This window comes from Cherax quadricarinatus, unplaced genomic scaffold (assembly GCF_038502225.1).
Source record: "Cherax quadricarinatus isolate ZL_2023a unplaced genomic scaffold, ASM3850222v1 Contig646, whole genome shotgun sequence".
Lineage (NCBI taxonomy): Eukaryota > Metazoa > Arthropoda > Malacostraca > Decapoda > Parastacidae > Cherax > Cherax quadricarinatus.
Genome location: NW_027195672.1, coordinates 3,024 through 147,202, shown reverse-complemented (window position 1 = coordinate 147,202; position 144,179 = coordinate 3,024). Strand labels below are relative to the sequence as shown.

General features: G+C 41.5%; 4 protein-coding genes across 4 annotated transcripts in view; 2 read left to right on the top strand and 2 right to left on the bottom strand.

Annotated features, from left to right (window-relative positions):
- The window catches only part of LOC138851446 (dual specificity protein phosphatase CDC14C-like), a gene marked incomplete at its 5' end in the record, with an annotated part of 6,714 nt that extends 2,111 nt beyond the window's left edge, over positions 1-4,603 (top strand). Inside the window, 1 exon segment of the mRNA XM_070080583.1 lies at positions 1-4,603. This exon segment is cut by the window's left edge and continues 2,111 nt beyond it.
- Positions 4,604-43,337: 38,734 nt separating this feature from the next.
- Positions 43,338-73,036, top strand: LOC128686635 (uncharacterized). The gene is made up of 4 exons (XM_053773621.2): positions 43,338-43,765; positions 47,591-47,653; positions 70,658-70,917; positions 71,502-73,036. Exons 1-4 carry the CDS (start codon positions 43,648-43,650, stop codon positions 71,991-71,993), a joined length of 933 nt encoding a protein of 310 aa, XP_053629596.1. The 5' UTR covers positions 43,338-43,647; the 3' UTR covers positions 71,994-73,036.
- Positions 73,037-81,141: 8,105 nt separating this feature from the next.
- LOC138851445 (tigger transposable element-derived protein 1-like) lies at positions 81,142-130,734 on the bottom strand. The gene is made up of 2 exons (XM_070080582.1): positions 129,529-130,734; positions 81,142-81,674 (listed from the first exon to the last, which is right to left on the bottom strand). Exons 1-2 carry the CDS (start codon positions 130,069-130,071, stop codon positions 81,222-81,224), a joined length of 996 nt encoding a protein of 331 aa, XP_069936683.1. The 5' UTR covers positions 130,072-130,734; the 3' UTR covers positions 81,142-81,221.
- LOC128686634 (uncharacterized) lies at positions 93,512-136,937 on the bottom strand. Its single transcript, XM_070080581.1, has 3 exons — positions 136,836-136,937; positions 96,671-96,782; positions 93,512-94,599 (listed from the first exon to the last, which is right to left on the bottom strand). The coding sequence occupies exons 2-3, from the start codon at positions 96,740-96,742 to the stop codon at positions 93,664-93,666; spliced, it is 1,008 nt and encodes a 335-aa protein (XP_069936682.1). The 5' UTR covers positions 96,743-96,782; positions 136,836-136,937; the 3' UTR covers positions 93,512-93,663.
- Positions 136,938-144,179: the final 7,242 nt, after the last annotated feature.

The following is a 144,179-nucleotide window of genomic DNA, read 5'->3' as shown; positions in this document are numbered from 1 at the left end:
ATGCTGGAGTGAGCAGTAGTCTCTGTGCTCTTCCAAACATTTCACAATAATTCACTGTGTTTGGTGCTTGTAGATTGAGTGCGACTGGAGTGGTAGAGGCAGTGGTTGAGGCAGTGGTTGAGGCAGTGGGTGACGCAGTAGGTGAGGCAGTGGGTGAGGCAGTGGGTGAGGCAGTGGGTGAAGCAGTGGTTGAGGCAGCGGCTTAGGCAGCGGTTGAGGCAGCAGTTGAGGCAGTGGTATTTAATAACGTTATAAATAATAATAATACATATTATTAACATTTATTATTATTATTAACATGTATGTTATTAAATCACTGCCTCGCCCAATGCCTCAACCACTGCCTCAACCGCTGTCTCCCCCAGCAGTAGCAGAAATGTTTGATTCTTTGCTGTGTTCCAGAGTAAACACATAATGTCACCGTCCAATACCTGTCCAAATAGCCATTCCAATATGCAGTCATGAATGAGTTTACGTTATTTATACTGTAGTTTAATAGCAAATAATGAACAAACAAAACACTCGCCACACTGGTGGGAGGGCTGGCTGCCAGTTGCGGGGGTCGGAGGGAGGGTAGTAGGGACTCGCAGGTGGTTGGAAACTTAAATATGATTTGGCGGCTGGGAATTTGGAGGCTCGGAATTTGGCAGTTGGGAATTCGCGAATGTGTGAAGCCCGCGAAAGTTGAAAACGCGAATGTTGAGGGAGACCTGTAATGTAATTTTGAAACATAAGCATACAAGGTTTCCTCTTGTTCTTGATGTTCACTATAATACTATACATTGGTGGACAGTTGGTAATACTGCCTCTTGAAACCAATAATCTGGTGTCATTGGAGACATGATTCTTAATGATACCTTGTTCCAAAGGCTCCCATTAAGATATAAGCACTGATACAATAATTGACCACTGGAGATGCACCTTACTCTATTTTTGTGATGGAAGAGAATGCTTCATGTGTACTTATTGGCCAAATGATGCTTACAGTTAAAAGAGATATTTTGCTTGAACTTTTTATCTGTACAAAGTATATTTTGTATATAAAAAATTGTATCAAATAGTGTATATTTGTGCTTCATTTAGTATTCACCATTGGTATTGTAATACTTTTATTACATTACTAAGAATATTTTGTACAGAGTAGAGATGCACTGAAGAAAACTTTGTAAGGATCATTATATTTGATTTAGCTAATTATAGTGTTACTGTTACTGTGGGGTAAAATCAAAAGAAAATTAATATTTTCTTACATAAGCTTAGTGTACTTTTGTTAAAAACCCATTTTAGGTTGTTTCAATGCAGAAGTAATGACAACCCAAAACTAAGCTTGTAGTTTTCTAGGGATTTGAAATCATAGAATCTTATTAATGAGAACCAAGGCCTTAAATGCTGGTGTAGAGCTGTTGAGCCAAGGAATTGGAGCTACTCTCCCCTTCCTTGGCTTAAACATGATTACATCAAATTTCCCAGGCACTGTATGACCCTTACAGGTTTTTAAATAATATTTTTTCTACATTCTTTTTCTAACTTTTGTGTTAAGATGTTAGCTTCTATTTTGTAGTTATTCATTTAGAAGTTAAGTAAGCTTTTAAATTGTCTTAACTGTCTGAGTCATTTGTCAGAACTGTTTGATTTTTAATGAAGAGCAGAGATATTTAATTATAAGTAAATTAATTTAATTAAGTAAACTTACCTTTTATTCATAAATTAATTGGATGTGTTTCATATAAAATAAGTACCACAATTTATTAAATAATGAAGATGAAAAGTTACTGCACTGTGACTGGAATGATTCACAACCAACTTTAAAAATTGAAAATGAATCTTTCACACTGTTTCAATCCATTTTCAATCATTATAAAGTTATGACTATGTTTTGTGCTAGTATTTGTTGAATTTAAGAATAATAATATTAACATCCCTCCCTTTGAAGGAGGGGTGTTAATGTTGCAATTTTATAAACTGTAGTGTAAGCATGCCTCTGGCAAGACAGTGATAGAGTGACTGATGAAAGTTTTTCTTTTAATAGTAATATTTTTTATAACTACTGAAATGTTGATATTCTTTCCAAATTGAGGTATTTTGGTTTTAACCCTTTCAGGGTCGGCAGGCCATCTCCTAAACTTGTTCTCAGGGTCGGAAATTTTTCGAAAAAAAAATGATTTTTCTTATGAAATGATGGAGAATCTTTTTCCCGGTCATAATGATACCAAAAGTATGAAATTTTATGGAAAACTTACGGAATTGTGCTCTCACAAAGCGGTCTTGACGATGTTTACGCATCGGCGATTTTGCCCACTTTGAGCCCTATTTTCGGCCACTTCTAATTTACAAGTCGACAGAAATCATAACTATTTCGCTAGAACTCTATTTTTTCTATCGAATGAGTACAAGAAACCACCCATTTACCGATTTCAACTATCCAATAAAGTCTGAAATAGGCAATTTTGCCAATTTCACACAAATTTCAAAAGATGTCAGTTTCCAAATAGGGCCCAGAATAAACAAGACAGACATTCCTGGCACTAAAATAACATTTCCTCTGTTCATTAGTCGCATCCCCAGGCCTCTGTTACATTTCTTTTGTTTTCCACTTTGAATTTTTATTCTCACAAAAAATAGAAGATTTACTGTTATGCAGACTACTGCATTAGTGTAGAAATGGTATAAATAATATCAGTGCACTTGTGAAAGAATATTCGACTCACCAGTTGACGTGTATTGGATGCATGGGTTGATTTATTTACTTTTGAACTTTGGCAAAAATCGAACATTTCTGCTACTTTGAGCTCAATTTCAAGGTACTTTTCATTGTGAAAGCAATAAAAATCATCTCAATTTCCGTAATATGTCCTCCATTCTGTAAAATGAGACCAGGAAAACTAGAATACAACCATAAATAGCATATGAAAATACACTGCAAAGTCGCTGTTTTAAACCAAAAACGCGGTTGGAGTTTTTCTCATTATGCACTGTGTGCTGTAGGATTTTTTTTTTATACTGCACACACTGACCACATAGACCCATTCTTTCATATGTAGGCCTATCAGCTTTCTCTCACTAGATTTGAAGGAGCTAGAATTTGAATACTAGTATGGCACCAACCCTGAAAGGGTTAATAATATTCCTATTTTTTTTTTGTACCAAGAATTACTTGAAAAATAATAATATTCCTCTACTGTGTATGCACTTTTTACCTGTGCACACAGTTGTTTTAACATGCATTCAATCAAAGCATATGCATGAATGGTATACTGCATTTGGAATTGACACAAAATGTATAGATTGAGATAATCATACTTCCTTTTCTTTTTTTCATTATGGTATTGTATAGTACAGGTATAACGGTACAGATCCATTGACCATATTTGTCTGCTGTAGTCGGCCATAATTATTCTATGCTACTGTTAGTTATTTACTTATTTAAACTACCAGATTTGTCAAATGAAATTTCCTTCAGCTTATGTTTTAAAAGTAGTGTAGTGTTCTTCCTTGTTCTGCACTGTTATTTTAAAGTTTGGATTAATTTTTATCTAATGTTTCTGTGCTAGGTCTTATTTGTCTTCATGAAAAAAAAAATTATATTACAGTAACATCTGATTTTTTTTTAATTTAATAAATTCATTAAATATTGTGTTTACTCAGAAAACATGATAGTTTTATATTTTGTTTATTTGTCTTAAGTTTGCATGATGGTGATGAGTGACACAATTAGCTGTAGTTGCCTTTGCATATGCTGTACTCTCTTTTATAAGCATATTAATTTAGTTAAAAATCATATTTATAAAATAATTATTTATATTTTTATTTCTTATGAAGGATTTTATGAATTAACTGCAAATAATAAATAATAGTTTATGTATCTAATATCACATTTCCATGGCAATGTATATTTTTAAATACTAATTTTGTGTATGAGGAAAATGTTAGTGGCTAAATTGAATGTTGTAAAACTCCTTATAAGTGATAAAATATGCTTTAAATATCTATCATATTGTTGACATCTTGTTGTATTTCTCTTCAAACTATTGTTTTATGTTGAACCATGCATTTTAATGCATAAGATTTGATTATCTTGCATTCCTAAATTCCCAAATGTTAGGAATCATGAACATGAATCTTACCATATGAGAGATCAGGTACAGTACTGTACTTGGTTTCTTCATTAATTGAATATACATTGACCCCCAACTTTCAATACATAGTAACCCTCTGAATTTGGGATTTATTTGTGTCGTTAAATACATACAGTATTAACAACAGTCTTGAATACAGTGATTGCTTGCAAAATATCAGGACTTGGTTAATTTCTATATAAAATGTAAATTTGTTTTATGTTCAGCAATACAAATTTATCTATAATACTGTTATGAGGCAGTTGTAAAGTGTTCATAGATTATACAGTGTTCACCTGTTGGTCTGGCTTCTTTTATATAAATATTAATAAGGAAATATCTTTGAGTACAGGTACTACTTCATTTTAAATAACACAATTGCTTTTTTTTGGGGGGAATTGAACTATTTTTCTAACCCTGTTTGTTATGCAATAGAAGTTTGTAGTGTCTTATTTGAGAAAAAATATTAAATACAGAATATCAAATGATATGGTTGTTTGCATTCTTCCAAGAAATTATCATCTGTGGTAAATATAACTGTTTAGTGCAAGAGGTGCTTTATTTAGTTAACTGTAAAGCATATTTACAATATAACAATATTACACCTAGTTCATACAAAGGAATGAATAGGAATCACTTATTGTATATAGAAAATCAAACAAAGAGGAGTACAGCTGTAAAATGATCTCTCTTCAAGGGGGGCTCTTTGGCATGGTGAAGAGGCTTTTGGTCTGAGGAATTAGACCTGTTGGTCTCCTTCCTCAGACCGAACCTAATTACCCCCCAATCCCCCCTCCCCTATCCCATCCTCTCTTTTTATTTTCCTCCTCCTCCTCCTCCCTGTCCCTCCCTAATTCCCTTCCTCTTTTTGGCCTTTTTGATTCTTCCCACAGGCATGCTAGTTCCTAGGTAGGGGAAAGGGTACCGGGGTCCATCCCATTCCATTGAGGTTGTTGGCGGTGGTGTAGTTTGCCGTGGAATCTGGCCGCCCTCTCTTTTGTCCACCGAGGTAGCTCGGCAGATGTGAGGTTGCTATCGTGGATTGCTGGTTTACTGGCATGAAAGGTAGGGTATGGCACGGGTTCCATGCCGCATCTGCACAACTTGCGGTGCTGAGGTCCTCTTGGGCGTGGAGGGCGATTTCCGGCCCTTTCATTCCTCTTAGAAACTATTCCCCCCGTTTCCCCCTCTTTTTTATTCTTTTTTTTATTTTTATTTCTTTTTTCTTTTTTTTTTTTCTTAAAAACAGAAAGAAGAAACCTAACCATAGAAGACCCAGTCCATGAACCTGCTACCCCCAGGCTCCTTCTTGATACTGCACCCCATTCTGACCCTGCCTCGTTTTTTGACCACTCTTCGGACACTCCTGATGCCCCTGTACCTCTTGCTGGTGCTGTTTCATCACCAGCTTCAGGTACTGGGGTCTCGACTGAGTCCTTCGATTTCTCTGACCTCCACCCTCCTTTGACTATGCTTCCGGCCTCTCCCTCTACGGTGCAGCAATTTTTGAATTCCCAGCCCATCCCACGTCGGACCAACTCTGGTCCCACTTCTAAACGCCAACGACAATTACCTGATGATACTTCGCCACCTTCCCGTTCTACTCAGAAAAGACCGACACGTCATGCACTCCCTTTCCATGCTCAGTTTCGGACCGCACAATGGACTAAATTCTTTACGACCGATTTCCTCTATTGCCTATCTTTCCAACCATAGTATTGGCAAGGCGCACCTATGCCATGTTGGTAGAGATATTTCTTTTCATGTTCTCGGAAGCGGTACACGCATCATCATTGTCCAGAATGCTACCCAAGCTCATGATCTTTCTTTTCTTTCACATACTGATACTATTCTTGTCACTATTGAAAAACATCATTCCCTCAATTCTTGTAGTGGTACTGTCATTCTGCTCCATACCATAGTCCAACAGAATTTCCAGACATGTGGCAATGACATCCTTGAACAGCTGGAACTCCAAGATCTCCCAATCCTCAAAGTAGACACTTATGTCCTTCCTGCCCGCGGGCGGAGACGATACCCCTGCAATGTGGCTCGATTAATTTTCAACAGCCGTGAACTCCCATCTTCTGTTTATGTAGCAGGACATCGGTTACAAGTTCGAAAGGTGATCCCTACACTGCAACAGTGTAGAAATTGCTGACGATTTGGTCACCCAGCAAAATACTGCAGATCTATAGCCGAATGCCCAGCCTGTGGTGCCGATGACCATTCTAATACGTCTTTTAACCAACCTCCCTCTTCCCTTAATTGTCATGAGGCTCGCCCTTCTTACTCTCGCGGATGCCAGGTCTACTTAAATGAGCCGGAAATCCGTTGCCTCAGAGGCAGAAGGTCTCCCTTATGCTATGGCAGTTTCTCATATACACCTCCAAGGGAGACTACCCTGTATTTATTATTCTCGTGTTTCTAAACTTTCCCCCACTTCTAGGGTCCCATCTTCTGCAGCCTCCTCTGTGGTTACCCCTCCCATAGTCACTCCTGTCTCTAATACTTTTGCTGTCCTGGGCTCAGAAGTCCCTACTTCAACACCTCAGTCTGTTCTCACTTCTTCGTGTTCTTCCTCACAAGCCCTGGTATTGACAAGACCTCGTACAACACCTCTTCCCAATCGCCCCTCTACTTCTCAAAAGTCCAAAAAATCCCTAGTGCTCAAATCTCCTTTAACCCCTCCTTCCCTTCTTCCGCCTCCACATTTTACCTTTCCAGTATCTGTACCTGGTTCTTTCCCTCTCACTGGCTCTGCTTCAAGTGTGGAGGCTTACCCTCCTCCTCCTCGTACTGTGCCTTCCTCCCCTGTCCCCTCTCAAGTTTCTTCCTCTTCTGCCACTTCCCAGGTTTCTGGTTCTTCTTTTCCCTTCCACACTACTTCTCCAGTTCCTTCCACCCTTTCGTCTTCCCTTACTTTTGTACAGTCCATTACTGTCCCAATCTTTACTCACCCTCCTCCTTCCATCTCCAATATTGTCTCCCATACAGCATTTTTGAATTTCAAAACACTTGAAGCTATCTCAGAATATATTGCAGAGACTAAACCATTAATAGACACTGATCCGCCCCCTGTTCCTTCTCTTTCCTCTCCTCTGCGCAACTCCTTTCTTCACAAAGCTCAGTTCCTTCGCTACTTGAACGTTTTCCGCTGCTGCCACACGTGGACTTTTCAAACCCCTCTAGTCCGTAGGTACCCTTACCTATAGATTTCTGGTATCTTTATCGTTACCAATCATGGCTTATTTAAAGTGGAAAATCCACGGCATCAGGGGTAATCGGGGTGAGCTTAAGATGTTGCTTTCCCAGTTTTTCCCTGTTGGTGTTTGCTTACAAGAACCAAAATTACACTCCGCTATTGTCTATCCCATCTCAGGCTATAATTTATTGTATTCTTCGGATCCTTTTTCTGATGGGACTTTTAATGAAAGTGCCCTTCTTCTATGCATTGATATTCCGTACCATCAGCTATTTGTTTGTACTTCGCTGCATTACACTGCAACCCATATCCACTTGAGTAAGTGGTATACAATCTGTTCTTTGTATCTCTCTCCTTCTCGGGCATTATCTATCCCGGATGTTACCTTTCTTGTCTCATCCTTACTGCCACCACTTTTGTTACTTGGCGATTTTAATCCTCGTCATTTCCTCTGGGGATGTCTCACTGTGATTCCCATGGCATTCAGTTGGAGGCATTTTTCGCTTCTCACCCCCTCCATGTTTTAAATACAGGTACTCCCAACCATTTTGATCCTCGTACTCATACTCTCTCTTGCATCGATCTCTGTCTGCTCTTCCTCCGTTGCACTAGACTTCACCTGGTCTGTTCTCCCGGATTTACATGACAGCGATCATTTTCCAATCATTCTTACTTCTCTTTCACATTCACCATCTCTTCATAGCACACACTGGCAATTTGATCAAGCAAATTGGGACCTTTCCTCGCAACTAACTGCTTTTAATGAGGTTCCTTCTTCATCTTCCATTGATGAGCTTTTACACCTCTTCTCGTCCTCAGTTTTAACAGCAGCTTCTCATACTATACTCTAAACATTGGGCAGGCATTCTGAGAAGTGCGTGCCTTGGTGGTCTTCTGCTTGTGCTTGTGCAGTACGTTTGAAACGCGCTGCATGGGGCAGGTTCCGGTACAACAGGACCACTGAGAGACTTCTTGATTTTAAGCAGAAGCATGTGGTTGCTTGCCGTGTCATCCATGACGCTAACTGCCCTTGTTGGCAAGATTATGTTTGCACCATCACCTCTGCTTCCTCTATGAGTGCAGTCTGGAAAAAAAGTATGGAAACTGAGTTGTAAATACTCTCCTGACCCAGCTCCTGTTCTGCGGGTTGCCGGTGTTGATATAGCAAACCCTCTTGACGTTGCCGTTGAGATAGGTAATCATCTGGTCCGTATTTCTCTGGGGGCTACATCTATGCCCCTCGTTCCTCTTCAAGGGGGACTCCTTGGCGTGGTGAAGAGGCTCTTGGTCTGAGGAATTAGACCTGTCGGTCTACTTCCTCAGACCGAACCAAATTACCCCCCAATCCCCTGTTCCCTATCCCATCCTCCCCTTTTTCCTTTCCTCCTCCTCCTCCCCACCCCTCCCTTTTGCCCTTCCTTTTTTTTTTTTTTTTTTTTTTTTTTTTTCCACAGGCACGCTAGTTCCTAGGTAGGGGAAAGGGTACCGGTGTCCATCCCATTCCGTTGAGGTTCTTGGCGGTGGCGTAGTTTGCCGTGGAATCTGGATTGCCTGGGGATGTCCTGATCCCTCTCCGGTATCCCGGAGGGTGGCTTTGGGTGTCTCTCGGGCGACGGGTGTATCTCTGGAAGCCACCTTTCGGATTCCGGGGGTGGTGGCCAAAGGAGGTATGCTTTGTGGCGGATTTCCGGCCGCCCTCTCTTTTGTCCACCAAGGTAGCTCGGCAGATGTGAGGTAGCTATCCCGGATTGCCGGTTTACTGGCATGATGGGTAGGGTATGGCACGGGTTCCATGCTGCATCTGCGCTACTTGCGGTGCTGAGGTCCTCTTGGGCGCGGAGGGAGATTTCTGGCCCTTTCATTCCTCCTAGGAACTATCCCTCCCCGGTCCCCCCTTTTTTTATTCTTTTTTTTATTTTTATTTTCTTTTCTTCTTTCTTTTTTTTCTTAAAAACAAAAAGAAAGAAGTAACCTAACCATGGCAGCCCTAGTCCATGAACCTGCTACCCCCGGGCCCCTTCTTGATACTGCACCCCGTTCTGACCCCGCCTCGTCTTTGGACCACTCTTCAGAAACTCCTCATGCCTCTGTACCTCTTGCCGGTGCTGTTTCCTCACCCTCTTCAGGTACTGAGGCCTCGACTGACTCCTTCGATTTATCTGACCTTCGCTCTCCTCTGACTATGCTTCCGGCCTCTCCCTCTACGGTGTGGCAATTTTCGAATCGCCGGCCCGTTCCACGTCGGACGAACTCTGGTCCCACGCCTAAACGACAACGACAATTACCTGCTGATGATATTTATCCACCTTCTCGTTCTTCTCAGAAAAGATCGACACGTTCTTCACTACCTTTCCATGCTCAGTTTCAGACTGCACAATGGACTAAATTCTTCACTTTACGACCGACTTCCTCTACTACCTATCTTTCTGACCACAGTATTGGCAAGGCACTCCTACGCCATGTTGGTAAAGATATTTCTTTTCATGCTCTTAAGAGCGGTACGTGCATCGTCACTGTACAAAATGCTACCCAGGCTCATGAGCTTTCTCGTCTTTCCCATATCGATGCTGTTCCTGTAACTATTGAAAAGCATCATTCCCTCAATTCTTGTAGTGGTACCATCATTCTGCCCCATACCATAGTTCAACAAAATTTCCAGACATGTGGCACTGACATTCTTGAACAGCTGGAACTCCAAGATCTCCCAATCCTCAAGGTAGACACTTACGTTCTTCCTGCCCGCGGGCGGAGACGATACCCTAGCAATGTGGCTCGTTTAACTTTTGACAGCCCTGAACTCCTATCCTCAGTTTATGTAGCAGGACATCGGTTACAGGTTCGAAAGGTGATCCCTACACCGCAACAGTGTAGAAATTGCTGGCGATTTGGCCATCCAGCGAAATATTGCAGATCTATCGCCGAATGCCCAGTCTGTGGTGCCGATGACCATTCTAATACGTCTTGCAATCGACCTCCCTCTTGCCTTAATTGTCATGAGGCTCACCCTTCGTACTCTCGCCATTGTCAAGTCTACTTAAACGAGCGGGAAATCCGTTACCTCAAAGAGGCAGAAGGTCTCCCTTATGCCATGGCAGTTTCTCATCTCCGCCTCCAAGGGAGACTACCTCGTGTTTCTTATTCCCGTGTTTCAAAATGTCCCCCCACTTCTGGTATCCCATCTTCTGCACCCACCTCTGTGGCTAATTCTTCTGCTGTCCTCGGCTCAGACGTCCCTACTTCAACGTCTCAGTCTGATCTTGCTTCTTCGTGTTCTCTCTCACAAGCCTCAGTAATGATGAGATCTCGTATGACACCTCCTCCCAATCGTCCCTCTACTTCTCAAAAGTCAAAAAAAGGTCCGTTAACACCTCATTTTCCTTTCCCTGTCTCTGTACCTGGTTCTCCCCCTCTCACTGGCTCTGTTACAAGTGTAGAGGTTCACCCTCCTCCTCGTACTGTACCTTCCTCCCCTGTTCCCTCCCAAGTTTCTTCCTCTTCGGCCACCTCCCAGGTTTCTGCCTCTTCTGTCCCCTTCCACGCTTCTCCAGTTCCCTCCACCCTTCCGTCCCCCCCTACCTTGGTACAGTCCATTACAGTTCCAATCTTTACTCATCCTCCCCCTACCATTTCCAATATTGTCTCCCATACGACGTCTCTGAATTCTGAAACACTTGAAGCAATCTCTGAATATATTGCAGAGACCAAACCATCAATGGACACTGATCCACCCTCCGCTCCTTCTCTCTCCTCTACTCCATCTGCGCAACTCTTTTCTTCACAGCGCACCGTTCCTTCGCTGCTTGAATGTTTTCCACTGCCTCCGCATGTGGACTTTTCTAACCCCTCTAGTCCGTAGGAACCCTTACCTGTGGATTTCAGGTATCTTTATCATTGCCAATCATGGCCTATTTATAGTGGAATATACGCGGTCTCAGGGGTAATCGGGGTGAGCTTCAGATGTTACTCTCCCAGTTTTCCCCTGTTGGTGTTTGCTTACAGGAACCAAAATTACACTCTGCTGTTATCTCTCCCATCTCAGGCTATAATTTATTGTATTCTTCAGATCCTTTTCCTGATGGGACCTTTAATGAAAGTGCCTTTCTTCTACGCACTGATATTCCGTACCATCAGCTATTTGTTCGTACTTCGCTGCATTACACAGCAGCCCGTATCCACTTGCATAGGTGGCATACGCTCTGTTCTTTATATCTCTCTCCTTCTCGGGCATTATCTATTCCGGATATTGCCTTTCTTGTTTCGTCATTACCACCACCGATTCTGTTACTTGGTGATTTTAATGCCCACCATTTCCTCTGGGGGGGGTCTCACTGTGATTCCTGTGGCATTCAGTTAGAGGCTTTTCTTGCCACCCACCCCCTCCATGTTTTAAATACAGGTACTCTCACCCATTTTGATCCTCGGACTCACACTCTCTCTTGCATCGATCTCTCAGTCTGCTCTTCCTCCACAGCATTAGACTTCACTTGGTCTGTTCTTCCGGACTTACATGACAGCGATCATTTCCCAATCATTCTTACTTCCCCTTCATATTCACCACCTCTTCGCATCCCACGCTGGCAATTTGATCAGGTAAATTGGAACCTTTACTCACACCTAACTGTTTTTAGAGAGGTTCCTTCTTTGTCCTCCATCGATGAACTTTTACACCTCTTCTCGTCCTCCGTTTTAACCGCAGCTTCTCATTCTATACCCCAAACTTCGGGCAGGCATTCTCAGAAATGCGTGCATTGGTGGTCTCCTGCTTGTGCTTGTGCAGTACGTTTGAAACGCGCTGCATGGGGCAGGTACCGGTACAATAGAACCACAGAGAGACTTCTTGAATTTAAGCAGAAGCATGCGATCGCTTGCCGCGTCATCCGTGACGCTAAATGCACTTGCTGGTGAGATTATGTCTCCACCATCACCTCTGCTTCCTCTATGAGTGCAGTCTGGAAAAAAGTACGAAAACTGAGTGGTAAATATTCTCCTGACCCGGCTCCTGTTCTGCGGGTTGCCGGTGTTAATATAGCAAACCCACTAGATGTTGCCAATGAAATTGGCAATCATCTGGTCCGTATTTCTCAGGGACTCCATCTATGCCCCTCATTTCTTTCCTCAAAGTCTGCCAGAGAGTTAGCACCCTTGGACTTTTCTTCTCTCAGAGAAGAACATTATAATGTGCCTTTTACATTTCAAGAACTGGAGGCAACACTCTCAGCTTGCCGATCATCGGCAGCTGGGCCCGACAACATTCATATTCGTATGCTACAACATTTACATCAGTCAGCCCTTGCAGTCCTATTACGCCTTTACAATCTTATTTGGTTACAAGGAGTTCTTCCACAGCTGTGGAAATCCGCCATTGTTCTCCCTTTCCACAAACTAGGCACTACGGGACATGAAACTTCCCACTATCGTCCCATTGCTCTTACCAGTGCAGTTTGCAGGTATAATATTTTAGCCCAAGCCCACTCCTTAGGCCTTTGAGGCAATCTACCATCCTTCCTTAAGAACTTTTTAACTGACAGGCATTTCCGTGTTCGGGTTAATAATGTGCTCTCCCCGGACTTTATCCAAGCTGAAGATGTTCCCCAGGGATGTGTTCTGAGCACAACACTTTTTCTCCTTGCTATTAATGATTTGGCCTCTAGTCTTCCATCAAATATTTGGTCATCACTCTATGTTGATGACTTCGCTATTGCCTGTGCAGGCGCTGACTGTCACCTTATCACAGTTTCTCTCCAGCATGCAGTCGACCGTGTTTCCAATTGGGCCACCACACATGGGTTTAAATTTTCCAGCACTAAAACCCATCAAATTACTTTCACTAGACGCTCAGTCATCTCCGATCATCCTTTGTACCTCTATGGCTCCCGTATCCCTGAACGTGATACAGTCAAGTTTCTGGGCCTCCTCTTTGATCGTAGGTTATCCTGGAAACCTCACATTACCTTTCTGAAGACAACTTGCCACAGCCGGCTGAACCTCCTTAAAACCCTTGCTCATCTTTCATGGGGAGCTGATCGTCGAACCCTCCTTCGCCTACATTCCACCCTTATCTTATCGAAACTTGATTATGGTGACCAGATCTATTCAGCGGCATCTCCTGCTACTCTCTCTAGCCTTAACCCCATTCATCACCAAGGATTACGTTTATGCCTTGGTGCTTTTCGCTCTTCCCCTGTCGAGAGCCTCTATGCAGAAGCGAACATTCCATCCTTATCTGATCGCCGTGATGCCCATTGCCTTCGCTACTATGTACGCTCTCATGATCTCCGCAATCCTTCCATTTATAGAATGGTCATGGATATTAGTAGACATTCTTTATTTGTTCGCCGCCCCTGTTTACTCCGTCCCTTCTCTCTTCGCCTTCATTCGCTCTTGTCTTCTCTTCAATTACCACCTTTCTATGTACATGTAGCATCTTACTTTTCCCTACCCCCCTGGGAAGTTCCAGCTATTCGAGTCTGTTCTTTCTCTCTCCCTTGCTCGAAAGCCCAACTGTCTACGGTCGCTTCCCGCTCTCATTTTCTTGACCACTTTCACTCTCATTCTCATGCCATTGCTGTGTACACAGATGGCTCTAAGTCTTCTGACGGCGTAGGATTCGCAGCAGTGTTTCCGGACAGCGTCGTACAAGGGCATTTACTATCTTCGGCTAGTATTTTTACTGCTGAATTGTATGCCATCCTTACATCCACCAGGAGGCCTGGTCACAGACCGGGCCGCGGGGGCGTTGACCCCTGGAACTCTCTCCAGGTAAACTCCAGGTAAACTTATCCGTATTGCATCTATGCCTGTGTCATCATTTGTGGTTGTCTCAGACTCCCTTAGTGCTTTACAGGCTATACAGAAATTTGATACACCTCACCCCTTAGTCCTCCGTATCCAACTTTGGCTACGCCGCACTTTACCAAGCATAAAGATATTGTTTTTTGTTGGGTCCCTGGTCATGTTGACGTGCAGGGCAATGAACAGGCAGACACTGCTGCACGGTCAGCAGTACATGACCTACCAGTTTCATGTAGAGGTATTCCATTTACGGACTATTTTGCTGCAATATCTTCCCAACTTCACACCCGTTGGCAACAACGTTGGTCTACTATGCTCGGCAACAAACTTCAATCTATTAAACCGAGTATAGGTTACTGGCCGTCTTCTTATCACCAGTGTCGAGGTTGGGAGACTACTCTCTCCCGTCTTCGCATTGGACATACTCATCTTACTCATGGATATCTCATGGAGAGGCGCCCTGCTCTTCTCTGTGAGAATTGCCATGTTCCATTATCAGTCAGCCACATTCTGTTGGACTGCCCACTTTATCAACGAGCACGCAGAATTTACCTCTGTCGTCGTCTTCGCTCTGCTGCTCTCTCTTTACCTTCCCTTCTTGCTGATGGACCCACCTTTCATCCAGACTCTCTCATTGACTTTTTGACAACAACTGACTTACTTCACAAATTCTGATACCTTCAGCCCTTTCTACTTCAATCTCTTGCTACCCCCTACCCCCGTACTATCCCCTGCCCTGCTGTTTTCTGTAACCTACTGATCATCCCTCCTCCCTTCTGCCATCCAATACCCTCGCTTCCTTCCCTACCCTGCAGCGCTGTATAGCCCTTGTGGCTTAGCGCTTCTTTTTTATTATAATAATAATAATAATATGCCCCTCGTTTCTTTCAAAGTCTGCCAGAGAGTTAGCGCCCTTAGACTTTTCTCTCAAAGAAGAATCTTATGTGCTTTTCACACTTCAGGAACTGGAGGCGACACTCAGCTTGCCGATCATCGGCAGCTGGGCCAGACAACATTCATATTTGGATGCTACAACATTTACATCAGTCAGCCCTTGCAGTCCCCTTACACCTCTTCAATCTTACTTGGTCACAAGGAGTTCTTCCCAAGCTATGGAAATCTGCTATTGTTCTCCCTTTCTGCAAACCGGGTACTATGGGACATGATATCTCCCACTATCGTCCCATTGCTCTTACCAGTGCAGTTTGCAAGGTGATGGAACATCTGGTAAATCGACATTTAATATGGTATTTAGAGATGCACAACTGTCTCTCCACTAGTCAATATCTCTTTCGTAAGGGCCGTTCTACCACAGACCCCTTACTATGCTTGGATAAGTATGTTCGTAATGCCTTTGCAAACAGCCACTCAGTTATTGCCATATTTTTTGACCTGGAGAAGGCATGTAACACAACTTGGAGGTATAATATTTTGGCCCAAGCCCACTCCTTAGGCCTCCGATGCAATCTACCATCCTTCCTTAAGAACTTCTTAACTGACAGACATTTCTGTGTTCAGGTTAATAATATGCTCCCACCGGACTTTGTAGAAGCTGAAGGTGTCCCCCAGGGATGTGTTCTAAGCACAACACTTTTTCTCCTTGCTATAAATGATTTGGCCTCTCTTCCATCCAATATTTGGTCATCACTCTATGTTGATGACTTCGTTATTGCTTGTGCAGGCGCTGACTGTCACCTCATTACAGTTTCTCTCCATCATGTGGTCAACCATGTTTCCAATTGGGCCACCACGCATGGGTTTAAATTTTCCAGTACTAAAATTCGCCAAATTACTTTCACTAGATTCTCTATCATCTCTGATCATCCTTTGTATCTCTATGGCTCATGTATCCCTGAACGTGATATGGTCAGGTTTCTAGGCCTTCTCTTGGATCGTAGGTTATCCTGGAAACCTCACATTACCTCTCTGAAGGCAACTTATCACAGCTGGCTGAACCTTCTTTTAAAACCCTTGCTCATCTTTCATGGGGAGCTGATCGTCGAACTCTCCTTCGTCTACATTCAGCCCTCATTTTATCAAAACTTGATTATGGTGACCAGATCTATTCAGCGACCTTTCCTGCTACTCTCTCTAGCCTTAGTCTCATCCATCACCAGGGATTACATTTATGCCTTGGTGCTTTTCGCTCTTCTCCTGTTGAGAGTCTCTATGCAGAAGCGAATATTCCATCCTTGTCCGATCATCGTGAGGCCCATTGCCTTCGCTACTATGTTCGCTCTCATGATCTCTGCAATCCTTCCATATATAGAATGGTCACCGATGTTAGTAGATATTCTTTATTTGTTCGTCATCCCTGTTTGCTCCGTCCCTTTTTCCTTCACCTACACTCGTTTGTCTTCCCTTCAGTTACCACCTTTCTATGTTCATGTTGCATCTAACTTTTCTCTACTCCCCTGGGAAGTTCCAGCTGTTCAAGTCTGTTCTTTCTCACTCCCTTGCGCAAAAGCCCAACTGCCTACGGTAGCTTCCCGCTCTCTTTTTCTCGACCACTTCCGCTTTCATTCTCATGCCATTGCAGTGTACACAGATGGCTCTAAGTCTAATGACGGTGTTGGATTTGCAGCAGCGTTTCCAGACAGTGTCATGCGAGGGCATTTACTATCCTTGGCTAGCATTTTTACTGCTGAATTGTATGCCATTCTTGCAGCACTTATCTGTATTACATCTATGCCTGTGTCACCATTTGTGGTTTCAGACTCCCTTAGTGCTTTTCAGGCTATACGAAAATTTGATACACCTCACCCCCTAGTTCTTCTTATCCAACTTTGGTTATGCCGTATCTCTACCAAGCATAAAGATATTGTTTTTTGTTGGATCCCTGGTCATGTTGATGTACAGGGCAATGAACAGGCAGACACTACTGTGCAGTCAGCAGTACATGACTTTCCAGTTTCATATAGAGGTGTTCCATTCATGGACTATTTTGTTGTAATAGCTACCCACCTTCACGCCCATTGGCAACAACGTTGGTCTGATCTGCTCAATAACAAACTTCATTCTATTAAACCGAGTATAGGCTACTGGGCGTCTTCTTGTCATCAGTGTCGAGGTTGGGAGACTACTCCTGTCTTCGCATTGGCCACACTTGTCTTACTCAAGGGTATCTCATGGAGAGATGCCCTGTTCCTCTCTGTGAGAATTGTCAGGTTCCAGTATCAGTTAGCCACATTCTGTTAGACTGACCACTCAATCAATGAGCCCAGAGAATTTACCTCCAATGTCGTCTTCGCTCTGCTGCTCTCTCTTTACCTTCCCTTCTTGCTGATGGACCCTCCTTTAATGTGGACTCTCTCATTGACTTTTTGACAACAACTGATTTACTCCACAAACTCTGATGATGATACCTTTAGCACTCCCCTCAGCCCTTTCTACCTCAATCTATTGCTACCCTCTACTCCCACACTATCCACTGCCCCTCTGTTTTCCGTACCCTACTAATCATCCCTCTCCCTTTTGCCACCCGATACCCTCGCTTCCTTCCCTGCCCTGCAGCACTGTATAGCCCTTGTGTTTTAGCGCTTCTTTTTTATTATAATAATAATGTGAAATTATCTTTTTTTTTTCTTACACAGGGTTTGACAAGTTAAGGATCCCTAGCTTTATTGACAAGCTATTTACAGGTTAAGGATTCCTAACTTTATTGGCAAGCTAAGAGCTGTTACCTATATCAGCTCATTTGAAAGCATTTTTATTGTTATGAGACATACAAGTAGGGAACAGGTTGAAGTTGGAGCCATCTGTGGGCCAGCATTTTCATTTGATCAACTGACTTTATCTCGTTGACATCATTATGCTGTACGAATGTGTTCCATACTCGAGTCATCCTGGGCATGTATGATCTCAGATGGAGTGATGTTCTGGAGAAGGGTACAGCCAGAGTGAAGTTGCTGCTTTCTGCCTGTCTTGTGGCATAAAAGCTTGTTTCACGCTGTCCTCGAAGTGGATCCAAGTGTGGTACTTTGACAATATTGGCCTTGTACATAACAGTAAGGCCACCCACATCCCTCCTGTGTTGAAGGCTCTGCTGAAATGACAGATATATCCAGAATGGGTCCAGGTGGGAGATATGACGTCTTGCTCTGTTCTCGACTCTGTCAAGCAGTCGCAGATGAGAGGGGGGGGGGCAGGCAAACCAAGAAAGTGGAGCATACTCAAGGTGTGAGCGTACTTGTGCCTCGTACAAAATCTTGAAACCCCTACTGTCAAGCAGATGCAAGATATGGCAAAGTGCTGTAAGCTTCCTGGCTGCCTTGTTTGCAAGATTTACAACATGGTTCTTCATGGTTAGTTTGGAGTCAAATTTCACCCCAAGGATATCAACTTCTTTTCCAGGTACCAACACCCTCTCATTCATCCTTACTACTGCACCAGCATTACCATCATGGTGCCTAGAGACCATCGTCATTTGCGTTTTCTCAGGTGCAAATGTTACTTGCCATCTCTTTCCTCAAGCTGATATAGCTCTTAGCTGGTGATTGATGTAGCTTAGAGCAGCTGGCATTTCTTCTCTTGGATAAGTGAATGTCAGTGTACAGTTGTCTGCATATGCATGGGATTCTGGGATGAGATGAAGAAGGTAGTTGAAGTATACATTCCATAACAATGGTCCCAGAACACTTCCTTGTGGAACACTTGCCCCGATAGGATGTCTTGCTGATTCTGTTCCATTGAGAACTACCCTTAGAGATCTACCTTTAACCCTTCGACTGTCGTGACCCCAAATCCTGAAATCTCTGTGTCACAAGATATTTGAAAAAAAAATTATTTTTTCTTATGAAATGACAGAGAATCATTTCCCAATGGTAATGACACCAAAAGTACGAAATTTGATGGAAAACTTACGGAATTGCACTCCTGCGAAGTTACGGATCTCAGTGATATATACGCATCAGCGATTTCGCCCACTTTGAGCCCTATTTTCGGCCAATTATGTTGTTTTAGTCGACTAAACTTGTAGCTATTTCTTTAGAGCTCCATTTGTTCTATCGAATGAGTATAAGAAACCGCCCGTTTATCAATTTCAACTACCCAATAAAGTGGTCAAAAATTGACAATTTGGCCAATTTCACACAAATTAAAAAAGATGTCAATTTCAAAACAGGGTCCAGAAGAAACAATGCAGACATTCCTGGCATTAAAATAACATTTTTCTCTTTTCATTAGTCATGTCTCCAGCCCCCTCTTATATTACTCTTTATTTCTATTTTGAATTTTTATTCACAAAAAAATAGAAGAGTTACTGTTATACAGACTACTGCATTATTGTAAAAATGGTATAAATAATATCAGTGCACTTGTGTATGAATGTTAGACTCACCAGTTGACGTGTATTGAACGCAGGGCGTGATTTGTTTACTCTTAAACATTGGCAAAAATCGAGCAATTCTGCTACTTGAGCTCAATTTCAAGGTCCTTTTCACCATGAAACTAATCAAAATCATCTCTGTTCTGTCGTATGTCTTCCATTATATGAAATGAGACAAAGAAAACGAGAATACAGCCTAAATACGATACGAAAATACACCTCAAATTCTACAAACACGGTCAATTTTTTTTCTCATGCACTGCTTGCTGCAGGATTTTTTTTATACTGCGCACACTGACCATACATACCCATTCTCTCACATATGGGCCTACCAGCTTTCTCCCGCTTGATTTGAAGCCACTAGAATTTAGGCATAATACGTCAGAAACACTGGCTCGTAAGACATATATACGACCGAAACAGTCAAAGGGTTAAGCATCACCCTTCAATTCAACTGTCTTTTAAAGCTGTACTTCTATTACCTTTATATTAAATTCTCATTAATGATTGCCCCTAAAAGCACCAACCATACCAAGACTATACCCCTACCTACTCTTAACATTTTTGTCTATCCCATCAATCCCACCTGCTTTACCTCCCTTTTATTCTACCCACTACCTCACGCATCTCCCCCACACTCTCAGCTGGCTCTTCCTCACTCCAACAAAATATTATACCTCCCTGCCCGATGTATGAAATCACAGCCTCCCTATCTTCATCAGCGTTTAATAGTTCCTCAAAATATTCCCTCCATCTTCCCAATATCTCTAACTCTCCTCTTCTGTTTTTAACTGCCTCCTCTTCTATTTTTAACTGTCACAACTTGCTAATTTCACCACAAAACTTTTTCTTATTCTCAGCAAAATTTGTTGATAGCAAGCATCTCACCCACTCTCTCATTTGCTCTCTTTTTGCATTCCTTCACCACTCTCTTAACTTCTCTTTTTCTCTCCATAGCCTCTTCAAGGGGAGATCCTTGACGTGGCAAAGAGGGTATTGGACTGAGGAATTGGACTTTTCAGTTTTCTTCCTCCAACTGAACCTAAAAACCTTTCCTCCTCACTTCTCCCTTTCCTGCCCCATCCCTCCTTTTCCCATCCCTTCCCTATGCCTTTCCTGCTTTCAGGCTTTGAGGTCCTTCCCTCAGACATTCTAGTTCCTAGGTTGGGGAAAGAGTATCGTTGTCCATCCCATTCTGTTGAAGTCCTTGGTGGTGGTGTAGCTTGCTGTTGAACCTGGATCATCTGGGGATGTCTTGATCCCTCTGGTCTCCCGGGGAGAGGCTTATGATGTCTTTCGGGTGGTGGGTGTATCTCTGGAGGCTGCCTGCTGGATTCCGGAAGGTGGTGGTCAAGGTATGCCTTGTGGCAGGTATGCAGCCACCTGCTCTTTGTCCTCCAAGGTGGCTCAGTGGATATGAGGTTGCTCTCCTGAATTGCCAGTTTGCTGGCATGAAGGGTAGGGTATGACACGGGTTCCATGCCTCATTTGCACTACTGGCTGCACTGAGGTCCTCTTGAGCATGGAGGGGGATATACAAACCTTTCATTCCTCGTAGGAGCTACCCGTCCATGTTCCCCCCCCCCTTTTTTTTCTTTGTTTTTTCCTCTTGTTTTTCCACTGCTCAAGAAGAAATTTCTCGCCTAGCTGGTAGTAATAAGTTATCACAAGTAATATACACTGATGGATCTAAACAGGAGTCTTCTGGCAGGGCTGCATCTGCTCTTGTTGCCACCTCCCTAGTTAAGAGCGATAATAAACTTGTTGAACTAGGCATAAGAATTAACAACTGGGCGTATACATTACAAAATGAACTGTTTGCAATCCTAATGGCGATAAAGCTAACTTATGACACTGAGCTTGACTCTATCAACATTACTGATTCTACGTCATCTCTGAATGCTCTTAACTCATATAATGACTCAACAACATGCTCATTGGAGAAGCCAGGTATAGACACTAAAAAATCCGGGACAAAAGAATTAATGTACAATTGCCATGGATCCCATCACACATTGGATTACTCCTTCATGATAAAGTTGATATGTTAGCCAAGATGGTGGTGTTCTGGAGTTTATCTGGAGAGAGTTCCGGGGGTCAACGCCCCCGCGGCCCGGTCTGTGACCAGGCCTCCTTAGGTCAGTGTCCCAGGATGCGACCCACACCAGTCGACTAACACCCAGGTACCCATTTTACTGATGGGGAACATAGACAACAGGTGGAAAGAAACACGTCCAATGTTTCTACTCTGGCTGGGAATCGAACCCAAGCCCTCACCGTGTGAAGCGAGAGCATTAACCACCAGGCCACCAGAGCCCGGTGTGGCCCGGTGGCCTGGTGGCTAAAGCTCCCACTTCACACACGGAGGGCCCGGGTTCGATTCCCGGCGGGTGGAAACATTTCGACACGTTTCCTTACACCTGTTGTCCTGTTCACCTAGCAGCAAATAGGTACCTGGGTGTTAGTCGACTGGTGTGGGTTGCATCCTGGGGGACAAGATTAAAGGACCCCAATGGAAATAAGTTAGACGCACTGACTTTCTTGGGTTATCCTGGGCGGCTAACCCTCCGGGGTTAAAAATCCGAATGAAATCTTATCTTATCTTAAGAGTAGCCAGAATGAGAATGTAGAATATAACTTTGGTATATCTGTGTCTAGCATTAGGAATAATATTAGGAGAGAAGTAAATAATGAAAATGATTGTTATAGTAATGCAGTTAGAAGTCTGAGTAGATCTATAACCCACTATGATAACATAAACATAGGTAAGTATGTTTATGGAGCAACGTGCAATGTGAACAGACTGACTGATGTTGTAGTGGCCAGGCTTAGGCTTGGTTACAAGTATGTACTTCTGGCAGTTTGGGAGACACACAGATGATGATCAAACTAAACGTAAATTATGTGATCAGGCATATGGTCACTGTATTGAACACTATGTGTTTAATTGTCCATTTATTGAGGAATACAGAGATAGACAGTATAATAACCTATATGACAAGTCAAGATATCTTATTAATGAAAATAAGATACCAGATATACTAAGCAAATTTCCTAAATTTGCTTGTAACAGATAAGTGAACTATAGATATGTAGATATAAATCCATATGTATTCCTATTAATCCTTTGGGGCCTAGTTCCTAGGCCTTTTGTGTAGCCATATGCTCTTGCGCTACCGTCCACAGGATGGACATGGGGTGCACAATAAACTAGCCACTTCGGTGGCAAAATCTAATCTTTTTTTTTTCCCCCTTTTTTTGGAAAACAAAAAAACAAAGTAACCCAACCATGGAGTCCCAGATCCATGAAACTTCTCCCAGATCCCTTTCTGCTGCGGCGCCCTCTCACGACCCTACCTTGTTATTGGACCTTTCTAGCACCCCAGTACCTTCTGCAGGTAACATTTCATTGCCCACTCCTGGTACCGAAGTTTCACCTGACTCCTTTGATACATCTGATCTCCGCACAATTGACCATGCTTCCAGCTTCTCCCTCTACGATCTGACGATTTGCAGATCCTCCACTTATATCAAGACAGACCACCTCCAGTCCCACACCTAAACGGCCACAACCATTAACAGATGACACTGCTTCTGTTTTCTTTCGCTCTTCCCAGGAAAGACCAACAAGAAACTTACTCCCTTTACATACTACATTTTAAAGTACACAATGGCCTAAGTTTTTCATTCTGCAACTGACATCTCCCACTGACTCTTTCTGATCATAGTATCAGCAAGGCACCTTTGCACCTTGGTGGTCAAAATATTTCATTTCATGCTCTTAAGAGTGGTGCATGCATTGTCACAGTGCGAAATGCTAACCAGGCTCTCAAAATTTCCCTTACCTCCATGGACAATATTCATGTCGCAATTTGCAGCGGTACCGTATTTCTGCCTCATACCACGGTTCAGTGTGATTTCTGGACATGTGGTGCCGACATTCTGGAGCAACTTGAGCTCCAAGACCTTCCAATTCTCAAAGTGGACACCTACTTACTGCCTGCCCGCGGACAGAGACATTTCCCTGCAATGTAGCTCAATTAACTTTTGATTGCTGAGAACTTCTGTCCTCAATTTGTACTGCAAAGACGCCCAATTAGTGATCAAAGAAACTAATTTCCGTAGACGCAAGTGCCTCGAATCAGCACTGATCGCTGTTTCGAATACAATTAAACAAAACAACGGCAGTTTCACCATCTCCGAAGTCTTAGCAAGAATCCTCCTGAAAACAGTAAACCCTGCCATCACATAGTCTCTCCTGTTATACTACACAAGCACATACAAGGAGTGAACACTGAAACAAGCTGCCTCTTTCCAGTCTATATTTGTCCAACCTATTTTTATGTTACCCAAGTAATAGCTTTTATATCCTTTTTCTCATGTACGAATTAATTGCTCTACCATATTGTATTACTTTTGTCACTACTACCACCACTAGTGAACATCGAAATGGTACCTCACTAGTATTGCACCTCACTCTGAGCCTATATATACCCTCTGTGTCCATGTATTGTTTGTAATGGCTTGATAAAGCTCCTGGAGAGCGAAACGTTGCCACAATAAAATGTCACATTAGTTGCACTTGTGTCCTTTTACTTTACACAACGACCATAACATTGTATCAATCGCATCTGCTAGAAAAATGACAGGATGGATAATGAGAACCTTCAAAACTAGGGATGCCAAGCCCATGATGACACTCTTCAGGTCGCTTGTTTTATCTAGGCTGGAATATTGCTGCACACTAACAGCACCTTTCAAAGCAGGTGAAATTGCTGACCTAGAAAATGTACAGAGACCCTTCACGGCACGCATAACGGAAATAAAACACCTCAATTACTGGGAGCACTTGAAGTTCTGAACCTGTACTCCCTGGAATGCAGGCAGGAGAGATACATGGTTATATACACCTGGAAAATCCTAGAGGGACTAGTACCGAACTTGCACACGAAAATCACTCACAACGAAAGCAATAGACTCTGCAGACGATGCAACATTCCCCCAATGAAAAGCAGGGGTGTCACTAGCACATTAAGAGACAATACAGTAAGTGTCAGGGGCCCGAGACTGTTCAGCTGCCTCCCAGCTGGCTGTCTTCAAACAGGTACTGGACAAGCACCTAACGTCGGTACCTGACCAGCCGGGTTGTGGCTCGTACGTTGGATTGCATGCAGCCAGCAGTAACAGCCTGGTTGATTAAGCTCTGATCCACCAGGAGGCCTGGTCACAGACCGGGCCGCGGGGGCGTTGACCCCCGGAACTCTCTCCAGGTAAACCACTAGCTCTGTGAGGACGTGTCTAGTGTACTAGTGGGTACAGCAGAGTGCATAACCACCCTTCTAAGCCAGATTGCTGATAGTAACAAGAAACCTAGTATCGTCGTCTACCTCGACCTCGAGAAGGCATTTAAGCTAGCCAGCCCCACAGCAATTCTAGCAATACTAGCTCGGAAGGGGATCAAAGGACGCCTCCTGGCATGGATAGAGTCCCACCTTAGGGACAGGCAGGCCTGTGTCAGCTTTCTGGGACATTACTCTTCCTTTCAAACCCTGGAAAACGGCACGCCACAAGGTGTGCTCAGTCCTACCCTGTTCAACGTCCTTATGCAGGAACTTGTGAGCCTTCCCTTTCATAGTGCTATGCAGCTACTCAGCTATGCTGATGATCTTACACTCGTAGTGAATGGGAAAGGCAATTTGGAGCGACAGGCCCAGAGAGCTCTGGACCTAATAACACAGTCTTGCAAGGAACTAGGCCTCAAGATCTCTGCGGAGAAATCTCTTTCAATGATGTTCAAGGGACCAGATCCTGTGAGTAGATTACGTATTCAGGATATAGAACTTGAGTGGACAGGCTCCTACCTATACTTGGGAATCTACATTAATAAAAAGCTGACCTTTCAGAAACAGGTCCAGTATGTCAGATCCCGTGCTCTACGCAGACTCAACGCCATGAGAGCCATGACGAGGCATAGTGCAGGGGCGAGCAAAGAATTACTTCACTTGTACTATATACAAGCTGTGTGCTCGCTCATTGACTACGGTGCACCGGCGTTAGCTCATCTCTTTTCGCAGAGTAGACAAAGGGTGGAGGTCATACAAAACCAGGCGATAAGAACTATGCTTGGGGCCCCCATCTGGACCAACAAAGTTTGTCTCAGATTTGAGGCTAGGCTTCCTTCCCTGGCTGACAGTAAGATTCATAAATGCCTGCTGTGGAAAATTGCATTTATCTGAATGTAACTCATTATGTACATAATAGTAAATGATAACAAAGATAATTATTATTTATCAGTTACTTAAACAAGTAGGAATTTGGGATACCTAGGTCGCAAAAATGTCCCCCTTCGATACCTACAACTGTCTTATCCACAAGTTGCTCTAGACCTATTAATTACAAATGAAAGATGCATCACCAGGATTTCTGGTAAATAAAAATTGGTGGACTGTATATTAAATTAATAAAGGATTATATATATACACATATACATAACAGAAGGAGAATATATCTTAATATCACTCACCAATTTGACTGGAGATTAAGTTGTATCATACTCAGAAAACCTCACTGTCTATGAAAATAACACTGGCCAGAGTTATAACATAAGACTTATCTGAGGTTCCTGGAGCTGTCTTGTCCAGTCGCCTGATATCTCAAGTTATGCAGGAATGCACATCCAACAATTTCGCCTCCTATTTGAGAGGTGTCAGCCCAATTTTACCTCTAGAGTACGAAAAATTCTTCCCATTATTCACTACCGTTAGTGTCCAATTCAAACAAAATGGCGAGTCTCTCTGCGCACATGCAGCTTCCCATTTTCGATAACATAATTTTTATTACAGTATGGCCATCTATATACATATAACTACTGTATTTCTGGAAAATATTTACAGTATTTTCCACACCTGCAAAGTAGCCATGATTCTGTACCGGCAACAAGGTACCCCACTGAGAAGACGGATATTGTACAAGAATGGTATACAATACCGACAAGGTGAAATTAAGACACATGTGCAATATCTGGGTATCTTTATTGTAGACGTTTCGCCATCCAGTGGTTTTATCAATACAAATTCCAGGACATAACTTGAAGATAGTACATAGTTCTACTATCTTCAAGTTATATCCTGGAATTTGTATTGATAAAGCCACTGGATGGCGAAACGTCTACATTAAAGATACCCAGATGTTGCACATGTGTCTTAATTTCATCAAGACGGATATTGGCAACCATGATACAAGATCCAACTCTCTTCACGGACAACTCCTGGATTCGTTCGTTTTGTGCTGCTGGGCGGAAGCTGCTGCCTATACAACAACTCCTTGAGAAGAGTTGTGACCTTCCTGTTGCTGGGTATCATCCACCACCTCCCTGGCGCCCAGATCCGGCTGATGTTTGCATCATGCAACTACCTACCTCTAAGCGTCTCTGCAGTCAAGACACCCTCAGCAATCATGCTGAGACAAGCATGGCACTTGCAGAGGGACGCACATATGCAGTGTATTTCACAGATGGTTCTGTCCACCCTGACAGGAAGAGAGCAGCAGCTGGACTGTACCACAATGGTCACACACAAGGCTGGCGACTCCCTGACCACTGCACGATTCTTCAACCTGAGCTGATGGAGATTCAGCAGACCAGGGGCGTCGTAAGGGGGGGCCGCCCCGGGTTGATACCATTTAGGGGGTGACACCATAGAGCCTCCAAAGAAGATGACACTAATGCCCAAAACAGTGCTGCACCAACATAAGAGAAGAATCCTTTGTTTCTATATAGCCTATTATATATTAACAAAGTACAAATAAGCCTGTATAGGGAAAATCATTGATTTTGATGATGTGATAGATGATTTTGCATAATTGAAGGCAAGGAAATGTAAGATCAGATACACTGAGATGTTACCTGTACTCAAGGTCAAATTGGAACTAGTAATTTCTCTGATATTGCAGTGTTTTTCTTTATTTTTCAAGTTTTCTTTTTGTTTTGGCATTGTCGAAGATGAATAAATGTAGGATCTGTTACCTGTACTCAAAGTGGTATTTGAGTTTAAGTTTCCTCAATATTACTACGCTTATATATTTTATCATTAATAAAATTGAGAAGTATTCTCCTGTTCGGTTTATGACCCTTAAACGTTCTCATTGCTAAACATTTGTCACTGGTCATGCAGTAGTGACATAACTGGAGTTTACCCCCCCCCATCCCCCCGGCCTTGAATTTCATAGGGGGTGACACCAAAGATGCTGCCCCGGGTGACACCAGAGATTCCACCCTGGGTGACACCAACTCTAGTGACGCCTCCGCCTACGACATTGACTCCGACCTGTCATACATGTTGACTCCACCTCTGCAATCAATGCCCTCTCCCATCCCCAACCGCAGGACAATGTTCACCTCATTACATCGATTCTGAGCATAATGACAGTCTTAGAAGCTCAGGGTAACAGATCGACTTTGAACTGGATCCCCAGCCATGCTGGCATCCGAGGAAATGAGGCGGCAGATGATGCAGCCAAGGCAGCAACAGATTATCCACATGTTGGGATTACTGTCTTCATTAGCCTGCGCCAGACCAAACTGGTGGCCGCCAGAGCAATGAAACTTATGGGGGAGGTAATAGGTGATACCCCATCTCAACAGTGGTACCGAGCAGCGACTCGGGGAGAACCCCCTTCCATATGATAGAAGCTGGTCCAGAGCGCAGTACCGCCATCCATCGGTTTCGTTTGGGCTTTCCCACAGCCAAGATGATTGTAGGCAAGGCAGAGATGTGCCAGTACTGCCAGCACGTTGTCCAGCGCCCCCTAACACACTATCACCTGGAGTGCCAAGCTACTGAGACACTCCACAGGCAACTAGCACTGATGTCCCCTCCCGAAGAAGACCCAGAAAGAACTGCGGCTAAACTAATGTACCATGGAGTCAAGGAAATAGACAAGCTGTTGCCCGTGATAACGACATATCCTCCTCCTCGCTAGTGTCCACAGTTAAGAGTACATACTTGTCACTTATGAGACGCACCAGATGAACGACCAGAACAGTGCTTGAGCAGCATACGTTGCAACATTGCAGAACCCTTTCTCCTTCGGGAGCCAGAGACGGGTCATCGCAAGATTAAGACCCGTGCCAGGACTCCGGTCTTGGCGAACATTATACATACATACATATATTGTTTGTAACGGCTTGACAAAGTTCATGGAGAGCGAAACGTTGCCAAAATAAAAATGTCACATTAGTTGCACTTGTGTCCTTTTACTTTACATATTTTTTTACCTGTTTTTATGCAACAATTTATATTTTCTCGTACATATAATGCAACTCCTCCCCCCTTCCCATTATATTTATCCACATGGAACAACTTAAACCCTTGAATGTTACACTCAGCAATCATATCCCGACTCTTTAAATGACATCAAAGTTCCCAGCACACGTTATCAAACGTAATTCATTAATCTCATTTCTTGCACTTCGACTGTTAGCATAAAACACAGTCATATGTTTTTTCTTCTGCACATTTTTCCTGTTCACCTTTGCATCATTATCCAGCGCTACTCCATGACTGTTACTAAGTTCCATAATATAAAAGCCTATGTCAACGTATCCATACTCATTATTTTTCATTTCTAAACCCATACCTCTAACTAATCCTGGTTTAAAATCCTAACAACACCCTCAACTGAGCTAGCAAGAAATCCCACACCTGCCCTGGGTAAGTGAACCCCATCCCTGGCATACATGTCATTTCGGCCATAGAAGTGATCCCAGTTGTCAATGAATGATACTGCATTATCCTTACAGTGCTTGTCCAACCAGTTATTAATACCAATTGCTCTGGACAACCATTCGTTTCCAATACCCCTTCTTGGCAAAAAGCCACATATGACAGGGCACCCCCCCCCTTCTTCCTAATAATGTCTATTGCTGTCCTGTACCTTCTAACTAAATCCTCACTTCTACACTTGCCTACATCATTGCCTCCAGCACTGAGGCAGATAACTGGATTGATCTCATTACCATTCATGATGTTGTCAAGCCGGCTAACAATATCCTCCATCCCAGCCCCAGGAAAGCAAACCCACTGTCTCCTACTCCTATCCTTCAAGCAGAAAGCCCTATCCATGTACCTAACCAGGCTATCCCCAACAACAACAATGTTTTTACCTTCCTTGGTGTCGTTCGTCGTGACGTTCCCAGTAGTTGATTCACATTCGTCGGGTAGCATGTAGAATGCGTTCGATGTTTCCACAGCAGTCTCTTTCTTCTTCATCGTTTCTAACTCTCCATTCCTCTTCTTGATCTTCAACTTCGTTCCATGCTGTCCGGCCACTGCCCAGGTTCTCTTCTTGACCTAAGGACTCAGAACAGGAGGACTACTACGAATTCTCTTGTTTTCCTTTGTCAAGCACTGTATCTCTATCTTAGCTACCCTTAATTCCTCCTTAAGCTGTTGGTAAAGTTGCTCATTGGAGGGCAACTTGGTTCAGTCCACGGAGAGTACACTAGACACGTCCTCACTGAGCTAAGTACAGGTCACCACTGAAGCTAAATACAGGTCACCACTGAGTACAGGTCACCACTAAGTACAGGTCACCACTGTAAGTACAGGTCACCACCAATTGGATATGCTAATTTACAGTGTGAGAAGGGCAGTTTGCGGCACGTAGTATCGTATCTTGGAGAGGATCCCCACCGTTTTGGATACTTTTTTTGTTATGGGTTGGATATGGGTGCTGAAATTTAGGTTGTTGTCGAGGTATAGGCCAAGGAATTTACCCTCATTATGTCTGGCAATTAGAGTGTTGTCGATCTTAATGTTAAGTTGTGCAACACCTGCTCTGCTACCAAACATAGTATAGTAGGTTTTGCCAGTGTTAAGTGTAAGTTTACTGGCAGTCATCCAAGTCAGTGTATATAACTTGTGATAACTTGTAAACAGGAGTCTTCTGGCAGGGCTGCATCTGCTCTTGTTGCCACCTCCCTAGTTAAGAACGATAATAAATTTGTTGAGTTAGGCATAAGAATTAACAACTGGGCGTCTACACTGCAAACTGAATTGTTTGCAATCCGAATGGCGCTAAAGCTAACCTATGACACTGAGCTTGACTCTATCATCATTATTGATTCTATGTCATCATTGAAGGCTCTTGGCTCATATAATGACTCCAACAACATGCTCATTGGGGAAGCCAGGTATAGATACTCAAAAATTAGGGACAAAGGAATTAATGTACAATTGCTATGGATCCCATCACACATTGGATTACTCCTTCATGATAAAGTTGATATGTTAGCCAAGAAGAGTATCCAGAAGGAGAATGTAGAATATAACTTTGGGAGACAGTAATGGGGAAGCTGGAGATGCTGTCCTGGGAGACAGTAATGGTGAAGCTGGAGATTTTGTCCAGGTAGTCGGGAATTATACGCAGGAAGGAATACATATGAATGACCGCATAGGGGACAGGAGCCATAGTAGGGAAACAAGTGTAGTCAAAGATAAGATAAAACCAATATTGCAAACTAGAAATACCGCAGGAAATAGCAAACAAGAGGACTCCACTAGCAATAGTGAGGATATATTACCAAAAACAAATGGTGGGAGCTCCATTGTTGGTGCTAGGGAGGATAGAAGTAAGACAGGGAAACATGCACCAACAGGGAATACAGTCACAGAAACCCAAGGCAAACGGAAACCAAGCCTGTGCACATACTATGCACTCGGTATCTGCTGGCATGGGAAATCTGGAAAAACAGATGGGACGTGCAACTATGACCACCCTAGGAAATGCCATGCCCATATGACAACAGGAAAATGCAAACTCCCTTCCTGTAAGCTTTTTCACCCTGAACTGTGTACCTCTTCAGTACAGGAAAGACTGTGCTATAACTTAAATTGCCAGGCATACCATCTAAAGGGGACAAAAAGATACAAAACATCCAGGCCATGGGAAAACCTGGGTAGCCACAGCCACTCAAGAGGGAGAGGTTTTTTAGTGCCAGGAAGGAAAAAAAACTGGCAGGAAATGGCAGAAATCGTACACCAAATCCAGTCATTCCTTGAGTGGAACCACAGTCGATGGCCTCCACTCCAAACCAACAGATACAGATACTAATGCCGGAAAAAAAATCACCCCCCAGTACCAACAATACCACCAGTCCGATAACATTCTTCTTTGCAAATATACAGGGTCTAAAGCCAGCAACAAACAACAAAATACCTTTCATCCGTGGACTGCTTGCAGAGGCAAAGGCAATGTTCGCGGCTTTCACTGAGACCCACATAAAGGATCACTTGGACAACGAAATATGGATCCCAGGTTACAACCTATACAGATGTGACAGAGTGAACAGGCAAAAGGGGGGGGTTGGCCTGTACATTGCAGAGTCACTTGTTTGCACAGAACTGCTAAATGCCTCAAATGATGTAGTGGAAGTTTTAGCAGTAAAGGTCGAGAACCAAAACCTAGTCATTGTGATAGTCTACAAGCCTCCGGATGCAACATCCCAGCAATTCCAGGAACAGCTGTTAAAAATTGACCACTGTCTGGAAAACCTTCCAGCTCCTGCACCCAACATCTTGCTCCTGGGGGATTTCAACTTAAGGCACCTAAAATGGAGGAATATAGCAAATAATATTGTTGCAGTAATAACACCAGGAGGCAGCTCTGATGAAAACTCACACTCACGCGAGCTTTTAAATCTCTGCACAAAATTCAATTTAAACCAGCAAATAATAGAGCCTACTAGACTGGAGAATACACTAGACCTCATCTTCACTAACAATGATGATCTGATAAGAAATATCACCATATCAAAAACAATATACTCAGATCACAACATAATTGAGGTTCAGTCATGTATGCGCGGAGCCCCAGACCGACATAATGAGATTAGTCACGAGGGAGCATTCACCAAATTCAACTTCAATAACAAAAACATAAAGTGGGACCAAGTAAACCAAGTCCTAACCGATATAAGCTGGGAAGATATACTAAGCAACACAGACCCCAACTTATGCCTAGAACAGATTAACTCGGTAGCACTCGATGTATGCACAAGGCTTATTCCTCTAAGAAAAAGGAGGAGTAGATGTAAAACAGAAAGAGACAGGCGCTCCCTTTACAGGCGACGGAAAAGAATAACAGAGCGGCTAAAAGAGGTCAATATATCTGAAATGTGTAGGGAGACACTGGTCAGAGAAATAGCAAGCATCGAACTTAAGCTAAAAGAATCCTTTAGGAGTCAGGAATCGCGGGAAGAACTAAAAGCCATAAATGAAATCGAAAGAAACCCAAAGTATTTCTTCTCCTATGCCAAATCAAAATCGAGAACAACGTCCAGTATTGGGCCCCTACTTAAACAAGATGGGTCCTACACAGATGACAACAAGGAAATGAGTGAGCTACTCAAGTCCCAATATGACTCAGTTTTTAGCAAGCCGCTAACCAGACTGAGAGTCGAAGATCAAAATGAATTTTTTATGAGAGAGCCACAAAATTTGATTAACACAAGCCTATCCGATGTTATCCTGACGCCAAATGACTTCGAACAGGCGATAAATGACATGCCCATGCACTCTGCCCCAGGGCCAGACTCATGGAACTCTGTGTTCATCAAGAACTGCAAGAAGCCACTATCACGAGCCTTTTCCATCCTATGGAGAGGGAGCATGGACACGGGGGTCGTCCCACAGTTACTAAAAACAACAGACATAGCCCCACTCCACAAAGGGGGCAGTAAAGCAACAGCAAAGAACTACAGACCAATAGCACTAACATCCCATATCATAAAAATCTTTGAAAGGGTCCTAAGAAGCAAGATCACCACGCATCTAGAAACCCATCAGTTACACAACCCAGGGCAACATGGGTTTAGAACAGGTCGCTCCTGTCTGTCTCAACTATTGGACCACTACGACAAGGTCCTAAATGCACTAGAAGACAAAAAGAATGCAGATGTAATATATACAGACTTTGCAAAAGCCTTCGACAAGTGTGACCATGGCGTAATAGCGCACAAAATGCGTGCTAAAGGAATAACAGGAAAAGTCGGTCGATGGATCTATAATTTCCTCACTAACAGAACACAGAGAGTAGTCGTCAACAGAGTAAAGTCCGAGGCAGCTACGGTGAAAAGCTCTGTTCCACAAGGCACAGTACTCGCTCCCATCTTGTTCCTCATCCTTATATCCGACATAGACAAGGATGTCAGCCACAGCACCGTGTCTTCCTTTGCAGATGACACCCGAATCTGCATGACAGTGTCTTCCATTGCAGACACTGCAAAGCTCCAGGCAGACATCAACCAAATCTTTCAGTGGGCTGCAGAAAACAATATGAAGTTCAACGATGAGAAATTTCAATTACTCAGATATGGTAAACATGAGGAAATTAAATCTTCATCAGAGTACAAAACAAATTCTGGCCACGAAATAGAGCGAAACACCAACGTCAAAGACCTGGGAGTGATCATGTCGGAGGATCTCACCTTCAAGGACCATAACATTGTATCAATCGCATCTGCTAGAAAAATGACAGGATGGATAATGAGAACCTTCAAAACTAGGGAGGCCAAGCCCATGATGACACTCTTCAGGTCACTTGTTCTATCTAGGCTGGAATATTGCTGCACACTAACAGCACCTTTCAAGGCAGGTGAAATTGCCGACCTAGAAAATGTACAGAGAACTTTCACGGCGCGCATAACGGAGATAAAACACCTCAATTATTGGGAGCGCTTGAGGTTCCTAAACCTGTATTCCCTGGAACGCAGGAGGGAGAGATACATGATTATATACACCTGGAAAATCCTAGAGGGACTAGTACCGAACTTGCACACGAAAATCACCCACTACGAAAGCAAAAGACTTGGCAGACGATGCACCATCCCCCCAATGAAAAGCAGGGGTGTCACTAGCACGTTAAGAGACCATACAATAAGTGTCAGGGGCCCGAGACTGTTCAACTGCCTCCCAGCACACATAAGGGGGATTACCAACAGACCCCTGGCAGTCTTCAAGCTGGCACTGGACAAGCACCTAAAGTCAGTTCCGGATCAGCCGGGCTGTGGCTCGTATGTTGGTTTGCGTGCAGCCAGCAGCAACAGCCTGGTTGATCAGGCTCTGATCCACGAGGAGGCCTGGTCTCAGACCGGGCCGCGGGGGCGTTGACCCCCGGAACTCTCTCCAGGTAAACTCCAGGTATAACTGTGTCTAGCATTAGGAATAATGTTAGGAGAGAAGTAAATAATGAAAATAATTGTTATAGGAATGCAGTTAGAAGCCTGAGTAGATCTATAACCCACTATGATAACATGAACGTAGATAAGTATGTTTATGGAGCAACTTGCAATGTGAACAGACTGACTGATGTTGTAGTGGCCAGGCTTAGGCTTGGTTACAAGTACTTCTGGCAGTTTGGGAGACACACAGATGATGATCAAACTAAATGTAAATTATGTGATCAGGCATATGGTCACTCTCTTGAACACTATGTGCTTAATTGTCCACTTATTGAGGAATACAGAGACAGACAGTATAATAACCTATGTGACATGTCAAGATATCTTATTAATGAAAATAAGATACCAGATATACTAAGCAAATTTCCTAAATTTGCTTATGTAGATATAAATCCATATGTATTCCTGTTAACCCTTTGGGGCCTAGTTCCTAGGCCTTTTGTGTATCCATATGCTCTCGCGCTACCGTCCACAGGATGGATATGGGGTGCACAATAAACTAGCCACTTCGGTGGCAAAATCTAATCTAAATCATCCAAGTCGATATTTTGAGCAGCTCCTCGTTAACAATGGTGTTGAGGGTGGCAAGATTAGGGTGAGAGATGACATAAGTCGTGTCGTCAGCAAAGAGAATGGGTTTCAGATGTTGGGATATGTTGGAAAGATCATTGATGTAAATGAGGAAGAGCAGGGGTCCAAGGACACTTCCCTGCGGAACTCCAGTATCAAGTGGCCGTATTGATGAGGCTGTGTCTTTAATGGTGACATACTGATACCTATTAGAAAGGTAGGATTTAAAATATGCAAGCGCATGGCCTCTTATACCATAGTGGTCAAGTTTGTGGAATAGGATGCCGTGGTCTACTGTGTCAAACGCTTCTCTTAGGTCAATAAAAATTCCTAGCGGATATTCCTTATTTTCCAATGCTGTGTAAAGCAGGTCTAGCATTTTTATAATTGCATCATTAGCTGGAGCTGGAGCTGGAGATAGCTGGAGAGAGTTTCGGGGGTCAACGCCCCCGCGGCCCGGTCTGTGACCAGGCCTCCTGGTGGATCAGCGCCTGATCAACCAGGCTGTTGCTGCTGGCTGCACGCAAACCAACGTACGAGCCACAGCCCGGCTGATCAGGAACTGACTTTAGGTGCTTGTCCAGTGCCTGCTTGAAGACTGCCAGGGGTCTGTTGGTAATCCCCCTTATGTGTGCTGGGAGGCAGTTGAACAGTCTCGGGCCCCTGACACTTATTGTATGGTCTCTTAACGTGCTAGTGACACCCCTGCTTTTCATTGGGGGGATGGTGCATCGTCTGCCAAGTCTTTTGCTTTCGTAGTGAGTGATTTTCGTGTGCAAGTTCGGTACTAGTCCCTCTAGGATTTTCCAGGTGTATATAATCATGTATCTCTCCCTCCTGCGTTCCAGGGAATACAGGTTTAGAAACCTCAAGCGCTCCCAGTAATTGAGGTGTTTTATCTCCGTTATGCGCGCCGTGAAAGTTCTCTGTACATTTTCTAGGTCGGCAATTTCACCTGCCTTGAAAGGTGCTGTTAGAGTGCAGCAATATTCCAGCCTAGATAGAACAAGTGACCTGAAGAGTGTCATCATGGGCTTGGCCTCCCTAGTTTTGAAGGTTCTCATTATCCATCCTGTCATTTTTCTAGCAGATGCGATTGATACAATGTTATGGTCCTTGAAGGTGAGATCCTCCGACATAATCACTCCCAGGTCTTTGACGTTGGTGTTTCGCTCTATTTCGTGGCCAGAATTTGTTTTGTACTCTGATGAAGATTTAATTTCCTCATGTTTACCATATCTGAGTAATTGAAATTTCTCATCGTTGAACTTCATATTGTTTTCTGCAGCCCACTGAAAGATTTGGTTGATGTCCGCCTGGAGCCTTGCAGTGTCTGCAATGGAAGACACTGTCATGCAGATTCGGGTGTCATCTGCAAAGGAAGACACGGTGCTGTGGCTGACATCCTTGTCTATGTCGGATATAAGGATGAGGAACAAGATGGGAGCTAGTACTGTGCCTTGTGGAACAGAGCTTTTCACCGTAGCTGCCTCGGACTTTACTCTGTTGACGACTACTCTCTGTGTTCTGTTAGTGAGGAAATTATAGATCCATCGACCGACTTTTCCTGTTATTCCTTTAGCGCGCATTTTGTGCGCTATTACGCCATGGTCACACTTGTCGAAGGCTTTTGCAAAGTCTGTATATATTACATCTGCATTCTTTTTGTCTTCTAGTGCATTTAGGACCTTGTCGTAGTGATCCAGTAGCTGAGACAGACAGGAGCGACCTATTCTAAACCCATGTTGCCCTGGGTTGTGTAACTGATGGGTTTCTAGATGGGTGGTGATCTTGCTTCTTAGGACCCTTTCAAAGATTTTTATGATATGGGATGTTAGTGCTATTGGTCTGTAGTTCTTTGCTGTTGCTTTACTGCCCCCTTTGTGGAGTGGGGCTATGTCTGTTGTTTTTAGTAACTGAGGGACGACCCCCGTGTCCATGCTCCCTCTCCATAGGATGGAAAAGGCTCGTGATAGGGGCTTCTTGCAGTTCTTGATGAACACAGAGTTCCATGAGTCTGGCCCTGGGGCAGAGTGCATGGGCATGTCATTTATCGCCTGTTCGAAGTCATTTGGCGTCAGGATAACATCGGATAGGCTTGTGTTAATCAAATTTTGTGGCTCTCTCATAAAAAATTCATTTTGATCTTCGACTCTCAGTCTGGTTAGCGGCTTGCTAAAAACTGAGTCATATTGGGACTTGAGTAGCTCACTCATTTCCTTGCTGTCATCTGTGTAGGACCCATCTTGTTTAAGTAGGGGCCCAATATTGGGCGTTGTTCTCGATTTTGATTTGGCATAGGAGAAGAAATACTTTGGGTTTCTTTCGATTTCATTTATAGCTTTTAGTTCTTCCCGCGATTCCTGACTCCTAAAGGATTCTTTTAGCTTAAGTTCGATGCTTGCTATTTCTCTGACCAATGTGTCTCCCTGCGCATTTCAGATATATTGACCTCTTTTAGCCGCTCTGTTATTCTTTTCCGTCGCCTGTAAAGGGAGCGCCTGTCTCTTTCTATTTTTCATCTACTCCTCCTTTTTCTTAGAGGAATAAGCCTTGTGCATACATCGAGTGCCACCGAGTTAATCTGTTCTAGGCATAAGTTTGGGTCTGTGTTGCTTAGTATATCTTCCCAGCTTATATCGGTTAGGACTTGGTTTACTTGGTCCCACTTTATGTTTTTGTTATTGAAGTTGAATTTGGTGAATGCTCCCTCGTGACTAGTCTCATTTTGTCGGTCTGGGGCTCCTCGCATACATGTCTGAACCTCAATTATGTTGTGATCTGAGTATATTGTTTTTGATATGGTGACATTTCTTATCAGATCATCATTGTTAGTGAATATGAGGTCTAGTGTATTCTCCAGTCTAGTAGGCTCTATTATTTGCTGGTTTAAATTGAATTTTGTGCAGAGATTTAAAAGCTCGTGTGAGTGTGAGTTTTCATCAGAGCTGCCTCCTGGTGTTATTACTGCAACAATATTATTTGCTATATTCCTCCATTTTAGGTGCCTTAAGTTGAAATCCCCCAGGAGCAAGATGTTGGGTGCAGGAGCTGGAAGATTTTCCAGACAGTGGTCAATTTTTAACAGCTGTTCCTGGAATTGCTGGGATGTTGCATCCGGAGGCTTGTAGACTACCACAATGACTAGGTTTTGGTTCTCGACCTTTACTGCTAAAACTTCCACTACGTCATTTGAGGCATTAAGCAGTTCTGTGCAAACAAGTGACTCTGCAATGTACAGGCCAACCCCCCCCCCCCTTTTGCCTGTTCACTCTGTCACATCTGTATAGGTTGTAACCTGGGATCCATATTTCATTGTCCAAGTGATCCTTTATGTGGGTCTCAGTGAAAGCCGCGAACATTGCCTTTGCCTCTGCAAGCAGTCCACGGATGAAAGGTATTTTGTTGTTTGTTGCTGGCTTTAGACCCTGTATATTTGCAAAGAAGAATGTTATCGGACTGGTGGTATTGTTGGTACTGGGGGGGGATTTTTTTTCCGGCATTAGTATCTGTATCTGTTGGTTTGGAGTGGAGGCCATCGACTGTGGTTCCACTCCAGGAATGACTGGATTTGGTGTACGATTTCTGCCATTTCCTGCCAGTTTTTTTTCCTTCCTGGCACTAAAAAACCTCTCCCTCTTGAGTGGCTGTGGCTACCCAGGTTTTCCCATGGCCTGGATGTTTTGTATCTTTTTGTCCCCTTTAGATGGTATGCCTGGCAATTTAAGTTATAGCACAGTCTTTCCTGTACTGAAGAGGTACACATTTCAGGGTGAAAAAGCTTACAGGAAGGGAGTTTGCATTTTCCTGTTGTCATATGGGCATGGCATTTTCTAGGGTGGTCATAGTTGCACGTCCCATCTGTTTTTCCAGATTTCCCATGCCAGCAGATACCAAGTGCATACTATGTGCACAGGCTTGGTTTCCGCTTGCCTTGGGTTTCTGTGACTGTATTCCCTGTTGGTGCATGTTTCCCTGTCTTACTTCTATCCTCCCTAGCACCAACAATGGAGCTCCCACCAGTTGTTTTTGGTAATTTATCCTCACTATTGCTATTGGAGTCCTCTTGTTTGCTATTTCCTGCGGTATTTCTAGTTTGCAATATTGGTTTTATCTTATCTTTGACTACACTTGTTTCCCTACTATGGCTCCTATCCCCTATGTGGTCATTTATATGTATTCCTTCCTGCGTATAATTCCCGACTACCTGGACAAAATCTCCAGCTTCATCATTACTGTCTCCCAGGACAGTATCTCCAGCTTCACCATTTCTGTCTCCCAGGACAGCACCTCCAGCTTCACCATTACTGTCTCCCAGGACAGCACCTCCAGCTTCACCATTACTGTCTCCCAGGACAGCACCTCCAGCTTCACCATTACTGTCTCCCAGGACAGCACCTCCAGCTTTACTATTACTGTCTCCCAGGACATCACCTCCAGCCTTACAGTTTGTGACTACATGGCCAGTATCAAGGGCAGTACCATTCAGCCCAGACTTTTTATGTTCCCATCTGTTGTAGAAAGCTTCCAGGTTTTCTATGAAAGCAGCTTTGATGTTGTCCTCTTTTAATACCCTTGTGATTTTAGTCCACAGATTTTCCTCATTTGGGCATACCCAGAAACACTTCTCTGTTTTAATACTGCTTGTAGCTAGTTCTGGGATATCTGCACAAGGGGCGTGACACCAATTTCCACAAAAATGACAATTTATCCATGTGGAGGCCCGTTTGTTTGACTGACCACAGACTACACACAGCTTCATAATGATTTGAATGGTTGATTTACTGCAATTCTACTAGCAACCTCTTGAATATTATATTAATAACCTTAAATGAAGCTCTAGCTATTTGTATTTCTGTTTCTAACTCTTTTTGTATATTGGACAGCTTACCGTCACGTTCCTGATTTTTAATGTTTGTGTTTATAAGGGCGCCTACAACCCCATCCGTTTACAGTCTGCTTTATTGTCCAACGAAACTGTTTGAAACCAGTCCCGGGTTCGGACCAGTCAAGGGTTCGGACCAGTCAAGGGTTCGGACCAGTCAAGGGTTCGGACCAGGGTTTGGACCAGTCGATCTGCTCTGATCAGTGGGTCACTTATTTAAAACATACTGGTCGGTGATTTGAGCTAACACATGAAGGATCTACTGGAAATTATCTACCCGAGTAATATGTGATTTGACTGATACAAAAGTATAACTTGCGTGTTGAAGAGCCGGTGATATCTGGCAGCTCCTACAATGACGAACGGTCACCTTGTTTATCAATCGCTGTATCTGGCTTTTCTATTTTTTTTTTTTTTTCCGTCTCCACCGCAATAAATGCTATATTATCACTATAGTTGACTGGTGCAAATTTTGGAGGAAGGACGCTTTTTCTGTAGTAATAATTGCTTCTCGTTGTGTATATTGCGACCGCTGGTAACTACAGGTTATATGAAATTCACAGTAACGTCTCGTATTTCAAGAAAAGAAACTAATGAAAGTCACTCCACTCCACTAAGTACCATTATAATACTGGTTAGTTGCTACTACAACACTGTATTCTGCTATTCACTGGTATCACTAGATTATATGCGAGTACACTAGCAGGCCAGGAAGATTATTAAAAACAGCTGACCTGTGGTAAGTTTCTGGCGACTTCTGGCACCTTCCTCTATAGGCTTATCCCTTCATTTACAAATTCACCTGTTTTCAAATGACACTTTAGCCTTTATCAACAATATACTAGGGAGCCACTGTAGTATACACTATACACTATGTATACTCAATGATATCAGGGAGACTTTCTTTCCTCTGACATGAAAAGTTCAATTATTATTATTTTTTTCCACACGGGACATAGGCCTATGATTCCCCTCTGGCAGTAAACTCTGCTACGCAGTGCACACTAATTCTCCTTTTTTTGACTCAGTATATAATGTTTTCCGCCCAAGATTGGTTCCAGGCGCTAGAGGGATGTATCGTATAGGATTGATGACACAAATTAAAGTTCTAGCACGTAAGAGCGACCGTGAAACACGAGAAAAACCGGGAGCACAACGAGGCACGCTGACACGCTGGCACGCGTGGGGTTGAGGGGTTGAGTATCTTTTGTGACGTTATAAATGAATATAGTCTCCTGTGCACGAGTTTCTCGAAGATTTTGGATAGCAATGAAAAGTTTGATATTGGCCTATAGTTGTTTACATCTGTAGGGTCACCACCTTTATGTATTGGTGTTACCCTTGCTGTCTTGAGTAGTATCGGGAAAGTGCTAGTTTCTAGTGGCTTGTTAAAAAGTATTGTAATAGCATGCGAAAGGACATGGGCCGCTCGCTTGTACAATAATGGTGGGACATGAGACAGATTCCCCGAGTTATTTTTAAGTGACTTTATGATTGTGGTGACTTCCGTGGGCTCAGTTGGTACAAGATAGAAGGAATTTGGGAAATTCCCATCTAGGTAGTCCCCGGCACGGGCATTAGTACGTGGGATTTTACTGGTGAGATTAGATCCTATGTTTGAGAAGAAGTCGTTTATTTTGTTAGCTGTATCAGTGGGATGCAGTGGTGTTTCATGAGGTTTAGTTAGAACAATATTCTTGTTTTTTTTTAGTTTGTGGGTCCCCAGATTCTGGGAAAGTGTTTTCCAGGTCTTTTTTATATCTCCTCTAGTGTCAGTGAATCTGCTGGAGTAGTACAGTTGTTTGGCTTTCTATATTAATTTGGTGAGAACTGTTGAATATTGTTTAAGAATATCTTTGTGTATTAAGCCCTGTCTATATTGCTTTTCATATTGGTGTTTCTTATCAATGGATTTCAGAATGCTGCTGGTTAGCCATGGGCAACCAAGCCGTTTATTTGTGATCTGTTTCTTTTTATAGGACAATGTTTGTTGTATAGTCTAAGTATTTTGTTAAGAAAAATGTCTGTCCAATCGTCAATACCATTGGCGTTGGAGAATTCTGTAGGCCAGTCAACAGTCTCTAGGTCTGCTGTGAAATTCCTTATTGAGGCCTCGTCATGGAGTCTAAATGAAACTTTGTTGTATTCGAGTGGTGGCTTATTAATATTTGTTAAGAGAAGGTTGGGTAGTGGTCAGTAGTGCTGTCTGTGATTATCCCTGATTTAAGGGGGGCTAGTATATTGGTCCACATGTGGTCTATTATGGATGCACTTGTCTCAGTCAACCTGGTTGGTTTAGTTATTGTTGGTATGAGAAGTGTGTTGTTCATATTGTTGATGAAATCAGTTACAGTCTGATCATCTGGTAGGCCAAGGTTGATATTGAAGTCTCCAGCTAAGAGAAGGTGGTGCTTGTTCATTTGTCTGTTTGTTATTAGTGCCTTTAGATTCTCACTGAAGTTTGGGATGTTTGTGTGGGGTATCCGGTATATGGCACCAATTGTTATAGGCGTCTTGAGTTTTTTACAGTAAAATTAGCAAAAATGTATTCCCCATATTCATCACTAAAGCAATTAGTGCTAATACAAGATAGTTGGTTAGATTGCAATACCACCCCCAACTTGGTATGGTTTGCAGTTGTGGATTGCTGTGTATCCTTAAGCCAGGTCTCAGTAAGAATAATGCAGGAGAAGGGTGTCTTTAGTGACTCAAGGAGTGCCAGGAGGTCATCATAGTGTTTGCTTAAGAACCTGATGTTGTAGTTAAGAACTGATAGACTTTGAGTAGTGTTCAGGATAGTGCTGGCTTGTGATGCTGTGTAATAAAGGCAGTTACTTTCCAATAAGTTTTGATTGTGTGTTAGATTATGGAGGTTTAGATCAGGGTCAACGTGATCATCCATCTTTTAGGTTTAAATAGTGGTTGTTTATATCCTGTATTATGTGGCGAGTTCTAATACTGATATCTGTAGTGGTGGGAGGTTTGGATAAGTATATCGCTAAAGCACTTTGGTCATATAGAGTGTAGTCACTAATAAACATAATGAAATTTATATTGTCTATAGTGGCTCTCTTTGCACTGCAACTCATTATTGTAATTACATAATCTCAATGTAAACTTGCAAAGAAATAAAAATTTGTATTTGTATTTGTATTAGTATTCTCCTCGGGACGTTTTTCCTCAAACAGCCCGTTGAGCAGTTGGTCGGAGCGCCATCCATTTTACTAGGCCAAAGAAAAACTTGTTTTTGTTAATTCTGGTGTTAAGTGTGTGGGAGCCTGGCTTTCCCTGGGTTTAGGTAAAGGAGTTCTGATATAATGGAACAAAGTTTTTCCATTTCTGTTTCCGAGAAAACTTTTATTTCTTTTCCAATTCCAGGCCAGATTTTAACTATTTTTTTCTGGGATTCCCGGAAAGCAGGGCTCAAAACGGTGAGCTGTGTTAGCCCTGTATACCCCAACAACAACAACAACTCTACTTCACATTTCAAGATTGCAAAGGTTCATAAAGGCTAAAATGGAGGACGACAACAAGAACGGCGAGGTAGAGATCTTCCAGACATTCGAACTGTCAGACGGTGCTCGTACGGTCACCATCTTGGCCTCCAGGGAGGAGGAGGAGAGGATTAATAAAGGTAATAATTGTGAATTTCTCATTTACGGAATAAAAGCCCATATATTTTTCTTCCTGAGAGTATTCTCTTATGTTCTTTTTTATATTTTTTCAGTTTTTAAACGGTATTAAGTGCAAAAAAATATAAAAAAGCTAGAATACCTTTACGTATTGAGCTATATACTCAATTTAAAAACCACTGACAAGTTTTTATCTAAACTTCTTATAAACTTTATTATTCTAATTAACAATGCCCAGTGTCACTTAGTGTTATTAATATATGCAATGAATTTTTTCAAGTTATTACAGTACTGTCAAAAGTTAAGGTTTTAGTATATAAACAACAAGTAAGCATACTTAAAAGAATTTAATGATTGTTCTGCTTACAACCATTATTTACCTTTATAATGCATGATTAAATATTACATTTTTTTTTACCTATAATTTAGAACCTTAATTGTACATACAATGTATTTAATCTTTATATGTTTAATTACTTAGGGAAACATTTGATAAAATAAATAATTACAATATTGCATGTAGTCATTATACATATGATGTACAAAAGTGATATGTTACAATGACATAAAATAAGATAAGAGGATCTCACTTTCAAAGACCACAACATTGTATCAATCGCATCTGCTAGAAAAATAACAGGATGGATAATGAGAACCTTCAAAACTAGGGATGCCAAGCCCATGATGACACTCTTCAGGTCACTTGTTCTATCTAGGCTGGAATATTGCTGCACACTAACAGCACCTTTCAAGGCAGGTGAAATTGTTGACCTAGAAAATGTACAGAGAACCTTCACAGCACACATAACTGCAATAAAACACCTCAATTACTGGGAACACTTGAAGATCCTCAACCTGTACTCCCTAGAATGCAGGCAGAAGAGATACATGATTATATACACTTGGAAAATCCTATTGGGATTAGTACCAAATTTGCACACGAAAATCACTCCCTGTCAAAGCAAAAGACTCGGTGGACGATGCAGCATCCCCTCAATGAAAAGCAGAGGCACCATTAGCACAATAAGAGACAACACAATAAGTGTCAGGGGCCCAAGACTGTTCAACTTCCTCCCAGCATACATAAGGGGGATTACCAATAGACCCCTGGCTGTTATCAAGAAGGTGCTGGACAGGCACCTAAAGCCAATACCTGACCAGCCCGCCTGTGGTTCGTATGTCGGGTTGCATGCAGCTAACAGTAACAGCCTGATTGATCAGGCCCTGATCTACCATGAGGCCTGGTCACAGCCCGAGCCACAAGGGGCGTTGATCCCTGGAATCCTCTCCAGGTATACTTCAGGTATACATTTCACCTATGCTGGGTATCGATCTCAGATCCTCAGTGTGTGAGCTCAAAACACTACTAGCCAAGCTGGTTTAACTGGTACAGTCACTCATAATAATAACAATCATGATAATGTTGATTTCACTGAGCCATACAAAAAATTTAGCTAATGTATTAATACAGTAGTTGGCACAAAAGAAAGCCACTAATTATGCAATGCATTTTGAGCATCTAATCATAAGGATTACTTACTACTTAAGAGCTAGACATAGACTCTTATGTAGGACCTCTTGTGTAGTTAACTACTATCATAAATACATATATGTAATGTTTATTGCCCTTGTAGTCTTAAGCTAGGCTTATGCTTGCCCGAAATGCTATGCATAACCATGGGCTTTCCGCATGCAATCAAATGTCACCCATTTCTGTATAACATTGAATCATGTGGAAATAAACATTGGGTGTGTGTGTGTGTGTGTGTGTGTGTGTGTGTGTGTGTGTGTGTGTGTGTGTGTGTGTGTGTGTGTGTGTGGGGGTGTGGGTGTGTGTGTGTGTGTGTGGGTGGGCGTGCTTGTGTGTATGCATATATTTGTACGCTCGTGTGTGTGTAGGTGTGCGTGCTTGTGTGTATGCATATATTTGTACGCTCGTGTGCATATGTCCGTGCGTGCGCCCTCGTGTGTGTGTGGGTGTGCGCGTGCGCTAGTGTGGGTGTATGATCCACTTAATATTTGTATTTATAACTCATTACAATTGTGACCAGGTGTGGACGTATCAGTGGTTCATTACTTTGTAATTTGTTCATGACTGTAACCATGTATAGGAGTGAGGCTGATTCATTACCTTTGTAACTTGCCATGATTGTGACCAGATCTACCTGGAGTTCATTACCTTTGTAACTAGTTCAGCTATCATAACTTTGGGGTCCAGTCCCTGGACCCATTATGTACCTTTGTAATCTTTTGACTACTGCCCACAGGATGGGTATGGGGTGTATAATAAAGATATTAAACTATAACTAACTAACTTAGAATAAAAAAGGTAGCTAATGAAAAATATGTATGGGAGCTGAAGGAAGGCTTGTAGAAGAACAAGGACAGAATTGGATGAAAGCTGGTTTTTGTTTGATACATCATATTGTGTACTGCTGAATTAGGTTCAGTCCATGTTTCTCCAAGGGAGGTTCTTCATTTCTGGTGAAGGGCTCTTGATCCAAAAATTGGAGCTATCTTCCCAGACAGACCCAGGTTTGACTGGGCTCTGAGAGTAGAAAAAACTCAGAACTCATCAAAGGTATATAGTATGTGGAAAGTACTTGAAGGCCTTGTTATAAATCTGCACATTGCTGTAACTACACACTAGAATGAAAGAAATGGAAGTGCAAAATAAACCCAGTGAAAAGCAGGAACATCGTGGGTACAATAAGAAAAGATTGTATCAACTCCAGTGAACTATTCAACATCTTACCAGAAGATATCAGAAATACTGCAGGGACAAGTGTGGAAGTCTTCAAGAGAAAACTGGGCAAGTATCTCCAATCAGGCTATGATTGATATGTGGGCCAGTAAGCTGCCAGTAGCAACAACCTGGGTAACCAGGCAAGCACCAGACGAGCCTGGCTCAGAGCCAGACTTCAGAACAAGAAAAACTCTTGAAACTCATCAAAGGTCAAAGGTTGATTTTGACTTTGTTGGAGCATGGCGACCGGGTGTACTTTTGACAGGTATGATGTATGAAACCCACCTTGTGTGATGGAATATAACAGGACAACACAGCTAGCTTTTGCTCCTGCTGCCTTTATACCCAAATTGCATAAAAAAAGTGTATTTCTCTGCTTCTGTATCCCTCTCTATGCCAAAATACTTTGAATCTAAAATTGAGTACCATCATGCTGTAATACCCATAGTCTTTGTTACTATGTTTCCTTGATATTCATGATCCTACTACTGTACCTGCAAAGTTCTCTTAGCTATTAGCAGGTCTGTTAATTTTGCTTTTCTTGAAACACACCAAAGGCCAAAGGTTCCTAATTGCTCCCTATGCTCTGTTCATTCAATCTCTGATGAATTACCTACTTGTTGCCCAATTGTGGTTCTCTTTGCTTTTATTTAACAATTGTACCACCTTTACAATACTGATAGCTCTCGTCAGTTCCTTTTTTCCTTAAATTTTTTTTTCTTCTCTCTTTTAACAGTGCATTCATTATTTTTTCAGCATTTTCCATCACTTAGATATGGCTGATTCTGTATGTACACTGATGGTTTGAAGCTCTCCACAAATACTGTATGACCTGTCAATGTTTAGTACTTTCCTGTAAAAATAGTGAATAGGATAACAATGTCTGAAGTCCTCCGTAGAGTTCAGCACATTGCCATATTTCCCAGTCCCATACTTAATAACTATTTTTCATGAATATATATCATCATTGTGTATTTTCTTAATTTAACTCAGTGTTTAACTCATACATCTGTTTTCCTGCCACATAAATATAAATAAATAAAGGCAGTGAACAGTATACATATAAATTTTTGTTTTTCAGATCAAGAATATGCTACTCAGAGGTTCCTTTCTGCTGTGGGTGAATATAACATTGTTGAAGGAGGTAAGATATTATAAACTTTCATCATCATCAAAATAATAATATTGATAATAATAATAATAATAATAGTAATACAGGTCCGCCATCACAAATCTGGCACTCAGACATCTGGTTCCATCAGTTATTCGGCACTAATTTTGGCTAGCATAATTTCAAATTTCCAAGGTTGCCACACCAACCTGCTGGTACTGTTTGGTGGCACTACTTGGTGCATAAGTCATTCCAATTTCTTTTTTTCCATTTATTGTTATAACCTGCTTACTTTTAGCTCTAGCCACGGTTCCAACGAATAAAAGAAATGATTCTCGTTGTGTAAAGCACATACACAGTACATTGTCCATAAAAGATAAGGTGGCTTTGAAGCCACTGTCGGTTGCCATGAGCTCAGTCTCGTGATGCAGGGGAATGTGCTTTATTATTACACTAATATCAATACTACAGCTTATTTGCCTATCAAAATTGATCTAATATGACATAAACAATATAAATACAGTGGATCCTTGGTTAACGCCTGGATCGGATAATGCCAACATCGGATAACGCCTCGCTTTTCCATAAAAAATTGGCTCAGATAACACCTAAAAACTCAGGAGCTTTCATCCCGAATGTGTCCGCTGGGTGCTGTGAGTGAGCCCGGCCAGTCACCCAGTCTACCAGACAGTGTGGCATTGTTTACAAGCTGTTGCAGTCGATTCCACGTGTACTGCGATATATTTTGTATTATTCCACTGTGTTTAGTGTTTGTAACAGCTAAATAAGCCACCATGGGCCCCAAGAAAGCTTCTAGTGCCAACCCTGTGGTAAAAAGGGTGAGGTGTACCATCGAGCTGAAAAAAGAGATAATAGAAAAGTATGAAAGTGGAGTGCGTATCTCGGAACTGGAAAAGTTATACAACAAACCCCATTCAACCATCACTACTCTCTAGCGCAACAAAAAGGAAATCAAGGAAGCTGTTGTTGCAAAAGGTGGAAGTGTGATTACAAAACAGATATCGCAAATACATACTCGAAGATGTGGAGAGACTGTTATTGGTGTGGATAAACGAGAAACAATTATCAGGGGACAGTATATCTCAGTCAATAATATGTGAAAAGGCAAGGCAGTTGCATGATGATCTCATTAAGAAAATGCCTCCAAATAGTGCTGCTGCTGATGAAATCGTTGTGGCATACACAGTGTAATAAGGCATGGTGAGGCTGCAAGCTTAGACAAAAAAGAGGCTGAAAAATATGTGCAGGACTTTAAGGAGTACATAGAGACTGAAAGCTTTAAACCCGAACAAGTGTTTAATTGTGACAAAACAGGCTTGTTTTGGAAGAAAATGCCAAACAGGACCTACATTACTCAGGAGGAAAAGGCACTCCCAGGACATAAGCCTATGACATTAACCCTTTCAGGGTTTCAGCCGTGCTAGTACGGCTTACGCACCAGGGTCCATGACGTACTAGTGCTCATAAATTCTAGCGCCTTCAAATCTAGTGAGAGAAAGCTGATAGGCCTACATATGAAAGAATGGGTCTATGTGGTCAGTGTGCATAGTATAAAAAAAATCCTGCAGCACACAGTGCATAATGAGAAAAAAAAAACTTTGACCGTGTTTTTGGATTAAAACAGCGACTTTGCACTGTATTTTTGTATGGTATTTATTGTTGTATTCTAGTTTTCCTGGTCTCATTGTATAGAATGGAAGACATATTACAGAAATTGAGATGATTTTGACTGGTTTTACAATGAAAAGTACCTTGAAATTGAGCTCAGAGTAGCAGAAATGTTCGATTTTTACCGAAGTTCAAAAGTAAACAAATCATGCTAAGTGCCCAACATACGTCAACTGGTGAGTCTAATATTCTTTCACAAGTGCGCCAATATTATTTATACCATGTCTACACTAATTCAGTAGTCTGCATAACAGTAAATCTTCTATTTTTTGTGAGAATAAAAATTCAAAATGGAAAGCAAAAAAATGTAAGAGGGGCTTGGGGACATGACTAATGAACAGAGGAAATGTTATTTTAGTGCCAGGAATGTCTTTCTTGTTTATTCTGGACCCTATTTGGAAATTGGTATCTTTTGAAATTTGTGTGAAATTGGCAAAATTGCTAAATTCTGACCCCTGTATTGGATAGTTGAAATCGGTAAATTGGTGGTTTCTTGTACTCATTCGATAGAAAAAATGAAGTTCTAGCGAATTAGTTATGATTTTTGTCGACTAGTACATTGGAATTGGCCGAAAATAGGGCTCAAAGTGGGCAAAATCGCCGATGCGTAAACATTGTCGAGACCGCTAACTTCGCGAGAGCATAATTCCGTAAGTTTTCCATCAAATTTCATACTTTTGGTGTCATTATGATTGGGAAAAGATTCTCTATCTTTTCATAAGAATTTTTTTTTTTTTTTTTTTTTGAAATTTGGGCAACCCTGAGAACAAGTCTCTGAGAGGGCCTGTGGACCCTGAAAGGGTTAATGTTGTGTAGTAATGCTAGTGGTGCTTGCAAAGTGAAGCCTTTAGTGGTGTATCACTCTGAAACTCCTAGAGCGTTCAAGAAAAACAATATCGTCAAGGGTAATTTGTGTGTGATGTGGAGATCAAGCACTAAGGCATGGGTCACTAGGGAATTTTCATGGACTGGTTTTATGGTGTGTTTGACCCCACTGTGAAAAATTGCCTCCTTGAAAAAAAATTGTCACTCAAGTACCTCCTGGTAATGGACAATCTCCTCCTCATCCTCACGACTTGCAAGAGCAAATTGCAGGGGAGTTTAGCTTCGTTAAAGTTAAATTTTTGCCTCCTAATACAACTCCTCTCCTCCAGCCCATGGACCAGCAGGTCATTTCAAACTTTAGAAAACTCTACACAAAAGCAGTGTTTCAAAATTGCTTTGAAGTGACCTCAGACACTCAGTTGACCCTAAGAGAGTTTTGGAAAGATCACTTCAAGTTCCTCAGTTGCATAAACCTTATAGGTAAGGCTTGGGAGGGAGTGACTTGCAGGATTTTAAACTCTGCTTGGAGGAAACTGTGGCCAAAATGTGTACAAGAGAGAGATTTTGAAGGGTTTGGGGCTAACCCTCAGGAGCCTATGCCAGTAGTGGAAGCTATTGTGTCATTGGGGAAGTCCATGGGGTTGGAGGTTTGTGGTGAGGATGTGGAAGAGTTGGTGCAGAACGACGATGAAGAAACAACCACTGCAGACCTGCAAGAGCTTGATGTGCAACAGCAACAGATCACAACTCAGGAATGTGCTTCAGAGCAGGAGGAAGAGAAATGGAGGAAGTTGCCTTTGTCAAGGATTAAGGAAATGTGTACAATGTTTACAAAGGTGCAAGCATTTATGGGTGAATTTTATCCTGTCACAGCTGTTGCAAGCCATATTGGCAACATGTACAATGACACTCTTGTGTCCCATTTTAGGGAAATCCTAAGGGCATGTGAGAAACAGAGCTCTCTGGACAGATTTTTGGTGTGACAGGGGTCCAGTGACTCTCAAGCTGGTCCTAGTGGCATTAAAAAACCAAGAAGGGAGGTAACCCCAGGAAAGGACTTGTTACCTGAAGTCTTTATGGAAGGGGATTCCCCTTCCAAACAATAGGAAACTTGAATCTCCCCTGCTGCTGGCACATCACTCATCAACAACTCCACAATAAAGGCAAGTGGTATTTAATTATTGTTTATTTTGCATGTACCATTCATTGCTGTGTAGGGAAATGTATATTTCATGTAAAAAAAATTATTTTGTTTAATACTTTTGGGTGTCTGGAACGGATTAATTGGATTTCCATTATTTCTTAGGGAGAAAATTAATTCGGTGAAAGGCTAAATTGGTTAAAGGCTAGCTCTCCGGAACAGATTAAAGGTGTTAACCGAAGGTCTACTGTAACATAAAAACATGCTAAGTACTACAGAATGAATAATATTTGGCATAATACCAAGCGGTTCGACGGAGGTTTTTTTTTTTTTTATTATCACACTGGCCGATTCCCACCAAGGCAGGGTGGCCCGAAAAAGAAAAACTTTCACCATCATTCACTCCATCACTGTCTTGCCAGAAGGGTGCTTTACACTACAGTTTTTAAACTGCAACATTAACACCCCTCCTTCAGAGTGCAGGCACTGTACTTCCCATCTCCAAGACTCAAGTCTGGCCTGCCGGTTTCCCTGAACCCCTTCATAAATGTTACTTTGCTCACACTCCAACAGCATGTCAAGCATTAAAAACCATTTGTCTCCATTCACTCCTATCAAACACGCTCACGCATGCCTGCTGGAAGTCAAAGCCCCTCGCACACAAAACCTCCTTTACTCCCTCCTTCCAACCTTTCCTAGGCCGACCCCTACCCCGCCTTCCTTCCACTACAGACTGATACACTCTTGAAGTCATTCTGTTTCGCTCCATTCTCTCTACATGTCCGAACCACCTCAACAACCCTTCCTCAGCCCTCTGGACAACAGTTTTGGTAATCCCGCACCTTCTCCTAACTTCCAAACTACGAATTCTCTGCATTATATTCACACCACACATTGCCCTCAGACATGACATCTCCACTGCCTCCAGCCTTCTCCTCGCTGCAACATTCATCACCCATGCTTCACACCCATATAAGAGCGTTGGTAAAACTATACTCTCATACATTCCCCTCTTTGCCTCCAAGGACAAAGTTCTTTGTCTCCACAGACTCCTAAGTGCACCACTCACCCTTTTCCCCTCATCAATTCTATGATTCACCTCATCTTTCGTAGACCCATCCGCTGACACGTCCACTCCCAAATATCTGAATACAGTACATTCACCTCCTCCATACCCTCCCTCCAATCTGATATCCAATCTTTCATCACCTAATCTTTTTGTTATCCTCATAACCTTACTCTTTCCTGTATTCACTTTTAATTTTCTTCTTTTGCACACCCTACCAAATTCATCCACCAATCTCTGCAACTTCTCTTCAGAATCTCCCAAGAGCACAGTGTCATCAGCAAAGAGCAACTGTGACAACTCCCGCTTTATGTGTGATTCTTTATCTTTTAACTCCACGCCTCTTGCCAAGACCCTTGCATTTACTTCTCTTACAACCCCATCTATAAATATATTAAACAACCATGGTGACATCACACATCCTTGTCTAAGGCCTACTTTTACTGGGAAATAATTTCCCTCTTTCCTACATACTCTAACTTGAGCCTCATTATCCTCGTAAAAACTCTTCACTGCTTTCAGTAACCTACCTCCTACACCATACACCTGCAACATCTGCCACATTGCCCCCCTATCCACCCTGTCATACGCCTTTTCCAAATCCATAAATACTACAAAAACCTCTTTAGCCTTATCTAAAAACTGTTCACTTATATGTTTCACTGTAAACACCTGGTCCACACACCCCCTACCTTTCCTAAAGCCTCCTTGTTCATCTGCTATCCTATTCTCCGTCTTACTCTTAATTCTTTCAATAATAACTCTACCATACACTTTACCAGGTATACTCAACAGACTTATCCCCCTATAATTTTTGCACACTCTTTTGTCCCCTTTGCCTTTATACAAAGGAACTATGCATGCTCTCTGCCAATCCCTAGGTACCTTACCCTCTTCCATACATTTATTAAATAATTTCACCAACCACTCCAAAACTATATCCCCACCTGCTTTTAACATTTCTATCTTTATCCCATCAATCCCAGCTGCCTTACCCCCTTTCATTTTACCATAATAATAATAATAATACACCTACCATCCGACTTACGAAAGAGTTCGGTTCCGAGAATCCGGTCGTAAGTCGAAATGGACGTAAGTCGAACTTTACTATTGAATATCAACATAACATTTTTGTAATGACTTTATTGTTTTATTTTGGTATTTCATGTTTTACTTTACTTTTTATGCTGTTAGTACTGTATTTTATACTGTAAGGTTTAGGATAAACACTGTGTACAACACAAACACTTGTTTATTTCCCAGAAATTTGGCATAAAAAACACAGTCATAAGTCGAGTCGTCATATGTCGAGCAGGTCGTAAGTCGGATGGTAGGTGTAATATCTTTATTTACTACATGTACATGTACAAGGTATACAGGCCTAGCTGACATCAGTGACATACTACTATTATGTAGACTATTGCATTAGTGTAAAAATAGTAAAATAATATCACCACACTTGTGAAAGAATATTAGACTCTCCAGTTGACGTGTATTGGACGCTTGGCATGACTTGTTTACTTTTGATCTTTGGTAAAAATCGAACATTTCTGCTACTTTGAGCTCAATTTCAAGGTACTTTTCATTGTAAAATCAGTCAAAATTATCTCAATTTCTGTAATACGTCTTCCATTCTATAAAATGAGACCAAGAAAACTAGAATACAACAATAAATGCCATACGAAAACACAGTGCAAAGTCGCTGTTTTAATCCAAAAACACGGTCAAAGTATTTTTTTTCTCATTACGCACTGTGTGCTGCAGGATTTTTTTTATACTGTGCACACTGACCACATTGACCCATTCTTTCATATGTAGGCCTACCAGCTTTTTCTCACTAGATTTGAAGGCGCTAGAATTTATGCGTGCTAGTATGTCAAAAAAACCTGCGCGTAAGCCGTAATAGTACGGCTGAAACCCCGAAAGGGTTAACATGTTTTATGTTATTTATAATGTTTACTTTGTCATATTAGATCAATTGTGATAGGCAAATAAGCTGTAGTGTTGATATTAGCATAATAATAAAGCATAGGGTCCTAAGAAGCAAGATCACCACCCATCTAGAAACCCATCAGTTACACAACCCAGGGCAACATGGGTTTAGAACAGGTCGCTCCTGTCTGTCTCAACTACTGGATCACTACGACAAGGTCCTAAATGCACTAGAAGACAAAAAGAATGCAGATGTAATATATACAGACTTTGCAAAAGCCTTCGACAAGTGTGACCATGGCGTAATAGCGCACAAAATGCGCGCTAAAGGAATAACAGGAAAAGTCGGTCGATGGATCTATAATTTCCTCACTAACAGAACACAGAGAGTAGTCGTCAACAGAGTAAAGTCCGAGGCAGCTACGGTGAAAAGCTCTGTCCCACAAGGCACAGTACTAGCTCCCATCTTGTTCCTCATCCTCATATCCGACATAGACAAGGATGTCAGCCACAGCACCGTGTCTTCCTTTGCAGATGACACCCGAATCTGCATGACAGTGTCTTCCATTGCAGACACTGCAAGGCTCCAGGCGGACATCAACCAAATCTTTCAGTGGGCTGCAGAAAACAATATGAAGTTCAACGATGAGAAATTTCAATTACTCAGATATGGTAAACATGAGGAAATTAAATCTTCATCAGAGTACAAAACAAATTCTGGCCACAAAATAGAGCGAAACACCAACGTCAAAGACCTAGGAGTGATTATGTCGGAGGATCTCACCTTCAAGGACCATAACATTGTATCAATCGCATCTGCTAGAAAAATGACAGGATGGATAATGAGAACCTTCAAAACTAGGGAGGCCAAGCCCATGATGACACTCTTCAGGTCACTTGTTCTATCTAGGCTGGAATATTGCTGCACTCTAACAGCACCTTTCAAGGCAGGTGAAATTGCCGACCTAGAAAATGTACAGAGAACTTTCACGGCGCGCATAACGGAGATAAAACACCTCAATTACTGGGAGCGCTTGAGGTTTCTAAACCTGTATTCCCTGGAACGCAGGAGGGAGAGATACATGATTATATACACCTGGAAAATCCTAGAGGGACTAGTACCAAACTTGCACACGAAAATCACTCACTACGAAAGCAAAAGACTTGGCAGACGATGCACCATCCCCCCAATGAAAAGCAGGGGTGTCACTAGCACGTTAAGAGACCATACAATAAGTGTCAGGGGCCCGAGACTGTTCAACTGCCTCCCAGCACACATAAGGGGGATTACCAACAGACCCCTGGCAGTCTTCAAGCTGGCACTGGACAAGCACCTAAAGACAGTTCCTGATCAGCCGGGCTGTGGCTCGTACGTTGGTTTGCGTGCAGCCAGCAGCAACAGCCTGGTTGATCAGGCGCTGATCCACCAGGAGGCCTGGTCACAGACCGGGCCGCGGGGGCGTTGACCCCCGAAACTCTCTCCAGGTAAACTCCAGGTATTCTCCTGCTTCATGAGACTGAGTTCATGGCAACTGACAGTGGCTTCAAAGCCACCTTATCTTTAATGGATAATGTACTGTGTAGGTGCTTTACATAATGAGAAGCATTTCTTTTATTCATTGGAACCATGGTGTTGCGGCCCCCTGCCAAACTAGCAGTTAAATGGTTAACCTGCCGGCCGGCAGTACCACTGGGTACGTCATCAAACCCATTGTGGGGACTGCTGAGCCGGCCTTAGCAGCAGTAACTACCAGAACACCTTACGGTAGACATCTACTGGCAGTAGAGTATTCGTCTGACCGTCTTATTATATATATCTAATGGCATTAGAGGAAGTGCTCACCGCAGCTCACTGAGTCTGTTGGCCTCAGTTACTTGACGGCCGCATTCAGTGAGCTTGCAGCATGGTGTTCTACAAACACTATTTATCAACTGGTCTTGAAGGCGGTAGGAAGTGCTCACCAGACCACCTTACGGTGTACTTCTACCGGCCTTGGAGAGTATTTAGAGGACAGGTGATGTCTGCGGACTCACCGCCTACGCTGGCCAACTGTGGGCCGGAGTCATCGGATGCTGTTTTAGTGGGACACTACATGAAGAAAAGGTTGGAGTGTGACACTGAACTGGGCTAGGACCGTAGTGTGACACTTAAGCAAGTATGATGGAGTGTCACTGAGATATGCTATAGGACCGTAGTGGAACACTGAGAAGAAAAGGGTGTCGTGTGACACTAAAGAAGTTACGGTTGTAGTGTACATTGAATAGTGTCATGTGACTGGCCTCGAGAAAGACGCTGTGTGAGTGTGTCGCTGGGTGTCAAGGGTGACACAGTAGTGTATGAAGCAGAGAAAAGGGTGTCGTGTGACACGGAGAGTAGGAGCGTCATTACGCAGAGAAAAGGGTGTCAAGAGACACAGTTGAGATGGAGCGTCATTACACGGATACGTGTCATGTGACACGGAGCGTCATTAGGGTGTCGTGAGACACGGAGTTGACTGTAATTTATTATTGTACAAATGTTATTTATAATTTATTATTTTAGCATAGATATATATAGTGACACAGTAGTGTCTGAGAAGTTGTACCCTGTGTAGGGTCAGGAATTATTTATTATTTTACGAAGATGCTAATTATAATTTATTATTGTAACATGTATATATTATCAGATGTTTATTAGTTTAAATACCTCTAGACCAAAGATTGTGTTTTTTATATAATATTTAAGATTCATTTATTTTAATGTGTATATACGTATCCCGAACTTTTATATTACTAACACTAATGTAAAACCCAATTAGTGTTTTTGTAATACATGGCTAGGGCTAAAAGTAAGCAGGTTATAACAATAAATGGAGAAAAAGAAACTGGAATGACTTATGCAGTAAGTACCGCCACCAAACAGTACCAGCAGGTTGGTGTGGCGACCCTGGAAATTTGAAATTATGCTAGCCAAAATTAGTGCCGAATAACTGAAGGAACCGAATACTGATCGCCAGATTTGTGATGGCGGACCTGTAGTTCTTTAAAGGTAGTTCTTTAAACTTAAAATAAAGGAGACACTATAAAAGGGACATTTTTGTGGCATTTATGGATTTGGAAAAGGCATATGACAGGGTGGATAGGGGGGCAATATGGCAGATGTTGCAGGTGTATGGTATAGGAGGTAGGTTACTGAAAGCAGTGAAGAGTTTTTATGAGGATAGTGAGGCTCAAGTTAGAGTATGTAGGAAAGAGGGAGATTATTTCCCAGTTAAAGTAGGCCTTAGACAGGGATGTGTGATGTCACCGTGGTTGTTTAATATATTTATAGATGGGGTAGTAAGAGAAGTAAATGCGAAGGTCTTGGCAAGAGGAGTGGAGTGAAAAGAAAAAGAATCACACATAAAGTGGGAGTTGTCACAGTTGCTCTTTGCTGATGACACTGTGCTCTTGGGAGATTCTGAAGAGAAGTTGCAGAGGTTGGTGGATGAATTTGGTAGGGTATGTAAAAGAAGAAAATTAAAAGTGAATACAGGAAAGAGTAAGGTTATGAGGATAACAAAAAGATTAGGTGATGAAAGATTGGAAGGAGGGAGTATGGAGGAGGTGAATGTATTCAGATGTTTGGGAGTGGACGTGTCAGCGGATGGGTCTATGAAAGATGAGGTGAAACATAGAATTAATGAGGAGAAAAGGATGAGCGGTGCACTTAGGAGTCTGTGGAGACAATGAACTTTGTCCTTGGAGGCAAAGAGGGGAATGTATGAGAGTATAGTTTTACCAACGCTCTTATATGGGTGTGAAGCATGGGTGATGAATGTTGTAGCGAGGAGAAGGCTGGAGGCAGTGGAGATGTCATGTCTGAGGGCAACGTGTGGTGTGAATATAATGCAGAGAATTCGTTGTTTGGAAGTTAGGAGGAGGTACAGGATTGCCAAAACTGTTGTCCAGAGGGCTGAGGAAGGGTTGTTGAGGTGGTTCAGACATGTAGAGAGAATGGAGCGCAACAGAATGACTTCAAGAGTGTATCAGTCTGTAGTGGAAGGAAGGCGGGGTATGGGTCGGCCTAAGAAAGGTTGAAGGGAGGGGGTAAAGGAGGTTTTATGTGCGAGGGGCTTGGACTTCCAGCGGGCATGTGTGAGCGTGTTTGATAGGAGTGAATGGAGACAAATGGTTTTTAATACTTGACGTGCTGTTGGAGTGTGAGCAAAGTAACATTTATGAAGGGATTCAGGGAAACCGGCAGGCCGGACTTGAGTCCTGGAGATGGGAAGTACAGTGCCTGCACTCTGAAGGAGGGGTGTTAATGTTGCAGTTTAAAAACTGTAGTGTAAAGCACCCTTCTGGCAAGACAGTGATGGAGTGAATGATGGTGAAAGTTTTTCTTTTTCGGGCCACCCTGCCTTGGTGGGAATTGGCCAGTGTGCTAATAAAATAAAATAAAAATAATACAAGTTGTGGTGAACAAATAAAGTGGTAATCAAATAAAGGAGCTTGGGAATATAATGGCAAAATAATGAACTTATTACACTTTAGCACCTGAGAATAGCACCTTGATTATTTTAACAATTGTGAATATATGAACTAAGGTAGTTATTTAAAGCTAAAATAAAGGAGAAAATATATAAGGGACTAAATTAAGTAATGGTAAACAAAGTTAAATGGACAGATAGTCATAATGATATAATATTGATTTGGGAGTAAGATCTGACTTGTAATATATAATAAGTTGTAATATAATAAGTTGGTAGATAAAAGACTGATAGGTAGACTTCAGAATGTGCATGTTTATAGAGAGGCCACAGATATATCAGATCATTTTTTAGTTGTAGCTACAGTGAGCATAAAAGGTAGATGGATTACAAGGAGAATGGCATTAGCAAACAAGAGAGAGGTGAATGTTTATAAACTAAAGGAGGAGGCAGTTAGGGTAAAATATAAACAACTACTGGAAGATGGGCTAGTGAGTGTGTATACAGCCTCTCCTCACTTAACGAAGGAGTTCCGTCCTTAAGACCACGTTGTTAAATGAATTCGTCGCTAAGTGAGGAGCATACTATGATAGTAGTGAGATTGTGTCAACCATCTTTCATATTGCTTTAATGTCACCTTTGCACCATTTGTAACATTTCTGGTATATTTTTAAATGTTTATACAGTAGTGTACTGTATACTGAAATAAACAGAATAGAGGAAATCAGCTCTGATATACATTATTTAGGTATGAATACTGGTCAGAGAGCCCATCATTAGTTCGAGGCGTCGGTAAACGAGTACGTTGCTAAGTGAGGAGAGGCTGTATAGACAATGAGGTTGAAAAGATATAGGTAGATTTTAGAATGTAGTGTTAGAGTGTTCAGCAGAAGTGTGTGGTTACAGGGAAGTAGGTGCGGGAAGGAGGTAGAGTGATTGGTGGAATGACAAGGTTAAAAGCGTAGTAAGAGAAAAAAGTTAGCATATGAGAAGTTTTTTACAAAGTAGAAATGATATAAGGAGGGAGGAGTATATGGAGAGAAAATGAGAGGTTAAGAGAGTGGTGAAGAAATGTAAGAGGAGAGTAAATGATGGAGTAGGTGAGATGCTATCAACAAATTTTGCTGAAAATAAGAAAAAGTTTTGGAGTGAAATTAATAAGTTGAGAAAGCCTAGGGAACAAATGGATTTGACAGTGAAAAATAGGAGAGGAAAGTTACTAGATGAAGAGTTGGAGGTATCGAGAAGGTGGAGGGAATATTTTGAGGAGCTATTAAATGTTGACAAAGATAGGGAAGCTGGGATTTTGTGCTATGGGCAGGGAGGTATAACATCTTGTAGGAGTGAGCAAGAGCCAGATGTGAGCATGGGGGAAGTGTGTGAAGCTGTTGGAGTGTGAGCAATATAACATTTATGAAGGGATTCAGGGAAACCGAATAGTTGGACTTGTGTCCTGGAGGTGGGAAGTACAGTCCCTGCACTCTGAAGGAGGGGTGGAGATATGCTGCAGTTTTTGAACTGTATTGTAAGCACTCCTCAGTGGGAGACAGCCGATGTGTTAATGAAAAATAAAAAAAAAATAAAAAATAATAATAATAGTAATAATAATTAGCTTACCAGGAGTTTACCTGGTGTCAGAGTCAAGGGTCACTATTTCCACAAACTGTTCCCAGGCTAAGGCTCCAAATTGCTGACTTGATTGACCAGGCTGTTGTTACTAGCTACCTGTAGTCCAAGGTATGCACCACATCCTGGCTGATCCTGAACTGACGTAAGAAACTTATCAAGTTCTGAGGACTGCCAGAAGTTTGTTGGGTAGTTCCCTTGATGTACAGTGGAAGCATGTTGGAAAAGTCTTGGTCCCCTTATTGAAGTCTCTTTAGTGTATTCATGGGCCTCTGCCCTTCAACAGAGGATTCTTCAACCATCTGCTAAGCCTCTTGCTCTCATATGGAGTGATTGCAGTGTGCAAGTTCGGGAACAAGCCCTCCAAAATTTTCCAGGTGTATATTATGATGTACAGTGGACCCTCGAATTATAAAGAGATTATTTGGCGTTCTGGTTAGCGGGTAGTAAATGATAAGTCTTCGGAGGCTTCTTACTTTATTGTTAAGTCGTGGTGGGTACACAGGCGTGTGTGTTTGCCCATGGCCCGGGAGGGCCATCCCATGAGAGAGAGAGCTAGGGAGTAAGGCCTTCTGTCTTCCTGCTAGGCCGCTGTGTGAGTGAGAGCGAGGCAAGGGCAGACAGGCTGGCGTGCCTACCGAGAGGCCTGTCTACAGAGGGCAGCATCTGAGTGGTGCAAAATATGAACTAAGCTGGCAGACAGCATGGGCTGTCTGTGCAGACAGTACAGGCTGTCTACATACGCTCGGCCACCTACCGCTCGTCGTCCCAACGCGACAATACTGGTGGTAAAAGGAACTTGGTCTCTCTCTCGTGGGATGGCCCTTCCCGGGCCATGGGCACAACACAAGCCTGTGTACCCACCACGATATAACAATAAAGTAAGAAGCCTCCGAAGAAGAAGTATATCATTGACCACCCGCTTTCAGTACACCAAATAAATCCCATTAAACATTGGTAGCAGAGGTGGTCGCAGCAGTGCGTTTGCCCAGAGAGAGGAAGGAAGGTATGAAGTCATCTTCACTTCATCATCCCATACAAGAAGCATCCGTCTCTCAACGAGTTATCCTGATGTCGTGTCTGCACGTTTCAGCATCCACACACAGGTACAAGCAGGATCCAGCCAAAATTTTCCGAGAATTGTAAGTGATCCCACCGCTGCCACCATTTATAAAGAGACTATTTGGCGTTCTGGTAGCGGGTAGTAAATGATAAGTCTTCGGAGGCTTCTTGCTTTATTGTTAAGTCGTGGTGGGTACACAGGCTTGTGTGTTTGCCCATGGCCCGGGAGGGCCATCCCACGAGAGAGAGCTAGGGAGTAAGGCCTTCTGTCTTCCTGCTAGGCTGCTGTGGGAGTGAGAGCGAGGCAAGGGCAGACAGGCTGGCGTGCCTACCGAGAGGCCTGTCTACAGAGGGCAGCATCTGAGTGGCACGAAATATGAACTAAGCTGGCAGACAGCATGGGCTGTCTGTGCAGACAGTACAGGCTGTCTACAGAATTTCGTAATTAATTCGTTCCAGAGAGTCTGACAAAATGCAAAATTTGTGAATGGCGAAACCATTTTTCCCATAAGAAATAATGTAAATCCAATTAATCCATTCCAGACACCCAAAAGTATTAAAAGTTTTTTTTTATAGATTAACCCTTTCAGGGTTGGTGCCGTACTAGTGCGGCTTATGCGCCAGGGTTGGTGCCATACTAGTACGCATAAATTCTAGCGTCCTCAAATCAAGCAGGAAAAGGCTGGTAGTCCTGGATGTGAGAGAATGGGTCTCCATGGTCAGTGTGCGCGGTATAAAAAAAAATCGGGAACCCAGTGGTGCATTATGGGAAAGTCATTTTATTACACCTTGTTCACCATGTCTAGCGGTAAGAAACTCCTCACTCCTCGGCTAATTGGGGTTCTTTTGTTCCCCAGTGACAGTTCAAACACAGATGGAAGTGTCAGTGAAGATGAATTTCATGGTTTTGAGGAGTTTGTGACTGAAAGCAATGCCCAGGAAACCAACCTGAAGGAAGGAAGGAAGAAGGAAGGAAGGTAGAAGAAAGGGAGGAAAGAAGGAAGAGATGAGAGAAAGGAAGGAAGAGATGAGAGGAAGGAGGGAAGGAAGGAAGGAGGGAAGAAAGGAAGACCATCAACCTAGGATAACTCAAAAAATTCAGACAGTGACTTATTTCCATGTAGGTTGGTGGGGTGGGGAGGAAGGGATGGGTGTTGACAGGCAGTGAGGGTGGTGAGTGGTGGTGTTATTTGTCATTGTGACACTAATTAGGCTGGTGACTCAGCATATTTACAAGTCCACCCCTACACAACAACTGTGAGCTTTACAGAAGCTGTAGCAGTTCTGGGAAGTGTCCAGTGGCTTTGTGTGTATATATGTAATAGAAAAATAGTAATAAACAACTTTTATAATTGGTTTGTGTAAACATGTTTTGTAAACAATATAATAACTGTGTGCGGTTATTGTGTAGCTTACAACGAGTGAATATACATTCAGTATACCTTATATTGGTCTCACAGGCCAGAAAAGTTACTTGAAGGAAGGAAGGAGGGAGGGAAGAAAGGAGGGAGGGAAGGGAGGGAGGGAAAGGAAGGAGGGAGGGAGGGAAGGAAGGAGGGAGGGAAGGAAGGAAGAAAGAAAGGAGGGAGGGAGGGAAGAAAGGAGGGAGGGAAGAAAGGGGGGAGGGAAGAAAAGAGAGAGGGAAGGGAGGGAGGGAAGGAAGGAAGGAGGGAGGGAAGGAAGGAAGGAGGGAGGGAGGGAGGGAAGGAAGGAAGGAGGGAAAGTAGGTAGGAAGAGATGAGAGGAAGGAATGAAGGAAGGAAGGTAGGTAGGAAGAGATGAGAGGATGGAATGAAGGAAGGTAGGTGTGTGGGAAGGAATGGATGTGTTGTGGAAGGCAGTGAGGTTAGTGAGTGGTGGTATGATGCATCATTGTGACACACGACACACCAGTGACTCAGCATATTTACAAGTCCACCCCCACACTACTACAAGCTTTCAGAACCTCTTGTAGTTATAGGAATCTGTCCAGTCACTCTATATGAGTATATATATGATAGAAAAATAGTAATAAACAACATTTTTTATTGTTGGTTTGTGTAAACATATTTTGTAAACAATATAATGACAGCAAAGTTTGTGCTGTTATTGTGTAGTATACAATGAGTGAATATATACCAAATAGTCTTTATATTGGTCTCAGAGGCCATAAAAGTTACTTGAAAAAATAAAATATTAGAAAATAAAAGAAAAAAGTAGAAAAAACAAAATAAACTATTACCAGGTGACTGGGAGTCAGTGATGTTGCCGTATGTGGTTCAATTTCTGTCAGCTTCATGCAAAAAAAATTTTTTAGCCTATAAAATTTAGAAAAAAACTATTTTTTCATAAAAAATAATTTTTTTCGAATATTTACCGACCCTGAGAACAGGTTTGGGAGAGGGCCTGCCGACCCTGAAAGGTTTAAATATAGATTTACATACAGAAAAGAATGAGAAATCAAGTATAAAACAATAATAACATCACACTTACCTTTATTGAAGACTCTTGTTGGTGTATGGAAGACAGGAAGAGGGGAGAGGGTTAAGAACATAAGAAAGGAGGAACACTGCAGCAGGCCTGTTGGCCCATACTAGGCATGTCCTGCACAAACCATCCCACTAGCAAAATATTTGCCCAACCCAATTTTCAATGCTTCCCAAGCAATAAGCTTTGATAATTCTATTCACTCATGCACAAGTCCCATTCAAATCAAATCGTGTGTGTGGGGAAGTACCCTGGCTGGGTTGAGTGGGGAAGCACCCTGGCTGGTGTACATAAGAACATAAGAAAGCAGGAACACTACAGTAGACATGTTGGCCCATACTAGGCAGGTCCTTCACAAACCATCCCACTAACATAATATTTGCCCAACCCAATTTTCAATGCTCCCCAAGCAATAAGCTTTGATACAGTGGAACGTTGTTTTTCAGCCGTAATCCATTCCAGAAGGTAGGCCTAAATTCGAAACGGCCTAAAGTTGAAACAGTATTTCCCATAAGAATTAACCCTTTCAGGGTCCGTCCCGTAGATCTATGGCTTTACGTTCAAGGTCCAAACCGTAGATCTACGCCATGAGCTGAGCTCACTCTGATAAACTGTGAGTGGTAAATTTGGGCCTAGATATGAGAGAATACATCTATGTGGTATGTGTGCACCACATAAAACAAATCCTGCAGCACACTGTGGAGAAAAAAAACTGAGACCGTGATTTTCGATTAAAACAGCGACTTTGCAGTGTTTTTTCATATGTTTTTTATAGATGTATTTGCGATTTCTTGGTCTCATTTGATAGAATGGAAGACATATTACAGAAATAGAGATGATTTTGATTGGTTTTAGCACTGGAAATGGCTTGAAACTGAGCTCAAAGTAGCGGAAATGTTAAAATTTTTGCCGATGTTCAAGAGTAAACAAACGATCTGACACATTTAATACACGCCAGCTGGTGGGTCTGATATACATTCACAAATGTGGTGATGATATTTATACAATTATTACAATATTGCATAACAGTAAATCTTCTATTTTTTGGTGTGAATAAAAATTCATTATGTGAATAAGAAATCAAAATGGAATTTATTTGTAAAGCCTCAAAACGTAACTGATGAACAGAGGAAATGTTAGTTTAGTGCCAGGAATACCTACATTGTTTATTCTGGACCCTATTTTGAAATTGGAATATTTTGAACTTTGTGTTAAATTGGCCAAATTACCAATTTCCGATCACTTTATTTTGTAGTTGAAACAGTTGACTTGGTGATTTCTTGTGCTCAGTCAATAGAATAGAAGTAATACTAGTGAAATAGCTAAGAATTTGGTCGACTGGAATAATGTAATGGCCTAAAATGGGAGTCAAAGTCGGCAAAATCGCCAATTCGTAAATATCGCTGACACATCAAAATTCGCGAGAGCATAATTTCGTCAGTTTTCCATCAAATTTCGTACTTTTTGTTTTATTACCTTCACAAAAAGATTCTCTACCATTTCATAAGAAAAAATAGCAATTTTTTTTTTAAATTCTTGGACACTGGGGCACCACTTCAGATTTTGGCCTTGGACCCTGAAAGGGTTAATGTAAATACAATTAATTCGTTCCAGACAACCAAAAACATTCACAAAAAAATACATTTTTTAAAGATTAATTATAGTTTTGCATACACAAAACAATGAGAACTAAATAAAATAAATAAACATTTAAATCACTATTACATACCTCTATTGAAGACTCTTGTTGGCTTATGGAGAGAGGGAGGAAGGACTGATTATTGTATGGAAGGGGAATCCCCCCTCCATAAGGACTTCAGGTATTGAAGCTCTCTCTGGGGTTACTTCCCTCCCTGCCTGCTACACTCCCTGCATGCTTGCTACACTCCCTGCCTGCCTACTACACTCCCTGCCTGCCTACTACACTCCCTGCCTGCCTGCTACACTCCCTGCCTGCCTGCTACACTCCCTGCCTCCCACACTTCTTGTTTCCCTGCTACATTCCATGCTTGCCTGCTACACTCCCTACCTCCATGCTACACTCCCTGCATACTTGCTACACTCCCTGCCTGCCTGCTACACTCCCTGCCTGCCTGCTACACTCCCTGGCTGCCTGCTACATTCCCTGCCTCCATGCTACACTCCCTGCCTGCCTGCTACACTCCCTGCCTGCCTGCTACACTCCCTGCCTCCATGCTACACTCCCTGTATGCCTGCTACACTCCCTGCCTGCCTGGTACACTTCCTGCCTGCCCGCTACATTCCCTGCTTCCATGCTACACTCCCTGCCTCCCTTCCACACTCCGTTTCCCTGCTATTCTCCCTGCTGCACTCCCTGCCTCTATGCTCCACTCCCTGCATGCCTGCTACACTTCCTGCATACCTGCTGCACTCCCTGCCTGCCTGCCTGCTACACTCTCTGCCTGCCTGCTATATTCCTTGCCTCCATGCTACACTCCCTGCATGCCTGCTACAATCCCTCCCTCCATGCTACACTCCCTGCCTCCCTTCCACACTCCCTGTTTCCCTGCTATTCTCCCTGAATGCCTGCTACACTCCCTGCCTACTTGCTACACTTCCTGCCTGCCTGCTACACTTCCTGCCTGCCTGCTACACTCCCTGGATGTTTGGATGAATGCGCAGAGTATATACTCACTCGCTGACAGACAAAGGGAGACTGACTCATGTACCTGTGGCGTCCTGGTGGGAGACGGGCTGACACACATTTAATACGGCTGATAAATGAGGTAATGGCCAAAATACAGAGGAAGATTTCCGCGGATAAAACAGCCTAAAAATGAAATGGCTGATAAATGCAGCGGCCTAAAAACAAGGTTCCAATGTAATTCTATTCACTCATGCGCAAGTCCCACTCAAATCAAATTATGTGTGTGGGGAAGTACCCTGGCTGGTGTGTGGGGAAGTACCCTGGCTGGTGTGTGGGGAAGTACCCTGGCTGGTGTGTGGGGAAGTACCCTGGCTGGTGTGTGGGGAAGTACCCTGGCTGGTGTAGGGAAGTACCCTGTCTGGTGTGTTCTTTCTTGAATTCTATCGTATTTCTCACCTTCTTTACTAAAGGGGTGACACTAGGAGTTTTCTTTTGGCCCATGGTGGCTTATTTAGTAGTTGCAAGCACAAAAAAAAATGGATTATTATGAAATGTATCGCATGAATGCATGGGGTGATGGTCACTCGCCCAGAAACAATGCCACACTAACTCTCTGAATGGTTTGTGGGAGCCTTTGTGTATATGCAGCCACTGGGAGGTCGCTCATACACATTCTGGATGACCGACGAATGGCGAGGCAAATTACGAACTGTGAGACTATATTTTGACGAAAAAAAGTTGCTGAAAAGCAAAATTTACGAAACACAAGGCTTATGAAACTCGAGGGTCCACTGTATAATTTAAGGGTACTTCAAGCATTCCTAGTAGTCCAAGTGCTTGACTGAACTTATATGAACAGTGAAGGTTCTCTGTACATTATCCAGTTTTGCAATTTCTGCCTTGAAGGGGACTATTAGTATACAGCAATATTCCATCCTGGAGAAGATTAATTATCCGAAGAGTATCATAATCGGCTTGGCCTCTCATGTTTTGAATATTCTAGTTCCTTGAATGTGAGATCCTCTGACAGTGTCTCTTCCATGTCTCTCACACTGGACTTCCACTGTATTGAATGATTGAAGTGGCCTGTAATCTGTGTCGGTCTTTATTTCCTCAATTTTTCCATAGCAGAGTAACTGAAATTTGGTTAACCAGGCAAACACCATACAAGCCTGGCCCATGGACAGGCTCTGAGAACAAAAAAACTCTTGGAACTCATCAAAGGTATATCATAGGTAAGGTATGCCCTTGTTAAATATTGTTGTGTTTGTGACCCTCTGAAAGGCTGTTTATATTAGCTTGAAGGTTTGCTGCATACTCAGTAGATTCCACATACAGTATAGTTTGAAGAAACAAGTCATCATAGGAACAGTTGGAGGGAGGAGATTAAAGGTTTTGAGTTTTAGGGGCATGAATAGCCAGTACATGTGTGTGAACATGTTAGACAGAAGTGAATGGAATGGTGGCAGATGCAGTTCAATGTAGATAAATGCAAGGTTCTGAAGCTAGGGAGTGTCCAAAACCCTAGCACTTATAAGTTAAATAATGTAGAACTTCGCCATACAGATTGCGAAAAGGACTTGGGGGTTATGGTGAGCAGCAACCTTAAACAAAGACAGTAATGCCTAAGCGTACGTAATAAGGCAAATAGAGTAGTATTAGGATTTATATTAAGAAGTGTAAGCAACAGAAGTCCAGAGGTTATACTGCAGCTTTATAACATCATTAGTAAGGCCTCACCTAGATTATGCAGCTCAGTTCTGGTCTCCATATTACAGAATGGACATAATTTCATTAGAAAACATTCAGCGTAGAATGACTAAATTAATACATAGCATTAGAAATCTTCCTTATGAAGAAAGACTGAAGACTCTTAAATTACATTCACTTGTTAGATGAAGAATGAGGGGAGACATGGTTGAAGTGTACAAGTGGAAGATGGTTATTAATAAAGAGGATATTAACCCTTTCAGGGTCCGTCCCGTAGATCTACGGCTTTACGGTGAGTGTCCAAACCGTAGATCTACGCCATGAGCTCAGCTCACTCTGATAAACTGTGAGTGGTACATTTGGGCCTAGATATGAGAGAATACATCTATGTGGTATGTGTGCACCACATAAAACAGATCCTGCAGCACACTGTGTATAATGAGAGAAAAAAACTGAAATCATGATTTTTCGATTAAAACAGCAACTTTGCAGTGTTTTTTCGTATGTTTTTTATAGTTGTATTTGCGATTTCTTGGTCTCATTTGATAGAATGGAAGACATATTACAGAAATAGAGATGATTTTGATTGGTTTTAGCACTGGAAATGGCTTGAAACTGAGCTCAAAGTAGCGGAAATGTTAAATTTTTGCCGATATTCAAGAGTAAACAAACGACCTCACACATCTAATACACGTCAGCTGGTGGGTCTAATATACATTCACAAATATGGTGATGATATTTATACAATTATTACAGTATTGCATAACAGTAAATCTTCTATTTTTTGGTGTGAATAAAAATTCATTATGTGAATAAAAAATCAAAATGGAATTTATTTGTAAAGCCTCAAAACATAACTAATGAACAGAGGAAATGTTAGTTTAGTGCCAGGAATGCCTACATTGTTTATTCTGGACCCTATTTAGAAATTGGAATATTTTGAACTTTGTGTTAAATTGGCCAAATTAACAATTTCCGATCACTTCATTTTGTAGTTGAAACAGTTGACTTGGCGATTTCTTGTGCTCAATCGATAGAATAGAAGTAATACTAGTGAAATAGCTAAGAATTTGGTTGATTGGAATAATGTAATTGGCCTAAAATGGGAGTCAAAGTCGGCAAAATCGCCGATTCGTAAATATCGCTGACACATCAAAATTCGCGAGAGCATAATTTCGTCAATTTTCCACCAAATTTCGTACTTTTTGTTTTATTACCTTCACAAAAAGATTCTCTACGATTTCATAAGAAAAAATAACAAATTTTTTTTTGAAAATTCTTGGACACTGGTGCGTGACTCCAGATTTGGGCCTTGGACCCTGAAAGGGTTAATAAGGTCTTGAGGATGTCTCTCCAAGAGAGAACCCGCAGTAATGGATTTAAATTAGACAAGTTTAGATTTAGAAAGGACATAGGAAAGTATTGGTTTGGAAATAGGGAAGTTGATGAGTGGAACAGTCTACCTAGTTGGGTTATTGAGGCTAGGACTTTGGGTAGTTTCAAATTTAGGTTGGATAAATATATGAGTGAGAGAGGTTGGATTTGAGTGGGACTTGCAAATGAGTGGATAAAGTTATCAGAGCTTATTTCTTGGGTAGCATTGAAAATTGGGTTGGGCAAATGTTTTGTTAGTAGGATGGATTGTAAAGGACCTGCCTAGTATGGGCCAACAGGCCTGCTGCAGTGATCCTCCTTTCTTATGTTCTTATAATGTTTTTTTAATGAGTGTGCTGTAGGAGTGTGAGCAAAAGAATTTTTATAAGGGGATTTGGGGAAATTGGTTAGCCAGACTTGAGTTTTGGATGAGAGGTGAAGATATTGCAGTCAGAGGATAATCTGATTGTGATGTCAGCATACTTCTGGAAAAATGGCAGTTGATTGAATGATGGTGAAGGTGCTTTCTTGAGTCACCCTGCCTTGTTAGGAGATGGCTGTTGAGAAATAATAATAATAATAAGAATAATAATATGATTTTTTTTTGATGACTGATTATGAAATCTTTTGATTGAAGATAGAATAAGGGAAACAATAAGAGTAGAGGGTGAAAAAATTTACAGATAAAAGTACAGCCTCTCCTTACTTAGTGATGTACTCATTTACCGATGACTCAGACTTACAACAGGCTCTCTGACCAATATGCCTACCTAAATAATGTATATTAGAGCTGATTTCCTCTGTTCTTCTTATTACAATATACGTACAGTACACTACTGTATAAACATTTAAAAATATACTAAAAATGTTATAAATGGTGCAAAGGTCACTTTAAAACAATATCAAAGACGGTTGACACAAACCCATTACTATTATAGTATGCTCCTTACTCAGTGACAAATTCTTTTACCGACATGGTGTTAGGAATGGAACTCCGTCGTTAAGTGAGGAAAGGCTGTATATGTAAATGCTTCCTTGTTCTATTGTTGTATCTTCTAAATTATTTGTATTTATTATTTACTTACAGAGGATGATTTTAATCATAATGCTACTCTGCTGCTCATAGAATGTATTCGGGACCGATACGATCAGTTTTGTTCTTCAAGGCAAGAAAGAAATCTGGTGTATATGGAGATACAGGAGGAATTGAGGTATTATTCCTATACCTTTTCTATTGAAAAGATCCGCAGTAAGTGGAACAGTCTTGTTACAACCTATAAGAGAATTAAAGATCGACATAAAATTGGTGGCATTGGACTTGGAAGGAGAATTTGGGACTATTTTCAGGTATGTTGATTTATACTTTATTTTTATTTTATTTTAAGTACATATACTGTACATACATAAATCTATATATTGCATTATATATACATACAGTATTAACCTTATTTGCAACTTCAGCATGAAGCATAATTTTATATATACACACCATACCACGGGTGGGGTTTGATCCCATGGTCAGAGAGTCTCAAAACTCCAGACCATCGTGTTAGCCACTGGACCAGCTAGCCACAATAAGATTCGTCCAACTAGTGGCTAGCTGGTCCAGTGGCTAACACGATGGTCTGGAGTTTTGAGACTCTCTGACCGCGGGATCAAACCCCACCCGTGGAATGGTTTGTTTGCAATCGTGTCTTTATATATACACAGTGGAAAGGGGGGGAAATTGGATGGCAGCCCACACTTTCATCTCATATTTCAATATATATTCAGAGATATCTTCATCCCTAAAGGTGTCGTATCTTGAAATTGAGATGCTGTTATCAAAATTGAAATGCAGTATTGAATCACCATCAACAAATTTATGTGTATGAAGTACTGAGTATACATATGAATAATATACTGGCATACATGTGTTTCCTTTTTCACAGCCTTTGGATGATCTCTTAGGGCCAACATACATATCACCAGTATCTTCTGGTCTTTCAACACCAACTATAAGACTCCAAACACCTAAGGTCAGCAACCATTCCCCTTCAGTGCCAACTGTCATTCTCAAAACCTCATCATCCCCAGAGCTGTCATCTACTCCTCCCTTGGCCTTCTCACCAGCTCTGCTTCAGTCTGCATCTTCCACCAATACATCACATGAAATTAAAAGAAAAAACTCTGATTCTGTCTTGGTCAATCTTGATTGCCTGGCTGAAAGAGGAAAAAAACGACAACATATGATAGAGCAATACTTTCAGGAAGTGAAATATAAAGAAGCAAAAGAGGAAGAATATAGAAAACGAAAGGAGAGGAGAGAGAGAATTAAGCTTAAAGCACTGCAGAAAATAGGAAAGGAACTTCAAAGCATAGCAAATGTGCAGTTGGAAATAATAAAAAAACAGGATTTAATTTTGGAAGAAATTAATCGGTGAATTTGGGTTTCAAGAGCCCATCATACTACCAGTACTGATTATAGGAGTATATTCCACTGTTCTGAGTTAATATTTTATAAGTACAATGCATCTTTCAAGAGGGAAGAAATATCTAGTTGTTATTGTTTGATTAAATTAATATTGACATTTTTGGATTAATGTTACCATAACATAATTATGAGGTAGAACATCAGCCATTGGTGTGGTACTGTTAATAATATATTCAGTACTTGGTCAGTTAGGTAAAAAACTGTTGAGTCAGCCCAGCATCTGGACAAACAGTTGCATGGATGCAATCTCACCCTTGGTAAAGTTTTCATGTTACAGTGCTCAAGACTGCAGTGTTAGTGCACCTTGTATTTTAAACTAGTGCTGTATGTCTCTATTGGGTTTAGTGCATCCCCATAAATATAATGGTTATAATAATTATGTTATAAGTTAAGCTTAATTTATGTTCTCTTATTTATTCAAGTTTTAGATCTAGCAAAATAATATTTAGCACTTTAATTTAATTACAAGTTTAGAAAGTAATGTATAAATTAAAACAATATTTTATAATGAAATGCTATATAGTAAACCATGAGTATGAGTGAAGTTGGATTGCATTAGATTGTCTTAGTGTTATTAAGAAATTGTAATGAAAAATATATAGCTTGGGGAGAGGATTGATATTGTGCGACAAATTTAAAAATTAAGTAAAGTGTGAAATTTGGATAGTTCCCTTCTTATATTTTATCTGCTCTCCAAACCATGAGCAGTGCCTTCCCCAGCTGCTGGGACACTGGTAGTAACCTGGCAGTGACCCCCCCCCCCCTTCTCTCTCCCACTTGCCAAGCCATGAGCAGTGCCTTTTCTTCCCATCCTCCCACTGTTCTTGCTAAATCAGTCATGTCCACTAAACAGCAATATTCCTGCCTAATTTTGTCCCAGATATAATTTATCAGTGCTTAATATATGCACAGTATATAAAACGACTGTATAAAATGAAGATAATATTCAGTGCAGCATTATCAAGAATAAAGAAAAGTTCAGTACACGAATAATATTGTATTAATGTCCCAAAGGCTAGTACTGCAACCCAGTATCATGAATTATCGTAATTGCACTCTACACATTATCGTGCCTTTAACAGTGATGTACCTACTCTAGCTGTATTTCTAAAATTGTTGGAAATGTTGGTGATTGATAATGAAGGAGTGAATACATGTTTAAACAAGAAAGTTATAGTTGAGGTACAGTAAACATGTTTAATGAGGATTTACCTTGACACCCTCACAAAATAAGTTGCATTTTGTAGAGATTAACCAACATATTCCTAGGGATGGCAAAGTAATGTTTATTTGGCTAATAAAATGAGAGAAGATGTATGGGCAAATCTCTTGCAAGATCCTGCTTTTTTGTTATATTTTTGTATTGTCAACATAGCAGTAATATTTAGAGAGGGAGGTGGTGGCATCCTACTTCCCTGCTGAATCTTGGCTTCAGCTCGGCCAAAGTGTGGTGTTCCTTTCTCTTACACTAACTACAACACTATTGGCCCCTCTTGCATAGATCATGGAAAATATAAGTTATCCTGATATTAACCATTTATTAAATGACTTACATCAAACAGCAACTGTAATTGTTATACAGCAGACCAAACAAAGACATTACTCAGAGCCAACAAAAACATAACTATCTTTAACCCTTTCAGGGGCCACAGGCACTCTCAAGAGACTTGTTCTCAGGGTTCCCCAGATTTCAAAAAAAAAAATTTATTTTTCTTATAAAAAGATAGAGAATCTTTTCCCGATCATATTATTATTATAATCAAAAAGAAGCGCTAAGCCACAAGGGCTATACAGCTCTGCAGAGCAGGAAGGAAGCGAGGGCATCAGGTGGCAAAAGGGAGGTGGATGAGTAATAGGTTACGGATAACAGCGGAGCAGTGGATGGTGAAAGGGTAAAGGGCAGCAAGAGACTGAGCTAGAAAGGGCTGAGGGGAGTGCGTAAGGTATCATCAGAGTTTGTGGAGTAAATCAGTCGTTGTCAAGAAGTCAATGAGAGAGTCAGGATTAAAGGAGGGTCCATCAGCAAGAAGGGAAGGTAAAGAGAGAGTAGTAGAACGAAGACGGCGTTGGCAGTAAATTCTGCGTGCTCGTTGATAAAGAGGGCAGTCTAACAGAATGTGGCTAATCGATACTGGAACTTGACACTGCTCACAGAGAGGTACAGGGTGCCTCTCCATGAGATACCCGTGAGTAAGACGAGTGTGGCCAATGCGAAGACAGGAGAGAGTGGTCTCCCAACCACGGCACTGATGACAAGAAGACGGCCAGTAACCTATGCTCGGTTTAATAGAGTGAAGATTGTTACCAAGCAGAGTTGACCAACGTTGTTGCCAACGGGTGTGAAGGTGGGTAGCTATTGCAGCAAAATAGTCCAGAAATGGAACACCTCTATAGGAAATTGGTAGGTCATGTACTGCTGACCGCGCAGCAGTGTCTGCCTGTTCATTGCCCTGTACGTCGACATGACCAGGGATCCAACAAAAAATAATATCTTTATGCTTCGTAGAGATACGGCGTAGCCAAAGTTGGATACGGAGAACTAGGGGGCGAGATGTATCAAATTTTCGTATAGCCTGTAGAGCACTAAGGGAGTCTGAGACTACCACAAATGATGACACAGGCATAGATGCGATACGAATAAGTGCTGCAAGAATGGCATACAGTTCAGCAGTAAAAATGCTAGCCGAAGATAGTAAATGCCCCCGCACGATGCTGTCCGGAAACACTGCTGCGAATCCGATGCCGTCTGAAGACTTAGAGCCATCTGTGTACACAGCGGTGGCATGAGAATGGGAGTGGAAGTGATCAAGAAAAAGAAAGCGGGAAGCCACCGTAGGCAGTTGAGCTTTCAAGCAAGGGAGTGAGAAAGAACAGACCCAAACAGCTGGAACTTCCCAGGGGGGTAGGGAAAAGTGAGATGCTACATGAACATATAAAGGTGGTAACTGAAGGGAAGACAAGAGTGAATGTAGGCGAAGAGAAAAGGGACGGAGCAAACAAGGGCGGCGAACAAATAAAGAATGTCTACTAATATCGGTGACCATTCTATAAATGGAAGGATTGTGGAGATCGTGAGAGCGTACATAGTAGCGAAGGCAATGGGCATCACGGCGATCAGACAAGGATGGAACATTTGCTTCTGCATAGAGGCTCTCAACAGGGGAAGAGCGAAAAGCACCAAGGCACAAACGTAATAGTTGGTGATGGATAGAGTTAAGGCTAGAGAGAGTAGCAGGAGAGGCCGCGGAATAAATCTGGTCACCATAATCGAGTTTCGATAAAATGAGGGCTGAATGTAGGCATAGCAGAGTTCGACGATCAGCTCCCCAGGAAAGATGAGCAAGGGTTTTAAGAAGGTTTAGCCGGCTGTGACAAGTTGCCTTCAGAGAGGTAATGTGAGGTTTCCAGGATAACCTACGGTCAAATAGAAGGCCTAGAAACCTGACTGTATTACGTTCGGGGATACGGGAGCCACAGAGATACAAAGGATGATCAGAGATGACAGAGCGTCTAGTGAAAGTAATTTGGTGAGTTTTGGTACTTGAAAATTTAAACCCATGCGTGGTGGCCCAAGTGGAAACACGGTCGACCGCATGCTGGAGAGAAACTGCAATAAGATGACAGTCAGCGCCTGCACAAGCAATAGCGAAGTCATCAACATAGAGTGATGACCAAATATTGGGTGGAAGAACAGAGGCCAAATCATTTATAGCAAGGAGAAAAAGTGTTGTGCTTAGAACACATCCCTGAGGGACACCTTCAGCTTGGACGAAGTCCGGGGAAAGAACATTATTGACTCGAACACGGAAATGTCTGTCAGTTAAAAAGTTCTTAAGGAAGGATGGTAGATTGCCTCGGAGGCCTAAGGAATGGGCCTGGGCCAAAATATTATACCTCGAAGTTGTGTCATATGCCTTCTCAAGGTCAAAAAATATGGCAATAACTGAGTGATTATTCGCAAAGGCATTATGAACATACGTATCCAAGCGTAGTAAGGGGTCTATGGTAGAACGACCCTTACGAAAGCCATATTGACTAGTGGAGAGACTGTTGTGTGTCTCTAAATACCACATTAAACGTCGATTTACGAGACGTTCCATCACTTTGCAAACTGCACTAGTAAGAGAGATGGGACGATAGTGGGAGGCATCATGTCCTGTAGTACCCGGTTTGCGGAAAGGGAGAACAATGGCGGATTTCCACAGCTGGGGAAGAACTCCTTGTGCCCAAATAAGATTGAAGAGGTGTAAGAGGACTACAAGGGCTGACCGATGTAAATGTTGTAACATACGAATATGAATGTCGTCAGGCCTAGCTGTCGATGATCGGCAAGCTGAGAGCGTTGCCTCTAGTTCTTGAAGTGTAAAAGGCACATTATACTGTTCTTCTCTGAGAGAAGAAAAGTCCAAGGGTACTAACTCTCTGGCAGACTTTGAGGAAAGAAACGAGGGGCATAGATGGAGCCTCCGAGAAATACGGACCAGATGTGTGCCAAGTTCAATGGCAACGTCGAGAGGGTTTGCTACATCAACACCAGCGACCCGTAGAACAGGAGCCGGGTCAGGAGAGTATTTACCACTCAATTTCCTCACTTTTTTCCAGACTGCACTCATAGAAGAAGCAGAGGTGATGGTGGAAACATAGTCTCGCCAACAAGTGCGTTTAGCTTCACGGATGACACGGCGAGCGATCGCACGCTTCTGCTTAAAATCAAGAAGTCTCTCAGCGTTTCTATTGTACCGGTACCTGCCCCATGCAGCGCGTTTCAAACGTACTGCATGAGCACAAGCAGGAGACCACCAAGGCACGCACTTCTGAGAATGCCTGCCTGAGGTTTGGGGTATAGAATGAGAAGCTGCGGTATAAACTGACGTCGAGAAGAGGTGTAGGAGCTCATCAATGGAGGATGAAGAAGGAACCTCACTAAAAGCAGTGAGGTGTGAGTAAAGATCCCAATTTGCCCGATCAAATTGCCAGCGAGGGCTACGGAAAGGTGGTGAATAGGAAGGAGAAGTAAGAATGATTGGAAAATGATCGCTGTCATGTAAGTCCGGTAGAACAGACCAGGTGAAGTCTAGTGCAGTGGAGGAAGAGCAGACTGATAGATCGATGCAAGAGAGAGTATGAGTACGAGGATCAAAATGGGTGGGAGTACCCGTATTTAAAACATGGAGGAGGTGAGAGGCGAGAAAAGCCTCCAACTGGATGCCACGTAAGTAACAATGAGACCCCCCCCCAGAGGAAATGGTGGGCATTAAAATCACCAAGTAACAGAAGTGGTGGTGGTAAGGATGAAACAAGAAAGGCAAAGTCTGGGATAGAAAATGCTCGAGAAGGAGAGAAATATAAAGAACATATTGTAAACCACTTATTCAAGTGGATACGGGCTGCAGTGTAATGCAGCGAGGTATGGACAAATAGTTGACAGTACGGAATATCATTGCGTAGAAGAAGGGCACTTCATTAAAGGTCCCATCTGAGAAAGGATCCGAAGAATACAATAAATTATAGCCTGAGATAGGTTGGAAAACAGCCGAGTGTAATTTTGGTTCTTGTAAGCAAGCACCAACAGGGGAAAACCTGGAAAGCAACATCTGAAGCTCACCCCGATTACCCCTGAGGCCGCGGATATTCCACTGTAAATAGGCCATGATTGGCGATGAAGAAAATACCAGGAATCTGTAGGTAAAGGCACCTACGGACTAGAGGGGTTAGAAAAGTCAACGTGTGGTGGCACTGGAAGACGTTCAAGCAGCGAAGGATGGGGTTGTGAAGATGGAGGAGAGGGAAGAGAAGGAACAGGAAGTGAATCAGTGTCCATTGAAGGTTTAGTCTCTGCAATATATTCTGAAATGGCTTCAAGTGTTTCTGAATTCAAAGATGTATGGGAAACCATATTGGAGATAGAAGGAGGAGGGTGAGTAAAGATTGGGACAGTAATGGACTGTACCAAAGTAGAGGGGGAGGGAAGAGTGTAAGGGACTGGAGATGAAGTGTGGGGGGGGTCTCGACGATGTTTACGCATCGGTGATTTTGCCCACTTTGAGCCCTATTTTCAGCCAATTCCAGTTTACTATTTGACAAAAATCATACCTATCGAATGAGTACAAGAAGCCACCCATTTATCGATTTCAACTATCCAATACAGTGGTCAGAATTTAGCAATTTTGCCAATTCCACACAAATTTCAAAAGATGCCTATTTCCAAATAGGGTCCAGAATAAACAAGAAAAACATTCCTGGCACTAAAATAACATTTCCTCTGTTCATTAGTCACGTCCCCACGCCCCTCTTACATTCTTTTGCTTTCCATTTTGAATTTTTATTCTCACAAAAAATAGAAGATTTACTATTATGCAGACTACTGCATTAGTGTAGAAATGATATAAATAATATTGGCGCACTTGTGAAACAATATTAGACTCACCAGTTGACGTGTATTGGACGCTTTGCATGATTTGTTTACTTTTGAACTTTGGTAAAAATCGAACATTTCAGCTACTTTGAGCTCAATTTCAAGATACTTTTCATTGTAAAACCAGTCAAAATCATCTCAATTTCTGTAATATGTCTTCCATTCTATAAAATGAGACCAGGAAAACTAGAATACAACAATAAATACCATATGAAAATACAGTGCAAAGTTTTAATCCAAAAACACGGTCAAAGTTTTTTTTTTTCTCATTACGCACTGTGTGCTGCAGGATTTTTTTATACTGCGCACACTGACCACATAAGACCCATTCTTTCATATGTAGGCCTACCAGCTTTCTCTCACTAGATTTGAAGGCGTTAGAATTTACGAGTACTAGTACGTCAAGGACCCTGGCATGTAAGCTGTACTAGTACGGCCGAAACCCTGAAGGAGTTAATTACAATGCCAGATCTTTGAGCAAACATTATGAAGACCTCACAGCATTACTCAATTCCCTGCATACCAATAAGTCAATCACACTGAAACCTGGCTAAAGCCTGGTACTACAGATGTCTATGCCATTCCTGATTACACAGCCGTACACAACTGTAGGACAGACCAGCAAGGCGGTGGAATAGCTATATACTACTCAGATCAACTGGAATATATCAATAATTCGGGGGCTGTAGGGCAATTTTCCGCGCGCGCTCACCGAAAAATAAAAAAAATATGGAAATTGAGTTATATATACTGAAAAATAGCTCAACTCTTTGGCAACACAATGGTACCAGAATGAATGTTCTACGACGTTTCTACAAGAAATTATAGCCATTTATATCAGGTATGGTGACGGCGATGTTGGTACCGAGTCTGCTCACGGCCCATATATATTTTGGAAATTTTTCCTTGTTTTTTATCTCTTTTTCTTGCATTATACTTTCTAATATAATAACTGACTACTTGGCATCATAAAATTGAAGGCGGAGCTTATCCCTAGATTTAGCAACAGTCATTAATCATATCAAGATGCGCGGAAGGGTTGCCGCGCCAGGAGAAATCACTCATTATTACGCTTATATCAGCTTATATATCAACTCTACAGCTTATTTTTCTATCAGAATTGATCTAATATGATATAATAAACACTCTAAATAACATACAAACATGTTATATACTCTAGACTGAATAAAATAGGCCATAATATGACGAAAGATTATCGGGAATATTTCGATAAATATTGAGTTACTGCTCTCCATGTCGTCTCATGTCGTATTCTTTGGTCTCTGAGTAAGAGAAAACGGTGTTTTGAAGAGGATAACTGCACTAGAACATCAGTTTACTAAGAAATACACCCAAACAAACGCGATTTTCGCGAAATTTTTTTTTTTTTTTTTGAGACGAGGGCCGGCCGGCGCTCCCGGCCGATATCTCGGAAGTAACTTATTCAACAATTGTTCAACTTTCTCGCTTTATTACTGAATTAAATGGAATATAATACTCACAAAAGTTGTAGAATAATGATTTCTCTAATTTTCTGTGAACAAATTTTGGAAATATTCCAAATACTTTGGGAGTTATGTGGGAGTAAAGGGCAGATTTTTTTGCAATATTCCAGGAACTAACAAACTTTATTTTTTTTGTGAAATAAAGAAACGTTCATTTAAAGAAAAGTGGTCACAGAAAATAAGAATAAGCATTGTTCTCTCGGCACCAAGTGTCCAAACAACCTCACGTAGTCCCATATAGGATAAAAGTTTAACACTATGGCATTTTCAGTAAATCAGTCATTTCTCAGTTGTTGTTTGAGGTATATTTTTGATAAATATTTTCAAGAAAGAGTGAAACGACTTTGTATTGTGTACCAAAACTGGAGAAAATCGGACAGTAAACAACGGAGTTACAGATTTTGCCCGACGGCCCCCTTCAGCTACTTTGAGCTCAATTTCAAGATACTTTTCATTGTAAAACCAGTCAAAATCATCTCAATTTCTGTAATATGTCTTCCATTCTATAAAATGAGACCAGGAAAACTAGAATACAACAATAAATACCATATGAAAATACAGTGCAAAGTCACTGTTTTAATCCAAAAACACGGTCAAAGTTTTTTTTTTCTCATTACGCACTGTGTGCTGCAGGATTTTTTTATACTGCGCACACTGACCACATAGACCCATTCTTTCATATGTAGGCCTACCAGCTTTCTCTCACTAGATTTGAAGGCGTTAGAATTTACGAGTACTAGTACGTCAAGGACCCTGGCATGTAAGCTGTACTAGTACGGCCGAAACCCTGAAGGAGTTAATTACAATGCCAGATCTTTGAGCAAACATTATGAAGACCTCACAGCATTACTCAATTCCCTGCATACCAATAAGTCAATCACACTGAAACCTGGCTAAAGCCTGGTACTACAGATGTCTATGCCATTCCTGATTACACAGCCGTACACAACTGTAGGACAGACCAGCAAGGCGGTGGAATAGCTGTACAGTGGACCCCCGCATAACGATTTTAATCCGTGCAAGAGGGGTAATTGTTATGCAAAATAATCGGTATGTGAATGAATTTTCCCCATAAGAAATAATGGAAATAAAATTAATCCGTGCAAGACACCCAAAAGTACGAAAAAATTTTTTTTTACCACATGAAATGTTAATTTTAATACGCACAAACTGAAAAAGGCATGCACACTTACATGACACTTACTTTTATTGAAGATCTGGTGATGATTGATGGGATGGGAGGAGGGGAGAGAGAGTGTTAGTGTTTAGAAGGGGAATCCCCTTCCATTAAGACTTGAGGTGTCAAGTCCTTTTCTGGGGTTACTTCCCTTCTTCTTTTAATGCCACTAGGACCAGCTTCAGAGTCACTGGACTTCTTTCGCACAACATATCTGTCCATAGTGGCCTGTACCTCTCGTTCCTTTATGACTTCCCTAAAGTGTTTCACAACATTGTCAGTGTACAGGTTGCCAACACGGCTTGCAATAGCTGTGTGAGGGTGATTTTCATCCATGAAGGTTTGCACTTCAAGCCACTTTGCACAGATTTCTTTAATCTTTGTAGTAGGCAACTTCTTCAATTTCTCTCTCCCCTCCTCTGAACCAGTTTCCTCAGGTCTGGCCTCTTGCTCTTGAAGTTGATCTATCAGCTCATCAGTGGTTAGTTCTTCATTGTCCTCCTCCACCAACTCTTCCACATCCTCCCCACTAACCTCCAACCCCAAGGACTTTCCCAATGCCACAATGGATTCCTCAAGTGGCATAATCCTCTCAGGGTTAGCCTCAAACCCTTCAAAATCCCTTTTGTCTACACATTCTGGCCACAGTTTCTTCCAAGCAGAGTTCAAGGTCTTCTTAGTCACTCCCTCCCAAGCCTTACCTATAAGGTTTACACAATTGAGGATATTAAAGTGCTCTCTCCAAAACTCTCTTAGAGTCAGTTGAGTTTCTGAGGTCACTACAAAGCACCTTTCAAACAGAGCTTTTGTGTACAGTTTTTTGAAGTTTGCAATAACCTGCTGGTCCATGGGCTGCAGGAGAGGAGTGGTATTAGGAGGCAAAAACTTCACCTTAATGAAGCTCATGTCCCCATAAAGTCGCTCTGCCACGTCTGTAGGATGACCAGGGGCATTGTCTAACACCAGGAGGCACTTAAGTTCTAATTTCTTTTCAGTTAGGTAATCTTTCACATTGGGGGCAAATGCATGGTGTAACCAGTTATAGAAAAAGTCCCTAGTGACCCATGCCTTACTGTTTGCCCTCCACAGCACACACAAATTATCCTCGAGGACATTCTTTTGCCTGAACGCTCTGGGAGTTTCAGAGTGATACACTAATAAAGGCTTAACTTTGCAATCACCACTAGCATTGGCACACATCAACAAAGTAAGCCTGTCTTTCATAGGCTTATGTCCTGGGAGTGCCTTTTCCTCCTGAGTAATGTAGGTCCTGCTTGGCATTTTCTTCCAGAACAGGCCTGTTTCATCACAATTAAACACTTGTTCAGGTTTCAGTCCTTCACTGTCTATGTACTCCTTGAATTCCTGCACATATTTTTCAGCCGCTTTGTGGTCCGAACTGGCAGCCTCACCATGCCTTATCACACTATGGATGCCACTACGCTTTTTAAATCTCTCAAACCAACCTTTGCTGGCCTTAAATTCACTCACATCATCACTAGTTGCAGGCATTTTTTTAATTAAATCCTCATGCAACTTCCTAGCCTTTTCACATATGATCGCTTGAGAGACGCTATCTCCTGCTAGCTGTTTTTCATTTATCCACACCAATAAGAGTCTCTCAACATCTTCCATCACTTGCGATCTTTGTTTCGAAAACACAGTTAAACCTTTGGCAAGAACAGCTTCCTTGATTGTCTTTCTGGTGCCCACAATAGTAGCGATGGTTGATTGGGGTTTCTTGTACAACTTGACCAGGTCGGCGATACGCACTCCACTTTCATACTTATCAATGATCTCTTTCTTCATTTCTATTGGAATTCTCACCCTTATTGGTGTATGGTTGGCACTAGAAGCTTTCTTGGGGCCCATGGTCACTTATTTTCCAGAAACAGCACCGAAAACACTGTAATAATACGAAATATTCCGATTGTATGCTTGGATGTTACCGCGGAGGTTGGCTGGTAAACAATGGCACGGGCGGCACATGTGAGGCTGGCTGAGGGCGCACATTGGACGCGTCTCGGACGAAAATCGGTGAGCGGGTTTTTAATCGGTATGCGCGGCAAAATTTTTGCGATTAAAGCAAGCGGTATGCGGATTAATCGCTATGTGATGCCATCGTTATGCGGGGGTCCACTGTATACTACTCAGATCAACTGGAATATATCAATAATTCTTGCAAAAGGGACAAACATGAAGAATATGTAATAGCTAAACCCCCCTCGCAGTCATAAACATCTACAGAGTACCACAGTCAAACATTTACCATTTTAGTGACAAATTAGGAAACATTATAACTGATGTGCACATGAACAAAGACCACTTACTGCTCACAGGAAATTTTAACATAAATCTCCTATATGACCAAAAAAAAACCATTACCTCTATGACAAGCATTGCCCCCAAAAAACTAAACAGATCACAGCTAAGAGACTAAACAGTCCCTGGCTAACACTCAGCATCCTTAAATCCATTAACACAAAGCACCCATATGAAAAAAGTATAGAATGGGCCAAATAACCAGAGACTATTCTAAACATTACTCGTCAATCCTTACCAGCCTGATAAAAAGGTCAAAAAAATTGTATTAGGAGAGCAAATTACATAACATAAAAGGTGATATGAAAAAGACCTGGAAAACCCTATCTGAAATTCTAGGAACTAAAGAGTTATCCAAAAACAAAACACTCAAATTAACAAAATCAGATGAACCCCTACTCTCACGAACTGAAACAGCAAACAGACTTAATGTTTTCTTCACCATAAGAATCTAGCGAGCAAAATCCCAAGCTCAAACACCCGTCCATCAGACTAACTCGCAGGTACCTACCCGAATACACTATTCCTAGCTCCAACCAACCCAACAGAAGTCTCATTCATCATCAACACCTTTAAAAACAAGGCACGAGATATAAATAACTACCTTTTATGTACAAAAAAGCTTCTAAAGCACAGTAGGGCCCCACTTATATGGCAGGTTAGGTTCCAGGCTACCGCCGTAAAGCGGAAATCGCCGTAAGTGGAACATCCTTTTTTCCACTTATAAATGCATATAAATACTAGATAACAAGTTTACACTACATATATTAAATTAGCAATAGAACTAGGCATTAAAAACAACAAAAAAGTAAAATACATATACAGTGGACCCCCGCATACCGGACGCATCGCATACCGTACAATCCGCATACCGGGCGCTTTGATCGCAAAAATTTTTCCTCGCATACCGCCCAAAAACCCGCTCACCGCCCTTCGTCCGAGATGCGTCCAATGTGCGGCCTGAGCCACGCTCACATGTTCCGCCGGTGGCATTGTTTACCAGCCAGCCTCAGCGGTAACATCCAAGCATACAATCGGAACATTTCGTATTATTACAGTGTTTTTGGTGATTTTTTCTGGAAAATAAGTGACCAAAGGCCCCAAGAAGGCTTCTAGTGCCAACCCTACAGCAATAAGGGTGAGAATTACTATGGAGATGAAGAAAAAGATCATTGATAAGTATGAAAGTGGAGTGCGTGTCTCCGAGCTGGCCAGGTTGTATAATAAACCCCAATCAACCATCGCTACTATTGGTGGTACAGCTGCTGCTGTACCACCGTCAGCTGCTGCTGCACTGTCAGCTGCTGCTGCTGTACCACCGTCAGCTGCTGCTGCTGCTGTAGTACCGTCTGCTGCTGCTGTAGCATCGTCTGCTGCTGCTGTAGCATCGTCTGCTGCTGCTGTAGCATCGTCTGCTGCTGCTGTAGCATCGTCTGCTGCTGCTGTAGCATCGTCTGCTGCTGCTGTAGCATCGTCTGCTGCTGCTGTAGCATCGTCTGCTGCTGCTGTAGCATCGTCTGCTGCTGCTGTAGCATCGTCTGCTGCTGCTGTAGCATCGTCTGCTGCTGTAGCATCATCTGTAGCATCGTCTGCTGCTGCTGTAGCATCGTAGCATCGTCTGTTGCTGCTGTAGCATCGTCTGTTGCTGCTGTAGCATCACCACCGTCAGCTGCTGCTGTAGCATCGTCTGCTGCTGCTGTAGCATCGTCTGCTGCTGCTGTAGCATCGTCTGTTGCTGCTGTAGCATCGTCTGTTGCTGCTGTACCACCGTCAGCTGCTGCTGCTGCTGTAGCACCGTTGTTGGTGTGGCTTATTGAGAATACCAAGAAACAATTAACCCCAGAGGATTTGCCACCCAGGATAACCCAAAAAAGTCAGTGTCATCGAAGACTGTCTAACTTATTTCCATTGGGGTCCTTAATCTTGTCTCCCAGGATGCAACCCACACCAGTCGACTAACACCCAGGTGAACAGGGAAAATGCCTGGAACTAGTGCTCATATTGGTGAATTTAGAGCCAGCAAAGGTTGGTTTGAGAGATTTAAGAATCGTAGTGGCATACACAGTGTGATAAGGCATGTTCTGGAAGAAAATGCCAAACAGGACCTACAGTACTCAGGAGGAAAAGGCACTCCCAGGACACAGTGTCTCATCAGTCATTGCTGCATCTTCAATAAAGGTAAGTGTCATTTATTCTTCATTTAGTAGAGTAGTACATGCACAGTATATATTGTGCATGTACTACTCTACTATTGTGCATGTATCCTTCTCTTTGTGTGTAGGAAAATGTATATTTCATGTGGTAAAATTTTTTTTTTCATACTTTTGGGTGTCTTGCATGGATTAATTTGATTTCCATTATTTCTTATGGGGAAAATTCATTCGCATACCGAACATTTCGCATAACAACCAGCCCTCTTGCACGGATTAAGGTCGCTATGCGGGGGTCCACTGTATAGTACACTCATTACTTACCTTAAAATATTTGTAGTCTTACTCTATGAGTAGTATTTATTGTAAGAATGTATGGTAGTCAGCCGGGCTACCATACCAGGCCATTCCACCCACACAATATTCTATGATATTTAAGTGTCCCAGGGCGATAAAATGCATATACAGTTCACTCAGTGCTTAAAATATTTGTAGTTTTAATGTAGGGTCAGGGGTGAGTAAACAAGATAAAACAAATAAATGAGAGAGAATGAGTACATGAGGGAGGACAGACGCAGAGTTATGTAAACAAACCAGGTGAACGCAAGTTTTATAAACAGACCAGGTGTACACGTCTGGTTTGTGTACAAGTTACATTGTGTACAAGTTGTCTCTACATTGATACCGTAGAATAAATAAAGAAGAACACTCCCATTCTCCTGTAATGCCATTTTTAGAAGAAATGAAGCTCTGAGTGAAGGCAATGGAAACAAGTCAGTGACTTTTTTGGGTTATCCTAGGTACTTTACACATATGCTACTATGTATGATAATCTATGTAACTGTATTTGTGTATACCTGAATAAACTTACTTACATATGAAAGGAATAATTTTCTACAGTTACCTCCAGTAACACATTTTCTCTTATGTTGGACTAGAGAAAATGTCATTCTTGCCGTCACTCGTACAAGTTGTCTGGCTACCATATCTCATATTTATGTTTATTTATTCTACTCCGGGGTGTATTTATCATCTTTATATGTTATGTATCATGTTTATTATATAATTTTGAAAAAAATATCATAGGTGGATTAATGAAAATGTGTATATTAACTCAGTGATTATTATTATCATCATTACTAATATGGCATCACTAGTACAAGTCATCTGGCTCCCACATCTCTTATTTCTTTCTTTCAACACACCGGCCGTATCCCACCAAGGCAGGGTGGCCCAAAAAGAAAAACGAAAGTTTCTCTTTTAAATTTAGTAATTTATACGGGAGAAGGGGTTACTAGCCCCTTGCTCCCAGCATTTTAGTCGCCTCTTACAACACGCATGGCTTATGGAGGAAGAATTCTGTTCCACTTCCCCATGGAGATAAGAGGAAATAAGCAAGAACAAGAACTAGAAAGAATATAGAAGAATACCCAGAGGGGTGTGTATATATATGCTTGTACATGTATGTGTAGTGTGACCTAAGTGCAAGTAGAAGTAGCAAGACATACCTGAAATCTTGCATGTTTATGAGACAGACAAAAGACACCAGCAATCCTACCATCATGTAAAACAATTACAGGTTTTCGTTGTACACTCACTTGGCAGGACGGTAGTACCTCCCTGGGCGGTTACTGTTTACCAACCTACTACCCAGGACATCTCTTATTTATGTTTATTTATTCTATGGTGGAGTGTATTTATCATCTTTATATGTTATGTATCATGTTTATTATATAATTTTGAAAAAATATTATAGATGGATTAATGAAAATGTGTATATTAACGTAATATACGACATTTAATGAGACTCAGTGATTATTATTTATCATTACTAATATGGCATTACTCGTATAAGTTGTCTGGCTCTCACATCTCATGTTTATTCTACTGTGGGGTGTATTTATCATCTTTATGTTATTTTGAGGAACTTTTAAATGTTAAGGAAGAAACAGAGGCAGTAATTTCATGCACTGGTCAGGGAGGTATACCATCTTTTAGGAGTGAAGAAGAGCAGAATGTAAGTGTGGGGGAGGTACGTGAGGCATTACGTAAAATGAAAGGGGGTAAAGCAGCTGGAACTGATGGGATCATGACAGAAATGTTAAAAGCAGGGGGGGATATAGTGTTGGAGTGGTTGGTACTTTTGTTTAATAAATGTATGAAAGAGGGGAAGGTACCTAGGGATTGGCAGAGAGCATGTATAGTCCCTTTATATAAAGGGAAAGGGGACAAAAGAGACTGTAAAAATTATAGAGGAATAAGCTTACTGAGTATACCAGGAAAAGTGTACGGTAGGGTTATAATTGAAAGAATTAGAGGTAAGACAGAATGTAGGATTGCGGATGAGCAAGGAGGTTTTAGAGTGGGTAGGGGATGTGTAGATCAGGTGTTTACATTGAAGCATATATGTGAACAGTATTTAGATAAAGATAGGGAAGTTTTTATTGCATTTATGGATTTAGAAAAGGCATATGATAGAGTGGATAGAGGAGCAATGTGGCAGATGTTGCAAGTATATGGAATAGGTGGTAAGTTATTAAATGCTGTAAAGAGTTTTTATGAGGATAGTGAGGCTCAGGTTAGGGTGTGTAGAAGAGAGGGAGACTACTTCCCGGTAAAAGTAGGTCTTAGACAGGGATGTGTAATGTCACCATGGTTGTTTAATATATTTATAGATGGGGTTGTAAAGGAAGTAAATGCTAGGGTGTTTGGGAGAGGGGTGGGATTAAATTATGGGGAATCAAATTCAAAATGGGAATTGACACAGTTACTTTTTGCTGATGATACTGTGCTTATGGGAGATTCTAAAGAAAAATTGCAAAGGTTAGTGGATGAGTTTGGGAATGTGTGTAAAGGTAGAAAGTTGAAAGTGAACATAGAAAAGAGTAAGGTGATGAGGGTGTCAAATGATTTAGATAAAGAAAAATTGGATATCAAATTGGGGAGGAGGAGTATGGAAGAAGTGAATGTTTTCAGATACTTGGGAGTTGACGTGTCGGCGGATGGATTTATGAAGGATGAGGTTAATCATAGAATTGATGAGGGAAAAAAGGTGAGTGGTGCGTTGAGGTATATGTGGAGTCAAAAAACGTTATCTATGGAGGCAAAGAAGGGAATGTATGAAAGTATAGTAGTACCAACACTCTTATATGGGTGTGAAGCTTGGGTGGTAAATGCAGCAGCGAGGAGACGGTTGGAGGCAGCGGAGATGTCCTGTTTAAGGGCAATGTGTGGTGTAAATATTATGCAGAAAATTCGGAGTGTGGAAATTAGGAGAAGGTGTGGAGTTAATAAAAGTATTAGTCAGAGGGCAGAAGAGGGGTTGTTGAGGTGGTTTGGTCATTTAGAGAGAATGGATCACAGTAGAATGACATGGAAAGCATATAAATCTATAGGGGAAGGAAGGCGGGGTAGGGGTCGTACTCGAAAGGGTTGGAGAGAGGGGGTAAAGGAGGTTTTGTGGGTAAGGGGCTTGGACTTCCAGCAAGCGTGCGTGAGCGTGTTAGATAGGAGTGAATGGAGACGAATGGTACTTGGGACCTGACGATCTGTTGGAGTGTGAGCAGGGTAATATTTAGTGAAGGGATTCAGGGAAACCGGTTATTTTCATATAGTCGGACTTGAGTCCTGGAAATGGGAAGTACAATGCCTGCACTTTAAAGGAGGGGTTTGGGATATTGGCAGTTTGGAGGGATATGTTGTGTATCTTTATATGTTTATGCTTCTAGACTGTTGTATTCTGAGCACCTCTGCAAAAACAGTGATAATGTGCGAGTGTGGTGAAAGTGTTGAATGATGATGAAAGTATTTTCTTTTTGGGGATTTTCTTTCTTTTTTGGGTCACCCTGCCTCGGTGGGAGACGGCCGACTTGTTGAAAAAAAAAAAAAAAAAAAAAAAATGTTATGTATCGTGTTTATTGTATAATTTTGGAAAAATATCCTAGATGGGTTAATGAAAATGCGCATATTAATGTAATATACAACATTTAATGAGACTCGGTGATTATTATTATTATTATCATCATTACTATTATGACGTCTCGAGACATAAGACACTCCTACTGATTTTAATGTGTACTTGTATGCCAGCACAGTGTGTAAGTTTATTTAGGTACAGGTATACATATGTATAATTATCAGAGTATATATAAAATATGAAATAATTTTTAAAAACACTTGAAATTTTGGAGTTTCCAGACATAATGGAGAGACTTGGTGTTTACCGATCTCACGGAGAATGTAAACAAACCGGGTGGGGCACGGTGACCGTATTAGAAAGTCAGGTGGGGGAGCCGTAAAGAGAGTTTTGGTCATAATTCAAAACGACCATATTAGCAGAACGCCGTAAAGCAAAACACCGTAAAGCAAAATGCCGTAAAGCGGGGCCCTACTCTACTGTCACCAATTACAGTATTGCAACACTCTTTAACAAATCCATTGAATCCTCCACCTTTCCATCAATTCTCAAAATAGCGAGGGTCACCCCGATCCACAAAGGAGGAGATCAAACAGACTTGAATAACTATAGACCAATATCTAACTTACCTCTACTCTCTAAAATCTTTGAAAAATTAATTCATAGACAGCTCTGTTCCTACCCTGTCTCTCAAGACATACTCAACCCCTCTCAGTTTGGATTCAGGACTAATAAAAGCACAAATGATGCTATTGTACACACACTAGAACTAATATACACTGTTCTTGAAAAGAAAGAAGTCCCACTGGGAATCTTCATTGATTTATGTAAAGCTTTTGATACGGTCGTCCATGATTTGCTGCACATTAAATTAACACACTATGGTATAAGAGGGCACTCCCTCAACTACCAATATGTGTACACAAATGGAGCTAACTCTTTCACACAACCAATTACAGTTGGGGTCCCACAAGGAAGTGTTCTTGGCCCTCTCCTCTTTCTCATTTACATCAATGACCTACTGAATGCATCACAACTACTCAAACCCATATTATTTGTAGATGATACAATATACGTCTTCCCTCACCCAAACCCAGTCATACTGGCTAACACTTAATGCTGAATTGCAGAAAATATTTACCTGGATGATGACTAACATGCTTACACTCAATACTGACAAAACCTATTTCATTCAATTTGGAGACAGAGCCACAAGTGTTCCACTTAACATAGCATTAAACAGATCACCCATCACAAGATGCACAGAGGGAAAATTCCTAGGAATCCACCTTGACAGTAGCCTGAAATTCCAGACCCATATACAACAAATTTCCAAGAAAATCTCTAAAACAATATGCATACTATCAAAGATACGGTACTATGTTCCACAATCGGCTCTCCTTGCACTGTATCACTCACTCATCTACCCTTATCTCACCTATGGAATCTGTGCATGGGGATCAACAACATTAAATCACCTAAAATCACTAATAACATAGCAAAAGGCTGCAGTCAGAATGATAACAAATTCCCACTCCAGACATCATACTCCACCAACATTCAAAAGTCTAAAACTACTCACAGTAAAGAGCATCCATACTTATTCTTACACCTACTACATACATAGAACATTATACTCTTCCATTCTATCAAATGAGTCCAAAAAATGAGAATACAACCATAAAAACCATACGAAAATATACTGCAAAGAGGCGGCTAATGGCTGAGAAGTGAACTCCCTTATTTATTGTCCGTCTTTTTTATTTTTGTTGTACGTTAAGAAGCATCTTTCCATCACACATTGTCCAAGTTTCAGTGAGATAGCCCAACAAACAACCGAGAAAAAAAATATTTACCAAAAATCATATATGGCAAGCCCAAGCTAGGTACTGGGAATAAGTCACTTTGTCTGACTTTTCTGGGTTATCCCAGGTTCTCTATACATACACTGCTATGTATGATAATCTATGTAACTGTATTTGTGTATACCTGAATAAACTTATTTACTTCTAGTCTGTCAAATGAGTACAAGAAACTGCCCATTCACTTATTTCAACTACCCAATAAAGTGATCAGAAATTGGCAATTTGGCCGATTTTACACAAATTTCAACAGATGCCAATTTCAAAATAGGGTCCAGAATAAACAATGCAGACATTCCTGGCACTAAAATAACATTTTCTCTGTTCATTAGTCACGGCTACAGGCCACTCTTATATTATTCTTGCTCACCATTTGGAATTTTTATTCACAAAAAAATATAAGATTTACTGTTATGCAGACTGCTGCATTATTGTAATAATTGAATAAATAATGTCAACCCATTCTTGACTATGTATTGGAATTTGGACTGGCAGGTGGACAGGTATTGGACGGTGACGTCATTTGTTTACTCTTGAGCTTCGCTAAAGAATAGAACATTTTCGCTACTGCGAGCGCAATTTCAAGGTACTTTTCATCATGAAAGCAATCAAAATCATATCTATTTCTGTAATATATCTTTCATTCTATCAAATGAGACCGAAAGAATGAGAATATAACCATAAAAAACATACAAAAATATACCGCTAAGCGGCCGCTAATGGCTGAGAAGTGAACTCCGCTATCTATAGCCTGATTTCTTTCATTTTTGGTGTACGTTAAGAAGTATCTTTCCATCATACATTGCCCAAGTTTGAATAAGATAACCCAACAAACAACTGAGAAAATAATAATAATAATAATATCTTTATTTACTACACGTAGATGTACAAGGTATACAGGCCTAGCTGACATCAGTGACATATTACTATATAGAAAGCTGCTTGTTATGCAGAGTATTTCAAGAAAATTAGGTCAGTGTCCCAGGATAACACCCACACTAGTCGGCTAACACCCAGGTACCCATTTACTGATGGGTAAATATAGACAACAGGTGTAAAGAAACGCCTAATGTTTCTACCCTGGCTGGGAATCGAATATTTACCAAAAATCATATATGGCTAACCCAAGCCGGGTACTAGAAATAAGCCACGTTGACTTTTTTGGGTTATCCAAGGTTCTCTACACATATGCTACTATGTCTGATAATCTATATAGAGAAAATAACTTTTTTGTTTCAGGTTTATGGTGCAGTATGAGTGTATATCACAGCTAGCCCTGTGCTATACTCCGTTTTCTCTAATATAAGCCCCAAGACAGGGATAGGAGAATGGTATTTGTATACCATGTCTTCTTCATACCTCCGTTGAACTGCTCGGTATTATGCCAAATATTATTTATTCTGGAGTATTTAACATGTTTTGTTATTTATATTGTTTATTATGTCATATTAGATCAATTGTGATAGGCAAATAAGCTGTAGTGTTGATATTAGTGTAATAATAAAACATATTCTCCTGCATCATGAGACTGAGCTCATGGCAACCGACAGTGGCTTCAAAGCCACCTTATCTTTAATGGATAATGTACTGTGTAGGTGCTTTACATAATGAGAAGCATTTCTTTTATTCACTGGAACCATGGCTAGGGCTAAAAGTAAGCAGGTTATAACAATAAATGGAGAAAAAGAAATTGGAATGACTTATGCAGTAAGTAGCTCCACCAAATAGTACCAGCAGGTTCATGTGGCGACCCTGGAAATTTGAAATTATACTAGCCAAAATTAGTGCCGAATAAGTGAAGGAACCGAATAACTGATTGCCGGATTTGTGATGCCGGACCTGTATTAAGCGCTAAACCCTTGCAGGAGAGATGTGGAAAGATTAGGAGCAAGTAAGGGGTAGGGGTGAACCAAGATAGGGAAGTGGGGTAAAGGTCCAATTTCTCTGATCAAGAGCCCCTCCACCTTGGCAAGGATCTACCGTTGAAGGGGTACCTATGACAGAAATTCAGGGATTCCATAAAAATTTAATATAACACAACCTGTATATTTTTTAGAAATAGATATTATCCATTAGATGCTAATACTGTATAGTTATCAAAGGATATGGATTAAATTATAAAATTAACTTAATAGTGGTATTTTTTTTTATTTTAAAAAAGCCACAACAAATGTTATTATGTCAAATTTCCACATGACTCTGACAACACAGAGGAACCAGCTCAAAAGCTTCTCTGGCAACAAGAGAAAATCTGAGGGTCCTGTTAATTAAAATTACATAAAAGAGTCTGCAATTGCATTACGTTTTTCTTCCCCAACAATGCAAATTGGCTGAGAGTCCATGCATGTTTCACTACAGGGAGGAGGTATATCATCTTCGTCAATGTCAAGCATTTCCAAATCACTATTTTCCATGCATATATTATGGAGAATACAACAAGCTTTAATTGCAACACTACACTGCGCAAGATGTTGCATAAGTAGCATCTTTAGACGACTAAATCGACTCTTTAGTAAACAAATTGACTTAGAAATTAACATCAATGCTGACAAATGTCTTTTGTTATACTGAATTTCTCTAGCTGTCAAGTAGCCATTATCTTCATATGGAGTCATAACATATACTGAAAGGGGAAACCCAACATCAGAAATTATATGGTAGGGATAAATGTTATTAGCTAGCAGAAATTCTAAAGGCAATAAAGAATCAGGAGCATCTTTGAATGCTTGAAACAATTCACATCTCCTAAAAACATCAGCATCACCTAAAGTTCCAGGATGTCCAACATTAACATATGTGAACCTATGTTTATCATCACACACTGCTAATAAAGTAGTGCAAAAGACATTTTTTTCATTCATGTATGCCTCAGGTTCTTCAACATCCTTGGGTTTGTTTATGATAATATGGCAAGAATCTATTGCACCAATAGTGCCTGGAAAACCAGCTTCTTCAAAACCCCTGACAGTGTCTACTAAGGCTGTTCCACAGGGCCAACTTATTCGATTCTCGAGGTTTCCTGATACAAGATTACAGAAATGATGCAGAGATGTGCAGATAACAGATTTGCTGGTCTTAAACCTCTCTGCTATAACTCTGTATGACTCTTGGCTTGATAATACCCACAAACTTGCCAAAACAACATTTTCAAGGGGCAACTTAGTTCCTCTGTCATATCGATAGTGAGGTTGAAGCTCTGTGAACAGCTCCTGTAACAATCAAAATAAGTCCTGAACAATCAGTATGATGCTTTAACGTAAAAGATTTTTCAGCAAGTGTTTAAAGGTGGGAAAACTAAAAAAGAGGAGCAAGAGAAAGCAGAAATGCTTAATTGAAATAAAGCTAAAAGAAAGAGAGAGAGTGAAAGAGAGAGTGAAAGACAGTGAAAGAGAGAGAGAGGGAGAGAGAAAGAATGAAAGAGAGAATGAAAATGAATGAATGAAGAAACCAATAGTTAATATACGATATTTAAATGAACACCTAATTAGATTAAAAACATATACAGTAGTTTTAAGATTAGACAATTAATCTCTTCATATTATTACATTCAGAAATTGTGAAAATTCTGTGAATGGTAGTGCAAAAGTAGGAGCTAGTGGTAAAGAATTTGATTTTCACTTTACTTTCCAGTTTTCAAAATGTTACCTTCACTCCAACGCAAATTTTAAATTGCTACAGTACATCAATTTAAATTATCCTCAATACGGCTGTTGAAAAAACATCATCAACTGTGGATTATGTGCCAAGGCTTGCAATATAATACCATAAATTATACACCACTTTTTGAAGTTCAATAATAAAAATAATATGCTAATACTAATAGTGTACACATGCATTTTATGTATTATAATGATAATTAATAAATGCATTGCAGTTAATTTTTATTATTAACCCTTTGACTGTTTTCGACGTATAAATACGTCTTACGAGCCAATGTTTCTGACGTATATATACTCAATAATTCTAGCGGCTTCAAATCAAGCGGGAGAAAGCTGGTAGGCCCACATGTGAGAGAATGGGTCTGTGTGGTCAGTGTGCACCACATAAAAAAAATCCTGCAGCACACATTGCGTAATGAGAAAAAAAAACTGATAATTTTTTTGGAATAAAACGCCGACTTTGAGGTGTATTTTCATATAGTATTTATCGTTGTATTCGCGTTTTCATGGTCTTAGGTGATAAAATGGAAAACATATTACAGAAATAGAGATGATTTTCATTACTTTGACGACGAAAACGACCTTGAAACTGAGGTCAAAGTAGCGGAAATGTTCGATTTTTACCAATGTTCAGGAGTAAATAAATCACACCACACGTCCAATACACGTCAACTGGGGAGTCTAATATTCTTTCACTAGTGCACTGATATTATTTATACCATTTTTACAATAATGCAGTAGTCTGTATAACAGTAAATTTTGTATTTTTTTGTATGAATAAAAAATCAAAATAGAAAGCAATAATAATATAAGAGGGGCCTAGAGATATGACTAATGAACAGAGCATATGTTATTTTAGTGTCACGAATGTCTACCTTGTTTATTCTGGACCCTATTTTGAAATTGGCATCTTTTTTAGTTTGCGTGAAATTGGCCAAATTGCCAATTTCTGACCACCATATTGGGTAGTCCAAATTAGTAAATGGGAGGTTTCTTGTACTCAGCTGATAGATAAAATGGAGTTCTAAAGAAGTAGCTATGAGTTTGGTCAACTGTATCAACGGAATTGGCTGAAAATAGGGCTCAAAGTCGGCGAAATCGCCGATACGCATATGTCGCTGAGACAGCTAACTTCGCGGGAGCATAATTCCATGAGTTTTCGACCAAATTTCGAACTTTTGGTGTCATTACCATCGGGAAAATATTCTCTATCATTTCATAAGAAAAAATAATTTTTTTTTTCAAAAATTGAGCGACATAGAATGACAGTTTTAGAGTGGGGCCTGAAACAGTCAAAGGGTTAAACTAATGGTTATACATGTGTCTGTATAGTACACAGTACTATAAACATGAAACAATCATATGCACTCATTTATAAATAAATGTATTGTATTCTATTGCTGTAAGACACATGAAAACAGAATAGACCTTGGAAGTGCTTTTTAAAAATATCTTTTGAACTTGCTGAATACTGAACAGATTTTTGTTTCCTCTTTAGACTGTTTGATGTTTTGGGTCAGTTTACTTGCATAGTATTTTTACATATATTTTATTAATATAGCCTGCAGTACTTTTCTATGATGATTGAGTTATTTTACTTACACGTATATAACATACACACCTCAACTTGTGGCCTTGTCATTCCAAAATGAATACGAAAGTCACTCAAATTGTATTTGTAGAAAGCCATCATGCCCCCCTTCTGCAAATAATTTTCAGCACTGCGACCACCCCTAAAGTAAACAAAAACATTATATAGACTGTATAAATGTCATTTCAGTAGATAAAGTATACCTGTAAATTACTGATCACAAGTATAAGACAAGTGTGTCTGAGAACTGTGAAAGGCCTGTCATCTACAATTTGTAATTCTGCTGGAGTATCATCATGAGCACACATTATATGTGCCCTATCATGCTAGGAATTAAACCATACCCCCGGCCGGGATTGAACCCGCGGTCATTGAGTCTCAAAACTCCAGCCCGTCGCGTTAGCCACTAGACCAGCTAGCCACAATAAGATTCATCCAACTAGGTATATTTCTACACCATAGGAAAGTTAGCACAGGCACCTCTGTGACCACAAATGCAAGTTTTTACAGACGAATCTCCAGCTAGCGTGGCCGTGACGAACTCTAGCTCAAGTCCCTTCACTGCCGTCAACATGACTTAAGAAATCGTAATGACACGATTGCAAATAAACCATACCCCCGGCCGGGATTGAACCCGCGGTCATTGAGTCTCAAAACTCCAGTTTATTTGCAATCGTGTCATTACGATTTCTTAAGTCATGTTGACGGCAGTGAAGGGACTTGAGCTAGAGTTCGTCACGGCCACGCTAGCTGGAGATTCGTCTGTAAAAACTTGCATTTGTGGTCACAGAGGTGCCTGTGCTAACTTTCCTATGGTGTAGAAATATACCTAGTTGGATGAATCTTATTGTGGCTAGCTGGTCTAGTGGCTAACGCGACGGGCTGGAGTTTTGAGACTCAATGACCGCGGGTTCAATCCCGGCCGGGGGTATGGTTTATTTGCAATCGTGTCATTACGATTTCTTAAGTCATGTTCTAGGAATTAACCCTTTCAGTGACTGTCACATACAACTACATCACGGAGGTCAGGAGTCCCTTATGTAATTCTACGTCATAATCTCAGCTCATGACGTAAATTTTGGTCTAGATATGAGAGAATGGGTCCACATGGTGAGGTGCACAGTATAAAAAAAAATCCTGCCCCATGCAGTGCATGACAGGGGAAATCAAAACTGACCATATGTTAGGTTTAAAATGGCAACTCTAAGGTGTTTTCCAGGATGTTTTTTTTTTAAGAGTTTATAGACTGTTTCTTGGCATCATTTAATTGACTGGAAGACATACTACTGAAATGATTTGGGTTGGTTTCCAGACTGGAAACAGCTTGAAATTGGGCTCAAATTAGCAGAAATATTAGATTTTTGACAATTTTCCTGAGGATGGGCAAGGCCCCCCCTACATCCCCAGTCTGTTTTATGGGTTTTTAATTGGCTGTAAACTATGACCAATCCTTTCTGGATATATTTTATTATCCAGGAAATAGAGTAAATCTTCTATTTTTGGATGATTATGTATTCAAAATGTAAGGCAAGTGTAATACAGGAGAGGCCTAGGGATGTGATTAAATGAACAGAGGAAATGTTCTTTTAGTGCCAGGAATGTCTGCATTTTTTTTTTTTTGCCAGGAATGTCTGAATTTTTTTTTCATTCTATCTTTATTATTATTATTATAATAAAAAAAAGAAGCGCTAAGCCACAAGGGCTATACAGCCATTCTATCTTTAAAATGGTATTACTTATAAATGCTAAAAGAATTACCGACAATATATAAAAAGGACACAAGTGCAACTAATGTGACATTTTATTGTGGCAATGTTTCGCTCTCCAGGAGCTTTGTCACGCCATTACAAACAATACATGGACACAGAGGGAGGTGTACTATTACTGTGGCGGGTGGTGGTGGTGGTGGTGGTGGTGGTGGCGGTGGCGGCGGTGGCGGCGGTGGCGGCGGCGGCGGTGGTGGTAGTGGTAGTAGTGGTAGTGGTAGTGGTGGTGGTGGTAGTAGTAGTAGTAGTAATGGTAGTAGTGGTAGTGGTGATAGTAGTAGTAGTAGTGGTAGTAGTAGTGGTAGTGGTGGTAGTATTATTATTATTATTATTATTATTATTATTATAATCAAGGGGGAAGCGCTAAACCCGGAGGATTATACAGCGCCTGGGGGGGGGATGTGGAAGGCATTCAGGCTTAATTCGGGGAACTGGAGCACAGATCCAATTCCCTAAATCAAGAGCCCATCACCAACATCAAGGAACCTTCCTTGAGGGGAGTAGTAGTAGTAGTAGTAGTAGTAGTAGTAGTAGTAGTGGTGGTGGCGGTGGCGGCGGCGGCGGCGGCGGTGGCGGCGGTGGTGGTGTAGTAGTAGTAGTAGTAGTAATAGTGGTAGTAGTAGTGGCAGTAGTAGTAGTAGTAGTAGTAGCAGTAGTAGTAGTAGTAGTAGTAGTAGTAGTAGTAGTAGTAGCAGCAGTAGTAGTAGTAGTAGTAGTAGTAGTAGTAGTAGTAGTAGTAGTAGTAGTAGTAGTAGTGGTGGTGGTGGTGGTGGTGGTAGTAGTAGTAGTAGTAGTAGTAGTGGTAGTAGTGGTGGTGGTGGTGGTGGTAGTAGTAGTAGTAGTAGTAGTAGTAGTAGTAGTAGTAGTAGTAGTAGTAGTAGTAGTAGTAGTAGTAGTAGTAGTAGTAGTAGTAGTGGTGGTGGTAGTAGTAGTGGTGGTGGCAGTAGTAGTGGTGGTGACAGTAGTAGTGGTAGAAGTAGTAGTGGTGGTAGTGGTAGTGGTGGTAGTGGTGGTGGTAGTGGTAGTAGTGGTAATGGTAGTAGTATCATATCTCCTTTCGAACCCCCCGACAATTGGTGCCAGTAGTGTGGGCGTAAAATTGATAATTACACCGATGCACGAGATAAATTCTCGCAGCCGACGATGGACATTTTGTGTGGTCAGTAGGCCGATCTACCCCAAGCAAGCTTTTACCAGCCCTCTGCACTATTCACTGGTCAGTCCCTGTGTATTACCATTTTAATTGCTATTTGCATTACCTCCGAGGGGTTGACCCGGGTTTGCAAAGTAAGCCAAGCCACAAAGGGCTAAGCCACAGTGGTGGGGGAGTCAGCCCAAGCCCAGTCCAGCCAGCCTTACACCATCCAGCCTTGCCTGCCAAGCCAGCTTTCCACTCCTGCTGTGCTCATCATTACAAGTTATCAAGCAAGTCTGTGTGAAGGGTTAAGCCAAGCCAGCCAGCAACTAACCCAGTACTCAAGCAAGCCACATGGGTATAGTCTTCTTCATCGCTCTGTGCTTCAAGTTCTAGCTGTTCTGAGTGCTTTTATCATCCCTGTGATGTTGTGGTATTTTGTGGGTTTGTTTTTAAGCCAGCCCAGCTTAGAATATCTTTGTGCCTAGTGCGGGTGTCCCCAGTGTGGCTTACGCCGTTCATCCCATAGGCCCAGTCACCACGCGGTGTCTCACCACTGTGCTGCCTCACTCACCTCACCCACTACCACTGTTTTTGTACCCTTATTACGGGTTCTAGCACCATATTTTTAAGGACCACATAGGGGGTCAAGAGCCAAGAGTGTTCCTTCGTCAGTTTGCGCCACCGTAAAAGCCTCCTGTGTGAGTTCATCGTCGATTTAAGCGCAAATTCTTCGATCACGTATGGAGAGTAGTCAGCGAACGCCGCCAACTACGAGTCTCCACCACCATCCACCTCATTGTACACCATCGCTACAGTGTTAACGAATATTTTTTTTCATAGAGACATTTGCGAGTGCTGAGACTTTTTTTTTTGTTTCCAGTGATTTCTTAGTGACATTCAGTGACTCTTGATTAGACTCAGTGTTCATTATATACTGTTTGCAATATTATTTTTTTCCCTCTTTCTTCAGTGTTAATTTTCGTGCTTTATTTTATGTGTTGTGCTTTTTTTTTTTATATACTTGAAGTACTTTAGTGTTTTTTCCTTGTTGTGTGCAATATATAAGCAGTATAAAACTTGTGTTTACACTTCACAATTATCTTGTGTTCACACTATTGCAGTGAAGTAATTCAGTAATTTACTACCTTATATTCTGCATCACAACTCAGTGTTGTCTCAGTTATATTTTTCTCCCAGCATTTGTGTATTTTTGCTGTTTTTGTTTTCATTCATTTGCCATTTTAATTTTTCTCTGTGTGTTGAACATTCTTGTGTTAATTCTTTTCATTTAGCCAGTGTCTAATTTGTCTTATCTCCACAGACAATAGTGCCATTATTTTGTTGAAGCAAGACAATTTTACAAATTTTTCACACCCCAAGCTTCATTGCAAGAAAATTATAGTATTGTGTTTATATTTATGTGTTGTGTTCTGCATCACTGTAAGTGTTCAAACCTTTTTGTTCTGTGTTTTTGCATCTATTATTTTTATATTTCATTGAACAAATTCACTCTTAGTGCAATTTTTAAGTTCTTCTTTTAAAGTAAATAATTCTTTTGTTTGTTCAGTGTTTGTTTAAGCTGCAATTAAGAGTTAAAGTGTTCAATCAGTTCATTCCTTGATGATATTTTTTTTGTTGTTGTTTTTGTAAACTGTATTTTCTTGTGTAATTTTTTTTTATCATTGCAACATTGATTCATTTTACAATAATAATTCTTGTGTATTATTATTATTATAATAAAAAAGAAGCGCTAAGCCACAAGGGCTATACAGCGCTGCAGGGTAGGGAAGGAAGTGAGGGTATTGGATGGCAGAAGGGAGGAGGGATGATCAGTAGGTTACAGAAAACAGCGGGGCAGGGGATAGTACGGGGGTAGAGGGTAGCAAGAGATTGAAGTAGAAAGGGCTGAAGGTATCAGAATTTGTGAAGTAAGTCAGTTGTTGTCAAAAAGTCAATGAGAGAGTCTGGATGAAAGGTGGGTCCATCAGCGAGAAGGGAAGGTAAAGAGAGAGCAGCAGAGTGAAGACGACGACGGAGGTAAATTCTGCGTGCTCGTTGATAAAGTGGGCAGTCCAACAGAATGTGGCTGACTGATAATGGAACTTGGCAATTCTCACAGAGAGGAGCAGGGCGCCTCTCCATGAGATATCCATGAGTAAGACGAGTATGGCCAATGCGAAGACGGGAGAGAGTAGTCTCCCAACCTCGACACTGGTGATAAGAAGACGGCCAGTAACCTATACTCGGTTTGCCGAGCATAGTAGACCAACGTTGTTGCCAACGGGTGTGAAGTTGGGAAGATATTGCAGCAAAATAGTCCGTAAATGGAATACCTCTACATGAAACTGGTAGGTCATGTACTGCTGACCGCGCAGCAGTGTCTGCCTGTTCATTGCCCTGTACGTCAACATGACCAGGGACCCAACAAAAAACAATATCTTTATGCTTGGTAAAGATGCGGTGTAGCCAAAGTTGGATATGGAGGACTAAGGGGTGAGGTGTATCAAATTTCTGTATAGCCTGTAAAGCACTAAGGGAGTCTGAGACAACCACAAATGATGACACAGGCATAGATGCAATACGGGTAAGTGCTGTAAGGATGGCATACAATTCAGCAGTAAAAATACTAGCCGAAGATAGTAAATGCCCATGTACGACACTGTCCGGAAACACTGCTGCGAATCCTACGCTGTCAGAAGACTTAGAGCCATCTGTGTACACAGCAATGGCATGAGAATGAGAGTGAAAGTGGTCAAGAAAAAGAGAACGGGAAGCGACCGTAGACAGTTGGGCTTTCGAGCAAGGGAGAGAGAAAGAACAGACTTGAACAGCTGGAACTTCCCAGGGGGGTAGGGAAAAGTGAGATGCTACATGTACATAGAAAGGTGGTAATTGAAGAGAAGACAAGAGCGAATGAAGGCGAAGAGAGAAGGGACGGAGTAAACAGGGGCAGCGAACAAATAAAGAATGTCTACTAATATCAGTGATCATTCTATAAATGGAAGGACTGCGGAGATCATGAGAGCGTACATAGTAGCGAAGGCAATGGGCATCACGGCGATCGGATAAGGATGGAATGTTCGCTTCTGCATAGAGGCTCTCGACGGGGGAAGAGCGAAAAGCACCAAGGCATATACGTAATCCTTGGTGATGAATGGGGTTAAGGCTAGAGAGAGTAGCAGGAGATGCCGCTGAATAGATCTGGTCACCATAATCAAGTTTCGATAAGATAAGGGTGGAATGTAGGCGAAGGAGGGTTCGACGATCAGCTCCCCATGAAAGATGAGCAAGGGTTTTAAGAAGGTTCAGCCGGCTGTGACAAGTTGTCTTCAGAGAGGTAATGTGAGGTTTCCAGGATAACCTACGATCAAAGAGGAGGCCCAGAAACTTGACTGTATCACGTTCAGGGATATGGGAGCCATAGAGGTACAAAGGATGATCTGAGATGACAGAGCGTCTAGTGAAAGTAATTTGGTGGGTTTTAGTGCTGGAAAATTTAAACCCACGTGTGGTGGCCCAATTGGAAACACGGTCGACTGCATGCTGGAGAGAAACTGTAATAAGGTGACAGCGCCTGCATAGGCAATAGCGAAGTCATCAACATAGAGTGATGACCAAATATTTGATGGAAGACTAGAGGCCAAATCATTAATAGCAAGGAGATAAAGTTTTGTGCTCAGAACACATCCCTGGGGGACACCTTCAGATTGGATAAAGTCCGGGGAGAGCACATTATTAACCCGAACACGGAAATGCCTGTCAGTTAAAAAGTTCTTAAGGAAGGATGGTAGATTGCCTCGAAGGCCTAAGGAGTGGGCTTGGGCTAAAATATTATACCTCCAAGTAGTGTCATATGCCTTCTCAAGGTCAAAAAATATGGCAATAACTGAGTGGTTATTCGCAAAGGCATTACGAACATACGTATCCAAGCGTAGTAAGGGGTCTAAGGTAGAAAGTCCCTTACGAAAGCCATATTGACGAGTGGAGAGACTGTTGTGTGTCTCTAAATACCACACTAAACGTCTATTTACTAGGCGTTCCATCACTTTGCAAACTGCACTGGTAAGAGCAATGGGATGATAGTGGGAGGTTTCATGTCCCGTAGTGCCTGGTTTGCGGAAAGGGAGAACAATGGCGGATTTCCACAGCTGTGGAAGAACTCCTTGTGACCAAATAAGATTGTAAAGGCGTAATAGGACTGCAAGGGCTGACTGACGTAAATGTTGTAGCATACGAATATGAATGTCGTCGGGGCCAGCTGCCGATGATCGGCAAGCTGAGAGTGTTGCCTCCAGTTCTTGAAGTGTAAAAGGCACATTATACTGTTCTTCCCTGAGAGAAGAAAAGTCCAAGGGTGCTAACTCTCTGGCAGACTTTGAGGAAAGAAATGAGGGGCATAGATGGAGTCCCTGAGAAATACGGACCAGATGATTGCCAATTTCATTGGCAACATCTAGTGGGTTTGCTATATCAACACCGGCAACCCGCAGAACAGGAGCCGGGTCAGGAGAATATTTACCACTCAGTATTCGTACTTTTTTCCAGACTGCACTCATAGAGGAAGCAGAGGTGATGGTGGAGACATAATCTCGCCAGCAAGTGCGTTTAGCGTCACGGATGACACGGCGAGCAATCGCACACTTCTGCTTAAAATCAAGAAGTCTCTCTGCGGTTTTATTGTACCGGTACCTGCCCCATGCAGCGCGTTTCAAACGTACTGCACAAGCACAAGCAGGAGACCACCAAGGCACGCATTTCTGAGAATGCCTGCCCGAAGTTTGGGGTATAGAATGAGAAGCTGCGGTTAAAACGGAGGATGAGAAGAGGTGTAAAAGCTCATCGATGGAGGACGAAGAAGGAACCTCTCTAAAAACAGTTAGGTGTGAGTAAAGGTTCCAATTTGCCTGATCAAATTGCCAGCGTGGGATGCGAAGAGGTGGTGAATATGAAGGGGAAGTAAGAATGATTGGGAAATGATCACTGTCATGTAAGTCTGGAAGAACAGACCAAGTGAAGTCTAATGCGGCGGAGGAAGAGCAGACTGAGAGATTGATGCAAGAGAGAGTGTGAGTCCGAGGATCAAAATGGGTGTGAGTACCTGTATTTAAAACATGGAGGGGGTGGGTGGCAAGAAAAGCCTCTAACTGAATGCCACGGGAATCACAGTGAGACCCCCCCCAGAGGAAATGGTGGGCATTAAAATCACCAAGTAACAGAATCGGTGGTGGTAATGACGAAACAAGAAAGGCAATATCCGGAATAGATAATGCCCGAGAAGGAGAGAGATATAAAGAACAGAGTGTATACCACCTATGCAAGTGGATACGGGCTGCTGTGTAATGCAGCGAAGTACGAACAAATAGCTGATGGTACGGAATATCAGTGCGTAGAAGAAGGGCACTTTCATTGAAGGTCCCATCAGGAAAAGGATCTGAAGAATACAATAAATTATAGCCTGAGATGGGAGTGATAACAGCAGAGTGTAATTTTGGTTCCTGTAAGCAAACACCAACAGGGGAAAACTGGGAGAGTAACATCTGAAGTTCACCCCGATTACCCCTGAGGCCGCGTATATTCCACTGTAAATAGGCCATGATTGGCAATGATAAAGATACCTGAAATCCGCAGGTAAGGGTTCCTATGGACTAGAGGGGTTAGAAAAGTCCACATGCGGAGGCAGTGGAAAACGTTCAAGCAGCAAAGGAACGGTGCGCTGTGAAGAAAGGAGTTGCGCAGATGGAGTAGAGGAGAGAGAAGGAGCGGAGGGTGGATCAGTGTCCATTGATGGTTTGGTCTCTGCAATATATTCAGAGATTGCTTCAAGTGTTTCAGAATTCAGAGACGTCGTATGGGAGACAATATTGGAAATGGCAGGGGGAGGATGAGTAAAGATTGGAACTGTAATGGACTGTACCAAGGTAGGGGGGGGGCGAAAGGGTGGAGGGAACTGGAGAAGCGTGGAAGGGGACAGAAGAGGCAGAAACCTGGGAGGTGGCAGAAGAGGAAGAAACTTGGGAGGGAACAGGGGAGGAAGGTACAGTACGAGGAGGAGGGTGAACCTCTACACTTGTAACAGAGCCAGTGAGAGGGGGAGAACCAGGTACAGAGACAGGGAAGGGAAAATGAGGAGGTGGAAAATGGGTAGGAGGTGTTAACGGACCTCTTTTTGACTTTTGAGAAGTAGAGGGACGATTGGGAGGAGGTGTCATACGAGATCTCGTCGCTACTGAGGCTTGTGAGAGAGAACACGAAGAAGCGAGATCAGACTGAGACGTTGAAGTAGGGACGTCTGAGCCGAAGAGAGCAAAAGAATTAGCTACAGGAGTGACTATGGGAGAGGTAACCACAGAGGTGGGTGCAGAAGATGGGATACCAGAAGTGGGGGGACGTTTTGAAACACGTGAATAAGAAACACGAGGTAGTCTCCCTTGGAGGCGGAGATGAGAAACTGCCATGGCATAAGGGAGACCTTCTGCCTCTTTGAGGTAACGGATTTCCCGCTCATTTAAGTAGACTTGACAACGGCGAGAGTACGAAGGGTGAGCCTCATGACAATTAAGGCAAGAGGGAGGTCGATTGCAAGACGTATTAGAATGGTCATCGGCACCACAGACTGGGCATTCGGCGATAGATCTGCAATATTTTGCTGGATGGCCAAATCGCCAGCAATTTCTACACTGTTGCGGTGTAGGGATCACCTTTCGAACTTGTAACCGATGTCCTACTACATAAACTGAGGATGGGAGTTCACGGCTGTCAAAAGTTAAATGAGCCACATTGCTAGGGTATCGTCTCCGCCCGCGGGCAGGAAGAACGTAAGTGTCTACCTTGAGGATTGGGAGATCTTGGAGTTCCAGCTGTTCAAGAATGTCAGTGCCACATGTCTGGAAATTTTGTTGAACTATGGTATGGGGCAGAATGATGGTACCACTACAAGAATTGAGGGAATGATGCTTTTCAATAGTTACAGGAACAGTATCGATATGGGAAAGACGAGAAAGCTCATGAGCCTGGGTAGCATTCTGTACGGTGACAATGCGCGTACCGCTCTTAAGAGCATGAAAAGAAATATCTTTACCAACATGGCGTAGGAGTGCCTTGCCAATACTGTGGTCAGAAAGATAGGCAGTAGAGGAAGTCGATCGTAAAGTGAAGAATTTAGTCCATTGTGCAGTCTGAAACTGAGCGTGGAAAGGTAGTGAAGGATGTGTCGATCTTTTCTGAGAAGAACGAGAAGGTGGAGAAGTATCATCAGCAGGTAATTGTCGTTGGCGTTTAGGCATGGGACCAGAGTTGGTCCGATGTGGAACAAGCCGGCGATTCGAAAATTGCCGCACCGTAGAGGGAGAGGCCGGAAGCATAGTCAGAAGAGAGCGAAGGTCAGATAAATCGAAGGAGTCAGTCGAGGCCTCAGTACCTGAAGCGGGTGAAGAAACAGCACCGGCAAGAGGTACAGAGGCATGAGGAGTGTCCGAAGAGTGGTCCAAAGACGAGGCGGGGTCAGAACGGGGTGCGATATCAAGAAGGGGCCCGGGGGTAGCAGGTTCATGGACTAGGGCTGCCATGGTTAGGTTACTTCTTTGTTTTTGTTTTTAAGAAAAAAAAGAAAGAAGAAAAGAAAATAAAAATAAAAAAAAAGAATAAAAAAAGGGGGGACCAGGGAGGGATAGTTCCTAGGAGGAATGAAAGGGCCAGAAATCTCCCTCCGCGCCCAAGAGGACCTCAGCACCGCAAGTAGCGCAGATGCAGCATGGAACCCGTGCCATACCCTACCCATCATGCCAGTAAACCGGCAATCCGGGATAGCAACCTCACATCTGCCGAGCTACCTCGGTGGACAAAAGAGAGGGCGGCCGGAAATCCGCCACAAAGCATACCTCCTTCGGCCACCACCCCCGGAATCCAAAAGGTGGCTTCCAGAGATACACCCGTCGCCTGAGAGACACCCAAAGCCACCCTCCGGGATACCGGAGAGGGATCAGGACATCCCCAGGCAATCCAGATTCCACGGCAAACTACGCCACCGCCAAGAACCTCAACGGAATGGGATGGACCCCGGTACCCTTTCCCCTACCTAGGAACTAGCGTGCCTGTGGGGAAAAAAAAAAAAAAAAAAAAAAAAAAAAAAAAAAAAAAAAAAAAAAACAAAAAAAAAAAAAAAAAGGAAGGGCAAAAGGGAGGGGTGGGGAGGAGGAGGAGGAAAGGAAAAAGGGGAGGATGGGATAGGGAACGGGGGATTGGTGGGTAATTAGGTTCGGTCTGAGGAAGTAGACCGACAGGTCCAATTCCTCAGACCAAGAGCCTCTTCACCACGCCAAGGAGCCCCCCTTGAAGAGGAATTCTTGTGTAAACGTATTGCCATTAAAATTTTTCTTGCAGAAGTTTTACGTAGTGTTGTGCAGTACTTTTGATTAGTAATTGTTATTTGCAATATTGCTACAGTTTATTTCAGTGCAACATTCTGTGATTTCAGTTTTACATTTTCTGTGCATAATATTTTGTTCCTTGTGTGTCATTTAATATTTTTTATTTAGAATTGCTTTCCCAGTTTGTTTTAATTTTGCACAACCTTTATTGATGCCATTTTAACATTTTTGATTGATTTATCATTTTATTGTTGAATTTCTTTATTGCATTGAGAGTAAAGACAACTCACTGTGCCATTAATTCAATTTAAAGTAAATTTGAGCAAATTTGATTTGAGTAAAGTACAATTTCTCTTGATTTTCAAAGTGTTGCTTATCCAGTTGAGTAATTTTTTTTTTTATTTTCATGTGAGTTTTCCTTGCTTACAGTGTGAATTGTCAATTTTTATTTACTTATGCAGAATAGTTAAGTAATTTCTTCCCGTCCTTGAGTAAGTTCCCTGAGAAGATGTCCCAGTCACTTTTGTTTGCTTACTTAGTGTATCATGCCAGTCAAAGTCATTATGAATCAGTCCACAGTACCAATATTCCCTTACTGACTGAAAGACAGTACCTAGCTAGATAATGTGTTTCTCACAGCTTGTATCTGAGATTTGTTAAAGTGCTGCGAAATGTGAAGTGCAGATTAAGTTCCTATAGATCCATGAATTACTTATTAACGTAGCCAAGCAGTCAGGCACTAGTAATACTGTCACTCTTGTCTGGACTCCAGCCACAATATTATGCACACAGGATAGTGTACAGTTACCTTGGGTTTCAGAGGAACCTCAGACAACCCTGGGTGCTGAGACTACTATCCCTGCGATGGTGACTTGTTCAAGTATTCGTTCCTTCCCAGGGGACGCTTTGAGAAGAACTTTACTGGCAACGAGTTATGCCATCTCTTGCTGTTGCCACAAGCCATTGCAGAAAGACGTTTCTGTGGCTAGTGTACTCACTTGAGTGTTGTTGTTGTCCCTTGTGTTCCAGATGGTGATCCCATCCTAGTTGACAGTAATTCATGCAATGTAATAAGTTGTTTCTCGAGTAACTTTCACATGTTGTTAACATTTGTAAGTGAAGTTTCTTTATAGTTGATACCTCGTGTCACTGTGTGCGACTCAGACTGAATATCTGTATTGTTGACCATGTCCATTTATTTTCCTGTGGTTGCAGTGAGAGATAGTAGATTCGTTCTCCCTTGCTCATATTGCGTGTTATAGCGTTACATTTTTCAACCAGGGAGAGTCATCCACTCCAACGAGTTTGCTCATTCCTCCAGTAAGAACCGGTCCCTTGTGGTTTGATGTGATTCAATTCCTGCTCCAGGAAGATCTTATTCTGACTGTGAAGCCACCAGCACCCATTAGTGACTTTGTAATGAGCCAAGAATTACTGTATCGAACAGCCGAGTTGAGTACTCCTAGCAGAAGAGTTAGTAATTCCACAGTCACTAGTGAATGTAGCTGTATCTTTTGTAGATACTCGTTCAGATCGCCCTCAGTCAAGGCATGTGTTAGCCATCGCAGAAGAGTTCGATCCACCCAAAGATAACAATTCTGCATATGTAAATCTTACCCTTGCAGAGTTGGGTTTAAATGTAAACAGCCTGTATAATTAGATGTCCGAGATGAATGAAATTGTCAACTGTGTGTCTTGTTATTAGCTGATCAGTTTTTCAGAAATTTTTTGTGTTCACGTTCCCTCAGTATTCTGAGAATTTAGCAATACTGATCTGTGTGTGCCAGATTTGCCTTTGCTGTTAATTACTTTCACCTTGTATACATATTTATTCTTCCTCAAAATCCGTAGAGTGCATGAATACAGATCGATCGATCAATTCCATCCTTATTGTACAATGATTTGTTCTTATAAGTCGTAATGCATTACGTTAAAGCTCATTACGTTAACATCCATTATGATACCATCCATTAGTTCTAAGTTACATATGTCTTTGTTATTGTATAGAATCAGCCGAGAACCACCTGTCTGTTCAGCCTATAGCATAGTAGTGTATGTCGAGATGACATACGTAACATGACCGAGCTGTCAGCATAGTTGCTGATCCCCCTTACATGTGTTGTACAGCTTATCTGAATATCATAGTACCATCCATATGTTTTATATATGTGATCCCTTACTAGGCCTAGTGACGGTTTGTGTGACGTCACGTGATGCGCATGTGTGCGCGAGTACCTCTGTAACTTCCTCAGTCCACGCCTAGGTCTACACACGGCAGGTTGGGCTCCCTTACCACAGTCTGACAATATATAGTGTTACCATCCAACAAGTGTGTACATCTTCAACGCTCGTTATCTCCTTTTCGAACCCCACAACAGTAGTAGTGGTAGTAGTGGTAGTGGTAGTAGTAATAGTAGTATAGTGATAGTAGTGGTAGTAGTAGTAGTAGTAGTATAGTGATAGTAGTGGTAGTAGTGGTAGTGGTGGTAGTGGTAGTAGTGGTAGTAGTAGTAGTAATGGTAGTAGTAGTAGTGGTGGTAGTAGTAGTGGTGGTAGTAGTAGTGGTGGTAGTAGTAGTGGTGGTGGTGGTAGTAGTAGTAGTAGTAGTGGTAGTAGTAGTAGTATAGTGATAGTAGTGGTAGTAGTGGTAGTGGTGGTAGTAGTGGTAGTGGTGGTAGTGGTGGTAGTAGTGGTAGTAGTAGTAGTGGTGGTAGTAGTAGTAGTAATGGCAGTAGTAGTAGTGGTGGTAGTAGTGGTGGTGGTAGTAGTAGTAGTAGTAGTAGTAGTAGTGGTAGTAGTAGTAGTAGTGGTAGTAGTAGTAGTAGTAGTGGTAGTAGTAGTAGTGGTAGTGGTAGTAGTAGTAGTAGTAGTGGTGGTAGTAGTAGTAGTAGTGGTAGTAGTAGTAGTGGTAGTAGTAGTAGTGGAAGTAGTGGTAGTAGTGGTAGTAGTAGTAGTGGAAGTAGTAGTAGTGGTAGTAGTAGTAGTAGTGTAGTAGTAGTGGTAGTAGTAGTAGTGGTGGTGGTAGTAGTGGTAGTAGTAGTAGTAGTAGTGGTAGTGGTAGTAGTAGTGGTAGTAGTAGTGGTGGTAGTAGTAGTAGTAGTAGTAGTGGTGGTAGTAGTAGTGGTGGTAGTAGTAGTGGTGGTAGTAGTAGTGGTGGTAGTAGTAGTGGTGGTAGTAGTAGTGGTGGTAGTAGTAGTGGTAGTAGTAGTAGTGACATAAGTTGTAGAAGTAATACAGTATGGTAGAACTATCAACTTGTACATGACTAAAGGGAAATAAAAGCTATTACTTGGGTAGCATAAAAATAGGTTGGACAAATATTTCTATTGGAGGTTGGATTAGGGAAGGCCTATTTCAGTGTTCATTCTCTGTAATGTGCTTGTGTAGTATAACAGGAGAGACTATGTGATGGCAAGGTTTACTGTTTTCAGGAGGACTCTTGCTAAGACTTCAGAGATGGTGAAGCTGCCTTTGTTTTGTTTAACTGTACATACTAGAAACAGTGATTAGTGCTGATTCAAGGCACTTGTGTCTGTGGAAATTAGTTACTTTGATCACTAATAGGGCGTCCTTGAATTTAATGAGATGATTGGTGGAATTTCGGTGTTGTATGCAGGCATTGCTCAAGTTATCATTCCTACATGCATAAATGTGTTCACTGAAGCGTGTTTCAAGGTTTCTTGCTGTTTCACCTACATAAATCCTGTCGCAGTCTACACAGGGTATAGTGTAAACCCCTGCATTGACTGGTTCATGGTGTTTGGATTTTGTCCTGGTTAGATCTTTTATTGAAGTGCTGGAGGCGATGGCAACTCTAGTGTTAGCTTTTGCAAGTACTTTAGAAAAGTTCAGTGCAACCTGGCTGTTGGGAAGAATTATAACTTTGTTAGGAGTGGTGTTGGTGCATGGATAATTAATGATCTGAAGAGCTCTTTTCTTGCAATCCTTGATGAAAAAGGAAGGAAAATGTAAATCAGTGAAGATTTGGTGAATGTATGTACATTCCTCATCAAGAAACCCAGGACTACAAATTCGGTATGCTCTTAAGAAAAATCTGATGATGATGCCTCTTTTGGTCTTAGTATCTTGACTGGAATATAAGTGTGTGAGATCATTTTTATTTGTAGGTTTCTGGTAAACTTGAAATCTTATATACTTTGTGAATAAGGACGTCTAGAAAAGGTAGCTTGTCATTGGACTCTTCTTCTAGTGTAAACTGGATTGCCGGTTCAACTGTGTTGAGACTTGCCTAAAGATTCCGTACATCAAAATGTTTGGGAGTTATTACGAGGACGTCGTCCGTGTAACATAACCAAGTGACGCTTGAGGGGATGATGTTGGCAAAGTGTTGAGCCTCTAGGTGTTCCATGTACAAGTTGGCTAAGATGGCACTGATGGGGGACCTTATTCCCATGCCGTAGGTTTGTTTGTAGATCCTGTTATTGAAAGAAAAGCAAGTGAAAGTAACGCAGAGTTCCATCAGGTCAGCAAAATCTCCGGGAGGTAGAGGAAGATTAACCCTTTCAGGGTCACCAGGCCCTCTCCGAGACTTGTTCTCAGGGTCGCCAAATTTTCAAAAAAAAAAAAAAAAAATTATTTTTTCTTATGAAAAGATAGATAATCTTTTCCCGATCATAATGACACCAAAAGTATGAAATTTGATGGAAAACTTACAGAATTATGCTCTCGCAAAGTTAGTGGTCTCGACAATGTTTACGCATCGGCGATTTTGCCCACTTTGAGCCCTATTTTCGGCCAATTGGTTTAAAGAGTACTTTTCACAAAACTTCATTATTTCTCTGGTATGTATCTGTTGAGCCAGGGTGCTTTCTGGGGATATTTCTGGTATAACATTACGTTGTGCCATCTTCCACTTTACATGAGGGGGATTAAAATCTCCAAGGAGTAAAATATTTGGTGTAGGACTTTCTAGCCTATCCAGATAGCTATCTATCTTACTTAACTGATCTGTGAATTCCTCAGCAGTTGCCGATGGTGGTTTGTATACTTTAATGCCTAGAATTTCTACTGTATCATTCGTAGAATTCAGCACTTTTGTGCAACAGAAGGTATCCTTTACATAGATCCTACTCCTCCCTGTGACCTATTGATTCTATCACATCTATACATGTTGTAGTTTTCTATCTTTATTTCTCCATCCAAAACATCCCTTGTATGTGTTTCTGTAAATGCTCCGAACATGGCATTCGCTTCTGTCAGGAGCCCACTGACATAACTAACTTTCTCATTTTTATTTGATTTCAAACCCTGTATATTTGCAAATATGAAGCAGGAATTACCAAGTGGGATGTTTTGTCTTGCATTGTGTTTCATTAGTACCACTGGTGGTGTACTATCTGGTATGTCCCCTGGTGTTCACTCCCCTGGTTTCTCCAGTTGCTTTGTGTTTGTTTGCTTATTCGGCCTTGAGCTCACCTGTCCTCTCTGTACCATTCCCCCTGTTCCTCTCTCCCTTTGTTTTGATCTTTTCTCTTTTTGTCTAAAAAAGAATGCTGTTCAATTTCCCTTTCTCTGCTAACTCTGTAGCGCCGTGTTCCTTTTACATGATGGTCTGGGCAGCTCAGGTCATAACATTCTCTGGACTGCGCTGAAGCTTTACGCGTTGCTGGATGGAAGTTCCTGCGCTCTTTGTTGAAACGACACTTTCCCTTCCTCAACATGTTCGCACATTTTCTGGTGTGTTTATTCCAACAATCTCTGCCATATAGGCACATACCTTTAGCATAGTAACTGCAGACATCCTGACTACCTATATTTATTGATTCTGTGTCGTTCCTAAGTTCTGCCACCTGATCTGAGTTCCCTTGTTCACTTTCTTCTAGGCTAATTTCTTCCCTTTGCTCGTTTTCGTTTGTTCCTGTTCTAGTTTTCTCATCCTCCCTTCCCATTTCCGCTATGTTATGTATCCCTGTTTCCTTTTCCGACTTGCTCTGTATGACATTTTCTACTCTTGCTCTTACTTTCACTTCTTGGTTTTCACCTCTATTTACATTTTCCTCCTTTTCTTGTTCCTTTTCCCCTGTTTTCCACTCTTTGTATAACTCTGGCAAGCTCCTTAGAAACTTCCTTACACTTTCTAGGTTTTCACTTTTCAGTACCTCTCTTATGCTTAACCAGCTGCCCCTTTCACTGGGGCAAATCCAGAAATGACTTTCTTGGTTTTGGTCATTTGTCATGGTGGATTCCTAAGAATTTTCCCTCTGTGAGCTTTGTGATAGGTGATCCGTTTATCATTATGTTAAGAGGGACATCTGTAATTCTGTTTCCAAACTGAATGAAGTAAGTTTTGTCAATATTGAGAGTAAGTTTGTTAATCATCATCCAGGTAGATATTTTCTGTAAGACGGTATTTACAGTATTGGCTAGCATGACTGGGCTTGGGTGAGAGAAGACGTATGTAGTGTCATCTGCAAATAGTGTGGGTTTGAGTAGTTGCAATGCATTTGGTAGGTCGTTTATGTAAATGAGAAAGAGAAGAGGGCCAAGGACACTTCCCTGTGGGACACCAACTGTAATTGGCTGTGTGGAAGAGGTTGCTCCATTTGTGTACACACATTGTCTTCTGTTGCTAAGGTATGACTAAGTAGTTGAGGGAGTGCCCTCTTATACCATAGTGTGACAATTTTACGTGCAGCAAATCATGGTCAACTGTATCAAAAGTTTTACGTAAATCAATAAAGATCCCCAATGGGACTTTTTTCTCGAGTGCAGTGTATATTTGTTCTAGCATGTGTATAATAGCATCATTCATGTTTTTATTAGGCCTGAACCCAAACTGACAGGGGTTGAGTATATTGTGGGAGATGAGGGGAATAGATTCGCTTATGAATTAATTTTTCAAAAATTTTAGAGAGAGGGTGTAAGTTGGGTATTGGCCTATAGTTATTCAAGTCTGTTTGATCTCCTTCTTTATGTATCGGGGTGACCCTCGCTATTTTGAGAACTCTGGGGAAGGTAGAGGATTCGATTGATTTGTTAAAGTGTTGCAATGATTGGTGACAGCACTTGCCCTTCTTATCAGGCTGGTTAGGATTGATGAGTAATGTTTTGTTTGGTCTCTGGTTATGTGACCCATTCTGTACTGTTTTTCATATAGGTGCTTTATAAATAACAAAAAGGCACAATACCGTGACTGGAACGATACACAAATAACCCGCACATAAAAGACAGAAGCTTACGACGACGTTTCGGTCCGACTTGGACCATTGACAAAGTCACACTAACAGAGGTGGAGCAGGACGGCTATATATAGGCAGGAAGAGGTGGAGGTAGTAGTAGTGGTAGTAGTAGTAGTAGTAGTAGTACAAGAATTGTATATAATACCGACAGGATGAAATGACACATGCACAACACCCGGGCATCCCCACCGTAGACGTTTCGCCATCCAGCCAGCCACTGGATGGCAAAACGTCCACAACAAAGACAACCAGACGCCGTACATGTGTCTAATTTCATCAGTAGAAGTAGTAGAAGAAGAAGAGGTAGTAGTAGTGGTAGTGGTAGAAGTGGGAAATAAGGAAGACGAGCCAGTCAAATACAAAGGAAGGGGAGCACTGCAAGAGAGCTGGAAACCCACAGAGGGAGAGCAAGCGCACCGAGGTGCGTGAAAGGGAAAGTGGTGAAATAAAATAAAGAAGGAACAGAAACACGAGACAGGAGAGAGAAAGACAACCCAGAGGAGAAAAGGAGAGAGGGAAGGGGAAGAGGAAGAAGAAAAAGAAGAAGAAGAAAAAATGAGGATTCAGGTTAAGTCACGGGTGTTCTTTAGTTTGGAGCATTTTACAATGTAGTGGGAGAGGAAGGCATCTACAGAGACGAAGCCAGGGCTAAGGTTCATACAAGGAAAGTTGTGTATAAGAGAGGATTCAACTAAACGGCGACTGTTCGAGTTGGAAGTAGGGAAGACAGTTTTAGCAGAAGACCAGTCAATAGGATGGCTATGATCTCTGACGTGACAGAAAAGAGCATTGTTAGTGTCGGCAAGCCTAACACTATTTTTGTGCTCCCTAAGTCTGTCAGAAAGAGATCGACCAGTTTCTCCAAAGTATTGAAGAGGACAGGAGGAGCAAGAAATAGAGTAGACACCAGGAACATCTGTAGAGGAAGGAGAGGTATGAACGAGATTAGTGCGAAGAGTGTTAGTCTGGCGGAAGGTAAGCTTGATGTCTAAGGGACGGAGAGAATTGTTGAGATTAATCTAATCTCGTTCATACCTCTCCTCCCTCTACAGATGTTCCTAGAGCAGTGCTTGTTATAGAGGTATTAGTTCTTTTTTAGAAAATTATTAATACATTCATCAGTATCTGTATAGATTTCTAGCTCAGTTAGCCAGTCGATGTTTGTCATTGCTGTTGTGAAGTTATTAATGGCTGCCTCATTATGAAGTCTAAAGGTTACTTTACTAGTGTCTTGGGGTAATTTACCTAGATTGGTTATGAGAAAGGTAGGGTAGTGGTCTGTGGTATTATCTGTGATTATGCCTGATTTTAAAGGGGATATGGTGTAGCTAGTTGTAGCTACAATGAGAGTAAAAGGTAGATGGGATACAAGGAAAATAGAAGTAGCAAGTAAGAGAGAGGTAAAGATGTATAAACTAAAAGAGGAGGCAGCTAGGGTAAGATATAAACAACTGTTGGAGGATAGATGGGCTACTGAGAGTATAGGCAATGGGGTCGAAGATGTATGGGGTAGGTTTAAAAATGTAGTGTTAGTGTTCAGCAGAAGTTTGTGGTTACAGGAAAGTGGGTGCAGGAGGGAAGAAGAGCGATTGGTGGAATGACGATGTAGAGAGTGTAGTAACAGAGAAAAAGTTAGCATATGAGAAGTTTTTACAAAGTAGAAGTGATGCAAGGAGGGAAGAGTATATTGAGAAAAAGAGAGAGGTTAAGACAGTGGTGAAGCAATGTAAAAAGAGAGCAAATGAGAGAGTGGGTGAGATGTTATCAACAAATTTTGTTGAAAATAAGAAAAAGTTTTGGAGTGAGATTAATAAGTTGAGGAAGCCTAGGGAACAAATGGATTTGACAGTTAAAAATAGGAGAGGAGAGTTATTAAATGGAGAGTTAGAGGTATCGGGAAGATGGATAGAATATTTTGAGGAATTGTTAATGAAGTTAGGGAAGCGGTGATTTTGTGTATAGGGCAAGGAGGAATAACATCTTGTAGGAGTGAGGAAGAGCCAGTTGCGAGTGTGGGGGAAGTTCGTGAGGCAGTGGGTAGAATGAAAGGGGGTAAGGCAGCTGGGATTGATGGGATAAAGATAGAAATGTTAAAAGCAGGTGGGGATATAGTATTGGAGTGGTTGGTGTTATTATTTAACCCTTAATTAAACTGTCCAAACATAGGTCTACGTTTGCATGCATAGTGTTCCAAATGTAGATCAACGTTTTATTTTTCATTCCTTCAAATTTGGCACAATAGGCTTGAGTCACCTAGACATGAAAGAATGGGTCTGTGCACTCAATGTGTGCACTATTAAAAAATCTGGGAGCACTTAGTACCTTGTGGGAGCACCAGTTGAATTGAGCGCCAGCTAGAGCAAATAGCGTGGCAAACACCAGGGATTCACTGATGCCATTTTAACCCTTTGACTGTTTTCGATGTATAAATACGTCTTACGAGCCAATGTTTCTGACGTATATATACTCAATAATTCTAGCGGCTTCAAATCAAGCGGGAGAAAGCTGGTAGGCCCACATGTGAGAGAATGGGTCTGTGTGGTCAGTGTGCACCACATAAAAAAAATCCTGCAGCACACATTGCGTAATGAGAAAAAAAAAACTCTGATCGTTTTTTTGGAATAAAACGCCGACTTTGAGGTGTATTTTCGTATAGTACTTTTACGATGAAAACGACCTTGAAACTGAGCTCAAAGTAGTGGAAATGTTCGATTTTTACCAATGTTCAAGAGTAAATAAATCACACCACACGTCCAATACACGTCAACTGGGGAGTCTAATATTCTTTCACTAGTGCACTGATATTATTTATACCATTTTTACAATAATGCAGTCGTCTGCATAACAGTAAATTTCGTATTTTTTTGTATGAATAAAAAATCAAAATAGAAAGCAATAATAATATAAGAGGGGCCTAGAGATGTGACTAATGAACAGAGCATATGTTATTTTAGTGCCACGAATGTCTATCTTGTTTATTCTGGACCCTATTTTGAAATTGGCATCTTTTTTAGTTTGCGTGAAATTGGCCAAATTGCCAATTTCTGACCACCATATTGGGTAGTCCAAATTAGTAAATGGGAGGTTTCTTGTACTCAGCTGATAGATAAAATGGAGTTCTAAAGAAATAGCTATGAGTTTGGTCAACTGGAACAATGGAATTGGCAGAAAATAGGGCTCAAAGTCGGCGAAATCGCCGATACGCATATGTCGCAGAAACCGCTAACTTCGCGGGAGCATAATTCCACGAGTTTTCGACCAAATTTCGAACTTTTGGTGTCATTACCATCGGGAAAAGATTCTCTATCATTTCATAAGAAAAAATAATTTTTTTTTTTTCAAAAATTGAGCGACATAGAATGACAGTTTCAGAGAGGGGCCTGAAACAGTCAAAGGGTTAAGAGGAAAGTAAAAACAGGTTAGATAAATCCATGAGTGAGTTTGGGTGGGTGTGAGTTGGACCTGACTAGCTTGTGCTAATAGGTCTGATGTCATGCTCCTTCCTTCAATGGATGTGACCTGACTAGGTGGGTCACGGTGTCAGCATAGTTGCTGATCTCCTGTATATGTATATGTTATCTGAGTATTATAGTTAGTACCATCCATATGTTTTACATAGTTGATCCCTTGCTAGGCTCAGTGATTAGCTTGCGTGATGTCACGTGATGCCGCATGTGAGCGCTGCGCTCCCGGCCTCTGAGTATTATAGTTAGTACCATCCATATGTTTTACATAGTTGATCCCTTGCTACGGCTCAGTGATTAGCTTATAAGCGGTGATGTCACGTGAGCACGTGCCGATATACATTAATTTCTGTGTCGAGCGCTGCGCAGCCAGCTCCCGGCCTCTCCCTCACTTCACGAGTAGACCTACAGGCAACAGGACGGGCTAGACTGGGCTCCCCTTTTCACACTCTGCTAATATAAGTGTTACTATCCACAGGTGTGTTTAACTCCAATCATCATATCTCCACAAACCCTCACAACAAATGGTGCCAGCGGTGAGCACGTAAATTTGATATTTACGCAGATATACGGAGATTAATTTCTGCCAGCCAAGTGTCGACCGCATGCTAGCCTAGCAGCCAGCTACCCTGAGCAAGCGTCCACCAGCCTGTTTGCTTCCTGTTTACTGGTCAGTCTTTGTGTCTTAGTGTTTTATTTGCTTATTTGCATTACTTTCGAGGGGTTGACCCGGGTTTGCAAATTAAGCCAAGCCACCAAGCCAGTCTGTGGGGGGGAGTCAAGCCCTACACTATCCAGCCTGTCTTAAGTACCAGCCTTGCCTGCTAGCAGCTTTCCACCCCTGCTGTGCTCATTGTTACAAGTTCTCAAGCCAGTTTGTGTGACAGGTTAAGCCAAGCCAGCCAGCCAACTAACCCAGGTGACTAACCCAGTACTCAAGCAAGCCACGTGAGTTCCAGTCTTCACCATCACTTGTGCTTCCAGTTCTAGCCATCCTGAGTGCTTTACCATCCCTGTGGTGTTGTGGTATTTTGTGGGTTTTTGAGCCAGCCTGGCTTTGAATATTTTTGTGCCTAGTGTGGGTGCACCCAGAGCACGTGGGTTACACCGTTTATCCAGTAGGCCTAGCCACCACACAGTGTCCCAGTGCGCTGCCTCATTCACCCACACCTTCCACTATCACCACTTTTTTTTTTTTTACCCTTATGTCGGGTCCTAGCACCTTACTTTATGGCTCACATAGCGGGTCAAGACACAAGACTGTTTCATCCTACCTGTGCACCAATGAGAAAAACCTTGCTATGTGAGTTCTTCGAGTTTAAGCGCAAATTCTTCGAGACATCGCAGTGTTGAGAGTAGTGTATGTAGGGTATGTAAAAGAAGAAAATTAAAAGTGAATATAGGAAAGAGTAAGGTTATGAGGATAACAAAAAGATTAGGTGATGAAAGATTGGATATCAGATTGGAGGGAGAGAGTATGGAGGAGGTGAGTGTATTCAGATATTTAGGAGTGGATGTGTCAGCAGATGGGTCTATGAAGGATGAGGTGAATCATAGAATTGATGAGGGGAAAAGGGTGCACTTAGGAGTCTGTGGAGACAAAGAACTTTGTCCGTGGAAGCAAAGAGGGGAATGTATGAGAGTATAGTTGTACCAACACTCTTGTATGAATGTTAAGTACGAGTGAAGAATGTTGCAGTGAGGAGAAGGCTGGAAGCAGTGGAGATGTCATGTCTGAGGGCAATGTATGGTGTGAATATAATGCAGAGAATTCATAGTTTGGAAATTAGGAAAGGTGTGGGATTACCAAAACTATTATCCAGAGGGCTGAGAAGGGGTTGTTGAGGTGGTTCGGACATGTAGAGAGAATGGAACAAAACAGAATGACTCTGAGAGTATATAAATCTGTAGTGGAGGGAAGGCGGGGTAGGGGGTCAGCCTAGGAAGAGTTGGAGGGAGGGGGTAAAGGAAGTTTTGTGTGCGTGGGGCATATTTGATAGGAGTGAATGGAGACAAATGGTTTTTAATATTTGATGTGCTTTTGGAGTGTGAGCAAAGTAACATTTATGAAGGGATTCAAAGAAACCGGCAGGCCAGACTTTAGTCCTGGAGATGGGAAGTACAGTGTCTACACTCTGAAGGAGGGGTGTTAATTAATGTTGCAGTTTTATAACTGGAGTGTAAAGCACCCCTCTGGCAAGACAGTGGAGTGAATGATGATTAAAGTTTTTCTTTTTCGGGCCACCCTGCCTTGGTGGGAATCAGCTGTTGTGTTAATAAAAAAAATAATATTTTTACGCTACCCAAGTAACAGCTTTGATATCCTTTTACTCATGTGCAAGTTGATAGTTTCACCATATTGTATTACTACTACCACCAGTAGTATTACACCTCACTCCCTCTGTGTCCATGTATTATTTGTAACGGCTTGACAAAGCTCCTGGAGAGCGAAACGTTGCCACAATAAAATGTCACATTAGTTGTACTTGTGTCCTTTTACTTTACATGGTATTTTTTTTTTTTCAACAAGTTGGTCGTCTCCCACCGAGGCAGGGTGACCCAAAAAAAAAAAGAAAGAAAATCCCCAAAAAGAAAATACTTTCATCATCATTCAACACTTTCACCACACTCACACATTATCACTGCTTTTGCAGAGGTGCCCAGAATACAACAGTTTAGAAGCATATACATATAAAGATACACAACATATCCCTCCAAACTGCCAATATCCCAAACCACTCCTTTAAAGTGCAGGCATTGTACTTCCCATTTCCAGGACTCAAGTCCGACTATATGAAAATAACCGGTTTCCCTGAATCCCTTCACTAAATATTACCCTGCTCACACTCCAACAGATCGTCAGGTCCCAAGTATCATTCGTCTCCATTCACTCCTATCTAACACGCTCATGCACGCTTGCTGGAAGTCCAAGCCCCTCGCCCACAAAACCTCCTTTACCCCCTCTTTCCAACCCTTTCGAGGACGACCCCTACCCCTCTTTCCTTCCCCTATAGATTTATATGCTTTCCATGTCATTCTACTTTGATCCATTCTCTCTAAATGACCAAACCACCTCAACAACCCCTCTTCTGCCCTCTGACTAATGCTTTTATTAACTCCACACCTTCTCCTAATTTCCACACTCCGAATTTTCTGCATAATATTTACACCACACATTGCCCTTAGACAGGACATCTCCACTGCCTCCAACCGTCTCCTCGCTGCTGCATTTACCACCCAAGCTTCACATCCATATAAGAGTGTTGGTACTACTATACTTTCATACATTCCCTTCTTTGCCTCCATAGATAACGTTTTTTGACTCCACATATACCTCAACGCACCACTCACCTTTTTTCCCTCATCAATTCTACGATTAACCTCATCCTTCATAAATCCATCCGCCGACACGTCAACTCCCAAGTATCTGAAAACATTCACTTCTTCCGTACTCCTCCTCCCCAATTTGATATCCAATTTTTCTTTATCTAAATCATTTGATACCCTCATCACCTTACTCTTTTCTATGTTCACTTTCAACTTTCTACCTTTACACACATTCTCAAACTCATCCACTAACCTTTGCAATTTTTCTTTAGAATCTCCCATAAGCACAGTATCATCAGCAAAAAGTAACTGTGTCAATTCCCATTTTGAATTTGATTCCCCATAATTTAATCCTACCCCTCTCCCGAACACCCTAGCATTTACTTCTTTTACAACCCCATCTATAAATATATTAAACAACCATGGTGACATTACACATCCCTGTCTAAGACCTACTTTTACTGGGAAGTATTCTCCCTCTCTTCTACACACCCTAACCTGAGCCTCACTATCCTCATAAAAGCTCTTTACAGCATTTAGTAACTTACCACCTATTCCATAAACTTGCAACATCTGCCACATTGCTCCTCTATCCACTCTATCATATGCCTTTTCTAAATCCATAAATGCAATAAAAACTTCCCTACCTTTATCTAAATACTGTTCACATATATGCTTCAATGTAAACACTTGATCTACACATCCCCTACCCACTCTGAAGCCTCCTTGCTCATCCGCAATCCTACATTCTGTCTTACCTCTAATTCTTTCAATTATAACCCTACCGTATACTTTTCCTGGTATACTCAGTAAACTTATTCCTCTATAATTTTTACAATCTCTTTTGTCCCCTTTCCCTTTATATAAAGGGACTATACATGCTCTCCGCCAATCCCTAGGTACCTTCCCCTCTTTCATACATTTATTAAACAAAAGTACCAACCACTCCAACACTATATCCCCCCCTGCTTTTAACATTTCTGTCATGATCCCATCAGTTCCAGCTGCTTTACCCCCTTTCATTCTACGTAATGCCTCACGTACCTCCACCACACTTACATTCTGCTCTACTTCACTCCTAAAAGATGGTATACCTCCCTGGCCAGTGCATGAAATTACCGCCTCCCTTTCTTCCTCAACATTTAAAAGTTCCTCAAAATATTCTCGCCATCTACCTAATACCTCCCTCTCCCCATCTACTAACTCCCCTACTCTGTTTTTAACGGACAAATCCATACTTTCCCTAGGCTTTCTTAACTTGTTTAACTCACTCCAAAATTTTTTCTTATTTTCATTAAAATTTCTTGACAGTGCCTCTCCCACTCTTTCATCTGCTCTCCTTTTGCACTCTCTCACCACTCTCTTCACCTTTCTTTTACTCTCCATATACTCTGCTCTTCTTATAACACTTCTGCTTTGTAAAAACCTCTTGTAAGCTACCTTTTTCTCTTTTATCAACCCCCCCACTACTCATCTTTGCACTAGCCCACCTTTCTGCCAATAGTCGCTTATATCTCACCCGAACTTCCTCCTCCCTTAGTTTATACACTTTCACCTCCCTCTTACTTGTTGTTGCCACCTTCCTCTTTTCCCATCTACCTCTTACTCTAACTGTAGCTACAACTAAATAATGATCTGATATATCAGTTGCCCCTCTATAAACATGTACATCCTGGAGCCTACCCATCAACCTTTTATCCACCAATACATAATCTAACAAACTACTTTCATTACGTGCTACATCATACCTTGTATATTTATTTATCCTCTTTTTCATAAAATATGTATTACTTATTACCAAATTTCTTTCTACACATAGCTCAATTAAAGGCTCCCCATTTACATTTACCCCTGGCACCCCAAATTTACCTACTACTTCCTCCATAACGTTTTTACCCACTTTAGCATTGAAATCCCCAACCACCATTACTCTCACACTTGATTCAAAACTCCCCACGCATTCACTCAACATTTCCCAGAATCTCTCTCTCTCCTCTACACTTCTCTCTTCTCCAGGTGCATACACACTTACTATAACCCACTTTTCACATCCAATCTTTATTTTACTCCACATAATCCTTGAATTTATGCATTTGTAGTCCCTCTTTTCCTGCCACAGCTTATCCTTCAACATTATTGCTACTCCTTCTTTAGCTCTAACTCTATTTGAAACCCCTGACCTAATCCCATTTATTCCTCTCCATTGAAACTCTCCCACCCCCTTCAGCTTTGTTTCACTTAAAGCCAGGACATCCAGTTTCTTCTCATTCATAACATCCACAATCATCTCTTTCTTATCATTTGCACAACATCCACGCACATTCAGACTTCCCACTTTGACAATTTTCTTCTTCTTATTCTTTTTAGTAATCTTTACAGGAAAAGGGGTTACTAGCCCATTGTTCCCGGCATTTCAGTTGACTTTTACAACACGCATGGCTTACGGAGGAAAGATTCTTATTCCACTTCCCCAAGGATATAAAAGGAAAAGTAATAAGACCAAGAACTATTAAGATAAAATCAAAGAAAACTCAGATGAGTGTGTATAAATAAACGTGTACATGTATGTGTAGTGTGACCTAAGTGTAAGTAGAAGTAGCAAGACGTACCTGTAATCTTGCATATTTATGAGACAGACAAAAGACACCAGCAATCCTACCATCATGTAAAACAATTACAGGCTTTCATTTTACACTCACTTGGCAGGACAGTAGTACCTCCCTGGGTGGTTGCTGTCTACCAGCCAAATTACCGACTTCTGTGCACTTTTTAGGGTAGCTGTAACAGTTGAATGGGCAGTTTCTTATGCTCAGTCAATAGAATGTAAGGCATGTTAACGAAATAGCTAAGAATCTGATCAAATAGAACAATGGAACTGACATAAAACAGGACTCAAAGTGGGCAAAATTGGCAATGTGCAAATTGCCCCCAAACTGCTAACTTTGCACCTATATAATTCTTTAAGTTTTCCATCAAATTTCATACTTTTGGTGTCATTACTTTCAGAAAATGATTGTCTACCATTTTAGAAGAATCTTATTTTTAACACTTTGAGGGGCAACAGGCCCTCTCCCAAACTTGTTCTCAGGGTCAAAAAATTTTTGAAAAAAAAAAAAAAACAAAAAAAAAAAAAAGATAGAGCATATTTTTGTGAGTGTTATAGGCCAAAAAAAAAAAAACTTGCGATCAATACTTGCTGAGATATGGAGGCGTGAAGTTGACAGAAAGTGAGCCGCTTATGGCAACATCGCCGACTGCCGGTCACACGGTAATAATTTATTTATTATTTTTCTACTTTTTTCTTTTTTTTTAACATTTTATTTTTTCAAGTAACTTTTATGGCCTGTGAGATCAATATATGCCATATTTTGGATATATACACTCGTTGTATACTACACAATAACTGTACAAACATTGACAGGTGAACATTTTTACCTATTTCAGTCACATACTATTGTCTAGAAATATATACATAGTATTTATAGGTCCCAGCAATGTTTTTGTGGGGAAAGGAGTGTGGGTTTGTGTAAACAACATGGCTGACTGGCTGGCTAGCTGGCTGGCAGGCTGGCTGACTGACCAGCTGATTGACCAGCTGGCTGACTAGCTGGCTGGCCGGCTCTGTCTCACAGGTACACATAAATACAATTATACATAGTGTCAATTACCTAGGGAGATAATAACATGGTAGATAATAATAATAATAATAATAATAATAATAATAATAATAATAATAATTGAAGCATGGTGTAAGAGGTGTGTGTCACTCCTCTTATCTTATCACTTCACTAATGACAGTGGTGACATCTGATGAGGGTACATTGCTTTCGCTTTATTTGTTTTCACTTTACACAAACATGTCTGTTTGCCTCTCTTTCTGTCTCAGAGAGAGCCACTAGTGAACCAACACGTATTACACATGACGCAGTACGTCACATCTGAGTCCTGATACTATTATTTGACAGGCTATATTTTTGGGTTATCCTAGGCAATTTATACTATGTATAATTGTATTTATGTGTACCTGTGAGACAGACAGACAGACAGACAGACAGGCCGGCCAGCCAGTCAGCCAGTCAGCCAGCCAGTCAGTCAGCCAGCTAGCTAGCTAGATGCCTCACCAGTCAACCAGCCAGCCACCTGTCCAACCAGCCAGCCACCTGACCAGCCAGCCAGCCACCTGACCAGCCAGCCAGTCAGCCAGCCACCTGACCAGCCAGCAAGCCAGCCAATGTTGTTTACACAAATTCACACTGCCTTCCCCATCTTCAATTTTCAGTGACACTTCAATCTGTGTTAGAACTATCACTTGGGAAGGGAATAGTCTCAATTCAAGGAAGAGTGAGGTCTTCCTTACTGCTTGGCTTGGTGACAAAGGTGCACTGAATTACCACTCCCACAATGCAATGTAAGTGCCTAGATTTTTTCCTACTGCACACACTAACCACACAGATCCATTCTATCACATGCAAGCCTAACAGCTTTCTCCCGCTTGATTTGAAGGCACTAGAATTTATGTGTACAAGTACGTGACCAACCCTGGCTGCAATGACGTACTTGTATGTAACCGATCCTCAAAGGGTTAAAGTGAATACTGGGAGCAATATTGATTTTGGGGGTCTGGACAGTGAGAAGGTTAAAGTGATCCTTTGGTTAGCTACTGTCAAGATTGTTTGGCTGACTGCAAAAAAAATACAGCACATCTGAAGCTTCACTGGGTTGAAGTGTAAAAAAATGTAATCTGGTTTGTGGGCATTATCTCTGAGATAATGATTATGTACTGTGAAAAGAATGCAAATAAGAATCAGGTATGGAATCTGAAATTGTAGTACAGTGGACCCCCGGTTAACGAACTTTTTTCATTCCAGTAGTATGTTCAGGTGCCAGTACTGACCGAATTTTTTCCCATAAGGAATATTGTGAAGTAGATTAGTCCATTTCAGACCCCCAAACATACACATACAAACGCACTTACATAAATACACTTACATAATTGGTCGCATTTGGAGGTGATCGTTAAGCGGGGGTCCACTGTAGTTGCTTAGTCAAATGAGAGGACTGCTATACATCTTGCAAGGATGGCTGTCATATCTCCTTTGAATCAGAAGCCAGAGATATAGCCAGAAACAATGCAGATTCACAATTTATGGAACAATATTAACCCCTAAATTGTCCACACGTAGCTATACGTTCACGTGCGGCAGGCTCCGAATGTAGACCAACATTTTATTTTTCATTCCTTCAAAATTGGCGCGATAGGCCTGAGTCGCCTAGACATGAGAGAATGGATGTGTGCACTATGAAAAAAATCGGGGATGCTGGAGTACTGCGTGGTAACACCAGTTAGTTTCAGCTCCATCTTGGATCAACATCATGGTAAATCCCCGTGATTCACTGACGCCTCGGCGTATTAACACTCTACTATTCCCGGAAAGTGATACAGAACGCGAGTTTAGTGGTTTTGACTCCGATATAGCTACTAAAGATCAAGGAATTAGTGAAACATTTGTTGATAACCCAGATGACCTTCAGCCCATGACCTCTGGGGTGGCCAGTGTGGACAGTGTAGCCATACCAGACCCTCAGCCCAGCACTTCTGAGGTGGCTAGTGTGGCCACAACAGACCCTCAGCCCAGCACCTCTGGGGTTGCTAGTGTTACTTCCCAAAAGCAACTCCGCAAGAGGAAATTATCATTTTCCATGCATTTTGGTGATGACGATAGTGAAAGTGATGTAAGTGACGATGATGAAATCGATTTTATGCCGACAGACAATTCGTCAAATGAAAGTGATTATCATTTTTCCCCAGTGAAACGTACTTTTAGGCATCGTAACCTACATTCAGGCAGTGTGCCATATGTAGTCAGTGGCAAGGGCTGTGGCAGGTCACGATCCAAAACCCCAGCCACTGATAGTGATACTGATAATGAAGGTGAATATGCTGGGATGGAGGAAGAGGGGGGTGGCATGGTGCTTGGACCTCATGGCGCAGTGGGTGGGCAGAAAAAGGACCGCCTGGCACCCTCTCAACCATGCGCTGCCTCCACTCCTGTCCCTCCTCCTGCTCCCCCACGCCCCATGCCACAGGTCCACCCTGCACCATGTGACCGCGAATGGAACTGGACAGAAAGTACACCATTTGTGCCACATCCTTTCAATTTTGATGCCAGTGGAAGTGGCATCATGCCACACTGTCCCATCACAAATGAGTCTACAGAGTTAGACTATTTTCATCTATACTTTGATGAGCCAATAATGAACCTAATTGTTACCCAGACCAACATGTACTACCAGTATACAATGGACCACACAGATGTTTCAGAGTCTTCATGGCTGTGCAGGTGGAAAGATACAACTGTGGCTGAAATGTATTTATTCCTTGGCACTGTCATGCTTATGCCACACACCTATAAGAACAATATAGCACACTATTGGTCCACAGACCACTTCATCAGTACTCCAGTCTTCTGTGACCTTCCCTGGAACAGATTCACTCTGTTGCTATGAATGTTGCACTTCTCTGACAGGAATAAACCAAACAGAAATGACCTCTTATACAAAATCCGGGAATTGTTTATGTATCTGAAGCAAAAATTCAGTGACTACTTTTATCCATTCAAGAACATTGTTGTTAACGAGTCCTTAGTTCTGTTCAAAGGACAACTGTCATTCAAACAATATATACCAAGCAAACGTAATCGCTTTGGTATAAAACTCTTTGTTATGTGTGACTGAGACTGGTCTTGTGTTGGATGTCATTATCTACACAGGGAAAAATACACTTGGCGATACCAGGCGCATGTTGGGCATTTCTGGGGATGTTGTTCGCAAGATGATGGGGCCATACCTTGGCAGAGGTCATACATTGTTCACAGACAACTGGTATACAAGCCCTATGCTCGCAGATTCCCTACATGTAAACAATACTGATATACAGTGGACCCTCGCCTAACGATATTTAATCCGTTCCTGAGAGCTCAATGTTAGGCGAAATTATCGTTAGCCGAATTAATTTTTCCCATAAGAAATAATGGAAATCAAATTTATCCGTTCCTGACGCCCCAAAGTATGAAAAAAAAAATTTTACCACATGAAATATTAATTTTAATACACACAAACTGAAGAAGACATGTACAATTACATGGCACTTACCTTTATTGAAGATCTGGTGATGATTGATGGGATGGGAGGAGGGGAGAGTGTGGATGGTGTTAATGTTTAGAAGGGGAATCCCCTTCCATTACGACTTGAGATGTCAAGTCCTTTTCCGGGGTTACTTCCCTTCTTCTTTTAATGCCACTAGGACCAGCTTGAGAGTCACTGGACCTCTGTCGCACAACATATCTGTCCATAGAGGCCTGTGCCTCCCGTTCCTTTATGACATTCCTAAAGTGTTTCACAACACTGTCAGTGTAACAGTCACCAGCACAGCTTGCAATACCTGTGTGAGGGTGATTTTCCTCAAAAAAGGTTTGCACTTTAAGCCACATTGCACACATTTCCTTAATCTTTGAAGTAGGCAACTTCCTCAATTTCTCTATCCCCTCCTCCGGAGCAGTTTCCTCAGGTCTGGCCTCTTGCTGTTGAAGATGATTTTGCAGCTCATCAGTGGTTAGTTCATCATTGACCTCCTCCACCAACTCTTCCACATCCTCCCCACTAACCTCCAACCCCAAGGACTTCCCCAATGCGACAATTGATTCCACAACTGGCATAGGCTTCTCAGGGTTAGCCTCAAATCCTTCAAAATCCCTTTTGTCTACACATTCTGGCCACAGTTTCTTCCAAGCAGAGTTCAAGGTCCTCTTAGTCACTTCCTCCCAAGCCTTACCTATAATGTTTACACAATTGAGGATGCTAAAGTGATCTCTCCAAAACTCTCTTAGAGTCAATTGAGTTTCTGTGGTCACTACAAAGCACCTTTCAAACATAGCTTTTGTGTAGAGTTTTTTGAAGTTTGCAATGACCTGCTGGTCCATGGGCTGCAGGAGAGGAGTGGTATTAGGAGGCAAAAACTTGACCTTAATGAAGCTCATGTCCCCAGAAAGTCGCTCTACCACATCTGAAGGATGACCAGGAGCAATGTCTAATACCAGGAGGCACTTAAGGTCCAATTTATTTTCCAGGAGGTAATTTTTCAGTGGTGGCAAATGCATGGTGTAACCAGTCATAGAAAAGGTCTCTAGTGACCCATGCCTTACTGTTTGCCCTCCACATCACACACAAATTAGCCTTGAGGACATTGTTTTTCCTGAACACTCTGGGAGTTTCAGAGTGATACACCAATAAAGGCTTCACTTTGCAATCACCACTAGCATTAGCACACAGAGTAAGCCTGTCTTTCATAGGCTTATGTGCTGGAAGTGCCTTTTCCTCCTGAGTAATGTAGGTCCTGCTTGGCATTTTCTTCCAAAACAGGCCTGTTTCATCACAATTAAACACTTGTTCAGGTTTCAATTCTTTACTGTCTATGTACTCCTTGAATTAGTTCACATATTTTTCAGCTGCTTTTTGGTCCAAACTGGCAGCCTCACCATGCTTTATCACACTATGTATGCCACTACGATTCTTAAATCTCTCAAACCAATCTTTGCTGGCCTTAAATTCACTCACATCACCATTAGTTGCAGGCATTTTTCTAATTAAATCGTCATGCAACTTCCTAGCCTTTTCACATATGATCGCTTGAGAGGTGCTATCTCCTGCTATCTGTTTTTCGTTTATCCACACCAATAACAGTCTCTCAACATCTTCTATCACTTGCGATCTCTGTTTTGAAAACAAAGTTGCACCTTTGGCAAGAACAGCTTCCTTGATTGCCATTTTCTTGGCACAACAGTGTATAGAAAGGGGTTTAGTTATAGGTAATACATATTTTAAGAAAAAGAGGATAAATAAGTATACACGATATGATGTAGGGCGAAATGACAGTAGTTTGTTGGATTATGTATTAGTAGATAAAAGACTGTTGAGTAGACTTCAGGATGTACATGTTTATCGAGGGGCCACAGATATATCAGATCACTTTCTAGTTGTAGCTACACTGAGAGTAAAAGGTAGATGGGATACAAGGAGAATAGAAGCATCAGGGAAGAGAGAGGTGAAGGTTTATAAACTAAAAGAGGAGGCAGTTAGGGTAAAATATAAACAGCTATTGGAGGATAGATGGGCTAATGAGAGCATAGGCAATGGGGTCGAAGAGGAATGGGGTAGGTTTAAAAATGTAGTGTTAGAGTGTTCAGCAGAAGTTTGTGGTTACAGGAAAGTGGGTGCAGGAGGGAAGAGGAGCGATTGGTGGAATGATGATGTAAAGAGAGTAGTAAAGGAGAAAAAGTTAGCATATGAGAAGTTTTTACAAAGTAGAAGTGATGCAAGGAGGGAAGAGTATATGGAGAAAAAGAGAGAGGTTAAGAGAGTGGTGAAGCAATGTAAAAAGAGAGCAAATGAGAGAGTGGGTGAGCTGTTATCAACAAATTTTGTTGAAAATAAGAAAAAGTTTTGGAGTGAGATTAACAAGTTAAGGAAGCCTAGAGAACAAATGGATTTGTCAGTTAAAAATAGGAGAGGAGAGTTATTAAATGGAGAGTTAGAGGTATTGGGAAGATGGAGGGAATATTTTGAGGAATTGTTAAATGTTGATGAAGATAGGGAAGCTGTGATTTCGTGTATAGGGCAAGGAGGAATAACATCTTGTAGGAGTGAGGAAGAGCCAGTTGTGAGTGTGGGGGAAGTTCGTGAGGCAGTAGGTAAAATGAAAGGGGGTAAGGCAGCCGGGATTGATGGGATAAAGATAGAAATGTTAAAAGCAGGTGGGGATATAGTTTTGGAGTGGTTGGTGCAATTATTTAATAAATGTATGGAAGAGGGTAAGGTACCTAGGGATTGGCAGAGAGCATGCATAGTTCCTTTGTATAAAGGCAAAGGGGATAAAAGAGAGTGCAAAAATTATAGGGGGATAAGTCTGTTGAGTGTACCTGGTAAAGTGTATGGTAGAGTTATAATTGAAAGAATTAAGAGTAAGACGGAGAATAGGATAGCAGATGAACAAGGAGGCTTTAGGAAAGGTAGGGGGTGTGTGGACCAGGTGTTTACAGTGAAACATATAAGTGAACAGTATTTAGATAAATCTAAAGAGGTCTTTGTGGCATTTATGGATTTGGAAAAGGCGTATGACAGGGTGGATAGGGGGGCAATGTGGCAGATGTTGCAAGTGTATGGTGTAGGAGGTAGGTTACTGAAAGCAGTGAAGAGTTTTTACGAGGATAGTGAGGCTCAAGTTAGAGTATGTAGAAAAGAGGGAAATTTTTTCCCAGTAAAAGTAGGCCTTAGACAAGGATGTGTGATGTCACCGTGGTTGTTTAATATATTTATAGATGGGGTTGTAAGAGAAGTAAATGCGAGGGTCTTGGCAAGAGGCGTGGAGTTAAAAGATAAAGAATCACACACAGGGTGGGAGTTGTCACAGCTGCTCTTTGCTGATGACACTGTGCTCTTGGGAGATTCTGAAGAGAAGCTGCAGAGATTGGTGGATGAATTTGGTAGGGTGTGCAAAAGAAGAAAATTAAAGGTGAATACAGGAAAGAGTAAGGTTATGAGGATAACAAAAGATTAGGTGATGAAAGATTGAATATCAGATTGGAGGGAGAGAGTATGGAGGAGGTGAACGTATTCAGATATTTGGGAGTGGACGTGTCAGCGGATGGGTCTATGAAAGATGAGGTGAATCATAGAATTGATGAGGGAAAAAGAGTGAGTGGTGCACTTAGGAGTCTGTGGAGACAGAGAACTTTGTCCTTGGAGGCAAAGAGGGGAATGTATGAGAGTATAGTTTTACCAACGCTCTTATATGGGTGTGAAGCATGGGTGATGAATGTTGCAGCGAGGAGAAGGCTGGAGGCAGTGGAGATGTCATGTCTGAGGGCAATGTGTGGTGTGAATATAATGCAGAGAATTCGTAGTTTGGAAGTTAGGAGGAGGTGCGGGATTACCAAAACTGTTGTCCAGAGGGCTGAGGAAGGGTTGTTGAGGTGGTTCGGACATGTAGAGAGAATGGAGCGAAACAGAATAACTTCAAGAGTGTATCAGTCTGTAGTGGAAGGAAGGCGGGGTAGGGGTCGGCCTAGGAAGGGTTGGAGGGAGGGGGTAAAGGAGGTTTTGTGTGCGAGGGGCTTGGACTTCCAGCAGGCATGCGTGAGCGTGTTTGATAGGAGTGAATGGAGACAAATGGTTTTTAATACTTGACGTGCTGTTGGAGTGTGAGCAAAGTAACATTTATGAAGGGATTCAGGGAAACCGGCAGGCCGGACTTGAGTCCTGGAGATGGGAAGTACAGTGCCTGCACTCTGAAGGAGGGGTGTTAATGTTGCAGTTTAAAAACTGTAGTGTAAAGCACCCTTCTGGCAAGACAGTGATGGAGTGAATGATGGTGAAAGTTTTTCTTTTTCGGGCCACCCTGCCTTGGTGGGAATCGGCCAGTGTGATAATAAAAAAAAATAATAATAAAATAACAGTAGCAATGGTTGATTGGGGTTTTGTGTACAATCTGGCCAGCTCGGAGACACGCACTCCACTTTCATACTTAGCAATGATCTCTTTCTTCATATCCATAGTAATTCTCACCCTTTTTGCTGTAGGGTTGGCACTAGAAGCTTTCTTGGGGCCCATGGTGACTTATTTTGCAGGTGCAGTCACTAAAAACGCTGTGATAATATGAAATGTTCCGATTGTATGTTTGGATGCGACCGCGGTGGCTGGCTTGTAAACACTGGCACCCACGGGACACGTGAGGCACGCTCAGGCCGCAATTGGATGCGTCTCGAACGGAATGAATCGCGTTGGGCGAGTTTTTTAGCGCTAGCCGAGGCAAAATTTTTGCGTTAATATGTATCGCCAGCCGGATTTAACGTTATGCAATGCGTTCGTCAGGCGAGGGTCCACTGTATGTAGAACAGTGAGAAGTAGAAAACACATGCCAAGGTTCACTGGAGGAAGTTTAGTAGAAGTGTTTCACGCCAATGACATCATGGCACTGACATGGCATGACAAACGGGACGTGACGTTGATATCAACCATCCACAGAAACGAGATGGTACAGACAGACTGAGCAGGTTCAACAATGAACCTATTGTAAAGCCAGCTGCTGTCATCAACTATACGAACAATATGCGACTAGCCAACAAGTGTGACATGATAATAAGGTTTGTTGACTGTTTGCGTAGGAGTTGCAAGTGGTATATAAAAGTTTTTTCCACCTTGCAGACATTGCAATGCTCAATGCTTTCAACATGTAAGAAATAAAGACTAGGGAGCAACAACAATATGCAGAATTCACCCTCAATATCATCAAGCAGATAACGAAAAAGTATGGTACCACACCTATACCTGTCACTCCACAGCGACCTGTTACCCCACAACAGCGACCTGTCACTCCACAAAAAGAGGGGAAGTGCCTGACCGAATAATCATTAACTGTCACTGCCTGGTACCATTACCATCTACCCCAAAAAAGAAGTACTCTCAGAAAAAGTGTGTTGTGTGTGCTTACACTAAACAGCAACCCCAAGTGCGAAAAGACACATGATACATGTGTTAGCAATGTGGGGTGGCACTCTGTATGAATCCATGGTTCTTGGAGTACCATACAGTGATGGACTTCTAGAAACATAAATGGGACTTGTAAATACCTTGTATATATATGTAAACAATAGTATGTGACTGAACCAGGTGTACAAATTCACTTATCAGTGTGAACATGTGTGTTTGTGACAGTATGATTACTAATTCAGTACCAAACATTTGTGTCTCAACATGAATTGGCTATGAAATCAAAAGATCTGGAACAAAACATTATTATCATAACATAAAAACAACAAAAAATAGAAAAGAATTGGAAAAAATGCTAAATGTTTATTATTTCTGCAAGCGGCAGTGCTCCAGGTTGCCAACACCTCATCATTTAGCACCAACTTCGCGGGTTTATATCTTGGTAAGTACTGACCCTAAAAAATTTTTTTTTTATCCTATACCATTTATAAAAATGCACTCTTCAATTTAAAAACAAAAAACAATTTTTTTATTTTTTCAAAATACAGTGGACCCCCGCATAACGATCACCTCCCATTGCGACCAATTATGTAAGTGTATTTATGTAAGTGCGTTTGTACGTGTATGTTTGGGGGTTTGAAATGGACTAATCTACTTCTCAATATTCCTTATGGGAACAAATTCGGTCAGTACTGGCACCTGAACATACTTCTGGAATTAGACACATGTGCAACTTTTGGGTATCTTTATTGAGGAAACGTTTCGCCACACAGTGGCTTCATCAGTCCATACGTAGGAGAAACTTGAAGAACAGGAGGAGAATGAGGTAATCAGTCCCTCAACCTTGAGTCGATGTGTTCAGTCCATCAATCTTGAATAGAATACGGCATATGAGCGGAGAAGCAGCTTATAAACCGTATGGCAGGAGAGATGCAGCAGTCATAGGTGGTGTCACATTTGTTCAATGTGGAAGTAGGTTGTGCCCAAGAATTAGGCAAGCGAAGAATTCCTAAGTATTAAGATCCCAAGAAGTTGCAGTGTCTGACAGGTTTGTAGATGAATGGTTCAGAGAACCGACATGTTGATAAATTAGACACATGTGCAACTCTTGGGTATCTTTATTGAGGAAACGTTTCGCCACACAGTGGCTTCATCAGTCCATACGTAGGGGAAACTTGAAGAACAGGAGGAGAATGAGGTAATCAGTCCCTCAACCTTGAGTCGATGTGTTCAGTCCATCAATCTTGAATAGAATACGGCATATGAGCGGAGAAGCAGCTTATAAACTGAATGGCAGGAGAGATGCAGCAGTCATAGGTGGTGTCACATTTGTTCAATGTGGAAGTAGGTTGTGCCCAAGAATTAGGCAAGCGAAGAATTCCTAAGTATAAAGATCCCAAGGAGTTGACACTGCAACTTCTTGGGATCTTAATACTTAGGAATTCTTCGCTTGCCTAATTCTTGGGCACAACCTACTTCCACATTGAACAAATGTGACACCACCTACGACTGCTGCATCTCTCCTGCCATACAGTTTATAAGCTGCTTCTCCGCTCATATGCCGTATTCTATTCAAGATTGATGGACTGAACACATCGACTCAAGGTTGAGGGACTGATTACCTCATTCTCCTCCTGTTCTTCAAGTTTCTCCTACGTATGGACTGATGAAGCCACTGTGTGGCGAAACGTTTCCTCAATAAAGATACCCAAGAGTTGCACATGTGTCTAATTTATCAACATGTCGGTTCTCTGAACCATTCATCTACAAACCTGTCAGACACTGCAACTTCTTGGGATCTTAATACTTAGGAATTCTTCGCTTGCCTAATTCTTGGGCACAACCTACTTCCACATTGAACAAATGTGACACCACCTATGACTGCTGCATCTCTCCTGCCATACGGTTTATAAGCTGCTTCTCCGCTCATATGCCGTATTCTATTCAAGATTGATGGACTGAACACATCGACTCAAGGTTGAGGGACTGATTACCTCATTCTCCTCCTGTTCTTCAAGTTTCTCCTACGTATGGACTGATGAAGCCACTGTGTGGCGAAACGTTTCCTCAATAAAGATACCCAAGAGTTGCACATGTGTCTAATTTATCAACATGTCGGTTCTCTGAACCATTCATCTACAATACTTCTGGAATGAAAAAATATCATTAACCGGGGGTCCACTGTATTCAGAGCGGGTTAAATTTTAAACAATCGTCTGTCATACGTAGGCCTACCAGGCCTCTCCTGCCAAATCTGAAGCTGCTAGAATTTAGGCATAGATCTACATTATGGACCCCTGACATCAATGACATAGTTTTACGTGGCAACCTCTGATGAAGTTAAAAATCATTAAAAAAACTATCGTTTCAATATATCAATAAACATACGCACTTGCGACGTCTCCTGTTCTCCGGCTCCTCTGTTTTGATGACAATCTGACTTTCATCAAGGTGCTGTACGGGGTCAGCATGTAATAACTTTTCTCTCTTGATAGACCTATAAAAATAAAAAAAAGTAAGTAAGTTATGTTTTTTTAACAACCTGGTGTACAGTACAGTGGAACCTCAGTTTATGTTAATAATTCATTCCAGAAAGTCTGACAAAAACCGAATTTGATGAAAACTGAAGCAATACTTCCCATAAGAAATAATGTAAATCCAATTAATCCGTTCCAGACACCCAAAAGTATTAACAAAAAATAAATCTTATAGAAAATAACTAGTTTTATGTACAGAAAACAATGAGAAATAAATATAAAGGACTAATGAAATGGATAAATGAACATTTAATATCACTTTTACCTGTATTGAAGACTCTTGTTGGCATATGGAAGACGTGAGGAGGGGAGAGGTCGGAGGATAGATTACTGGTTGGAAGGGGAATCCCTCTCCATAAGGAATTCAGGTCTCAAGTCCCTATCTGGGGTTACCTCACTTCTTTGTCTTTTACTGGCACTGGACCCCTGTTGCACAAAAAATCTCTCCGGAGAGGTCTGTTTCTGGTGTCTCATTAAGTTGGTAAGTAAGCTTCTTTTGGTGCAAAATTAAAAGTTTGTATGCCATGGTAGGTATAATTCACATAAAAAAAGGTCTGTTAATACATAATTTTTTAAAAGATTTATTTTAAGGGAATTTTGGTTTGCTGACTAACTCTACCAAAGCAACTACCTATACATATTTCCAGAGTGGCAATGGAAATAGTTCCCTGTAGAATTCCATGACTTTGGGTGGAGAGTGGTAGAAACATCAAGGGGGATCCCTTGTAGTTGTAGAGGATTCTTGATCCTATGTGTAGGAGTTATTTTTGTTCCTTTGTTAAAATATTTCTCTTTTCGAGACAGCACTTGCAGTTTAATGGACTTCGGAAATGCAAGACAAAATCTGCTGGGTTAGTTGATTCAGGAAAAAAAATGATAAAGGTACATTGGTTACAGAATTGTCATTTATTGGTATGATCACATCAAAACAATCTTATCTCTGTCTACCACAGTGGCTGTTACTAGCCACCCACTCTCCCTCATTAGTTCATTAAATAGAGGGTTTACTTCTGTTGTATTATATTTACTGTACTCTTATTGTTGAAAATTTGTTGCAAAATTTAATTATCTACTGGGAGTTTTTGTGTAGGTAATGCATGCTTAATATGATGTATAATCTGCAAATTTTCTCTGTACAGCCTCTCCTCACTTTGCGACATACAGTAGGGCCCCACTTTACAGCATTCTATTAATACGGACATTTCAAATTATGACCAAAACTCGCTATACAGTTCCCCCACCTGACTTTCTAATATGGTCACTGTGCCCCACCTGGTTTGTTCACAATCTCCGTGAGCTCGGTAAGCACAACGTCTCTCCATTATGTCTGGAAACTCCAAAATTTCAAGTGTTTTTAAAAGTTATTTCATATTTTATATGTACAGTAGACCAGTAGTTACGTTCCTGAAAATGCCGTGTTAGGTAAAATCGTGTTAGATGAACTGAAGAATATATGGGAAAAATAGGTCACTCGGTAAGTCATTCAGTAAGTCAAGTCATTCAGTAAGTCAGTCAAGTCACTCAGCAAGTCAGTCAAGTCACTCAGTAAGTCAGTCAACTCACTCAGTAAGTCAGTCAAGTCATTCAGTCAGTCAGTCAAGTCACTCAGTAAATCAGTGAAGTCAATCAGCAGGTCAGTCAAGTCACTCAGTCAAGTCACTCAGTAAGTCAGTCAAGTCACTCAGTAAGTCAGTCAAGTCACTCAGTAAGTCGGTCATTAACCCTTTCAGGGTCCAAAGGCAAAATCTGAAGGGGTGCCCCCAGTGTCCAAGAAATTTTGAAAAAAAAAAAAAAAAAAAAAAAAAAAAAAAAAAAATTACAGAATTAAAGATAATATTTTTGTGAAGGTAATAAAAAAAAAATTCTGATCAGTAATTACCGAGATATAGAGGCGGGAAGTTGACTCAGAATGACCGGGTGGTGGCAACATCAGCGGCTTCCGCAAAATCGCATTTCTTTATTTTACGTTTTTTATACTTTTTTCTTTTCTTTTCTAAGTGTTTCTTTTTCTTGTAACATTTGTAGCCTGTGAGACCAATACTGTATATAATGTACAGTAGGGCCCCACTTATATGGCAGGTTAGGCTCCAGGCTACCGCCGTAAAGCGGAAATCGCCGTAAAGTGGAACACCCTTTTTTTCTACTTATAAATGCATACAAATACTAGATAACAAGTTTACACTAACATATGTTAAGTTAGCAATAGAACTAGGCATCAAAAAACAATAAAAAAGTACAATACACACATTACTTACCTTAAAATATTTATAGTCTTAATCTAGGATGAGACAAGTAGTATTTATTGTAAGAAATCAAGTGTGGTATGTATGGTAGTCAGCCGGGCTACCATACCAGGCCACATAATATTCTATTACATTTAAGCATCCCAGAGCGATAAAATGCATATACAGTTTACTCATTGCTTACCTTAAAATATTTGTAGTCTTAATCTAGGGTGAGACAAGTAGTATTTATTGTAAGAAATCAAGTGTGGTATGTATGGTAGTCAGCCGGGCTACCATACCAGGCCATTCCACCCACACATACTATTCTATGATATTTAAGCATCCCAGAGTGATAAACTGCATATACAGTTCACTCATTACGTACGTTACCTTGTTATGTAAACAAACTAGGCAAAGGTAAGTTTTGTAAACAAACTAAGTGTACATGTCGGGTTTGTGTACAAGTTACGTTGTGTACAAGTTGTCTCTACATTGATACGGTAGAATAAATAAAGAAGAACACTCCCATTCTCATGTAACATCATTTTGAGAAATGACACTCTGAGTGAAGGCAATGGAAATAAGTCACTCTGACTTTTTTGGGTTATCCTAGGTTCTCTACACATATGCTGTTATGTATGATAATCTATGTAACTGTATTTGTGTATACCTGAATAAACTTACATACATACAAAAGGAATAATTTCCTACAGTTACCCCCAGTAACACATTTTCTATGTTAGATTAGAGAAAATGTTATTCTTGCCGTCACTTGTACAAGTTATCTGGCTACCACATCTTATATTTATGTTTATTTATTCTGTTGCGAGGTGTATTTATCATCTTTATATGTTATGTATCATGCTTATTATATAATTTTGAAAAAAATATCATGGATGGATTAATGAAAATGTGTATATTAACGTAATGTACGACATTTAATGAGACTCGGTGATTATTATTATTTCTTTCTTTCAACACACTGGCCGTATCCCACCGAGGCGGGATGGCCCAAAAGGAAAAACAAAAGCTTCTCCTTCTAAATTTAGTAATATATACAGAAGGGGTTACTAGACCCTTGCTCCTGGCATTTTAGTCGCCTCTTACAACACGCATGGCTTACGGAGGAAGAATTCTGTTCCACTTCCCCATGGAGGATTATTATTATTATTATTATTATTATTATTATTATTATTATTATTATTATTTCTATTATGGCGTCACTTGTGCAAGTCGTCTGCTACCACATCTTATATTTATGTTTATTTATTCTTCTGTGGGGTGTATTTATCATATTTATATGTTATGCATCGTGTTTATTAAATAATTTTGAAAAAATATTATAGATGGATTAATGAAAATGTGTATATTAACGTAATATACGACATTTAAATGAGACTCGGTGATTATTATTATCATTACTAATATGACTTCTGGAGACATAAGACACTCTTACTGATTTTAATGTGTACCTGCATGCCAGCACAGTGTGTAAGTTTATTTTAATTACAGGTATACTAAGTATAATTATCAGAGTATATATAAAATATGAAATAACTTTTAAAAACACTTAAAATTTTGGAGTTTCCAGACAAAACGGAGAGATTTAGTGCTTACGGATCTCACAGAGAATGTAAACAAACCGGGTGGGGCGCGGTGACTGTATTAGAAAGTAAGGTGGGGGAGCCGTATAGTGAGTTTTGGTCATGATTTGAAATGACCATATTAGCGGAACGCCGTAATGCAAAACGCCGCAAAGCGGGGCCCTACTGTATATACATACACTCACTGTATTGAACACAATAACTGCACTAAAGTTATTATAATATTGTTTACCACTATTGTTTACTACAATAAACATGCACAAATGTTGTATAATACTAATGTTCTGTTATATATTTACATATGTACAGTCACTGGACATGTTTCTAAAACTGCTGCAGCCTGTGGAAGTCCTTGAAACAAGGTACCGTGCACAGAGGTACCTTACATTCCTCACACATAAACCGAGTGTCTTTGTTGCCATTGTTTTGTTTGTGTACAAACAACACATCTCTTCTGAGCAGGTGTTGTTACCTGGTACTTCATTATGAGTTGTCTGACAACAGACAAACAAAATTCACCATATGGTGGTCTGTTGCTGGTCTTCATTTGGTACACATTATATGCATTGAGCATTGAAATGTCCATGAGATGGAAGAAAAGTTTCATGTACCACTTGTAACTCTTACGAACACAATCAACAAAGCCAATCTGCATGTCACATTTGTCAACCAAACGCATGTTTTGTGTATAATCAATCACTGTCACTGGTTTTCGAATATGTTCATTAGTAACTCTATCAACTTTGCCACTGTCTTGCATTTAGATAAGGTAAATGGTTGTCAACAATGTGACATCTCGTTTGTCATGCCACCATAATGTCATGATGTCATTGGCAGTAAACACCTGCACGTCATCACCACGAGCACCTGCGTTGAGCCTGGGCATATGTTTACAATTAGAACACACTGTGCCACACACATCTGTCATGTTCACTCACAAGAAATCACTGAGTAAAGGGCTTGTGTACCAGTTATCAGTATATAATGTATGCCCCTTGATTCCCAATAACATACTGGTATCTTTCAATGTTTTACTTCCCGTGTATACAATAATATCCAATACCAGGCCACTGTCACAGTCACAGAGTACAAAGTTTTATACCAAAGCGTTTCCTCTTGCTCGGTATATACTGCTTGAACGACAGTCTACCTTTGAACAAAATCAAAAACTCATCAATTACAAGATTCTTCAATGGATAAAAGTACATGTTGAACTTTTGTTTGAGATACATAAAAACATTTCTAATCTTGTATAACCTGTCACTTCTGTCAGGCCTGGTTTTGTCAGAGAAGTGCAACATACGTAACAATAAGATAAACCTGTTCACTGGGATGATATCACTGAAGGACGGGGTAGAAATCAGCCGATCTGTGGACCAGTATGATTTTATATTATGCTTATAGACATGAGGCATAAGCATTATTGTTGCAAAAAGCAAATACATTTCAGCCACAGTTGTCTCTTTCCACTGGTGTAGTCTTGACTGTGGTGATATCATTGTATTTGCCATGGTGTACTCAAAATACTTGTTACTTTCCCTGACAATAGTGTCCATCAAGGGCTGGTCAAAGAATAGTTCAAAGAATTTCAGTTCATTGGCAGTGGTTCCAAGGGGACAAGTAGGTAGAATTCCACTTTGAGAGTCATCAAACTGGTGGGGACTGGGAACAAAACTGGGATTTTGCTGCCAATCCCAGATGCGGTTTGCTGGTGGATACTGGACATCATAAGCTGTTTGTGGTTGCAGCTGTAGTTGTGGTGGGGTGGTGGCTGATGCTCCGCTTTGTCCTTGAGCTGAGGAGTCAGAGGCGTGGGTCCCAGCCTGGGCTGGTGAGTCATGCATGGCCGTAGCACTACCACCAACACTACCACTATCACCACCAATACCACCACCTACTGATGCCTGTGGTCTATCCATGCCAAGTGTAGCCATATCATCCTCACTCACTATCTATTCCTGGTGTAGGGCCACAGGATGTACTCCGTCCCCTGGGCACTGCATAGGGAGCACTACCCGAGTGCATGCAGTGGCGTATATACCGACACTTCACTGGTGAATATGATTCCTCACTATCGCTACTCAAATGATCATCAAGAGCAATAAAATCACAGTCCACATCACTATCATTATCATTACTGAAGTCTGAAGCCTGGCCACTTGAAAATATTAGTTTTCTCTTGCGACGAGGTACAACTGAACGTGACTGAGACGTGCCCACACCAGAGGTAGAAGGTTGAGGATCGTCAGGATTTTCTGCACTATTTTCGATATTCTGGTCATTGCTTTCGGTCACTAATTGATCAAATCCATAGATTTCCTCATTTCCACTTCCATCAGAGTCAGAACTATCAGTTACGAAGAGAAGAGCCCCAATTTGCCTCGGAGTGAGAGCTGCCTTGCGGCAAGGCATGGTGAACAAAGATTACTGAGGCGGAGTTCCCGCAATGCCAGGCGGGTCCTAGAATTTTGGTTTACAGTGCGCACACACCACGCAGACACGTTCTCTCAGATGTAGGCCTACCAGCCTTCTCACACTAAATTTGATGCTGCTAGAATTTTGCGATCTACGGCATGGACCCTGAAAGGGTTAAGGAAGTCAGTCAAGTCACTCAGTAAGTAAGTCAAGTCATTCAGTAAGTCAGTCAGGTCACTCAGCAAGTCAGTCAAGTTACTCAGTAAGTCAGTAAAGTCATTCAGTCAAGTCATTCAGCAAGTCAGTCAAGTCACTCAGTAAGTCAGTCAAGTCACTCAGTAAGTCAGTCAGCTCAGTCATTCAGTAAGTCACACAAACTCATGTTTACCTCTTTTTCTGTGTACAAAGTAACACATTATTACGTCTACAGGTTATCTCTTGTCTAATAACTTTGTTTCTTTGTTAATTCTAAGACTTATGTGCTTATACCTCTTCGTGCCACTTTCAGCAACACTGGTATGGCTACTGGGTGTCATGATTGCTTGGCAGATACTAGATATAGTAATTAAAATATCATGACACAATTCACAAACACAGCTGCCTTGTAGCAGAGAAAGACTGGACTGGACACCTACGAATTACGAATGCTGGGATGGTGGGGTGGTGTCAGGGAGTGGTAGGGGATGACGGGAGAGCTCCCCGGCTGCTCCACAACATGGCGGCCGCTTGAGCAAAAGAGAATTATTTTTTCCTTCCCACAAACTGAACCATGTTAAATTAATTATACGACATGTTACATAAAATTGTGATACAATTCTTCAATCGTGCAATACCCAAATCATGCCAAATAAACTCGTGCTAAATGTCGGTCTACTGTACAGTGGAACCTCGACTTACGAGTTTAGTCCGTTTCAGGAGGTAGCTCGTAACTCAATTTACTCATATATCAAATTAA

What these genes read in the sequence shown, in the direction of transcription:
- LOC128686635 (XM_053773621.2), top strand. Translation starts at nt 43,648, where the DNA reads ATGGAGGACGACAACAAGAACGGCGAGGTAGAGATCTTCCAGACATTC. An exon ending in ATATAACATTGTTGAAGGAG is followed by an intron (nt 47,654 to 70,657) that starts GTAAGATATTAT and finishes ATTTACTTACAG; the next exon opens with AGGATGATTTTAATCATAAT. An exon ending in GAATTTGGGACTATTTTCAG is followed by an intron (nt 70,918 to 71,501) that starts GTATGTTGATTT and finishes CCTTTTTCACAG; the next exon opens with CCTTTGGATGATCTCTTAGG.
- LOC128686634 (XM_070080581.1), bottom strand. Translation starts at nt 96,742, where the DNA reads ATGATGGCTTTCTACAAATACAATTTGAGTGACTTTCGTATTCATTTT. An exon ending in TGACAAGGCCACAAGTTGAG is followed by an intron (nt 94,600 to 96,670) that starts GTGTGTATGTTA and finishes TGATTGTTACAG; the next exon opens with GAGCTGTTCACAGAGCTTCA.
- LOC138851445 (XM_070080582.1), bottom strand. Translation starts at nt 130,071, where the DNA reads ATGACTGGTTACACCATGCATTTGCCACCACTGAAAAATTACCTCCTG. An exon ending in TGGAAGAGTTGGTGGAGGAG is followed by an intron (nt 81,675 to 129,528) that starts GTCAATGATGAA and finishes TTGGGGTTGGAG; the next exon opens with GTTAGTGGGGAGGATGTGGA.